Consider the following 121,896-nt stretch of genomic DNA (forward strand, 5'->3'; position numbering starts at 1 on the left):
ACCCTAGGTTTTGAAACTCCTCACCCAAACCTCCACATGCTTTGGGGAGTTGTAGTATCATAATACTGACAGCAACAAAAACCGTGAGCTTGCAATTTAGAAGCTCATCTTACTGATACTTTATCCCCTCTGTAAAGAGGGATGAATTTGTAGCACTCCTCATGAACGCTCTCTTCCACCATCTCCAGCTGCAGAGTCATTACCAGCATCTCTTTTCCATGCAAGATGCACAAATAACCAAAAACGTGCCTTCTTTCCAAGCCTTGATCAGGCCTATGAATGTGGAAATCTAAGTCCTCACTAAATCACATTGCTCAGGTCTTCTGCATGAAACTTTCTGTACTTGTAACTCAGTAGCAATGCTGTAAATGATCTGCTGCTGGTCTAAGGAAGTATAAACACCATTGCCTGCCTTCTCTGCAAAGCCAATTCTCTAGCTAAAGTCAAAGCTTTTCATGCAGTTGTCAGGTTCGGTTTTAACTCCTGAAAAACGACACATTCAGGCAAATAGCTACCTAAACAGTTGGTTTCCCAAAACTGGAAGATTTTTCCTCATCTGAGCAGGACAAAATGCCAGGATGAACTGTAACAAAGAGGAATTTGGAGGAGAGTCTCACAAGCACTTTTTTGAATGCTCCCTTCAGTGGCAGTGTTTGATTCCAAGCCCCCCTGCAGCAGAGCCCACACACCAGGCATCCATCTCCCCGCAGCAAAGCCAGCCTGCAGGTCACCAGGGAGCTGCAGGGCTACGGACGGGTGTCCTCTATTCCGTCTCCTCCCCACGTCCTCATAAAGGGGCTCTAGCTGCATGCTAGCAGTCACTTCTGTGCTGGGCTTCCTGTTTCATTCACAAAGAACCACTTACTACAGTTGGGCTCAGGTGGTAAATAGTTATGGTAGTAGCTGGATTTCAAAAAAAAATACATACAAAATACTGTGAGACTGCAAAGGCTGGCTCCCACTGGTTCTGTCCTCGACTGGCCAGATTAAATCTGCCATAAAAAGAAGACAACCCCAGTAATCCAGGTCTCCTACACAATGACCACCTCTGTGTAGCTTCTCACATAAATCTTGTGTGAGTCCCTGTGAGTCTGTGGTTGCGTCTGTATAGAAGGTGTGGACAGGTGGAGATGCTGGTGCTGGATGGCCTGCTCAGCTGGAGAGAGGCTTCTTGGCAACACCATCATTTATTTGAGAAAGGAAAATGAGTGTTACAGGCAGCTAAAGGTCTACAGGGGATAGCACCATGTCAAAAAAACATTTTTAAGCACGCTGACCTCTCTAGCTAAGCACTTTTTTTCAGGCCTGGACAGTGCAGTTTGCTATGCCATTGTGGTTTCCACATGACAAACCCTGTCCTTGAGATATCCTGTCCCTGAATCAATAACCACTAGCACCAACTTGCTCTGGCTTCTCTGAAGCTGCTTTGCAGGAATCCATGCCTGATGCGGTAGCCCACATTGCTGCCTTCATCACTTTGTCCCACCACATAAATCTATGCTGCTTTAATTGCCTTCATCTGTGACCTGATATTAAGGGATACACAGGGGGGCACCAACTTCCCCGGGCTCAGCAGCTTCAGAGGAAGCAGGACTTTCAACCTCTCAAGGTATCAAGCCTTTTGCACGTCTGACAAAGTTACAGATAAAACCGAAGAGCGAGTTTGCTTTCCAGGCAGGTTTTTAAAAGCTCTCCTTTCTCTGTTACACATCAAAGCCTCTTTTCCCCTTTTCTTTTCTCATCAAAGACAAATGTCCTGTTTCCCTTGAGTCACTTTTCATTATTGCTCTGTTTGCCCACTTTGAGTTTGTACTGTTGATATTCCTCAAACAAACACCATGCCAAGGTTTTCCTAATTCACTTGTCACTGAATTTAAGCCCTTGCTTTTCTATACACTTCAGAGAGATTTCTCAAGCAAAAATCTAGCAATAAGTACCTTGATTCTGTGATGCGACACTGTGAAATACATAATATTTAAACACTGTTATTTTTCCTCAAGTTCACAATAATGATTTATGAGGCTATTTGTAGCCTTTACTAAATTACATTTTTAATTTTTCCCTCCATGTTCACATTATTAGTTTATATCCTTATTGAAATAACTTTTTGCATTTTCCAGTGCATAAGGTTTATATTAATATATTTATAATTTTGTTTATATAAATATACTTAAATTCATATTCATGTTTTCTTTTTATACTCAGATGAATCCTTTTAATATATACTTAAATTCTTTGCTAATTCAGAAGGGAGAAGCTTTCTTTGCCTTGACTGGCTTATGAAGACTAAGAACAAACTCTTCCAAAATTATTGTAATATTCCACATCTTTCCAGGAATGTTGAGATATTTCAAAGATTTTGTTACTGATTATTTTTTAAATTATTTTTAAGAGTTCTTAATAATTGTAATTTTAGCAATTATAAGACTAATAATGAAATAGTGAAAAGCATTGATAATCTCATGGCTAACAAATTATTTCTAGTATATACAATAAAATGTAACATCTCTTATTTAAAAATACTCTTTTTCTAAAGTTAAAAGTAATATTTTTTATTGTTCCTGCAAATGCATTGCTTTTTTCATACGGCTAGAGTCTAGCTATTGCTGGCAAAATACTACTATTGCCTCTGTCTCTTCTGCTGTAGTTACAGAATTTCATCCACTGCAAGACACATTTCATATACCCAGTCAGTGTTGTATTAAGTTATCTGCAGGACAATTACTTTGTGCACTTACATTCTCAGAGTCATATGTTATGTTCTGCTTTACCATTGGATTTACCTCTCTGGTTGTGTGTAACCAAACGTAAAAACTTATCACCAGCCTTAACAGTGTCTCAGGTTTAATAATTTTATTTATAAAGGATTAAAGGTCTAAAGATTAAAGACACTAGGTATGTTTAGGGGAAAAAAAAGACGTAAGAAAAATAAAATCATTTCAAAGACCAAAAAAGCCAAGTTATTTCTCTAGAATTGGAGACAATCACTGACTCCGTGTGGTATCAAAAGTCCTGAAGACTTTTCAATGCTGGCTGAAAATGCAGCATGCAAATGCTCATTTGTACAACAGCGATGGGCAGACAGAAATTGCAGTCCCTCTCCTACCCCTCCTTCTACAGAGGCTTACTTTTCAGTCCTGAGGCTTTCCTGGATTTCATGCCCAATGTAAGATGTGATACACAGATGAGGAAAAGAGTACTTTAAAAAAAAGAAAATGTATCAGGAAAATTCCCCCTAGCCTGGCAGAGTGGGATGGGCACAGAGACCCCTGTGCTCTCCTGTCCTGCTCCTGGTCAGTGTTTCAGGGCTCTGCTGGGGACATGGCAGCAGAATGTAAGCAATGTACATGAATGCAGGATGTGCTACCCATCTGCACAACCTCTCCCTCTGCCCCACACACCCCACCCCCTCAAAGCAAGAAATCACAGCCGAGGCACAGGAGAAAGATCTGTGCCTGTGGACCTGCTTATTTTTGCCTACAGGTGCCAGACCACAGAGAGCTTCTGAGTTTGGTTCACCTGGATGCCAAGGAGATCCTCAAGCCAGCCAAGGGTCCTCATGTATCAGTCATGTCTACAGGGGGGCAATTCTTCCCTGACCTGACCAAGCTCCCATGCTTCTGTTGTGTTATATGAAACTTGGATGTTTCTGATTGACATTTCCAGGTTTATCTCCACATTTTCCTGCATAAAAAAAAAAACCCTGATGAAGGTGCCTACATCTGGCAGGTAGCTGCAACTAAAGGCATTTTTCCTTTTCCTGTTTGCTAAGCATAAGACTAGAAGGGATCTCTTCTGAGTTATCCCTGAGGGTATCATGGACACCTGCATCACATAACCCTTTTCATCAGCTGAGGGAACTCCATGCTAACATCCTATTCCTGTCCCTAAACTCTGTTTGGAAGAATCTTCCAGAACGGCACTTCTTTACATATTTCAATCCTACAGTTTTAGCACACGGGTTTTTTTTTATTTGCTATTGTTTTGCATGGCAAGGGGGTTTTTGTTGGGGGGGTGGGGCAGGTGGAGCAGACAGGGAGGACTGCAGTGGTGGCTTCTGCAAGAAGAAGCTAGAAGCTTTCCCTAGGCCCAGCCAAGTGAACACCAGGCGGCTTAAGGCTGGACCCGCCACTGACCAAGGCTGAACCAGTCGGTAATGGTCACAGCGCCTCTGGGAATCACATTTAAGAGGAAAAAGAAATCTAGGAGCTGCTTTTTGCCACCAGAGAAGGGAGTGAGAAGATGTCAGAAACTGCAGGCACCAGGGTCAGTGAAGAATGGGCGGGAGGAGGCATTGCAGGCTGTTCCTTTGCAGCCCATGGGGGGAAATCCAGATAACCTGTAAACTGAGGAAACACTGATGTTCCTGTCCCCTCAAATACCGTGGAGGCACGGGACAAGACAGTGCCTTGTCTGGGTGCCCAGGAGACACCGATTTAGAGGACTCATCAGCCTGAATGAGTGACATGGAGATACTGAAAACACTTCAATGCCTGAGTTTAGTTTTGGTACCAAACTTTAACAGTGCAAAATCAAGCAGCCTGACAGAGTGAGCAAGGAGATAGGAAAAGATAAAATACATTCCCCACGTCATAGGTATTCCTGTGTTTCATTAATTACTGCAAGGAGCTTTGAAGAAGTGTGTGAATGACCAAGGTAGGTGAACTGTGGGCAGGCTGGGAGTAACCACAGGGACAATCATTGGTCCCTGGAGGAGAAAGGGGAAGGAAAGCACATGGCAAAGCAGTGTGCTGCTGCTGGCCCAGAGGCAGAGGCAACAGGTCTGGCTTTCATAACAAAGCCTGTGTGGAAAGATGAAAGTTTAAATGAGAGGAAGTGTAATTAGAAGCTTCCCTTTGACTGTGATTCTAGTGAGTTTGAGCCACTCCCAGCACCTTCAAAAATCTCAAGGGAAAGAAGAGTTTGTGGTGCAACGCTGCACTGTGCCTGTTACAAAACCATGGCTAGAAAATGACAACAGACCCCACCAGGGGCTTGGTCTTACTGGATTATTAACTTCCACCAGAGAGGTGCAACAGAGGTGCAGAGATATCCACCTGAGAGATGCACCGTGAGATGACCAAAAGGGCTATAAAATGGCATTCTTCCTGTGACAGCAAGAGTCTCTCCTACTTCCAGCGATACGAATCAGCGTGTGCAGCCCAGATGCTGCAATATGGAGGGCCACAATGCCTGAGAATAAATGAGAAAGGGAAGGAGATATTTATCAGAAAAAGAGGAAACCACAGCCTAGCAGATCTGAGGCTTGTTCTTAATAAAAGAGCCGTCCAACTCACTGGCTAATGAGAACAGTGTTTCCCACTTCCCAGGAAGGTGCTGTCAGTCTGGATTCCTAGCAGAACAAAATAAAACCACAGTCACAAAACATTACAAACAGAAATGGCTCTTCTGAATCAGGGCTTACATTCTTCTAACTTAATAATTCACCAGTTTAAAAAAAAAAATAAATTAGATGGGGTCAAACCAAAGAAAACTCTTTGCTCTTTTCCCAATATAGGATCTTTGGATCATGATGTAATAGCTCATCTGCATGCGATATTACTGCTAACAGCAAAATAAATGAGCAGATATGATGCATAAGAGACAAACTGCAACAGCGGGACTCTTATTAGGAGTCATAATGCTCATTCTTCTTTAACTTGCTACTGAGAAAAACGGATGATCCCTGGCAGGGGAAAAAAATGACATAAAGGCATAAAAGGAAGGAGAAAAAAAAGTGTTATTAAAGGCTTTTTGGTCCGTCCCATTTTTTCAAGCCTGCCTGCAGTGAAACACATTTTTTTCCAAGTTTCATCACACAAAATACTGTAAAGTGTGCCTGCTTTGCACTCTGCCTGCATGGCAAGGTCCTAGCCTCTAACAGGCTATTACTCTCACAGCATGATACAGTAAACCAGCACCTCAGCCACTCGCCAGTTAATGTCCTGGCGTTTGAAAGACACATTATACTCAGGTTATCACAGAGCACATTTTACTTTTGAGCGTTACAATCATTTGAAGAATAAAATAATAACATAAACCATCTGGCCTATTTCTGGCTCAGCACATTCCTTGCTCCACCTTTCACCTGAACATCCTGTGCCCCTTCTAGATGTTCCTTAATTAACCCTTACTTTATCTTACAACTATCAAATGTAAATTAATAGTCATGTGGGGTCATCTTTCCAAGGTTACGTTGCATGGCATCCACCTGCTCCTGCCTGTCAGAATTAAATCTGGAGAGTGCTGAGTTGCTCCATAATCTACGTCATTTAAGACACAGCTTTTCACCTATACAGCAAAGTGCAATCTTAATTTGGGCTTTATGATGTGAGCACCATAGTCTCAGGAAGCAAAAACCCTCTTTACAAAACAGATTTTCCCCCTGGGGGTGGGGGGTGAATATCCATTTTGAGATTTTATATCCTTGCTTAACACTCTTTCACGCATGGAGGGTTTATTTTAAAACAGCTTTCATTAATAAGGAGCAGAATCCCTCAAGTGACCCTAGGCATATGCAGCCTCCCAGATGGGAAGGAAGGGTACTTTAGGCTAAATAAGTGATGTATAGGCCGTAAACCAAGGAAAATTCTTCTTCCTTTCTCAGACGCGAGTGGTAGCATATAGTCAGTGACCAGCACCCAGCATGGCAGCCCTGTGAAAGGAGTTTCATTGCCCTGGGTCACAGCAAATGGCAAACACCACCACTCAGATGTAAAGCATTTTCAAATGCATTAGTATTAGGCTGTTGATTCCCTTAGAATAGATACGCCCTCTGTTTGCTTGGTAAAACTCCGAGGGCTAAATTTGCTATTTGAGAACAGTAAAATTTGAGGCAGCTGCGTGTTTTTATTAGTGACGTCTTAGCTGGGAACTGTGCAACAGATTGAGTGTTACTACACAGCAGTCGATGCAGAAAACTGTATTTACACAGTCGCCCCTCCAGTAATCATGAGTTAACAAGTGAGGCAAATAAATGTTCTAGAGCTAATAATTTTAGTAAATATGACATTTCCCAGTACAAATTTTTTCTCTTTAGTCCTGGAAAATAGTGTAGTATTTGAAAGGAAATTGCTATATAGCTTCTCTTTTTTCACATTTTAAACTTTCTTTTTTTTATATACTATAAAACATGAAAGGAAAAGAAGAGAAGAGAAGAGAAGAGAAGAGAAGAGAAGAGAAGAGAAGAGAAGAGAAGAGAAGAGAAGAGAAGAGAAGAGAAGAGAAGAGAAGAGCAAACCTTAAAAGAAAACCTGTCATTTCAAAGAGTTTATAATTGGATTTATTATTTTACTTTTCACTTCCAGATCAAATTCTCTGAAAAAAAAAAAAAAAGTACACTATACCTTTTAAATGTGGTCTTCCAATATATCTATAAGTTATATCTTCCTAAATAAAACAGTTTTATAAGCTGAAACACTAACACAGAGTTCTTAAAAGACTTTAAGAATCATCTAGTACATCTGTGGCAATGGACTTCATAAATTAATCTTTCCCAAAGCCTTTGATCTAGTAATTAATAATGCCATATATCTTGTACAAGTTCATTTTAATATCTAAATTAATCAGAATAATAATTATTCATCCTAAATTGTTAAATTATTTATGGACCTGTAAGTTCGCGTAAGTTCATAATAACATCATGCTTTAGCCTCAGCCTGCAACTAATCGCCATGCAGCCACTTGCTCACTCCCCTCATGGCAGGATGGGGAGAGAATCAGAAGAGTAAAAGTTGGAAAACTCATGGATTGAGATAAAGACAGGTTAATAAGTAAAGTAAAAGCAGCACACACAAGAAAAGCAAAGCAAGGAATTCATTCCCCACTTCCCACGGGCAGGCAGATGTTCAGCCATCCCCAGGAAAACAGGACTCTGTCATGTGTAATGGTTACTTGGGAAGACAAACACCATCACTTCAAACATCTCCCTCTTCCTTCTTCTCCCCCCAGCATTATATGCCTAACGTGACATCATATGGCATGGAATATCCTTTGGGTCAGTTGGGATCAGCTGTCCCAGCTGTGCCCCTCTCAACTCCCCGCGCACCCTTAGCCTCCTCAGTGGTGGGGAGGGGTGAGGAACAGAGAAGGCCTTGGCTCTGTGTAAGCTCTGCTCAGCAGTAGCTAAAACATCCCTGTGTTACCAACACTGTTCCCAGCACAAATCCAAAACACAGCCCCATACTAGCTACTATGAAGAAAATCAACTCAACTCCCATCAAAACCATCACAATAATATCCAAAATTAAAAGTACTTCCACTATTTCTTTATGAGGGTAGAGTTGCTCAGACATTGTATATCAAAAGAAAAATGAAAGAAAAATATACTGAGGAGACTAATTGTAAGAAGTAATTCAATTCATCAGTCATACTAGCCAAACCTCAAGATACTCAACAATAGAACCATTTCTGCACCACAATAATTTCCCTTTTCCTTCCAACACAAAACCACGTAGCATCCATGTACTCCTTCAGCCACACTGACAGCCCTACCTCTGATGCCAGGAAAACTGAGAAATATTGAAACAGATATTTGTTTCTGCTATTCCCTCATAGAACCTGGTTCGAAGTGAAAGCTCTGTCTTTAGTAGGTAGATTAGTATACTCAGTGGCCAGAAATGGGGAATTCAGTGAATCCATCAAGCCAAAAGACATCCGAGGGTGTGGTCTTTCTAACTTTCCATTGTTTTCTCAAGCCTACTTATTTGGTTGAAGTCAGCTACTGATATATCATTTATATAATTAATTACTAGTAAATACTTTGTAGAATAAACAAAATTGTTAAAATGCTAGTATGCACACACATTCACACTTAGGTTCATACACAAAAATAAAGGATAACAATAAACTTTTATGCTCTGGGTTACGCCAGCACCATGTTTAACAGGATCTGGACAAGATAAACTTCCTCAATCAGGGTACAACAAGAGTTATTTTTAAAAAGGCAGGATGTCTGGAGGGGTCTGGCCTTGTACATGTTGAAAAGATCCTTTCTGCTTGTTTTCTCAGTGAAGAAGAGATGAATTGGACAGAGTGAAAAACTGTATCCTGTTGAAACCTCGAAGATGGCTAACAACTCATGCCTCAGCTTCCAGTAAGATACTACTGATGACACTTCTGTGAGGCTACGTGTGCTGTGTATCTCCACCACTGCCCTTTACTGGGCAGGATCACATCCAGTATGCTCTGTGTGCAGAGCCTTACACTGCTAAAAGATGTTGCCAGATGGTTGAGTGTAGCTCCATCAACTCAATGGAGGTGTGTCCAGTTGCACAGCTTACTGGTGTAATAAGACACTGCATTTGACTTTTCAGAACACAGAAGTCACTTCTTTCATTCTCACCATGAAATACCAGTAGATCATAGTGTTGGGAACAGCACCTTTCTCAGACCTCTCTGAGACCGTCCAGGTGGTATTTCAGTGGAAAAACCAGCTATGAACCGGCAGGGCAGCTGTTGCAGTAGAACTGTAATGAAATAGTGTTTGGTATTTCATGACTAAATCTTTATTCTGTGCAGCTTAGTTTGTGTTTTAATCACTGCAGCAATTTGCCCATCTCTGTCAAACACTGCTACTGAGGAGGAAGTGGTAGGATTTTGGGTCGTACTACTCTGACTAGAAGATCCAAATCCTCATTTCTCTGTTAAGAACTTCCTTCTATTCCACATACATATTTTTTTCAATGTCAGCATTGCTCTTCAGTTTAAGTAGTTCATTCCCTCTTTGGCCTTTGAACCCTTGAGGCATTCCTAGAAAGCACTTCATTTTGCTGTGCAAAGTAAGGCTTTTAGTATATTCTACAATATCAATGACATCACGATAATATTGTTTTCTGCAAATATTATAATGTGACTTCATAATACTTGATTATGTGCAACCAGGACAACACCCAGTCTGCAGGAGAGGCCTCACCAGTGCCTTGCAGAGGGATGTATAGAGTGGAATTTATCCCTGTGGAGATAATCTCTATTTAAAATCTCTGCTGGAAGTGAAAAATGTGATGTATTTCAGTATCCTAAATGATTTTTTTCTTCATTACTTCTGCAGATGCATCTTGCTTTTTTTTTCTCTGTAATTTTGAACCAATGAACTCCTGTCATGTTGCAAGAAGCTGCTGTTATTCTAACTTAAACACATGACCTTACACTTTGTAGTGTTAAATTTAATCTTGTTTCTATTATTTATTTATCTTAGTCATCCCATTTTTTCTTGTAGGAAACCTCTCTGTCCTAAAAACATGTCATCAGGAAACTCCATTAGCAAACCAGTAGTCTTTGTGACAAGGTCATTAATGGACACATAAAGCAGGACCAGAAGCAGAGCTGAAAACATGACCTCTTCCTAGTCTGACAGGGACCCTTCCATCACAGCCCATTGTTGTCTCCCTGTAATGGTCCTTCACCCCTTTTCTCCAACTGAAATTACTTCCCCTGTCGTCCCATATCAAAGGCATCCGTGCTGGCAACAGGGGCTAGTAACTGCAATTTCCAGCAAAGGTTATCAAAAGCAGATACCTCTAGCTAAGTTTGCCCATGTCTCTCACACTTAATTTCACCCCTTTCAAATTTGCTTTCATGCCTTTATTTAAATACTTCCTTCAAAGTGTCCTTCAAATCCTTGCATACCCTGAGGTCAGAGTAGCATGCTCACCGTAATCTAGGTGACGGTAAGGGTAAGTGGTGTAGTTTTGTGATGCTGGGTTGTGGTGGAGAAGGGAGGGCTGCAGGGGTGGCTTCTGCAAGAAGCAGCCAGAAGCTCTCTGCAGGCCCCACAGAGTAAACATCAGCTGGCTCAAGGCTGGAATCATTGTTGACCAAGGGCAAGCCCATCAGCGATGGTCACAGCGCCTCTGGGAATAACACTTAGGAGATAAAAATAACCTGCAAGTAGCTGCTTTTTGGCACCAGAGAAGGGAGCGACAAGATGTAAGAAACCGTGCAGACACCAAGGCTGGGGAAGGGAGGAGGAGGAGGTGCCCCACTTGCTGGAGAGAAAGATGCCCCTGCAGCCCATGGAGAAATCCATGGTGGAGTGGGTGTCCCCCAACAACCTATGGAAAAGGACAAGACCCCACCTGCAGCCCATGGAGAGGTCCCATGCTGGAGCAGGTGGAGACATACAGAAGATGCTGTGACCCATGTAGGAACAAGCCTCTGCCAGCACTTGCAGCCCATGGAGAGACACAGAGACACAGACACAAGCAAGGGAGAGATTTGTGGCAGAGCAGGTTTGCTGAGGGGGAGGCTTGTGACTTTGTGGGGGACCAGGCTGGAGCAGTCTGGGCCTGAGAGGCTGAGAGACATTCTGTGATTTTATGTCTGCACCCCATAGCAGTGACACATGCTGGGACAGCTGGTGAAGAGCTGAAGCCCCATGGGAAAGGACTCATAGTGGAGAAGTTTGTGAAGGACTGTCTCAGTGGAACCCCACAGTGCAGCAGGGGAAGGGTGTGAGGAATGCACACCCACCCCGCCAAGAGGGAAAACAACCTGGGAGGAACTGACCCAAACCCCCATTCCCCGAGTCCCTGCCCCAACCTGTGCCACAATGGGAGGGAAGAAGGGAGCGAAATCATGACTAAAGTGCAGTCTGCTAAGAAGGGAGTGGTGAGGGGACATGTTTTAAGATCTGGTCATGCTTCTCATTACCCGACTCTGGTGTCACTGGGTGTGCAGTGCAGTGTAATGAATTAGAGAGTTTTCGTTCTTTTATTCTGTGTTGAGTCTGTTTTGCCCGTGACACTAATTGTGGAATGATCTCTCCCTGTCCTTATCTCAACTCCTAAGCCTCTCAATATATATTTTCTCCCCTGTCCAGCTGAGAAGGTGAGTGATAGAGTGGCTTTCGTGTGTGCCTGATCTCCAGTCAGGGCCAAAGCACCACAGTAAGGTTTAGGAAAGGAAAAGAACAGAGTTTCTGCTGCAGTGGGGCTGCAGCCTTACTTCAAAGAGACCTCCAGTCTCTCCTAAGAGTAAGGGCTTCAGCTGTTTTCCAGTGATTTGGTAGAAAACCTACCTGGGCAGATTCATCAAACCAGCCTCACAGCTGCAAACTACCATTTCTGGCAAGCTGTGGCCAGAAAAGTCACTTCTAGCTTGCACTGAGGGCAGGGAGCTCCTCTGGGCTTCTTGTGCCCTTGCTTCCTACCATGTCATAGGTCTTCCCAAAGGTTTGTCTCAAGACAGATGTTGATGTAATGAAATTCCAACTCTCCTCTATGCTGAAGTCTTTGAATTCCTTTCCCCAGTTGAAACTGAGGCGTGTTGGTTCAGCAAAAAGAGCTTCTCTGTTGTGTCCTTGCTGGTCACCAAAAGCAAACACAGAAATTACATTCCTTTTGTCAGATCAAAGTCAGATTGGTGAATAACTCTGTTATTCAGTAATAACTAAGTTGTGGCATTGTTCCTAATGTATTCTCTGCTTCAGAAGTCTGAAGTTGAGGCTTTTAGTCATAATTCCCAGAAGACTCTATTTGCTATCATATTACACGACTCCTTTTATACTGTAAGTTCAGAGTAGCAGCACTGTAGTTACCTAGACCAGTTTTTCTGTGTGCCTCAACTTCTCTCAGGACTATAACAATTACATCTCAAATACCTTCTCTAGTCTTTCTTTCCCCCTCACTTAAATCAGTATGTTTCTCAAAAATTAAGCACCAAGCTTTACTAAATTCTGGTTCATATATGTATGATAGTTGCCAGAGTACACCAAGCTGCAAGTGCTGACTGAAGAGCTGAACACCTCCTCTGGTACACCATAAAGTAAAGCTTCAGAGTTGTTGCTGGTGTCACCATTACTACTGCCAACAGTGGTAGTTAACCAAAGTAAATTTAAGAGCAAACAGTGTGTACAGCCTTGCTCTCGCTTGCCTGCATGCCCAGCTTTCATCTTGTAGCCCATATCACTAAGAGAGCTTTCTGCAACGTGCCTTTGGTTGCTAGGTAGCAATGACTTTGTCTTTTTTCATTCTGATTTTATATCCCTTTTTATAATAGGCTCATACATTTTTCTTTTTATTTCCTATCTTAAAACCCAGGTGTCTTTGAAGGGATTCGTCAGTGAAATTACGTCATTGCTAACTTCTTTGTGAATGGGTTTCACAAGTACTATCATAAACTGGCTGAGAAGAAAAGTGTTGTGGGTTTTGTTGTGGTTTGTTTTTTTAGAAAAGGTACACAAGAACAAGTTTCCCACCATGTCTTGCACGAGTAATTATTATTGTTAGATACATCACTATCATTTGCAATAGCATCAGACCTGGACCAGGACCCAGCTGCACAGGGTGCTAGGTATGAAACAAGGATTTTAAAGATAAGAAGCATCAAATTGGTACAGAAAGATGGAAAATGCAAGGTGCTGTAAACTGCCTGCAATAACAGCATCTTAGACTAATGATAATGGAACCTCCTTTAAAACTAAGCTGGTTTTCTTCACTCATGTCATTTGCTTCCTTTTTGTGTTTCACTCAACTTGAAGGGTAATGGTTTCATTTGTACTTCAGTCAGTTCTGTTGTCAGGCAGCAACCTACATTGCAGTTCTTGTGTTGTAAATACTTAGAGGGAACATTTTGAAATAAACAGAATTTGAAAGAAAATCTTGAAAACCCCTTTTCTCTAGGATTTTACAGATTAAATGTCTAAACTTCAGCCCAAAACTGACATAATGCAAGTTCCCTTGGGTACTTAACAGCTCCAGACTGCATGGACACCTTACTGCACAAAACATAAGCATGCAACTAAATTAACTCTTTCTTTTTTTAATTCATATTTCACCCTACACACAAGTGCAGATTATAAAAATAAAAACTGTGAAAGGTTATTTTTCTGGAGAACAGCTAGATTTGATTTTCTTCTCAAACCTAGAAGACTTAATGCAGAGAGTAGCGCAAGCTGTTAACCCCCACATTTTTGCTATGTTGCTGCTCCACACTGACTGAAACAGGCAGAAAATATGCCAAAGTTCACTATGGTCACAAGTTGACTTCAGTGATAAATTTGATTTTTCTGCCATTCCAAGCACTAACAGCCATAAAATCATCTCTGAAGAAAGCAAACATTCCCATAGAATTCTAGGTCACCTTGTTCATGGTCCAAAACGTAGCATAGAGATTAAATATCTCTACAGTCTTGAACTAACAACTGTTTGAAATATCTCAGAATTCAGAAATTTAGCTTTAATTATCCAGAAACTCTGTACTTCGCAAGAAAATAAAGTAGGTATAATTTTATTAGAAAAGACATAAGAAGCCTTACTGCCTCTGCAGCAGCCTTAGTGTCTGCCCTGAAATCTGGAAAGAAAATAATGTTGGTGCAGTTAGTATTTACCCCAGGATGTGAATGGACGTCAGGACAGAGAGGAAAGGAGAAGGCTGACACACAGCTCTGGTCCTTGTCCACTGAAAGAGCAGAGCTGGTAGATTGTTTTGGGGAGATTAAGAAAGGGGAGAAATATTCTGGTCTCAAAAAACCCACACACACAATCTGTTTCCTCTAGTACAATAGAAGAGCCATGGGAGAGGTTTTTGCCTCAGGCAAATCCCTCATGTTATTTCCCCTGAATAAAGCTAAAAGAAGGAAAGATGACAAAGTAGTCAGAGCTCCTGAAGTTGGTGATGAAGAAGTCTACAGCTGCTGGGGAGTTGATTCAAAGTAATAAGTAATGTTTCCAAAGGCCTGACTGCTGGGGAAGAGCTCTCAGAATAGCTGCCCCTCAGTGATCATCCCCTGCCCTGAGACTGCAGAAATGGTAATACAAGAGCCTGCTACGCTGGTATTGTGCTCCCTGAGAATTAATCATGGCATTCATTATGTAGCAGAGAGATGGTCCAAAGCACAGGATGCAGATTCAAAACCTCAGACTCTTTTTGGAGAAGTTTAAGTTCATGAATCTGTACTTCTAGATTTCTGTAGAGTTACAGAAATAATTACAGCATAATGTCACCAACGAAGTTAAAACAGTTTGAGTATTGGATCAAAATATCATCACTTTAATGCAACTCTCCTTTTTGCCATGCCAGATAATCAGAGTGTACAAACTGTAATGGAGCATATTTTTCCCTGAACCTGTCCTCACCTTCAGCCAAGTTTTAGTACAACTTCTTCCCAAAGCTGCAGCTTTGGAGCAGTATGCTTTGTATGGCTCAAGAATCAAGTTTCCGCTGCAAGTTCTTGTGATTATCAAATCCAGTGTCCTTCATGCAGTACAGTCAACAAAATGAGTGGGAACTTCTTCTGGAAAATTCATGAATGCCTGCCCAAGTGAGTATTTCAAAATATTATCAAAATATAAAGACTGTACCCAAATATTACAACAGTATTCAAGATGAGGAATCACAAAAGGGAATCCAACCTCAACAAGATAAATACTGTAAAATATTCCAAGAAATCTTCATGAAAATTCCTTAAATTTTAAAATCCTTTAAAGTCTCTTTAAACTTCATTTAAACTTCAATTAAAAACTGACAAGACTATTATGGCAGTAATAAAACTGATTTCAACCTTGTGGAAAAACCCAGAAAGTTTTTTCCAAGATTGGTCATGATCTATACTACAAAGAGGTCCATCATCAAGCCCAGAATGGACATTTGATTCCTATGAGAAGCTGGAGAAGCATAATCACAGTAGCTTTGCTACACATAGGTGCAGGATACCACACATCAGATGTTTACACTGTTTAATGTAGCTAACCTGCAGTATGAAACTAGAAAGAGGAGGAGGGAGAAAGATGGGCTGTGACACAGTATTGTCAGCTCTTGGCTCTACAGTCCCTTCCCTGAGAGCTTTGCATCATGTCTGCATGGACAAGTCACATCAGCTTTACTGAAACTGATATACTTAAGCCAACAAAGTGCATGTGTGCAAGCATGTTCCAAAATTAATCACTGACACAATCTGAAGTGATATAAGGCAGTCTGAAAACCCACAAAAATCTCCTCCCAGTTAAACTGGCACCAGCTTACAGCACTATTTAAAAAAGCAGTGTTGCAGGACCTCAATCTGGCTGTCTCAGAGGCACCAGGCAGGTAACCTTTGCTCCGTTTGGGCTCGTTGCTCTGGTCAGACAGTGCAAATCCAAAGGCAAAAAGCATAGGTAGGAGGGCTCAGACAAGCTGGATGAACTCAGCCTGTGGACCTGTTACAGCAGACGTTTATTTATAGAGCAGTAGTAGTGCACATGCATTCCCTGAAATACAAACCCAGCTTGCATCAAGCAGGCATGTTTCCAAAGGTGTTTGGAAGGAGGGCTGGGCAAGAAATACAGTTGCAGTTTATCTACTGTTTAGTTATTTTTCCTTTAATTTAACAGATTTCCTAGCTTCATATTTATTTTTTTCTTAATAACTAGCTTCCTACTTATTTGAGCTTGGAGAAGGTAGGGGCCTGGGGAAATAAAGGTTTTCCCTGTGATTAGAAGTTGGTGTAGAAGAGCACAACCTTGTTCCTTAGCTCGTGAAAATCCCAGTGTGACATGAACTGGCACAGAGACACTAGCGTGGAAGCTGCTGTCCTTAATTAAGCATGCAGCAAGGTAGATAGAATTTAGATTGGGGTGGGGTGTCTTCAGACAGCCTGGCTCTGGGGTTATCTGTGGCAGCTGCTGTCCCTGGGCTAGGAGCAGCCTGTGTGTTGCTGGTGGCAGGAGGCTGCACCCCTGCTGCTTTGCTGTTTATCTATCTTCTTCACAGGCCTTTTGTCTGCACATTCAGACATTTATTTATTCAGGCTGAATTACTCTGTCAGGGATCAGACCACAAGAAATAGTGTGAACGCCTCCCAAAACTGCAGGCAGACCCTGGGTAGGTACCAGCCAAGGAGAAGGGATGGGGAGGGTGCAAATTCCTGATGATTAGCTGTGATGCTTGGCCACACAGGGAACTGCTGCAGGTCCCATAGACAAAAGTTCATGTCCTAATTTGCCACCTGCCTCTTGTCCTTCATCTGGACTATTTATGCCCTCAGGGCAGCAGGCACCCCCAGATCTGCCATACCTCCCCACAAACAAAGCTCTCAGAAAGACAGATGTGATCTTTCCAAAAGCCTTTAAGCAGAGAGTGTTGTAGGTCAGCCCTGGAGATGTATGCAGATCAGTGGGTGCCTAAAGAGTACACAGCACTGTCTGTGATCAATAGTGATGAGGGTAGCATGCATTTCCCTGCCACTGGGTCCTGCAAGCAAGGGGCTGGTAAGTAAATCATCTACAATCCATGTGACATCTCCTTCCCTCACATTTTAGGAAGGAGACAGTGGTCTCATAGGATACCATCTAAGTAAGTAATTTTCCAATTAATTCTTAGGCACCTTTTAGATGCAAAATAATGAATTTAAAAGATCAATGGGTGAATTATTGATCCTGTCAAAACTCTTTATAGCTAATTATAGCACTGAATGCCAACTGAAGTGGCAGTTGGCCACCTAACACTCATAATAAGGTCACTAACATGTTTACAAAAAAACCCAACTTGCACTGTTATAGTATTTCACCTCATCTATTCCAAAGGCAATTTATGGCACCTCGACCATTTAGGGTGAGGCAGTGTTTTAAATACAAACTCAGTTGTCACTGTCATCCAAAGTTGGGTACAACAGCAACAGGAGGAAGCATCGCCAGTGTTTGTGTGCACCTCCAGCTGGATGGGAACTTGCACCAAGGATTAGTGTGTGTTAGACATAGCATGAGTCCCCTCCTTGGGAAAAACAAAAAGCTTTGAAATTGTTTCAGAGTACCTCTTTTACTTTTGCCGTGTCATTTCTGTTGCATTCATGGAGGATTCCAGATAAATAATTCAACAAGCTGGGTTTGTTGCAGCAAGAAAAGTAACATCAGAAACTGTATTTGATTTAGAACTGAATTGGTCTGTACCCCATCCTAACTTTTAATTAAAAACAACTGGGCTTTTTAAAGCTGATTGGTTTGTATAGGCCCAATTTAAAACGCCAAATGATGCTGACCCGTCTCAAAGTTTTCCACAAAATGCAAAATATTTCTCTTCCCTTTTTTATACTTACTAGGTAGCTGACCTTCATGTGTGGGAGAGAGAAGTTCAACCTCCAAATCTAACTTGAGTACTTCCAGGACATGAACTGGGGTTATTCCTAGTAGCTGAACGAGTCTTTTCCATCTCTTCTGGTATCACAAAGCAAAAACCTACACTGGTAAAATCTGCTTGGAACCAGTATGCTCCTACCAGTCCTTTTTGCTTCTGTGAACTGTCATTTTCTAACAACAAATGCTCATCAAAAAAAATCCCCACAAGCTGCACAATCATCCGAATTTATCAACACCCCACACATGGAGCCTTCACAGCAGAACACGCCTCGTGGTACGTAGGACACCTGCAGCTTAGGAGGCTGTTGTCCTGCTGGGTACTATCAAGGGGGGTTCCTGCTATCTGCAGCCTGCAGGTAGCATAAGAGAAAAGTTTGAGAAAAGGTTATGGTGTTCTGTGGAAAGGAGGGGTTTGAGCAGAAAACGGAGAATCTGTCACAGGCAATGTCAAAGAGGAAAGCTGGGAAGGCAAGATCTGGATGCCCATCCAGATGATGTTTTTAAAACATTGCATAATTTAATGAGAAGATTCTTTTCCCTTAACTTTACAGTGCACATCTAAAGATGTCTCTACCACCAGGAAAATAAGTAGGCACTCCTCAGGCACAAATTGCCTTATATTACATTCACATCCAAACCACTTTAGAAGTAGCTGTCCCACGTAGCTACTTACTTCTCTGCACTGATTATTACAGTGTGAGTTGACAGATCGCTGAGACGGAGACATTGCAGATGTCTGCAGTTTGACAAGAGAAATCTTATTCTGCTTGTGGCTGAATCACACACCATGTTCCCATGAATGAGTCTTTGAAATACAGGAAAATCCAGAAAGCTCTATTTCAGAGATACTTCATGGATGAGTACGATTTCTGCTCTGCTTCCTACACTATCTCACTGTGGAACTGGTCTGCAGTCTGAAAGAGGACAAAAAAGTATTTCTTCTGAAGAATCAGACCCTTGATATGAAAAGAGAACATTCTGGCAGGACACAGAGTGCCTAATATTCATGAACCACTTTTTTTTCCCTTTTGATTTAAATAGAGATTTCCTTGTAACTTGCTCAGATGGCATACTCAGTGCCTCAGGCAAGCCTATGCAGCTGGCTCTACAGCTTGCAAAGGACTTGGCTACATTACAAGTGTCATATTTTCTCACAGATAAATTGTTCTTGAATAACGGTGCCTAAGTAGTAGGGTATCTATCAGTATCAGCTTAGCATACCTCCTTCCCCTTTTCCACCCTCCTCTTTTATCGCACAGATGCATTAGCTGTGACCACTGCAAAGAAGCTCTGTTTACGCTTTAGCTGCCCCGAGTCCCTCTTGCCATCTCTGAGGGGATGGGTGGCATACAGGATCATGTTCATGATCATTCCACCCGCATTTCTTTTTTTAGCACCTGCTTTAAAAAAACCCAGGGCCACGGTGCGATGGACAAGGTTTAGTGAGTGTCCTCAGCAGTTGTTATACAGTAGGCTAGTGACTGAAAGGGCCTGTCCTCACCCGGCACGCTCACTTCCAGGGTCCATTCTTGCAAGTCCCAGGGCTTGTGAAGAGTACACGGGGGAAGAGTGGTGTGCATTTTGTGCATGAGAGAACTGTGGGTTTGCAAATTCCCAAATTCAATGTACCAACTTCTGGTTTAATTTAGCTAAATAATCCTGCTTTGCATTAAAGACTTCATCTCCATCCGCTCTCTTCCTTGCAGTGCTGAGAAGGGAGAGTGTGACACTAACTTATAGCCATTTTTATCCTGAAGGAATTCTATCCTCCTAATTAAGATCTCTTCCTCTGTCTAAACGATTTCCCTGATGACACAAATTGCACATGGCGTGAATGGCAGGACATCAGATTGTGTCATCTCCTGAGGACCATGGGAAGAGCACAGAGTGGACATGTGAGGTTATCATTGCACTAACAGACGATGCACCCAATGCCCTGTCCCCAAACCAAGATAAACAAAAGATTTCAAACTTCCATTATGAAAACAAGACTTAAAATCCACCACATCCTTTGCTGGCAGCCCCTCTCTGTTCTCCATAGCTGTTCCTCATCCAACATGAACCCCAGTCTGAGCTATCCTGCTCAGAGCCACACCAGCAAGATTGCAGCTACTTTTACAACACGGTGTAACACGGTGGTCTTCCTCACCAGCTCTCAAAGCCACACACTGGAAACCCTGAGAAATCCAGGAACTGTGTTTGATTTCTTTTTTTAAGATAAATTTTTGAATAGTGGCAGTGATGGCAGTGATCTGCTGCAGGATGTGAGTAGTAAGGTTTGTTCCCCTGCCCATACTTCCAATAAAAATGAACACAAGCTTCACCAGGAAAGACAACACAGAGGGCAACATGAGCACAGGCTCATATTTATGCTATTTGCAGCACCATATCATCCAGCCTAAGACAGCAAGGTGACACAAACGCCAACAGCTTCTGCAGATTTTACTCTGTTACTGCTCACATCATTGTTACCTCTGATGGGGGCTAAAGAGAGAGCAACAACCAGGGGAAATTTTAGCCAATGCTCAGTAATGTGGCTGCAGCCCAAGCCAGCACCCAGAATGTAATTCCACTCCTCTGAAGACTCAGCAGGGTTCGTTGCAGCAGATAAACAAGTCACTCTGTTACCCTGAAGCGTGACAAATACCACTGCAAAGCTGCCTGGAGAAGAAGGGATTGAGCACAAGATCTAAGCCCACATTCCTACCTGGGAAGGCTGAAAGGAAAAAAAAAAAAAAAAAAACAACCCAGCATCTCAGATTTCTGCTAGGTGCTGTCTTTTCACATACTCATTTCTGACCCAGGGGCACCAAGGCAGGGCTTGAAACCGAATGCGCTGTCACCACTGATGGCTTTCTCCTTTCCTAGGCAGAAAATATTGAGGGTGCAAGCAGGGTGATTTGGGTTCACTCTTTCTGCAGAGGCACGGACATTGGACAAATCACTTTGAGTATGTCTGTAGAAAGAGGGTAAAGACACACAAACCATCTCCACTTTTTCTGGGGCCCCTCTATGTGTGGAAGGAGAAGCAATAGAGAAGAAAAGGAAATACTAGTGGCCTTGAGAGAGTCCAGAAGCATTCTCCTCTTGACATAACAGCTCTGCACAGTTCTGCATCAGCACTTCTCTATCTTTCCAGCCCCAGCCTGTCATATCCCTGCAGCTCCAATCAAATTTGCTTATTTGGGAAGAACAAAACAAAACAACAAAAATCCCCAAACCCACCCAAAAAACCCAAGCAAACCCTTTGAAGTGCTTAGGTAGGAAGCAATATGAAAGTTCAAAAAAAAATCTTGTATGGTGTGATAACCAGCACACTCTGCCCGAGCCTGTGACATATTCCTTCCAGTAATGTTTTTGGGAAATAAAAAAAAAAAAATGTGCTCCTAAGCAACTTAAGGCTTTCTTCTTTCTTTTTTTTTTTTCCCCCAAAGTGGAGGGACAGAATCCCCAAAAGGTATTGACAACATCCCAGCACAGAAGAAATGTCATTTGTCAGACAACAACATTGTGAAATATTTCGCAGCTGAAACTATACTGACTTGAGAGAAACTGAAGCCAGTTAACAACTCTTATTAGAATTTTATTAAAGAATAAAACTTGGGCAAGATGTCCTTGGGAGCAAAAACCACATTTCTAACATTTTCTGAACCACCATAAAGTTTACCATCTGCCTTCTCACCCTAACATGCTCCCTGCCTCTTGAGAAAAATGCAGACCCACAAGTGAAGAGTTGTGCTCTGACTAGCAGAGTTCAAGGCATCTATCAGTTACACCATGTTCCAAAACACGACACACATGGACTACTTGCAGTCATACACTCAGTAGTCAATGCTTCTCTTGGACTATTTATAATTCCATTTCTTGCAGAGAGAAAACAACATAGAGGGTAATGCACGGTCAGATTTTGCCACAGAAATTCAATGTCATGCTTCTTGTTTATTCCTAAATTAAGGTTCTATCTGATTCAGATTGAATGACATAAGTTGCATACCACTGATAAAAACCTCATGAGCTGGAGAAGCAGCTAAATTCCCAACAAATTTCAAGCACTACGAATTACTCCCTCAGCTTAGTCTGTGCAGCAGTTATCACAAGACTTTTACTGGCAGTTAAATGTTCTCCTCAAACCATTACTTGCTGAAAAATCAACTGGCCTTCCTGAGTGTTGTGCAGAGGAGCTATTAAAGCCCTACTATTTATATCATCACTACCTACACTTGATTAAGTCTTGCTTCTTGCTACGTTTTTACTGTCTGTAGTGCTATAGACTTGAGGTGTGTATCTAGGATTTCAGTGTGTAAAGCAGCCCAGCGGAGTTACTCTTGCAGGAGCTGTGAGTAGAGCAAAGGAACTGAATCTGCTCTTCCTGAGCCCTGGAAAAGTTTCTCACACATTAGCCCATCTTTCCTGAGGATAATGAATTGCACTTTTGTACTTCCCACTTGCTCGCTGACGACCATTATGTACACTATTTGTGACACCAGCAACAGGACAGAAGAACAGAACTTAAAGGAACTGTCACTTAAAACTGTGAGAAGCCGCAGTCATGGCTCCCAATGCCCTCAGGTCACCTCAGCCCACAAGGAAAGGATGTGCAGGGATGGTTTGCAGCAACACAAAGCAGATGTCAGAGCAGATCCTCCCCATGATTCTTGTGACTCCTCAAAAACAGTACCTCCTCACTTGTTTTCTTGTTTATTTTTTGCAAGCAGCTGAGAACTGCTGAACCCAGGTATCACTTTTCCCTTGCCAAGCTGCTAATCGCAACTTAAAGACCTTAATTAGCCACTTCCAATGGTTCCACATGGTGGACCTATGCAATAGGAAAGCAAGGGTGTTGACAGATGAAACCTGGCAAGTTTCCCTGAGCTGTTTCAGGATTTCTGACTTCAGCTGCTTGCTCTGTCAGAGGTAACCATCCCATGGCAGAGTCAGCAAAAGAGATGTGCCCAGCCTCAGCTTCTGCAGTCAGTGCCAATGCAGCACTGCAGGGTGCAAAGGGCTGTCAGGCCTTGAATGAGCAGACCTCTCCACAGCAAGTTTTATTGCTGTTCCTTTGTCACGTCTCTGCAGAACTGGGTTTACTTCATTGTCTACTTGTTCTCTATTAAAATTCTCAGTGGACTAGGGATTGCTTCTTCTTATATATGCTGTTTACTCACGTACAGAGAGACGGAATATAGTGATCAGCCAGCCTTTCAGTTTACACTTTCAGTTCTTGCTACCAGGCTGTCTGCCAAATAATTACTGAACTTCTAAAGAAGCAGGCAATAAAATGTAAGAGGGAAATGCAGGTGAACTCCACTTTCACTTACCCTCAACAGTGATGTTATTACGAGCAATATACCCGTGTCAGACATACAAGAAGTGTTGGGCTCAACATGCCTTTGAATTAAACCTCTAGGCTTGTGTAATAAGGCTACTGATCCCTTTTGCGAGTTCGCTGAGATGCACCCCACACCCTCTCTTTAACCCGTTGCTGGTGCAGTCCTGATACAAATACAGGAGCGACAGTGGAACGTGAATGCCTGTACATCCCAGTACATCAAAGTGAACCACTCAATTTCAGAGAGTGGCAGCCAGCCTTACACACACAGCCAAGACACACCGTTTTGGTAATTGCCGGTTTTCTGAGCAGCATCAGGTGAAGTGAAACGTTTGTCTCTTGCTTCCAGATATCCCTGGCAATCAAAGCCACTGACTGACAGCACTCGAGAGGCTGTGGTGGGGAGCCAGTTCTAGCAAATGACACCTACTAATGAGCAAGCACTTGCGGTTAGAGAGCTGGGAAGCAGCTTTTCCAAGACACTTTCAGGCAGACTGCTTTCTTGCCAAACACCAAAGGACTGTAGAGCTTCCTTTTAGAAGGGAAAAGAAGTTTTCCACTGAAAACTACAAAGCCGATTTGTGATTGCCATATTTGACTCAGTAACTAGGTAGTGACACAGGCTTTTTCTTGGAAAACCTCACCTTTTCTGTCTTCCCTTTTGTTCATATAAAGCGAGCAATGTCAGGCGAGGCAGCCAGGACCTGTGTTGTGATTAGTAATTGTAGGACTGAGAATCTATTTTCATTGACTGGACAACAGACAGAAATGGTGACTTTGCAGCTGACTCCCAGGACAGCATGTTAGATATGCGTGGCATGCTGTAAGCTTTGTAGTCTCCTTTGGCAGAGGAAAATTCCCTAGATAAGGACAACAGGAGGGAAGGGAAGGAGGAACCAAATGAAAAATCTTACAGCAGCAGAGATCCTCAGAGAAAGCTCAGAGGTTTGGAGTCTTCCTTTTCATGGCTAAGAGTAATTCTCTTACGCTAGAACAAAAGAAGGAGCAAGCATTTAAAAACCTGAACTTGAACAACTGTGTCTATAGTAAATCCTCACAAGCACAAATGTAAATAACCTCATTTCACCTGGTTCTATCTGGATCAAGGCAAGTCTCAAAGCAGATCTAACATCTACAGAAATAATGACAAAGAAAGAAAGGGGAAAAACTTACATTCTTATCTGAAAGGCTTAGATGATTTGGCAAAGATTTTTCTCATCTTGAAAAGACAGAATAGAACTCTCTCCCTTTTAAAAAATAAATAGCATTGTAGCTTTAGAATGTTCAAATTCCCAATGGTTTATAGGTATCTTCTGCTATGGTATAACTGTCTCATGTCTAAACTGATTAAATTTCAGTAATCAGAGAGACACATTAACTGAAGGAAGGAATTTGCCTGTGTTCACTTTCTCTGCCAGTTTTTTACTTCTGCTGCATGTCAAAATTTTGCTGCCCATTTGGATCTCTAAAAGGTACAGGGCAGCATGCTGAGAAAATTAGCTTTTAATTTGGGAGTTCATAAAGTTAAAAAAAAAATCACATGAGGACTCAATGCCCTTTGTTCAGACTCGTGTAACACACATATTCCCTAATTCATCACTTCATTAATTCACAAATTCTTTAACTCATAAACTTTCTAACACACATCTACACAAAGCAGATACCAACTGATGATGAGCCACACCAAAGTGTATGGGAGCATCAGTGGTCCAGTTTCTTGCAGAGACGCCCAAAAAGGACTTTTGGGTAAACTCTTGTACTTCTACCTTCTGTCTTGGGAGGCTGGTCTATGCATGTCCATTGGTGGATTCTGAAGAAACCAACAGACATCTCCTCTGCAGGAGACAGGAGCTGCAAGAGACAGCTGACACTGGCGGCAAGGTGGCCCTTATCTCTTCTTCCCACTATGTCTTCTTCCCACACGTATCTTGCACTGTGCCCCAAAGGATGCTCCAAGACATGTCAGGCCCTGGCATGAGCTGTGTGTTGGGCCAAAAGCAGACCTGAGTGGATAATCATGCTCACCCTTTGGCATAGACCAAGTACCTAGCAAACCTGCTGCTGCAGTGAGTGGAGGTACCGTTACCCCTCTTGCTTCAACGGGGGTGAGGGCAGGGAGAAGATCTGGGCACTCACTTAAGCCCGAATCAGGTGACAACTAGCGATGCCTGCTTCCAGCACGGAGAAATACGTGATACACGTATTATATAAATACACGGACATGAAAACATATTAATAGCAAAACTAATAAAATACAGCACAATAATACAATGATCATAGGATGTAACATAAGATGAGACATGCCATTTGCAGATGGCACATATCTCATAAAAACGTCATACCGATGATGTCCAGCACTTCTATTTCTGTCGCAATTCTGACAATCCAGCCAGTATCATGTTTGATAGCAATGGTCACCTGTTTTTGACAAATAATAGCCTTTTCATATTTGGTGATTAAAGTTTCCAGTTCCCGAATTTGAGAATACACTGTGTCCCACATTGGTCCTAAGGGACTGGTTGGGTCCAGGCTGTAGGCCAGTGTTCCACCAGCATCAACGTGAGGTTAGCTTTATGGTCTCTGTAAAGTTGTCCACAGGTCTCCAGTGACATTACGTTGCACCAGCACTCTCAGGCAGGAAAGATGGTTTTATTCCAGTTGTTCCATAACAAAGTTCATAGCAAGCTGCACGTGCTCTCTAGATGGACACTTTCTGTAGTGTGCAGGTTGAGCTTCTGCTTAATGATCCAAGAAGTCAGGAGTTTCTAGGGAGGGATGAACTTCTTGGATCACATCCAAGCCAAGGCAGCGGTTAATCACACCCACAGTATCTAGTGTCCCATATTCCTTTCCCTCAAAAGTGCTCTAAAATATCCACTATCTTGCAAGTGATGACTGTTGAGGCATTCAAAGCATCCTACCGTTGTTGGTTCAGCACAAGGGATTCTTCAAAACTTTTGTAGCATGGACTGCTGGAGCCTGCTGTGATTTCAGTGCTTGCACATCCTGCCATATGTTTCTTCCACAGTCACCATCACTGTTTCACCATTTGAGTTGCTATTTAAGCAACATTTTCCATTTTTTCTACTACATCATTACTCTGAGTTCAATAGACAAAGTAGCAAGTCCACTTAATTCCATAGTTGAGACAACTTGTGCACAATTTTATATTTCAAATGTTTCAATATTTAATTATCTGACTGCATCTCTTGTAGCTTTGGCTGCCTGGCAAACTATTGGGTTTAATCCTGCCACAGGGTTAAATTCTGTCTGAATGTGGTGTGTGTAGGGTAAATATCACCCCAAATTCTCACTATTTCAACATTAATCACAATGAATTTCCACCGTCATGAGTTTGATATAGTCTGCTTACCAAGTACCCCAAAGGACTTTTTCTTCCCTAAGGTTTGCTTGCTGCTGATTATAGACAATATGATTCTTTGTTTTACAACAAAATCCACAGGTGATCACTAGCGGAACTGCTTCGTGGCAAGTAAAGCCCTTAGGAGCAACAATGACCATTCCTACAGAAGTAGCTTAGTGTGTCCGGAATGAATTGCAAAGCTACTGTAGCAGGTAATGGCTGGACAGGGAAATCTGGACTCAAGTCCACCCTAAGGCTGTAGATTTCGCTGCATTCTGCCTTTTCCTGAAGCTTTCATCTGTCATCAAATATTCCATTCAAGCCAGAGAACTTTATTTCTTTCTTTCATCTGTATATCTACCTAAATGAACCTTTTTATCTATACGTGATGGCAGAATGTTATTCTGTATTTCTTCAGGTTCAACTTAAATTCACATTCCACAGAGTCGACAGAAAAAGGCAAAACACATTAAGTAAGATCTGAAATCATGAGTCTCATTACTGCTGGCTATTAGACAGGGCAATGTTCTGTAAAGGAAGTGCTAACCTGGAAAGTCTAATGAATCACTCTCTCTCTTCATTATATTTTTCTAGCATCAACACCTTCATCCTTAAACACTCAACTTTTTGTCACTAACACTGCTGTACAGTATTTTCTGAACTCAGTGAATAGACTGCTTTACATTTTGTAGAGTAAGGATTGCCTATTTGCTGAACAGTCTCCAGATTTGAAGCTGTATGTGACCCACAAGCCTGTAATTCTTAATTTCTTGGCACACAAGTCGGAATAAATATTGCGTTCAGTTTTAACACTGACCCGTGGAGATGTAAAAACTCAGTTAAAAGCAAGCTGTTGAGGAATTCTTTTAGAGAAGGAATACATACAAAAGTCCAGGAGGACTGCAAGCTACCTAAGTGTCTGCATCTCAGTTAAGCACTCAGTTCCAGTCCTGCCAGGTTACCTGCTAGTTTGTTGTTATAAAGAGACTCAACCATGTGTGGTTTTATCCAGCTAGTCAGCAGTTTAGTTTCTGTGCCTTTACCTGAAGGGAGGTTGTAGAGAGGTGGGAGAAGGTCTCTTCAGACAGGTGATAGGACAAAGGGAAGTGGCACAAAGCCACACAAGGGCAGGTTCAGATTAGATGTTAGGAAAAAATTCTTCACTGAAAAAGTTGTAAGGACCTGAAACAGGCTGCCCAAGGAGGTGCTTGAGTCAGCATCCCTGGATGTGTTAAAAAAAGAGTAGATGAGGTGCTTAGGGATATGGTTTAGCATAGAGCAGGAATGGTTGGACTTGAAGATCTTAAAGGTCTTTTCCAACCTTGTGATTCTGTGATTCGATGATTCTGTGATTCTGGTCCAGTGTGGTCAGAACACTGTCCTAGACACAGCTCTCTGGTCTGCCAAACATGCTTGAGACCGGTGGCTCCCCATTTCTGCCACTTGAGAAATTAAATCAGGATCTTCATGCTCTGCAGTTTTCTTTGTGCAACCTTTGCTGGGTTTCCAGTGAAATCCTTTTCAGGACAACAGGACTGGAGACCTAGCAGAAGAATTTTGTATTTGTGGACACTTAGCTCCAGGAGGAGCCCTTCCATTCTCCTGCCACGACCAAAAGCAGCTTATGCCTGGCATCCACATTCCCATAGAAGCACACAGTGTCTTTAGCATCAAATCTGAAGGACCACTTAGATACAGCTACCAGCGGTGACAGCAGAAAATTATCATCCCAAGACTAAAGACATTGCCTTTGGAAAACTGCTGTTTGAATTTTATGCATCTTCTTTTTCCAGCCTCTTTGAATACACACTTAACTTTCCTCAGCACTTCAGTGAAAAATACAGGGATGTTTCCTTCTCTTTGCATGGGGCATACAGACAATCTAGTAGGAATATCCTCGTGGTCCCATATCTGCTCATTAGCAAATCCATAGCCTATTAGCAGGGAGGATAGTGTCATATTTCAAATCTAAGACATGAGAAGTCCCATTGCTGTAGGACTGCTATCAGAACACTTTATGCAGAACCTTAAATTTAGATTAAATTTTAATACTTAAAAAATCCTGTCCAAACTGTGCTGTGTCATGTGGCCTCTCCAGAACCGTTGCGAAGACTTTCTGGCTTCAAGTGAAGTTAATGGGTTTGTATCAACTTTCACCACTTGGAATTTGTCAAATAGTTGTAGAACAATAGAAAAAGGTGTGCTTTCTTCAGTTTTGAACAGACTGTGACCAATAAAACCAGATGCGGGAGACGGTTCTGAGAACTCCTAGTGCGCGTGTTCAAATGAACTGGCTTCATATTATCACCAGATTTTTCAGCACTCTCAATGTTGTAATAGCCTAAGCTGTGGCTGCTTAACACTTCTTAACAGAAGGTGCAGCTTGCAAGGAGAAATAACATGTGCCAATTTTACCCAGGTCAGAGGTGTTTGAGATTTTGTGTGTGTGTGTGTGTGTGTCTGCATCTTATAAAGTTTTGGAAAGATTCAGGTGACCTTTTATACCTATGGATGAGATCCACATCTGTACAGAGGGAAAATGGAGGAGTCTAATGAGACTCTTTTGCACAGAAATGGCTTCCACACTAAATAAACTCAACATATTCATGCTGTGAGGGTAGTTGCAGCCCTGACCCAAACAGGAAGAGTGAAGGGAACACGTGCAGTGAGCCTGGCTGTGTAGGAGCCTGAACTGCATCAGCCAGTGCTAGAAAGAAGCTCCAGCCCCTTTTCTGTGTCTGCTGCTAAAGCTTTTAAATATGCATATATATATATGTATATATACACACATACACATACACATACACACAAACTCACATTATTTCTTTAATCAGCTATTATCTTCATTTCTGGTTTTCATTATGAATGACTGGCTGATCAGAAGAATGGCCATTTTTAGCCACACATGTCATACAGCAACACTGTATGAAAAACAAATGTAGTTTAGCAGTTTTAAATAAAATAAAATTGAAAGAAGAAGGCATTTAAATAGAATAGCTGGGGCTTGTCTTGAAAAGAAAAATTGAAAGAATGTGTAAGGGCATGTGGCTGGTATGGGGGTGGTAACTGAAGATAGCAGCAGAAGCAAGACAAAATGTTTAAAATTAATGCTAGTCCTGTAAAAAAGAATGGCAAAGCTGCACCTAAAAATAATATTCTTGGACATGACATCGTGGGATATTTTCACAGTAGAGATCCAGGCACAACAACAACAAAAAAACACAGGCAAAGAATGAAAGAAAATGTGCTTCCTGATACATTAAATAATTAATTAAAGACTAAAGCTGACGTGATTTCTGTTTTAACCAGAGCAGTAGCATTATGCCAGACGCCAAACCGGGAGTCACTTCAAACGGTAAAATACCTTTATTGACACAGCCACTGTACTGCTGAATGAACTTGTTTACTTTTGCAAGAGAGGCTTTGGCTGGTTTTCTCTTGTCTCTTGTTTTTTTCACAGCACAAGCACGCTAGGCTGGTAAAAAATGTTAATCAAAGTTTTTAATTTGAATCGCTATTAGTTTAACATTCAAAGCAGCCCTGCTAGAGAGAGAAACAATAGCTCCAAGGCAACAGAAGCTGCTCGCTTCCCTTCCACTGAATAATAATGTTTCCCAGCCTTACTTTCAGGCTGGTGCCAAATTATGGGCAGAGGTGCTCACAGCTGTCACTAGATCCAGATGACTCTCCATTTCCGTACCTTCTCTTCCTCCTTCAGTGTAAACAGGGAGTAAGGTGAGAGGAAGAGAGCTGTTAAATGAACACAGACCCAAGCTGGTGTCTGCAGAAGCAGCTCAGGTGTAACTCCAGAGAGCTGGTGGGACATGCAGCACAGATCAGTGTGGCAGAAGGACACTGACCGTTGCAGCCAGAGGCCTCAGCACAAAGCTCTGAAGGTGCTTGAGCAATAAAGGGCAGGTTTTGCAGCAAATAGCATGCAGAAAAACTACACTTCTGTGGGCAGGGGATCACTGACTGCTGCATACTTCCTCAGTGGCTCAGCATCACCGCTATTGCTTTTTCTTACAACTCTCTTTGTGCTTTCTGAATGCCTCTCTGACTTAATTAGTCTGGTTTCAATTAGTAGGATAACACCCCATTTTAAGCAAGAAAATAATTCTCTTATAATAATTCAGTACTGTATGCCTAAATCTCCAGCCCAAAAACAGCTGCCCAAAAGCTTGACCTGATGGTGAATTCATTGTAAGTGCTGACCGGGAATCAGAATCCCAACAAATTATAAAGTTACGAAGCCTCTCCAGCCCTGCCTATTCCAAGATTCATGGGATTTTTCAGGGCTCTCAACCCATCTTTCCCTCTAAGCATACCTGTGCCATTACAGATGGCTTTGCTGTACAATCGTGGAGAGAACAACTCTGCCTGTTGCAGCAGAAGAAACGTATGAGACCACTATGGGAACTGCTGCCTGCATTTAGGTTTCTTTTCACAGGGAGTGTGGAAAGGTGCTGATTCAGCCAGTGGGCAATCCTTCAGCAAAACCTTCTTCAAAACTTTAGTCTGTGCATGAAGCTGAGCGACCCTGAGTCACTTGGTTAGCAATTAACCCCTCTGTGACATGATAGATTTTTATGCAGTAGGTGTTGGAGTAAGGAGAGGTGAGGAAGTTTGCGGATACGTGGAGAGATCTGCAGGAAATAGGAGACATTTAAAGAAGGATTTTCCTGGGAAAATTAAGGCAACTTGTCTTTAGGAGAGATTCTTGTTCCGATGTTCGTATTCTTGTTCACATTTTCCTGTGAAAAAGGCTAAAGGAGTGTTCAGGTCTCCTGCATTTCATTTGATGACAGAAAGTATATGTTATATCCCAGGAGGCAAAAGCCTCCTAAAGTTAGTTAATCTATAACTAACAATCACTAATATTCCTGATGGTATAAGAGTGATTTCCACATAGTTTAAACAGGTATTTCTCCTTTCAGCTTCAGTATTTCAACTCAATTAATTTTCAGGAAAGACATTTTCAGCACAACAAAATTTTGTTCCATGACAGTGACTGTGATGTGCAGTGCCACTCAAAAGTCTACTTATTTTTCTGTTCCTTCACCTAGTGATAAGCTTATATGATGCTGAGAAACTGAATAAAGATTTCTGTTCATCAAAGCAAAAAGATTTCTGCAGATTTTGGGTAAATGCCTGTACCACACTCCTCAGAAGGTGATATGTGATTGGCTTATTAAAGAGTGAATCATAAGGCTGTAGCAGAAAGGGGCACATTAAAAATGAGTGACAAGCCTTCCTGATTTGAGTATATACACGCAGCCTTATTATTCTCCTAGCACTGCTTGGAACTTTTTGCATAAAATTTTTTTGCAGCAGGGACTTCTGGTTGCTTGACAGATTCAAACTGACAGTCTACAGGTGAAAGGCTTTCTGCCACGTTACTAGTCTTTTTGAGTCATTCAGGAGTATAGTGACAAGTGCATATTATGTGTGGGCACTTATCAAGGGCCAAGCTCTAAAAAATCCTCCTAAAAAATGACTTCATTGACTTAAGCAAGTTTGTGTCATGCTTAAGGATGCGTAGAATTTGGTTCCAAGTACAGAGCTTCCTTTCACGTTTGATTGCTCATTTTTTATTCAGCAAGATAATAGCCTGTCAATTATGAGCGAGGATAAGCTCTCCTAGCTCTGTAATTCAGAGAGCGGTTGTTGATTTTACAAAGTGAGGCACTAACGTACAGCCAACCTCCTCCTTTTATTCTGGGCTTGATACCAACTTTGGAAGAGTTATTAAGAATTTGAGGCCTAAAACAGAGCATATTCCATTTCTTTCTTGAACATTTTAGTATTTATCTTGCCTTTTTAAATAGTCAAATGTTGCTTTTTTTTTCCCTGAAAGAAATGAATAGAGTAAAAACAATATAACGCATGCAGACAACGTTGTGGGGTTTGCTTTCATGCACATCAAGATCTCCTGAAGGGAAGAATGCTATTTGAGATCTCAAAAAAATAAAAGTACCCTGCAGGATATGAGAAGTTTCATTATTTAGCATATATGCATTTATAAAGTAACGGCTCCTGGTTTGTGTGAAAAACCCTGCTGCTCTGCAGTAAGTAAAATGCACCCCCAGTAACAGAGCAAAACCCTCACCCAATGGGGAGGTATTCCCTTCAAGTGTGCAAATTGCTTCACAGTTTTAAGGGAAGGAGGGAAATGGGAATACTCGCAAATCATGTACAGGATTTAAGATCAAGAACTCGGAAAACACAGCAGCCAAGCAAGATGAGAGTCAGATTGGGGGTTTTACCCCTTTGGTATTTATTTCTTCTTGGTAGAAAAAAGGTAGCATGTGTAGAAAGTTGAGGCAAACATGCAACTGCTAGATCCTCTCTATGTTACTGTGCACATGACAAGACACTTAACCATGGTGAGTTCAGGGAAATCAGATTAAGACCAGACTACTTTAGACCCATACAATGGGGAAAGCTCACAACCCTGCAGAGAAGAAGGTGCTGCGTGTTTATTTGTAGTAGCCACCCCTAGTCTACTGTGGATTGACACTGCTGTTCCTCAGGTCCGTAAGTCTACAGTGGTTCTTGTGAATGACCTCTGGGAAATTGGAAAACCATCCAGTCCTACCAAGAGACAGCTGACTGAAAAGTTTCCACCTGATCACAAGGAACACCTGAGCAATGAGCCTAAAAATTCATTGCTTTACTCTTAACTTCCAGATCAAGATTAAAATCAGAGAAAATAGTCACTGAAAGTGTCAGTGATCTGGTCTAGAGATTGCATCAATGTTCTTCTTGTGTTACGATCTTTTTAAATACACAGTCACATATACTTAGTTAGAATCATAGAATCACCGAATATCCTGAGTTGGAAGGGACCCATAAGGATCATCAAGTCCAACTCCTGGCTCCACAAAGAGCTAGCCAAATCAGAGCATGTGAATGAGTGCAGTGGAAAATAAGGTAGTTCAGTTTGCCTATCATCTTGTATTCTACAGAAGTTTTCCCTTGGAAAAGTGTGACAGTTGCAAAAAAGGACTGAAACTGATGTCAAATCCATGAAACATCAATTTAAAAATCGAAACAATGCATATGGTCAAGACCCATCACAGTTAGGCATGTGACTCTTATTTTCAGCTTGGTATTCTGTCAAAGTCTCTGAACTTGGTATATCCCTCACTGTGCCACACAACATATTTTTCATACTGTTATTGCCTTGAAACATGAATTACAGTGGAAATTGCAGTGGAAAATTAGAATGAGTTTTGTTTGTCTACCATGCTCAGCAGAAAGCTATCTCGCACTGCACCAAACCGGTCCCCTCACTGTGTAGGATTTTTGGGCTGCTCTTTGAAGATGTCAATCAGTCTCATTGCAGAAGTACGGGATTCTGGGTCATTCTCTTGGTGCTGGGTGCTTAGTAGGTGCTTTGGATCTGGCCATGATTCCCATTTCACAGAACCCTTAAAATATTATTTCACGAATTTCATAAATATTTATACAGTACACAGCAGGGAAGCAACATTCCTGATTACAAGCGACTTACAGAAGGCACTACTGCAATCCAAGTATAAAAAACCCAGATTGTTATAATTGTAATTGCTGAATACCTTGAGCTTATGGTGAATTTTAGCTCTTCTCACAGAATTATGGTGTCTTAGTCATCGTTGTTGTATTGACAGAATGTTTGGAGAAAGTCTCCTCTTTCAAATAAACCTAATATTAGTGCCTGACTCACTGATATTGCAATGTTTTGTCTATAAATATTTCAAACATCTTGCCTTTTGTTGTATATTTTATGTAACTATTTACCTCACTTAGATTTTCTTCCTTGTTGCGGTGGTTTAACGTTGGCTGGGCACCAGGTGCCCACCAAGCCGCTCTATAGCTCCCCTCCTCAGCAGGACAGGGAAGGGATTAAAATTAAATGGAAAAAACAACCCCAAACTCACGGGTGAAGATAAAGGCAGTTTAATACAGCAAAAGCAAAAGGCCACTCAAGGAAGCAAAAGATTCTTCTTTTCTTCCCATCAGCACATGATGTCCAACCACTTCCCAGGAAGCAGGGCTCCAGTGTGCATAGCAGTTGCTCCAGAAGACAACTGGTGTAACAAAGACACATGGCCTCCACTTCCTTCCCCTGTTTCTCAGCTTCTTATTGCTGAGCTGATGTCACATGGTACGTGTGAAGGACTGTGTCCCTCAACGGATGCCTGTACCAGCGAACATCTGCCTCAACATTGCTGAAATACTGCACCTCCTGCTATGATTGCTATCTTGTGATAAAGGGGACTCGCTAATAAGGTGCTTGTAAAGGGTTAAGGGAGACTTGCTAACAGGATGAAGTGCCACAGTGAGTATGTCACGGAATGACCTTGCATAAACAATGTCTTGTTTGAACAGCTCGTTTTTAGTAATTTAAAGCAAACCCAGGACTAATAAGGAAGAAACATCAATTGAAACATAAGTTTGAGTCTAACACCATATTTTGAATAAGTTATGCACTCAAGGACTATATGCTCTGTGAAAATAAAATGATTTCTTTGATGAGTTCCAGTCCCCCATCTGTCTAACAAGCTCCTTATCTGTTCGATGAATTCCTTCCTTGCTTGTCTTGTAATTGGTCATAAATTCAGGCAAAGCATTTCATTGTAGCTAGTTTGAGCTCCCCCATGTCTTTGAAGAGTCAGGGAAAAGGATACAAAACCTGCTGAAACCAAACTTGTAGTTTGGATAAGAGTCAAGGGAAAACTGCACACAACAGGTTACTTGCTGTGATGGAGTCATCTGTCTTCATCCCCATGACCCTCAACAACCTCCACCAGGCAGGAGTGCGCAGGCCCAGTGGGGAGGAATTTATGGAAATCACCTCTTGGAACTACTTTCAATATGAAGCAGGGACAGGTTATGAATATGTATAGGCGTATGAGGTAACCTAATGAATAAGTATCATTGAACTGAATATAACCACAAAGAACTGCCAAGTTGGCGTGCACGTCTGTGGTGGAGTGATCCCCCACGCACCCAGCACTGAACCATGACAACCAGCATCAAACGGAATTCCTCACCTGACATGAAGTTGATTCGGACTGATGGGACACCACAGCTCTGTGGTGGTAGCTATTGCACATTTGCTTTCCTTTTCCCATCTTTCTCTTTCTTGCATGTCTGCATGCAACCTATGTTGTGGTTACCCTAGCCATGTGCTCCTAAATGTGCATAAGGAGGAGGTGTATTGGTCTGTACATTTGTTCTGTTATAGCATTTGTTTTTTATAAAACTAAAAGTACTAAAATAAAAATAAAATATAAATAAGATTTATATTTACAAACTGAAAATGTATGGTTTGATCTGCTTCCCCCAACACATCTTCTTTCCTGTTGCACTGTTTCTAGAGCCTTAATGTTGCCCTTTACTTATCAATCCCAGAAGAAGGCACGTAAAGCCATTTAGAACTGGGCTGTGTACCACTAGGACAACTCAGACTGCCAGGTCAGTACTAGTGAGTACGACTGTCGCAGCCTGGCTCCTGGCTCATCAGCAGAATCACAGTGAGTTTGTGGCACATTGGTCTTTCCTTGAATAACACCAATCTATCAAAAACAAAGCACAGAAAAATATTTCCTATGTGCTGAAGCATCTTAAATTTGAGTTGAAGCCCACTATTTTTGAGTTATTTGGTCAAAATAAATACATGGTGTTGTGAAGTTATCAAAATTATCTATTTCATGCAACCCCATTTTTGCCTCTTATTACTCATCAGAGAATAATTCAGTTTGAAATTTTGAATTGTCTTAGATAAGCAATTTAGACTTTTTTTTTAAAGCCCTTTTCCTCCATTATTACAATATTAAAATTGTCAAGACTTTTACAGGTTAGAGACAGTTGGAGTCACTGGAAAGTAGCTTGGGGAATCAGAAAGGCACATTGGTGCCGATAGCCTGCTTTTCTGACAGTCATATGTGAAACTTGCAATAATGAAGTTCATTGTTCTGTGTTATATCTTTAATGCTTTAAAGGTATAAGGAAAATTCCACTGCATGCAATGTCCACAGACACAGGGCAGATTACTTCAGTGCAATATATGATTACAAAAGATAACTACCTGTCCATTGAGCTGATATTCAGATGTGAAATAAAATCAGATTGTTCTAAAACATGGTCAAACTAATTTAGGGTGAAACTGAACAAGAGCTCACTCTCACATGAATTATGTCTTACTTGAATATGTCTTCCCTTATGCATCTCATTAGTAAAGGGCGGGTTTCTCAGTTCTATTGCTTTCAGAGAACTAATGTTATAATTTTGCTTTTCCATGATTATGTTTACTTATTGTGGGGTCATGGTTTGCTTTCTTTTTAATTTGCACTACTGAAATTGTGAAATTACACTTCTAGATTAAACATACAAAAATATGGACAATACAATAAAAAGTCAAAATCGAATCAGGCTGAACAGAATGTATATAAAAATTAATCCAACTTCATGATCAGTAGAGAGGTAGCTCTTTGGTAAAGATGCCAAACCTCTGAGAGAACAAAAACACAGTGGATGTGCTCAGTTAGCAGAATTTAGAATTTAAGAAAAGAATATCATCTGCTCTGTAGCACTTGAAGGCTTTGTGCAGGGCAGGAAAATGGGCAGACCTTAATACCCAGAATGAACAACCGTTCCCGCCTGTGAGCAAAGAGCTGTGTTGCTATTAAAAGGTTTCCTTTGTTAGTTATGTCAGTAAGAAGCTATGTTAGTAAGAAATGTAAATTTAAAAACACAACACCTGTAGCTAAGGCAGATGTTTAGGCTAAAGCCCAAGGAGAAAAAAATACGGGGGGGGGGGGGGGTGGGGGGGTTGGAGGGGGCATTTTTACAGACAGAAACTTTGGGAAGCTGTAATAAATTATCTAATCAAACACATATATATGTATGTATGTATATATATGTTTGCAGACATATATATAAGGTCTCTTTAGCCAGTAGCAAAATGTATCTTGAAGAAAAGAATTTATGGACATACACACCCACAGCAGCCCTGCCACAAGGCCCCTGGGCCTGAGATCCACCAGACAAACACGCGTGCACAGTGGCTCTTTTTCCGGGACCTTCTGGAGTCCAGGAAGGAGTTCCCAAATTTCCTTTCTCCCGTTCTCTGTCCCCTGAGCTCTGCAGGCACGAGTTCCCTTCCTTCCCCTCCCTTCCCATCCCATCAGAAATGTCACTATCCCCATCTGCTGCCCCTGAACTCCCTGTGCTGGCAGGAACGCGCGGGCAGAACGAAGCAGCTGAAGTCATTCAGCATAATGCGCTACGCTGACACTTCAAAGGCAATTACTAGCATTTTCCTCTGAGGGGGAAAAAAAATAAATTAATTGTGAAGAAAGGGATTTGCAAAAGGGATTGATGCTGCTGTTTGTCTCTTGTGATGCCGGTAACGCCGATCAGGATGCATCTCCTGCCTCATCACGTCCAACTCCTTGCTGCAGGCACCATGTAGGTTATTTGTTCAGTATGAGTATGCGTGTTTTTTACCAGATAAGCTACCTGGTGACCGAGGGATTGCTTATGCCTTCTAGTACATCCCTGGAAAGAAGATGTGCCCTCGTGATACCTGAATTACGTGGAATTTTCTCTGTGTGTCTGTCTCAAGCGATGTTACAATTTCAACCAGAAAATGTAGATGTTACTGTGGTCAGCAGGGTTTCTTTTGTTTGAAATGATGCGTGCTTTACTGTTTTTATCAAATGAAATGGTAATAGCACAGCTCAAAAAGTGAGTGCTCTTACTGGAAAACATATTTTACAGGAACTGCTTCTTCTGATAATTACATATTTGGCGACAGAGGGTGAGGGGGTGAAGAAAAGCTATTTTCCCATCTGCAGTAAATCCTGACAGCCGCTTAAAAACAACAGTAATGAGGGAGAGAAAAAGAGATCTTTCTGAAGGCTTTAGATATTAGTTTCAGATAAGCACGCCGCACACAAGGCCTTCCTTGATTTATTCGGGTTTGCAGGGGAGCACACAGCTCACCGGAACTCCTGGCAAAACACGTTCAAGGTATCTCAGGACGTGTGCGTCTTGCTGAATATTTTAAGCAAGAAATACCTAGTGAATGGCTAATTTTCCAGCATTCACACCATTCAAACTCTGGGCAGAGCAAGGAAACACAGAAGTAAAAGGTGGATCAAAGTTTACTGGCCCAGTAAATTGAAGAAAAGGGAAACATTCAGATCCATCTTTACAGGGTGTAATTCACCTCCTTTTAAGTAGATTCCTCTTTGCTGTAGAGCCCCGAGTACGGGCTCAGGAAAGTTTGGAAGGGAAAAAAGCTACATGACAACTGTTGCCAATTCCAGAGAACAACAGGAGAAAGGAAAGCCTTGTAACAGCTCTGTCCTGGGAACCAGACACCAAAGCAAAGCTCTGCCTTCAACAACACCCATCATCCTAAGGCATCGCGGATATTTCAGGGTCAGCTGTTTGCCTGATCTTACACCTGCAAAAACCTGTCTCCTCTTGTCCGTGGAAGGGGACATGGTGCAGCAGTGACCAGTGCTACAATAAGCGGAGACCTTTGGTCACACTCAGGAGAGAGGCCAAGGCCCCTGAAAGGTCTTTGCTTTATAAAATCAAGGCTCCTGCATTCAGCCTCGCAATGCTACCTGCTGGCATGTAGAATCATAACCCTGCAGTTGAAGATCTACACAAGAAGTCTGAGTCCATATGTTTACCTGTAAATGTCCCTCTTTAGGTATAGAAATTCTGTTTCTACCTTCACATATACTGTAATTTTTCTGTAACATCCATGAGGCACTAAAACACGTGCTTGTCAGAAATAGAGCATGTGAATGCCTGTGATTTCCAGGAGCTGTTAGTCAATCCTACCTGTGGTACTTGCTGCTTAATAAAAAAAACATTTCTTCTAACACCCCAGATAATTCAGAGCAGCAAAAAAATTCAGAACATTTTGTCACTAAAAACTGTTTTGAGGCTTCACCTGGTGTTTTCTGTACACTGAAACGGATACACAAGGGCATCATAGAGCAAGACTGTTCCCTAGAACAGTACTGCTATTTGAAAAGAGCAAAATAGAAAAAGAAAAGTAGGAATTCATTAGCAGGCTCCCCGGCTCTTTTTGACTGATATTTTAGATTAATAGGAAACTGATTGCAACTCCAGTAATTGGTTTCAAAGATAAGCAGGAGCTGCTGTGACACTTGGTTGCAGACTGATCCTGAAATGATCCATGGACTGAGAACAAGCGCAGATGCTTTGTCATTGCCACTTGGATGTAATCATGGCTTCTTGTCTCCATCATAACACAGTTCGGCTTCTTATATTTGTATTGGCTCTTGATGAGAGGGGACTCTTGATGAGCCACTCTTGAGGAAAGGTATCTGGAAAGCTATCTGTCAGAAAAGAACCTTGGGGTGTTGATTGACAGCGGCTGAACATGGGCCAGCAGTGTGCCCAGGTGGCAAAGAAGGCCAACAGCATCCTGGCTTGTGTCAGAAACAATGTGGCCAACAGGACTAGGGAAGTGATCATCCTCCTGGACTCACAGAATCACAGAAAGGTAGTGCTTGGAAGGGACCTCTGGAGACCATCTAGTTCAACCCCCTGCTAAGGCAGGATCATGTAGAGCAGGTTGTACAGGATTCATATCCAGGTGGGTCTTGAATATCTCCAGAGAAGTAGATTCCACAACCTCTTTGGGAGCCTGCCGCAGTGCTCTGTTACCCTCATAGTAAAGTTTTTCCTCATGTTCAGATGGAACTTCCCGTGTTCCCATTTGTGTCTGTTGCCCCTGATCCTGTGACTGGGCACCTCTGAAAAGAGTCCGGCCCCAGGTGTCCTCTTGACATCCACCCTTTAGGTATTTATACATATTGATGAGATCCCCTCCGAGTCTCCTCTTCTCCAAACTAAACTGACCCAGCTCTCAGTCTTTCCTCATACAAGATATGCTCTGTCACCTCAACATCTTTGCAGCCCTTCCCTGGACTCTCTCCAGTAGTTCCTTGTCTTTCTTGAACTGGGGTGCCCAGAACTGGACACAGCACTCCAGATGTGGCCTCACCAGGACAGAGTAGAGTGGGAGGATAACCTCCTTTGACCTGCTGGCCATGGTCCTCTTGATGCACCCCAGGATGCCAACTCTCTTCCTAAGGACCAAATCTTATACTCCGTCAAAATCTTACTGAAGATCTCTGATGTGAAGGCATAGAAGAGGAGAAAGGTGAGTACTACATCAGGTTGCCCAAGAGGCAGAAGTAAAAGTTTTAGACATGCTTTTGGTAACTGAGAAAAAAGATCAACCTGTTGGGTAACAACTGTCCTCCTGCTTCTGAAGGAGAGACCCTTGTGTAGCCCTTGCCCCTCTGAGCAAGAGCTGAAAACACACTAGAGGGTTCTGGTTACAGCTCCAGAGGGCTAAATTCAGCCATATGGGTCCAGCGTAACTGGGAACGGGTTCTGCTTTGTATGTTATTCACATCAACTAGTAGCTCATAACAAATGGTTTCTTCTCTGGTTCAGTTCTGTGCAAATGGAGAACACTAGGAAACCTCTAAAGATAATTAGAAAATAACATGACAATCAAAAACATTTCTCACATTGATTGTACAATCAAGTTTTATTGTTAAAAGGAAAAAATAAATCCAGTGGACTTACAGATGTAAATGCTGTTGTATCTGGAGAACTGGCGAACTCCCATTCTTGCTCTTGAGAACTTCTTATATTAGTTTGGTGCAGCCTGAAGGACTCCACATTTTCATAACTCAAGGCGTGGCACCAAAATGCAGTCCTCAGCCTGACATCCAGTCAGGGTTATTCCGTGGGTTAATCAGGATGCCTGATTCACAGAGATTTTTTTACACACTGGCTGAGCATCTGATTAAAGCAGTGCTATAAATGGGTGAGACTATCCATTGTGTAGCTTCCCCAGACAGTACATGGTGTATTCTACTTCGGGGAAAATTAGTGTGTTTATCATTTCACAGCTCGGATTCCAGCTGATCGAGGAAGTGACCTCTGTATTTTATAATTATTTTAAATATTTGTCACATTCAGAAAGGTTCTTGTTTTACTATCATGGTGAAATTCAAGCATATGATCACATTATTCTCAGAATCATCAGAAAATCCTTGTAAAATAATGTTGTAATTTCCCTAAAACAAGCAAGAAAAAAAATAAAGAAAATTAGTACATAACACTGCTTGCTCTTGGTGATTTCTGTTAGGACTGGAAAAGAAAGATTCCCAGTAGGGACTGATATCATGGGTATATTCAGATACATATGTACTTAAAAAAATAGTGCTCAACTTTCTTCACATGCCCAGGGTACTAGGGAACAGCAGTAGGCTGTCACCCAGCTTGCACTTGTCAGCATCCTCTCCCAAACCAGAGTCCTGTGCTCCCAAGAATCCTTCTCCCCCTTCCAGAACCATTCTCTTGAGTAGTATTTCTGACTGCACAAACGGGGATTAAGTGACTTGATACACCAGACTGTGTTCTACAGCAATGGGCTTTTTTATCCCCAATGTGAAGTAGTAACCTAATTAGCCCTTTTAGCTTATATCCAGCAAGGATTCAGTCCTCCCCACACTTCCATTTTCTGCTGACTTCCTGCCACCTTCTTGCCCCAATAACCATACAAGACCATTGATCCTGTGTGTAATAGAGGATTAATAACCTGAGAACACATAGCATTTCAGAGATGCTGCTGTTCTAAAGTCATCATTTCAAGCATAAGAAAGTTTTCTGACATTTCCTTTTGCTGGTTTTGACAGTTTGGGTGAACATCTCTTTTCATAAAATATACACAGGTAAGTATATAATTTTGCTATTGATATTTCTTTATATAAAATACTGAAAAGTACCTTTGGAAACTTTGTTCTTGCACCTTTAATGTCAAATGATGTTGCAACTGTTTCTGTAAAGGAGAGATAATTATAATATAAATGGTTAATCATAAAGCCATCAATCAAGCTTCCTAAATAACTACAAAGCAATATGGCATATCTCTCAGCAGCAGTGCCGATGCCATTTACTCTTCTAGAGACAAAGCTCTCACCTGTTCCTTCTCCCAGAACTCTGCCTGTTTGTCTAAACTACATTAGAAAATAGAAACAAACCAACATGCTCCTGCAGCATCTCCTACAGACCCATCCTATGATTTGACTTGCAATAGTAGTCCAGGTGAACAATAACTGTAGAGTCAATATTCATTTTAAAGGAAGGAAAACATGGATTGAGTATTTTTACTTCCTTGCAGGTTTTTTTTTTTCCTTTAGTCCACATTCTACCTGAATTCTCTGAATCTGAGCCTGTATCATGTTAATGTTAATATTGGTTAGCCCCTACAAAAGGACTGACTCTAATTTAAAAAAACCCAACCAAACAAGCTACATTATACATGGGTATATATAATGTCTCTTAAAAAACCCATCCAGACATTTATCTAAATAAACTGTGTTCTGGATATTAGTAGTTTTCCCACCTCCTCACATTTTTTCTATACAGTCTGGTCAAATGCAGCCTTTTCATGTCATTTTAGAGACATTAACAATAAAAGTATTATAATGACATGTAGGATATTAGTAATTCTAATTTATAGAGATGGAAACCGTAGCACAAGGATTTTAAATCACAGAATCTGGAAAATCTCTATTTCAGTGAGGTTCTGGCACTGGAGAACTGCCTGTTCTGAAGTCTGCTGCCTGCCAAGCAAAGTGAATTTGGTCTAGATTTTAGAGAGAAAAAATCTGTCTGCATGGGCTGATCAATTAGTCCCTTACAAAATCTGCTTAGTGGTGAAAAAGGGCTGGCAGGATATGTCCCTGTTGCGGAGGGAACCTGCCAGGCGAGGGAAAAGCACCATATATATTCTGCACCAACCTCCTTTCAGCCTTCCACACACTGAATATTCGTCGTCGACTCCGCTGCAGAGGACTTCTTTCCATTGTAATGCTTTAACACCATCGTACCAGACATTGAAGACAACCTTCAAAAAGGTGATGTCACTTCCTAGTTAAGGCATTGCAAGTAAGAAAAAGGTAGCTGGTAAAGGGCGAAACTGATATGGAGGTGTGCTATTTAAATAAAATCTATTCTTCTCTGAAATCTGATGTTTTAAAAAACGTACCCCCAAATTAACAAAAATACGTATCTTGAAAACTGTTCTTTCCAGAAAAAACACAAGCTGTTTATCAACAAAAAGCATCATTTTTAAACAACATTTGAGCAAACAGTTTCAGAATCTGTTTTAATTTCTTCTGCAAAGATAACAGACTTTAGTCTGCTCCACAGCTAACCCAAATAAATACTCAGATGAGGACTCTGAGAGAGATCCCACACCTGCAGTTTTAAGCAGGTGTTGCTAACAAACCATCCTGGATGCCATCATGAAGTTATGCATCTTTAAGCATGCTATAAAAGCTTGTCTGCTTCTCCCAGACAAATGACTGTGAGACCTAAAGCATCTCAGATTTGCAGGTACAGTGCCAGTTAGCGTGCAGAACTGCACAGGACAGCATCCAGGCAGGTTTTGAATATCTCCAGAGAAGAAGACTCCACAGCCTCTCTAGGCAGCCTGTCCCAGTGCTCTGACACCTCACAGTTGAGAAGGTCCTCCTCATGTTTAGGTGCAACTTCTGAGACTCAAGTTTATGTATATTGCCTCTTGTCCTGTTACTGGGCACCACTGGAAAAAGACTGAACCCTGTCCTCCTGACACCCGCCCCTCAAGTATTTATAAGAATTCAGATCCCCCCTCAGTCTTCTCTAGGCTAAAAAGTCCAAAGTCCCTCAGCCTCTCTTCATAAGAAAGATGTTCTAGTCTCCTTATCATCTTTGTAGCCCTTTTTTTGTACCCTCTCCAGAAGCTCCCTGTCCTTCTTGAACCTGGGATCCCAGAACTGCACACAATATTCCAGATGAGGCCTTGCCAGGGCAGAGCAGAAGGGGAGGAGAACCCCCCCGACCTGCTGGCCACACTTTTCTTGATACACCCCAGGATGCCATTGGCTTTCTTGGCCATGAGTGCACACTTGTGGCTCATGGTACCCATCTGTCCACCAGGACTCCCAGGTCTTTTCCCACAAAGCTGCTTTACAGCAGGTCAGCCCCTAACCTGTGAGGGACTAATGGTCTAGTCAAGATGGACTCACTTGGAATCCAGGTAAGATTAGTACTCCACGAGGATCTGTCTATGATCCTGCAAGGTGCCAGATTAAACGTGAAATTCTGAGCTGTAGAACCTGCAGGACACAAAAGTACTTCCTGTTTGTTACTGTCAATAGGCTTCTCCGGGTAAATAATAAAAACACATTTACAATTAAGGCTTACACATTTAAAGTTTTATTTACTACAAGGTGTACACTATAAAATTTACTAATGTAAACATTCATAGTAAACATTAAATACACTTTTTCAATTATGTTTCTAATTATGTGTATGCTTAGAAGGCAAAAATAATATGATATTTCTCTGAGATTAAGTAGTAGGAAAGTGAATTGTTGGGTTGATATTTTGCACACAAACACTTGGAGACAAAAGTATCTGTATTATACTTTTGAAGTTACACAAACTTCCTATTAACATTAAGAAAGCTGAAAATATCCTAACTTATGCAAACCAGGGAATCTACATAAACTTGCTGACAACAGCAAAGTATGCTTTTAATGTACCAGTGTACTTTCCAGGATGAGCCTTTGAGTAGGTTTGCTTTGTGAGTGACCCACCTAGCACTGTACAATGCACTCTCAGATGCAGAATGATAGAACATCACACAAGGTGTATCTAATCAAATAGAGACCCCATTAGCTGATATTTTAATTTTTAAAGAAATCATTCAGTGACAGCCTTTGGAAGGATTTTCAGTCTGTATTTTTATTTTTACTTTCATTTTTGCATATTTTTAATTTTATGGGCTTTATTTTTCAATATTTGGGCTTTGGTTTTATATTTATTTTGCAAAAAAAAGCCTGTTCAGTTCTGCATGCTTTTGCCCTCCCTAGACTGCTGATGCTGAGTCAGTGCCCTGCTCGCTGCAGGCTCAGAGACAGCGTAGGGAAGGGATGCTCCCTGTACATACCCATCTCTGCAATGGCAGGAGCAAACGGGGTGGCAGGGGGATTTACAGTGAGGGGTCCTGGCTGCTGTTCTGGGGAGTAAAGCAAGGGGCATGCAAAGGGAAACTGGCTGTTGGCAACCAGCAGTCATCTCAGATACAGCTACGCACAGGAAATTGTGATAGGAAAGAGGGCAAACAAAAACTCACTGTGGTCTCAAAGGTTTGGTTTGCAAGCTTAGGCACTGTCATTTTTACCCTTCCTAAATTTTTAACATGACCTAATGCAAAGCAAAGCGTCCAAAATAAATATCCCTCCTGTGCCTCAGTTTATACAACTATTTTACAGGGGATATACCCCTGTAATGCACACAGCTTTCCAAAAGACCCGCGCCTTTCCTTGAGCAATGTCTCCTCAGAAGCCCTCCTTCTGGCCACGGAGCCACATGGGCACACTCAGACTGTTCGACAGGGACATTAGAGAGGTGCCATGTTGATGAAGAATCAACCAAAAATCTCAGTGAACCCCACAGATCCAGCAGCCTAGGTAGGACACAGACACAGCGAAGAGGGACACGCCATGCTGTCCCAGAGCCTAACTGATCCTCTAGAGCCTGGCAGAATATCATGTTCCCCCCCTAGTTTTTCCATATACTTAAGAGATTTTCATTGCAGTATATTGGTTAAATCAACATGTATAATTTATACAACACTGAATTCACAAAGTAAGTGTAAATCCCTTATCTTCTACTATTTCCTGAATCAAAGCATGCCTGCTTTACTCGGGAGTAAACTCCTTTCTTAGCTGCTACAAGCAGCTTTGTGGTAATATTTACGCCTATGCAGTATAATTCTTATAATAGGGTAATTAATAACAGGAATATACTCCATCTTAACTTCTTTTTATTTTTCTGTACTCATCAAGGAAACAAAACTGTGCAAAAGACAGTAAGAAAAGAATAAGCTTTATTTTACTTACCACAAAAGCTATATGACATTTCCAGTTCTGATGACATACAAATGAATTCACTGATTCCAGGGGTGAATAAAACCAAAAGAAAAAGTCCAAACATAGTTACTTTTTGGGCTCGGCACTCGGTGGAACAGAAGTTGATTTTGGGGAAAGAGGAACAAAAATTCAGCTCAGTCATCCTCGGTCACATGTCTTCAGGGAATACTCAGTTACTTTGTCAAATTCTCTGAGATCTTCATTAATCCTCCTGCAGCACTATCAGTTATCATCACAATAAATTTGATGAAGAAAAAAGAATTTCTGCTTCTTTTCTTATGTTTTCCCCAGATAATGCAACTCAAGCCATGAGTGAAAAATGAAAGAGAAAACTGTGTGAAATGGGGAAGTGGGGACAAGTAAAATTATGATTACCAGAAGCAAAGGGCAAGTTTAGTTGACTCATCAGACATAAAATATACCAAGGCATCATTACAAACACTCACAGAGTTTCCTGTAGATAATAAGGAAGAGAAAAATCCCCAGATGATGAAAACTGAGTCCATCCTTTTATTGATACGGTAGCCAGTAACTCTCAGGAGTTTTCAGAATGAATCCCTTACAAAGCTCACCATGCTTTAAGGACATGCTGGCACGCTGGTGGAGTGTAATTAGATGATGTATTTCCAAATGGGAGTGAAGGCAGGACCTGACTGCAGCCATGACATGTATTTGAGTAGAACCACTGACGTCCTGCACAATGTCAGCTGCCATCTTCAAGGATGTATCTATCACAGTTACGCTTCTTAGTGAACACAGTCTTTCAAAATCCATACAATTACAACTGATGAGTCCCACGTCTGCCTCCCAGCCTCCACTTCTCCCATGACCTTCTCCCATACTCTACTCCTACTGTATCGGTTTTGTGGACTAAACTGAGTCAGCTTTTCTGCACGAACCCAGCAATACTGCTGATCCCAACTACAAAAATAGATCCAAAAAAATCCAATACCTCATTCAAGAGAGCACAATCACCATCTAACTGACAGGAAATGCAGTTTGTTTGTTTGTTTGTTTGTTTTCTGAATATAATAAAATATGGAAAATTCTTGAAGCCATGGAAGAATGACTTATGGAACTTAATCAGATTATTTTCTCATGGGTTACCTACTTGTATTTGTATGTACATCTGCAGGCTCCTCTTAGATCAGAAATTGTATTTGTTACAAAAAAGAATCAGTGCACACAACAGGAAGGAATTTGGGTTTGTGCTAAGCAGAAAACTCAACAGAAATGATCACAGAATCACAGAATTACAAGGTTTAAAAAAAATATTTAAGATCATCGAGTCCAACCGTTCCCATCCTATGATAAACCATATCTCCAAGTACCTCATCTACCCTTTTTTTTATACACATCCAGGGATGGTGACTCAACCACTTCCCTGGGCAGCCTGTTTCGGGCCCTGACAACTCTTTCAGTGAAAAAGTTTCAGAAAAAAACTGAAAAAAATGAAAAAGTGAAATTACTTACAACAAATATAAATGATTGTTCTGACTTTCCCCACTGTCCATCACAGTGTCTAAAAGCTTTTTTCCACACAAATTTTGTATACACCACGGTAATATTTTACATATTATAAAGGTAAACTGAGAAAGATTAAGAAATTTTCTTTTCAGCATCACAGAATCACAAGGTTGGAAGAGACCTTGAAGATCATCAAGTCCAACCACTCCCATCCTGTGCTAAACCATATCCCTAAGTACCTCATCAACCCTTGTTTTGAACACATCCAGGGAAGGTGACTCAACCACCTCCCTGGGCAGCCTGTTCCAGGCCCTGACAACTCTTTCAGTAAAAATTTTTTTTCTAATATCCAATCTAAACCTGCCCTGGCACAGCTTCATGCCATTTCCCCTTGTTCTATCTTCTGTCACCTGACTGAAGAGACTATTGCCCACCTCTCTACAACCTCCTTTCAGGTAGTTGTAGGTGGGGATAAGGTATCCCCTCAGCCTCCTCTTCTCCAGGCTAAACATCCCCAGCTCCCTCAGCTGTTCCTCATAGGATTTGCCCTCCAGCCCCTTCACCAGCCTGGTTGCCCTTCTCTGCACTTGCTCAAGGATCTCAATGTCCTTCTTACGGTGGGGAGCCCAGAACTGGACACAGTACTCGAGGTGTGGCCTCACCAATGCCGAGTACAGGGGCACAATTACCTCCCTAGACCTACTGGCCACACTGTTTTTGGTACAAGCCAAGATGCCATTGGCCTTCTTTGCCACCTGGCCACACTGCTGGCTCATATTCAGCCTGCAGTCAACCAACACCCCCAGGTCCTTCTCTTCCTGACAGCTCTCCAGCCAGTATCGCTGCACTGGGTTGTTATGTCCCATGTGCAGCACTCTGCACTTGGCCATGTTAAACTTCATCCCGTTGGTCTCAGCCCATTGGTCCAGTCTGTTCAGATCCCTCTGAAGAGCCTCCCTACCCTCAGGCAGATCAACACTTCCTCCTAGTTTAGTGTCATCTGCAAACTTACTGAGGGAGCATTCAATCCCTTCATCAAGGTCATTGATAAAGATGTTGAATAAGACTGGACCCAGGACTGAGCCCTGGGGGATGCCACTCGTGCCCGGCCTCCAGCTGGATTTGGTTCCATTCACCACCACCCTTTGGGCCCGTCCATCCAGACAGTTTTTAACCCAGCTGAGGGTCCACCTGTCAAGAACAGTGGCAGCCAGTTTCTCAGTCAGAAAGTCCAAACTTGTAACAAAAAAGACATTTTTTGAGTAGTGGTATGCACAAAAACATGACTGATCGTGCCCAGAAGAATGGGAGGGAGCATTCTGTTAAAACTACCTAAACCTACCAACTAATGAGCTTGTAATAATTCCCAAAATAAGATAAAACCTCTAAAATTTAATATGGCTAGATAATTCTCTTTGGTATTTTCAAATCTTTCTACAGACCACAAGAAGGGTCCCATTGGCCTGACAGAGCTCAAAGACTGAAAGAAACTTCTAACATTTGGCTTTGAACTGGGAATTCAAAATTATACAACTTCCCTGACAGATCTCCAGAGTGTGTACATACCTTGCACACAGGCTTTCACTGTTGTGCAGTACAATGCCATAAAACATACAAACCCTTTGTGATTGTAGCAGTAATAGAATTCTGTTTCAAAAATGGCCAAATTTTGCTGAAAAATAGTAAAAGATGCAGTGAAATTGACATAAATCAGGAAGGCTGTGCTAGTTGGAAAAACATAAAGGAGCAATGAGGAAGCCACTGAGAAGTGTTGAAGCAGGCCCTAAGGAAGAGCTGCCTTGCACGAGTAGTGTCACCATGTCAGGGAAAAAAAGGTTCCCTTCAACCAAAAAGCCATGGCCGCTGACGTAGGGCGGGTTTTACCAGCGAGAAGGCAAGCCAGGCTCTCCACTGAGCCTTCTGCCAGTCCAACAGATCTAGCAAAAGTCACAGGTCAGCCTGCAGCAGGCATGAGAAGGCACTGACCGTACCCTGTTGACATATAAGCCGGCCTGGCTGCAAGCGTGTCCCTCTGCGGCCGGAGGTGTGCTCGGCTGCACAGCGCGCCGGGTGACAGAATCGCTCGCACACAGGCTGGGAAGGGCACTGCAAGATTTACGAGGATTGATATGAAAGCTCTTTTTAACGGAAATTAGGAGAAGCTCTCTGCTGAAGCCCATGGCTCTCCAGACCTGGTTCAAGAACAAGTGGGTTGGGTTTTTTTCGGCTCCTTGCCGCAGCTAATGATATAGATGAGGAATGAGTCCCCCCTGGTGGCTTAGGCGGACAGGCACATGGGGAAAACTCTGCTTCCTCCCCTGTTCCTTACTGCACTTTTACTGCACGAGACTATTCCAACGCTTAAAAAGAAAATCAGCACCACGAGGCTCCATTTTCAAAGGATCTGGCTGACTAATGGGAAAATAGGAGCACTAAATTCTACTGGTATCAGAGTTAAAACATCACTTATGATCATGATTATAAAGTCTACAGCCTTGGCCTTTGTGTCCAGCCCAACTGACCCTAAATCAAAATAACCTCAATAATTTTTAAATCTTCTCAGCAAATTTAGTTTTAGATCCTTGTGGCTTTTGATGTCCCTACCGACAGCACTCATAGAACTGACCTCTTGTGATGACACTCACTGAAGCCCTAAAGTTCACTCTGGGTATGTGGAGTCTGCTCTATCCCTTCCCTGTCCATAGGAAGGGCACTGGGAAGGAAGGAAGGATATAAACTTGTATATATTTTATTTCAATAAATACTGTTTCTTTACTATAATCTTTTTCTTCTATGCTCCAATTCAGAAGGGAGGTGAGAAAGGGAGAAAGAGAGGTGGAAAGGACTATACAACAGTGTTACTTCACTAGAGTTTTGTGACAATTTAACTATTTTGAAATCCTTTGTAACTACATTTAGTAGGGACCAAGTATCACATCCAGCTAACAGTGCATAAAATAAATCTAAGACTAGAGAATTTAGGACTTCATACCTATGACTTTTAATTTTGTCTACATCTGAGATGCTAGGAGTAGCAGTTCAGTCCAAGCCTCCTCACTGATTTGTGGTTAAAATCCTTAAACTGATTTATATTTTTATCTTCTTTCTCAATACATCTAAAAAGTGCTTAACTTACTTGTGATTGCTTTGCAAAATAATCACTTTGTATTTGGCTTGTTGGCTGCAGATGCGCACGTTGACCAGATAATCGCTTATAAGTCACTGAAATCTCCCTGGGGAAAGATTTACGATACACATTATCATAATACCCCATCACAGAAAAATAAATAACAGTATACCAGTACAGCAGAGGAACGTACTCCATTTCAAAGTGTTAGTCAGACAAAATCAAAAATGATGCCCTACTTCTTGGTGTGTACAAAAACCTTGTGTTAACAGAAAACTCTTTTAAGATGTTCAACACATTTATTCAATAAAGAAAGAGGCAGTAATAATTTCATTTTCCTTGCAGGACCATTTGTGACAGTACTGGAAGCAGAGCTTTTTGTAGCTGGAAGCAGACAGCTTACTACCTCTGATCTCGGGTTTAGGGTTGCTGCTGTGGACACTCTGGTATAAAGGGACTATATATGAGGCATTAGGCACACAGTCACAAAAACACACTGGGCAATCAACATGAAGAACAGAAAATCATAGCAATCTGTGGATAAATCTCTCTTCCCAAACCCTCTCATTCCATTTATGGCAATGTTTATAGTGGAAGTAGAATGTCACGCCCAGGGATGCAGGGAAGAGGTAGAGGACCCAGCTTCTCTCCATGCAGCTGATAAAGTGTTTGAGTGTACTGGGGTGGGCAGAAGGGTATCTGACCCAAGAGCAGGGCACTGTCAGCAGTGAGTTGGTAACATTTGAATAAGCAAGAAAATACTTGTGTAAAGGAAGAAACAGAGTGCATTTTTCTGAAATTATTATTTTATTTTATTTTAATGTTGTATACACTTTGAGTTAGTGGTTTGATTTTAATAGATCACATTAAACCACTGGAGGCTCCAGGAGTGAAGCAAATACACACCAGGTGGCATCCTGTGGGAACGATTATCTTGGAAATAACTCACTGCCTGTTGCCATTAGGCTTATGGTTTATTCTTTCCAAGCCAAGTTTTGATTAAAGGTTATAGTTATACTCTAAAGCATATATTAAACCATTAAGGTTGTCAAGAAGCAGAGAAAGCAGAAGGTGAAGGGAGAGGGAAGGGCTGTGTCCTACCTGAGGCTGACAGAAAGCACACCACAGCAATGCTGTCCGCCCTGGTATTCCAGAAATGGAGACAGCTGGACGTGGTTTACAGCCATTTGCTCTTGTTCTCTGTCCTTCCCTGCTTAAAATAGCTGCTGGCTGAGGTCTGTATAGCTGTGGGATAATCTTATTACAGGGGATCCAACTTCTAGCTAGCACACTCGTCCCATTTCTCCAGGGGGCTGCAGCAGGGTATGTTGCACATGGGGACAGGGAGAAATGCGTGGTATGACCACAGGATTCCAAGGCAACCGAATCACAGCAGCTTACCAAGTTTCCACCTATTAAGTTATACTGAGCAATTGTAATAATTCACATGTGTGCTCTTAATTTTTACAGCACAAACGGAATTTCATGAAGTTTCCATCACCTCAATTAGGCTCCCGCAGTACCATGCAAAAATCTGCTCAGATTTTCTTCATCTTTGCCAATGTGATGACTTTGGTTTGTAATAAAGCAAGCTCCAGTGAAATTAGTTACCTTTTGATCCTAGAGAGTGCGATTAAGAGTGTGAAGTACCTCAGAGCTTTAAAGATTTCTCTTTAAAGTATCAAAAGGGGATAATTTTCTCATCAGAGTTTTTTACATTTCAAGAAAGAGCTGAGGGTTGTGGGATAATTTAAGAAAATAGCATTGAAGAATGATGAGAAGCACTGTGCCTTATAATTAAGAGCAGACGGGGACTAATGAATAATATTGTGGACAAATCCAAAAACTTGAGAAAAAAGGAGTGGGACACTGGCAAGAAAATAACATAGTCAAGGACTGTCAAGAAAAATTTCCCTGTATCCTGTCTGTTTTCCTAAAAGAAAAAGCAGTCATCTAGGACCTTTTGTGGAAGCTCTTAAAGCCAGAAAGGGATAGGAAGCAAATGCCTAGGAAAGAGCCTGGAGTCATTTCATGCATTCTCACTCTTCACACCAGGTTGAGTGAAAGCAGAACCAGGGCAAGATGAGAGACCTGGGGAGGGGGGGTCCTAGGGAGGAGCGGTCAGTTGGCACTGGGAGGCTGCAGGAGCTTCATCAGTGTGGCCTTGCAAATAAGGCAGCTTGCATATCACATATTTATCACTACACCAGTATTTCCTTCAGAATCTCCACGTGTACAACCACATTCTATAGGTCCTGTAAATGAATTCTTTCTTCCAAGCCGTACACAAGTTACCTACACCCGAAGAAACACCCGTGAATTCCATGGATGAAAAGGTTATCAGGTAGCAACACTTCAGCAATCAGAACCGGTTTTCACCAAGACTACAAAACTGGAAGAAACATAAACTGGAATAGCAGTTCAGAAAATTAATAGGATTTGGAAGGATGTGGAGGACACCTTCCCAGGCACTGGGAATTATTTGAGAGCCATCTATTAAACCATGCTGCAGTCAATTCTCTTGCAGGATTTGTTAGCAACAAGAGGGCCTGTTTTGGTTTACACACATTTCAGTTACCCACTTGGAAATGCACTCTGGGCACTATGAAATACTAAAGTAGATTGTCTAGAACCCAAAGCAAAACAGAAATGCATTTAGACATCTTCTTGGATGTTTCCTTTGCTTTATTTTGTTTCTCACATGAAGAACAATCTACAGTAGTTTGGATACTAGTCTCTCCTGCTCTCAACAAGCTCCAGGGATCTAAATCACATACCGCAAGTAAAAATTGCAGAAAAGCCCCACCAGAGAATCCTGTGATTGGTGCACAAGGACAGGCAGAGGTGGAAATGCTAAAGAGGATGGAGCCATAGCCATCATTATTTGGCAACCAGAACAAGCAGTATGAATTTAAGGCTCACAACTCTTGTCACCTCCCAAACCGTGTTCACCAAGTTAGTAGTGAACAAGGTAGAAGCAGGTAGAATATTGTGCATCTCTACTACATTTGGCCTTCCCTTTCTTTAATATAGAAGTACTATTAAAACAAATCTACAGAATTATCATTAATTTCAAGCTGTACATTGGAAATTCAGAAAAGTATTCTGAAAATAATCTCTTGTAGAAATCCAGATTTTTTTAATTAGTTCTTTTTAAATCATCTATGGGTCAGAAAACCCTCTATCAACTCAAGTTGTATTTCACTTCCAGAAGATAAACCGAAGAAATGAAGTTTAACTTCCTTGCTTTTTTGGACAAACTTAGCCAAGGAAACCTCTATACTGCTGGTTAAATCCCAACCAGCCAAATCTCAAATTTAACAGTGAAATTTTTCTGCAGTTGATAGAGTTCAAGGGATACATAAATACGATTTTGGGGCCTCTCTGTTACCTTCTCTTGCCTGTTCTCCCTGTACCTGCCATCTAAAGATGGGCCTCTCTGTTACCTTCTCTTGCCTGTTCTCCCTGTACCTGCCATCTAAAGTTGAAGTTAACTTTATCCACAAGCACAAAACAAAGAGAGTGAATGCACTAGAAATTGAAAGAATAGAAAGATTATTTTTAATTAGGTGTAAAACACAAATTCAATAAAGACAGATAGTACAACCAGGTGATCAGGATTTCTTGTTACTCTCCTTACATCTTTAGTATTTTATATTATTGTTACCTATGAAGTAATACTGGTCTATAGGGGTTAGATCAGGCTTTTAAAATTTTAGCTGTGGCAACAACTGCCTCAAAAATACCTGTATGGAATGATTTGCTTTTTAATTACTCAGCAAGTACACTGAGAGCAGTTTCAACATTCAGAACAACAAAAATTAGAAACACTGATGTTTTAATATGAACTATAGCATCATCCTCTGACAGGAAACCGAAGTGATAGTCTGAGACGACAGATTTTTAAATCCATGGGCTAGAATTTAAAAAACATCTGTAAAGGTAGCTGTAATTATTTTTGGATTTATTTGCAGTATCAAGATGACTTAATGAGTGGCAAGCATCAGATTTATTGTGAAGTGAACCGCTAATACAAATTACTAAATTGAATTTTGCTCTTTTTTTAATTCGGTGATTTTTTTTAAAAAGCCTCAAAATATTCAGGCCCTTCGTTATGTGAAAACAAGTATCTGTTGGTTTACATTATAAACCTTTCCTCAGGCTAAAAACATGCAAAACCGATTTCCACATACTCAGAGCACAGAACTAATTTAACCAGCCTAGGAACACAAAAAGATCTAAACCTTTTTTTACTCAAGATAAACACAGCTTTCTTTGCAGTGCTAAAAATCAGGAGGTATGCTTTCTAAAGGCACAAGGTCTAAACAGCACTCTACAGGATGTTCCCTCTTGCTTCTGAGAGTCCATCCCAACCACTCACTGCTGGTATTTGCTTTAAGTTGGCGCAAATACAGCACATTTCCAATGGGATATTCACAGAGCAAATCTTAACGCTAAGGTGCTTCCCCACTGCTCAAGAGAGAGGTTTCTCGTTCTCCATCTCTGTGGCCACCTCTAGCCTAAGGAACCAGTTAGTAGCTGCTAGTGAGCATTTTACAACACAGCTCCTCTCCCACTAGCAGCAGTATCCATCAGCTTTCTGAAGACTCCTACAGGCTACTGCTGCCCTCACAAAGCAAAGGGAAAGTCGTCTCCACTCCCTCTGTACCACCAGCAGCACTGAGGAAAAACCCTGTCTTTTTGTGTCAAGTACAATTAATCTTTTAGGCTTAAAAGCTTAACTATGTACTTGACAGGCAATGAGTACTGATGATTTTTTTATACATATATATATATATATGAGAGGTTCCTTTTAAAATGGAGATGGAGAGATCCTGCAGAGCCCACACATTTTACAGTTCTCCTGGACAGCTAACAAAACCAAGCCAAGAACAAACAAGCACAAGACAGAACTAAGTAACCGTATATTTTTACTGTTTTGTGCCATTAACTCTGAAGAAATTCCTCACTTTATATACAATGTTTAAAAAAAAAAAAAAGAAAAAGAGTTTTTTAATACATTCCAAAGTACATTTAGGGAACTCTAGCTCTCTGATACTCAAGATTAAGTGTAAGGGAATTATACATTCTATCACACACATAGCCACACTACAGACAATGATAGTGACATTCATTATCTTCAAATTATTTCCTTTTATCAGCTTCTTCCTCCTCCTCTAAGTTAAAATAAAGGGATTTGTCATAACCCATGAGATGGTGAAAATCCTGAGGATTTGGGAAAAGCGTTGGATTAACAAGCATTGATTTGGTTTTAGCATAAAATGTTGTGAACATCTTGGTGATGTCTGGAATCTTTACGTCTTCCCGGTGGAAAACAGTCGCTTTTTCTGCCAAGACGGCATTGTATGTAATGGCTGTATAGGTGTCCACTTCGTCTTTGTAATAGAGTCGAATCACGTAGCCCTTCGTAAGGACGTGCAAAGTCACTGGTGTTACAAATGTAAAAAACCCAATCAGCCCATAAAAGGCAGCTTGTGCAAACAGGCTTTCAAATCCGATACCGGTTTTGAGCATGATGTAGGGCATCATGAACAGGTTGAAGATGCTGGTGGAGTAAGAGAAAAACTTCACACCTGCACGACACAACACAAAAACAGTGCTTATGAGGAAAATCATCTCTATAATTACGTATGTTCTGCTACTATATGTTGACAGCATTACATGAACAGCTGAAGTTATTAAAAATTCACTTTTATTTTTTAAAGCTCATAAAGAAACCATTGGAAGTTCAACCCTGTCTTCTTGTCACTGTTCTGGTTTGTTCTATGTTCATATTAGGTTTATCAAAGCTGGTAGCTTCTCTGATTAAGTCAGCCGCTAGTGATTATGCACACCTAACAAACTTTTACTTCACAGACAGGAAACTGATTTAAAAAGAACCCTGGCTCCAGTGGTGGACCAGCATAATGGTAAACATCACAGATACAACTGGGAATTTCTCTCTTCATCAGCAACTAATCTTGATGCTCAGCGTGCACTACAAAGAAGCCTGCTGGTCCCCCACCATACATAACCTGAAAAACCTAGGTTATTCAATATTAATAAGTACTCCTCAGGCATCTCATGTGAAGTTTGAAAGACAGCAGCCAGTGTTGTGGATCATCCACAGTCTTTAAGCCACCATGAGAACCAGTCTCTAAGATGCTGTGATAACAGCATGCTAAGGCATACCTCCTCCTTCTGTAAGACATGTTTCCAAAAAAAAAGTATCGGAAAACATCCAGTGAATTACTTTCTACTACATCTCTCTGATATTAGCCAGTCAAAGAAAGATGAACAATGTCTCATTACAGATAACATGCTTCATCATAGTATCTACTTCAGCAACCTTTCGGTAACATTTGAAAGCATTCAGAATCCTGGTCTTTGTTTGCTGCTGGGTAGCCCTCTCCAAAGGCTTCAAGAGAAACAGGAGGAGGCTGAGGAGTTGCGGAGATGCACAGCACCGACAGGACTCCCCACACATCTAAGTGTAGAAGCAGAAAACAAGTACCAACACCTTTTTTTTGGGGGGGGGGGAGGCTGTACAGAAGACTCTGGTCTTAGCAGAGTTGGAAAGGAGAACATTCACTTTTACTATGCTGGATTTTAAAGTTACTTGACACTGTTAAATAAAATAATAATGAAAAAAGCAATAGACATCACTTCAAGTTACATACCTAACACTGCCTTTGCCAAATTCCCTTTATAAACTAGTCTTCCATGCTCTGGGTGTTCATGAGGGGGAGATGTGCTGAGGCTACGAACAGCCGTTCCTAGAAGAGATGTCGCCTGAAACACGAAAACAATGCGTGGTCAAACATCAGTGCCAATCTACAGTATGTATATATACACGTGCCTCTCCTAGCCCCTGCACCTATTCACGGCATCTTAAATGTGGGACCAAGGCTAGGTCATGCTACAAAAAGGACACTACAAACTTCAACTAGCACACTGATCGATTAATGAACAGTCCTCTCTTCCGTCACCGCTAGATACGTGCAAGCCCCCGAGGAGGATGAAGCTTGCAATGCCCCTACACGCGGCTCCGCAGGGCGCCATTCGCAGTCCTCGCCCGGTGCCCGTTTGACGTGCCCCGAGGAGACTCTCATTTCTCTCCCTGTCACGTTTCTGCCAAGGAAAAAGCCGCGAACCCCAGGGCTGCCATCCCCTCTCCCACCCCCGGCCAGCTCCTCTCAGGGAGCGGGGCCGCGTCCCTGTCCCCCCTCCCCCGCCGTCACCCCACACACAACCTGCCGAGCCCCGGCGACTGCGGCGGCGGGGGCCGCCCGATGGCGACAGGCGGGCGGGGGCCCGCGGTGAGCGGCGCCCCGCAGCCAGGCGGCGGCGGCGGAGGCCGGGAGGGCGGCGCGCCGGCAGCCAGCCGCCCGCAGCAGCAGCAGCATGTCGGCCCGCGCTCCGCAGCTGCCGGCGAGGGGAGAGCGCGGGGCGGTGCCGCGGGAGGCAATCCCGGCCGCAAACGCGGCCTCGCACTTTGGTTCCGCCGGCAGGAAAGGGCCGGCGGGCTCTAGCGCGCCTCCGCCCGGCGATGCGGCACCCCGGCGCCGCGGGCGGTGCGGGTCTCTCGGCCGGACGCCCAGGGGTGCCGCTGGCAGGGCGTTCCTGGGGACGGCCGGGCGGGGGCGAGGCCGGGAGCGCACGCCCGCACAGCTGGGACCCGCGGCCAGCGAGTTTCAGACTTGGAGCCGCCGAAGCGGGCGAGCCCTCGGGCACCTGGGCTGCGGCCCGCCCCGAGGCAGGGCGCGCCGCCCAGGCAGCCCCGTTTTAACATCTCCCCCGCGGCGCTTCTAACATGGCGGCTCGGCTCCGGCCCCCAGGAACTACGCGCCCCGGCATGCCCCGCGCCGCGCAGCATGCCGGGAGCCGGGCTCAGCACGCCTTCCAACGGCGGGACGCGGCGGAAGGGCCCTCTGGTCTTGCCGGAAGTGCTTGGGAGGCAGCTGGCCCGACACCGCGGGGGCCCTGCGAGCGGGGCGGAAGGAGCGGCGGTGACGAGTGAGTGGCCGAGGGGTCGGCGGGGACCGGCTCCGCTGGGGGCGGGAGGGCCTCGCCGCCGCCTGGGGAGGGAGGGGGGAGGTGGCGAGGCGGGCAGGAAGCAGGGAAGGGGGAGCCCCCGGGGCCTGCCCCTCGGAGGGGAGCGGGCCTCGGCCTCTGCGCCGCGCTCGCCCCGTTCCTGGGGGTGGGGGCCGGGCGGGAGCCGGGCCGCGGGGTGGGAGTCGTGAGCGGGCCGGCGGAGCGCGGGCAGCTGTCGGGGGCTGTGCGGAGGGGGTCTGTGCCAGGTCGGGGTTTCCCTGCCGGGACGGTGGCGAAGGGCGCGTTTCTCTCCTCTGCGTGCGGGAGTGAAGCGGTCTCCTTGAAATCCAGGCGCCGCCGGGAAAGTGGCTTTCCGGAGCGGTGTTATAGTTAAATAAAGCTCTTAAACTTTTTTTTTTTTCACTACAAATGACATCCGCTCTCTTCCCACGCCAGGCCCTAGAGAGAGGGGGAAAACTAAGGCCTAAAGAATTTAGGATGCGCCCCCAGGGGTTGTTATACCAAGGTGAGAAGCGCTGGTGATAGAGTGCTTTAGCTGTAGTGGTTAGTGAATACAAGCAAAACAAGGCTGACAGAAAAGGGTGTAGGACTTTTGAGTGTAGGAAGGAAAATAAGCATTCGAGTACCACGTGTTCCTTGGAGATTCTGCTTTGAGATAAAGGAACCGGAGCATTGGTAAATTATTGATGGCTTTAGAAAGGAATGCCATGAGTTTATGAAAAGGAAAAAGGGGTGATGCTAGTAGCTAGCTGTGAGAGCTACCTTAATCTTACATTGTGTAATACTACATGGAGGAACTTTGTTAAACTTGTTTACTGTGGATTTGTGAGTTAAGGCTTGCACTGTAGGCAGAATGAGGTACTTATTGGCCATTTGTTTACTTTGGTTTGCTGAAGATCACTTCCAGAAGTTAAATTTGGAAGCAGGCCAGAAAAACATAAATACACAAGTGACAGACCTTTAGGCTCAAAACCACTTTGTGTCCTTACTTCTGATCAGTCACAGAACCACAGGTTGGTTTGGGTTGGAAGGTACTTCAGAGACCATTTAGTTACAACCCCCTGCCATAGGCAGGGACACCCTCCACTGAACCAGGCTGCCCGAAGCCCCATCCAACCCAGCCTTGAACACTGACAGGGAGAGGGCAGCGACAGCTTCTCTGGGAACATGTCCCCGTCCCTCACCACCCTCACAGAGAATTTTTTTTCCTAGTATATCATCCTCTTCCAGCTTAAGGCCCTTGTCCTATCACTGCATGCCCCTGTAACAGCCCCTCTCCAGCTTTCCCATGTGACACTTTAGGTGCTGGAAGGCTGCTATAAGGAGCCTTCTCATCAGGCTGAACAAGCCCAACTCTCTCAGCCTGTCTTCATAGGAGATGTGCTCCAGCCCTCTGATCTTCTTCATGGCCTCCTCTGGACTCCATCCAACAGCTCCGTGTCCTTCTTGTGTTCGGGGTCCCGGAGCTGGACACAGTACTCCAGGTGGGGTCTCATAAGAGCAGAGCAGAGGGACAGAATCACTTCATCCCTTCTGTGCTCCAAATTTCTTCCTTTTTCTGTAATAAGGATAAAGAATGTTGGGAGAGAAAAGTAATATTTGTTAAACAGAGAGTTACTTAGAAGGGGAGTAAGTACTAATTAGTTTTTTCTACAATATATTGGCTATGATCTTTGCACACATAGCTTGCATCTTATACCTTGAGATCAGAATTTTAATGTGTTTATGTCGCATCAATAAAATTCACACTAACGTTTCTCACTAACATTGGAATCTTTAACACAGTATTCAGAAACTTGGAGTGTTTTAGCTTTTCTTTTTTTCTTGTTATATCAGAGAAAAGTAATTTGGCATTTCTTTCTTATACCAGAATGGACATTTAACAGATTTAGGTAGTTTCATGTAGTCTTGATGTGAAGACTTAATATTGCTAGAGTGAGGAGAACCAGTTGATTCACTGAGGTACCACCACCTTCTTCTGTCTCCCAAACCTGTATTTCTTTTTCTGATACATTTATATTCTTTCTTCTGTCCCTTATGCTCTGTGTGGGGACAAATGAGTGTCTTTCAAATGTATACTTAGCAATTCTCAGTGTATAATATAAGAAACCCTGAAGTTTTGTCATAAAGGTTTGAGTTTTGTCAGATTTAAATAATTGAATTTTCATATGATTTGACACATTTTCTTGCACCTAGAAAGGTGCCGAATTTAATTATCTTCATTATGGATAGTTTGCATAACAATAGTTTTTGATGAATGCTTATAAGGGTAAGTCAGAAATCCATGGCCTATACAATTTTGCAGCATGCTAGCAGCTTTTTCTCCCTTAATGGCAAGAGGTGTGCAGTAGAGGGCTTTTATTGGAAGTTAGGAAGAAAGCAGTTCTTAGGGCATTTTGTGTTTAGGTTGGTCTTTTAACTTTCTTGGGAACTACTGAAAAGGAAAGCTTCCTTAGATAGAAAAAGAGCTTGTGTGAGGTCTTTGAACTCCATGCATGGTACCCTCTCTCATCTCCTGTTTATCTTAAGTGGCATTCCCCTGGAGCATACTTCCCTGGCACATTTCAGCCTCCCCCTGAAAGTTTGAATTTTAGCATCTGTGAGCATGGAATAGTGAATCAGCGGAATGGAAATCATGCTGTACCAGTTTTCCCTTGGTTTTTGTTTTTGTTTTTTTTTTTTTCCCCCAAATATGCTTCAATCCTTATTACATTAAATATTTTCTTCTGGGTACTGAACGATGAGCACTAAACTGAAGAGTGGTATTTTTCAACAAGTCAGTGTATAGGATCTAGAATAGGACTAGAATTTAGGATTAAACAGTAGGAAGCTGTTGTTTTAAAAGATGTGTTTTAATGCACCTTTGTTTACTGCTGAGCTCTCGGTAGTATATAAATGACACTCAGAACATGTCACAGTTGGCTTCTAAACTACCCTGGGAATCATGAAGGTGCTTGTGTTATTTGCCCCACGTGTTCCAAAAATGGGTATTGTCAAATACAGACATGTCACCAGATGAAGTATACAAAAGCCATGTGTGTGTTTCCTTAGACCTGAATCTGGGTTTTAAAAGAGTTTTCTGTTGGATCAAAGAATCTGAGTGCTTGAACTGTTTGATTTTCTTGTGCTAACCAGTATGTAATGTTTGGGTTCTGGAATCCGTACAGGGATTGCATGTGTTCAGTTCAATTAGCCTATGTCCATCAAGCCCTTTCGGGTCTCACTGACATACACAATATGCAAGGGAAATATTCTGGAAAGTCTAGAAAGCTTTGGGAGATGAGCACACAGCTCTGGGAGTGAGGAGGGAGGGTCATTCGCATGCTTTGGTGGGTTTTGTTTTTTTTTTTCCTTTTATTTGATGTCCAAGAGAGGCAGGAAAGAGGTCAAACTAAACTCACTATTACCATAGCATTTCTTCTTGGGGTCCTAAGTGGAATAACAAAAACACTTGCCTTGTGTGGGTGAATTGCCATGTTTTATGACACTCTGCTGTATGCTGCCTCATAAGTGTAAATATTCTAGCAACCTGTGAAAATTTTCAGTTCTGTAATATCTAAGAGACTTTTGTGCTTTTGGCAGCAAGAGCTTCCTTTTTAGACTGGTTGGAAGGTTTTTGTGCCAAATAAGCTGGGTTTAGTTGTACTCTCCCTCATTGATTAAGAAGTGACATGTCCTTTTAATGTAATATTTCTATTAATGAATAAAGGCTTTGCTCATGTTTTAAGAAGGCGAGGCAGGAGAATATATGTGCTTATTTTTTTAGGTTAAAGGCAGGGAGCCGAGCTACCTAGTTGGTAATGCCACGTAAGCTTCTTGAAGGGGAAATGGAATCATGAATGTCCTTCAACAAAAATTAGCGGTTCTTCACGTGTTCAGAAAACTTGGATCGTTATCTTCTCTACTGCTCCATTGTTGTGGTCTTGCTGAAGTCAGACAGGGACAGCTATAAAATGTGGAAAAGGAATTAAAATATAGGTAGTTACCAGGCAACTTAAGAAATCTCACCAAGTCTCTTTTCTCATGTTGTCTTCGCATAAGGAATTTATATTTTCCTTCTGAAATGAAAAAAAGAACGCCATAGGGACATATTTTTCAATAAATAGTATATTGGAAAATACACTGTAAGAAAATAATTTCTACTAAGAGAATATACCAGGTCACTTGCCTTTCCTGTTTCTAACCTGTTCTTTAATACCCATGTGCATGCAGTTGTCAACTGAAAAACATTTTTGTGCAGAAAATTTCCCTCCACACTCCTTTTACTATATACACAAGCGATAACTTGGTTGTGGCAGGGATTTTTTTACATCCTTTATCTGTGTAATTTCTTTATGTGCATATTTTTCTGCTTTTGGGGGATATTAAATAACAAACCAAGATTGCCAACAAAAATAGTGCATGCTTTCTGTGCCATTTTTTTAGTGCATGTCTTCTGGTGATTACACTTATTTTTGAACCAGTAATAGAGTTGACTGAAAAATAAGCTGTGACTTGCACAAGATCCTCTTAATAGTAGTGTCTCAGGTAACTTCAGAGTGGTTGTTGGGAAGATGATGCTTTTCACAGAATAATAATTTTGACCTGCAGTGTGGTCTAACCTTCATAAAGTGTCATAACTCACTGGACACTTCTTGATCCAGAAGAGGAACCAATAGATGCTAACAGGTGGTTATTGCTTTATTAGGTTCTTCAGGTTACCCAAGTTTCTTACTTTTCTTACCTTCCTTTTTGTTGGATGGACTCTGATTTTTCTGACTCTCTGTCCATATCTTGTTAGGAGTAAATCTGTACTCTAATAGTAATCTAATTTCAGATTATCTTTTTAAAATTTTTTTTTGAAAGGTCATATTATTATATCAGAATAGATAACTTAGTGAAAACAGGCTGTATCCCTTGTTTACATGTCATATGCATCGTATAATGGAACGTATGATGTCTTAAAAGCGGGGGTGGGGGTGGGTCCTGCATCTTTTACTTTTGGTAATAGAGTCTTAGCTCTGTTCTATATTTGGATCCAAACAAATTCTGGACAAGCAGTATGAATTTTGTTCTCTTTTTAGCTTATGTCAATTTCTTGGACTTAAACCCAGGAATAATATTGGTATATTTCTCCCTCTTTGATGTTTATCCTTTTATTAAGTTACATTTATCTTCATTAGAATTTTATTTTGCTAAGCTGAGTAAGCAAGGCTATTTTTCTTTTATACACTGGATTCTTTGGTTGTATCAGTAGGTTCCTTCTGTAGTTCTTGTAATTAGAACGTTTCTTGAAAACAGGAATTCAGAATCGTGTGTGGTATTCCAGAGAAGTTCTTGCTCCTGCAACCGTGTTCATATTTCCATAGCTCTGCTGCAAACAAGTCCCTGGGGCCTGTTTGCCTCTTTCCCCCTTTTCTCTTTTGGATTTTTTGCCCCCAACAGAGCTGCATCAGTTTGTCTCTGACCACAGAATGACTTTGCTCCCAAATAACAAATGCTGACTACATGGAAGAAGGTTGTTATCAGTCCCAGCGTGCAGGAATCTTGCTTTTCATATGATTTCATTTCATGTAGCTTCGAGTATGCTCTTAGTTAAGACTGGTCACTTACATGATACACTGTTCCCCTTTTGTTGCAGTGCTTTCTACCTCTGTCTCAGCTGAATCTGCCTATTCTTTTCTGGCACAATTGTTTAAAAAAACCAATAAAAGTTCAATATAATTTTTGGAGGAAATAATAGTTCTTTTTGGTCCAATTGTTCCATGTTTGTAACATAATACTGTACTCTTGTAGAAAGTTTCTTTCTCATTTTAAGATTATCTTCTTATCAAATGTATTTCACCTCAGATGATTCACTGAGTCCAGATTGTATCTTGCTTACATTTCCTTTTTACAAGGAAACAACTGATTCATTTTTTAGGTATTGTATTAGTCCAGTGTGTCCCAAACCTGCTAATGCTTACTGCATTGTTGTGCTGTTTTCCTTTTTAATACTGTTGAATTCAGGACTGAGCCTGATGAATTTTTGCTTCTTTAGTGTTAGCTACTGTTTTGTTCCTTGTTGTGGGTTTTGTTTTTTTCCCTCTAATCATATGATAGCACATTTCATTTGTTTTTTTATTAAAGTGTCTGTTGCAATTTTGGGGGGCAGCTCTATAAAGTTCTGGTGTAGACATTTTTCAGTTTCCCAGCTTCAGTGTATTAGCCTCCTCAGGTTGCACTTTTACCTTGGAAGGTGTTACAGTATTTGCATTTCCCCTAACCAGCACGTCTCTATTCCTGTGTTCAGTGGCATTATTTGTGTTGGAGACCGAGGCACTTTTTGTCGTCATCAGTACAACCACAAAGTGGTATCACTTCTTCTACGTGTTCAGTTTGTTTGTTGCTTTTTTTTGTTTGTTTGGGGTTTTTTATTACTGTTGTTTATAAATAATAAGCAGTTTCACTACTCTCTTTGGAGCGCAGGGAAAGTTTTTGTAGCTAAAGAAAGAGGTAGCACAAGTGATCCTCTTCTGCGAAGTAATGCAAAGTAGCATTTCGGGTCCTGAGCATCTAGTAAGATGCTTGCTTTACATTTACAAAAACTATGGAAGTAGGGTGAAAGACCCAATTGTTTTTTTGCTGTGACTGCCCCAGCACCCAAATGTAACTTCTTTGGGTGAGTTCCTGGAATTACTGAGCATGGCAGATACAGACTCGCTATTAAGGTATCTCTGTGACAGCGTTTGCAAATTAACTCTCAAAGGGCATTCTTGAATGTGTCTTACATACAAGAACTTTTCACCTGCAAGAGTACAGGTGAAGATGTTCCCTAAACCAGTAAGGAAGGAAAATACAATTCAGGATAACTTTTGACAACAGCAACAATGTAAGTGGAAGGTGCTTTTTGCTTAATTCTCCACAAACACTTGAAAACCGTTGGTTATACATGCGTGGTTTGATTAGGTGTACATAACAAAGAGCCTTCTTGTGAAAGCTTGAGGGAACATTCAGACTGTTTCGTATTTGTAGTTACAGAAAAGGGAGATGCAAGAAATCAACACTGAAGTGCTGTTGAGAAGTGAAGTTATCAGCAACAGGAAAGAGCTGCATCTTCTGAAGAGATGCAGAGACCTCTGTAAAACTTCCTCCAAATTTTCAGCACTTCACCTCAGCTTCCTTATGTATTTTTTTGTTAAGTTTTTACAAGAAACATAGGAGGCAGAGGATGGGGGAAAGTGGTCTCTGGTCGTTTTTATTCACACCTCCCACTCTGGGGTCCTTCTACTACTCCAGCAGTGAGTAGTTGTGGTTCATGCCTCTGCTGTTTCTTGTTGCTTTTGGAAGCAACAGCATGAATTGTCAGGGTTCTTAATGATCTCTTTGGTGCCCTGACCCTGAATGTCATCGAGAAACCACCTAGAATTGCTGGTGCTGTTTTCCTGAACCTGTGGGCACACAACAGTAGTTCATTGATTTGTACTGGGTTAATGTTTGAAGAGTAGTTGTTGACGTTAAAGCAATTTTAGGACATCAGGTGGGTGGGTGGAATTTCTCTTCCAAAGTTTTCCTTCCCACAGTGGAGACGCAGTTCAGCATAAAGAAATACATGTTGTATCTGAGCATACTGGGTTTGTTCCGTAAATAAGTGCTTCCATTCTTCTTAAGTCTTTGGAATCATTTATGTGGCAAAATGCCTATGCCATGAGCTGCATGTCAGTTCATAAGCTATGAAAGCACCCGGTTAGCTCACCATGTGAATAACTACATTAAATGCCTGAAGTAGATTATCTAGGTGACATTGGTGGCCGTACCAGGCACGGTCAGCCTTCTGGGAAGGACAGGTTGGAGGTCAGGTATTTAGTACACACTGATTAGATTAATCGCTGAGCCTTCTCCAGCCTAAACAACCCCACAGCTCTCAGCATCTAGTATGACAGGTGCTCCAGTCCCTTGGTCATCTTTGTGGCCCGTTGCAAACTTGGTTCTCTCTGGCATGTACTGGGGAGCCCAGAGATGGACCCAGCACTGCAGATGTGTCCCACCAGTGCTGAGTTGAGGGGCAGGATCACCTGCCCCAACCTGCAGGCAGCACACCTAATACAGCCCAGGGTGCTGTTGACCACTTCTGCTGCAAAGGCACATTGCTGCCTTGTTTTTAACTTGGTGTCCACCAGCCACCCCAGGTCTCCTTCTGCGAAGCTGCTTTCTAGCTGGTTGAGGCTGAGCTGGTTATGGTGCCTGAGGTGATTCTTCCCAAGGCTTAGGGGTTTTAACTTCACAGGTTTTCTGCTGATCCCTTTCTCCAGCTTGTCTGGTTTCTTCTGAATGGCAGCACCACCACTCCCCTGTTATTCACAGCACAGTGAACTGTTGACTTTTTTTCTTTCTCTTTGGACAAGCCCTTCAGTCTCTTAAGAGCCTTGCAGTGTGGTAAAGCTTGCTTTCCTTGCCTCCCCGATACCTTTGCATGGAAAGTATCCATAATGATAAAAGCTGTAAGTCTCTTGAAATAACTCTGGTTTTATAGTCAAGGGCCTTTAAAAAGCTTAGGGGAACAACTTCTTTACAAAGTAATCTAAAATTTAGAGATTGTTGAATACAGTAGGGATCTCTGGAGAGCAAAGATAAGTTTCAAAACAATGTTTTAAAAATCAACATCAACATTGCATGCTGTGTATCATGACATTCTTTTCTGAAGAGTGTTTATGATAAAATAAAGGCTAATAACTAAAGTGGATTTAAGAAATTGTGCTACTGACTGAAAATATTGCCACTTCTGTTTTTTCAGACGCTCCTATTGCAAAAGCTGCTGTTGAAAAGAAACAATTTTTTTAATAACAGAATGGGTAAGTTAATCTTGGAGTTTTTATTTCTTACAGTTGAAGCATTTTCTATCTTACATTGATGGAGGAGGTGGATTATAAGACTTTATATGTTGATCTTGTCACAAGCTTTTTTTTTGTAGCCTCAGATATTAATGGAACTTCCTACAGATGTTTTTAGGAGGATTTTCTTAAGGAACTGCTTGTCAAAAGATTTGTTCATTGTGCATCTATCTAACAAATTCCACTTGTGTAATAATCATAGGCCTGAAAATGTGCATGCTAAAATAGGATGCCCTTAGGCTTTTATAGTAGTAAACTTCTAGGTAATGTACAAGAAAATTTCACTATGTACTGTTTAAAGTGTTTGTTAATTAAAGTCATTGTTGAAATACTGACAGTATATTTCTTTCTGTAAGTATATAGAACCTTTCTTTTACACTTTTCCAAGCTGGAAGAACTTCCAGGACTTTATTTTTAACTTTCTGTCAAGATTATTACTGTACTGAAAATCAACTGTAATGTCAAATTCAAATTTTTCTGTAATGGAACCCTAGTAAAACTTAGTATATTAATAGTCCCTTAGAAAATACGGTATTTGAAAGAAGGTATTAGCTTGCCAGCTTGAATTTGATAGTAATTGTATAGTTAATGGGGTGAGGAGTTTCTTTACACTAATTTTTTTCAAAAATACTGTAATATTACTGCAGTCTTTATAACTTAAGAGCTTACAGGAACACAGGAAGACCAACTACAGTCTCCTTAGTGCTCTGGGGCTGGTAGCATGCTTGGCACTATCCAGGCACAAAGTAGTCAGTGGTTCCTGCCCCAGAGTGTGCTGCCTAAATAGACGAGTGTGGGACAGGGGAAGTGTTAAGACTGCACAGAGTGAACAGTGCAGTGGTGGCAACAGGAATGCTCTTTTTTTAGCTTTTAAAAATGGCACTGTTAGGAGAGAAGAAATGAACAAACCAAAAGGGAAGGCAGTTAAGAGCTTCTAGAGAAACAAGGTAGAGAGCAGGCATATAGTGAGACACAAGGGAGAAGGGAAATGCAAAAAAACACTGTCAAAACTGCTGTGGGCAGAATTTCCAAGTTTCCTTGGGTTTAACACTTTTGCATTTTCCCCATTCTCCACTGAAGGTCTTAACATGGCTTGTGCTAACGCTGTATGGTTCAGTGTCTGGCTGGGCAGTGGGGGAGGACCAATACAGGTATACTGGCTGCTGTTTTTCTTTAATGTACTTCAGGAAGTGTTTTTTCCTTGCAGTCTGTATTTTTAAATATTAGATAAGTATTTAGGTAACTTTCACTGAGTACTGGTATGATACACATGGTAATAGCCTTATGCAGAGAAGTAGTAGCATGTTTGATTCACTTGAGAATGTCTAAAGGGAAATTTCATCCCTAAGTAGATTTCAGAAATAGTGTCAGAATTTGGTGATAGATGAGATGTCAAAAAAATATTTTTCAAAAATTCTTACTTTAAAACACATTGTGCTTCAGAGAAGTAATCTTCAAATATGTAAAATGCTTTCATCTTATTTCTGCTTGCATTGGGTTCTTCAATCTGCAAACCTAGTCATACATAGAAAAGACGGCAGCTCGCTGCCTTAGCATTGTGTTCTGAAAGTGTTAATCTGTTTTCCATTGTAGATGGAGAAGAGAAAACATACGGTGGGTGTGAGGGCCCAGATGCTATGTATGTGAAGTTAATATCCTCCGATGGCCATGAGTTCATTGTAAAAAGAGAGCATGCATTAACATCAGGAACAATAAAAGCTATGTTGAGTGGACCAGGTACGTACAAAAGATCTAGACTTTCATGTCCTTTAGTTTTCACTTTTGGACAGTTTGACTTTCTGTCATGCAGTGATTGAAAGTTGGAATAAATGACAGCTTTTCCAGATCCTGCCCAGTTCCTGTTTCCGGTGGAACAGTCCTCCTCTAGGGTATGGTGCTACCAGACATGTAATTGGACTTTGCTTTTGGACAGCTGGTGATTTTATGGTGTCATTGCTACAAAAACAAACAAGAGTTTATAGTTTTTCATGGCCACCTCCACGGTGGAATTTTTAGTGTTCTGCACTGGGTCTGGCTGGGATGGAGTTCGTTTTCTTCGTAGCTGGTCTGTGTCCTAGACTTGTGACAGAAGCCATGCCAAAAACACACCAGTGCTTTATCTGTTGCTGAACAGTGCTTGCACAGCGCTTTCTCTGTGTCTCACTGTTCTGCACACCCAATGTATAGATGGGGAGTGTGCAAGAGATACTGCATGCTGTATAACATTATGCTCAGAAGTAAAAAGGGAAAGGAGAGGGTTAGGGAAGGTTAGCCATCTTTTGGCTGGGCATCAGCCTACCCACAGGAGGTGGTTAGTGATTACCTTTACATCAGCTGTTTTGCTTCCCTTCTCTTCTCCCATTTGTCTTTCTCTTATTAAACAGTTTATCTGAACCCACGAATTTTCTTTCATTTACCTTTCCTTTCCTATTCCCTTGTCCACTGTGGGGCAAAGTGAGCACGTGGCCATGTGCTGCTTAGCTGCCTATTAGGATTTAGCCTACAATCTATTCACAAGAGCTTATGGAAAGGAGTTGCTGAGCTTAATGACACCACTTAGCATAGGTTTGAGAGGAGGGTACCTAAACTGACAGAAGGGAAGGACCTCAGGTGTTACTGAGTATTCAAGACTACCTCTAGTCTAGGAAGTATCTGAACTAATTCTTCAAGACTGAAAGGCTGGAGCAGCGAACGGAGAGAGGTTAGACACATGTGCTTTCCCTCTTCTGTACCCTCATCTCATATGTTTACCTGTGGCCACTTGAATGGTTAGGAGTAGGTTACCTGGAGCTCTGTTCTGAATATGGTCATTCTCATAGTCCCTTTTAGATTCTGGTGAGATCCATTTGCTTCATATATTTTTTAATGACATAGTAATAGTTGGGCAAGCTGCAGAATTAAAAACCTCAATTTAATGTTCTAAATGTCATTGCAGTGGTTGCATTTGAAAACATGTAGCAGGCCTGTTTTGTCTGACCCATTCCACCTCAGCCTCCTAGGCATTTAAGAGGAAGAGTAGTTACCAGATCTGCTCTGAATTTATTCCACAAACAATGTGAAGGAGTAAATGGCAAAGTAGCCTACTTAGAGGACTAGAAAATGGACTTTGTACAGGAGTCAGCATTCAAGAATATTTTGTATAAAACTAGCACGATAAACAGGTTCACAAGGAACATTACTCTTGTTGTGTTCAGTAAATCATAACTTCACTGGTGTGTAAGTGCTCTCTATTTCAGAGTGTGGCATTGTCCAGTGCTAACATTTCGCCTGTCGCTTCTGACTGTATTTGTTCCTGTATTAGAATTCAAGCCACTGTGACTTGAGTGCATGCAGAAATGTCCTTGCAGATGTGTGCAGACATTAGTACATAGCCCTGCTCTGTAGCTAGAAGGGATTCCCATAGTAGTGGGTCTCCCATGAACACAGAGCATATGTTAGTGCTTTTTGCATTGTCTTTCAGCTAAGTGAGTTTATAGTCTGGGGAAATGGGAAAAAGGTGGACAAAGATAGTAGTAGCAAGGCTGTGGGACTAACCCCAGGATGACTTCATATCATTCCAGTTTCATGCTTATAAGCACTGTAGAAAGCTAATTTCAAATGTATGTGTGTTTAGAGATTTGCACTCTGGGTAAATTCTGCAATATCTAGTAGGGATAAACTCATACTGTATGTAACCTTTCCTCCAGTGTACACCTAGGGTCTTCCTGTCCCCCATGCCTGCCTATTTTCACACATTATCAAATTAATGTGGTTTCAACCCTCTGTCAAATTTGCCTGAATCTGTCTGAGAAATGCAAAGTTAGTAGTATCGCAAAGGGATAAGCATGTGTATGCAAATGTGGCACATCTATAAACTTTTTTATAATTTAATTGGATTGATACCTATTTTTTAAAACTTTTCCTGCGAACTGTGCCCTTTACAGCTGAGTGTGTGACAGTTTTAAAGCAGCTACAAGCAAGCATCAGCACGAAACCTAAGTTTCTGATGTAGTTGTTTAGTATTATTAATGTAGTTGTAGAATTATTGTTAGTATTATAATTCAACATTGTAATGTAGAATTATTATTAATGTATTGTTATTGTAGTTGTAGAATATTATTAAATCAGCTGTAGCCAAAATAAACAATTTGTAATGCAGGGGATCTTAATACTCTTGAGGGTTCTGAATGTGGCACATCCTGCTTTACACTGAAGAATAATACCTGGGAATATGGGACTTGCAGCACATTCCAAATAGATTTGTGTGGTAAAGCGTTTCGTTTTGCAGTGAATTGAAATTCTGACTTCTGGTTTGGTGTTTTGTTTTTTTTTCTACAGGACAGTTTGCAGAAAATGAAACAAATGAGGTGAATTTTAGAGAGATCCCATCCCATGTCCTATCCAAAGTATGCATGTATTTCACCTACAAGGTCCGCTATACCAACAGCTCTACGGAGATTCCTGAATTCCCAATTGCACCTGAAATTGCACTGGAACTTCTGATGGCTGCAAACTTCTTAGATTGTTAAATAAAATAAATTATAATAAAAAAATGTAAAACTTTTTTCAGTATTTAATACATGTAGTTCAGTTAGTAACTTTTTTCAGATAGCATGTTGCGTGTGTGCTGTTGAGAACTGTAAAGTTCACTGCAGAGGCAATTGCCTTCAGTCCTTTTGCATATAGCAATCATTCAGTTGAAGTTTGTTTTGCTGCTTACACAAATAAGGACCTTTTCACAAACTGAGACAAATAAACAAATATGCCAATTAGTAGATGGCTATGCCTTATCCTTTAGGTGTGGTAGATCTTTCTTTTAATGCAAAGACCGTAGAAAACACCGGAGTTCAGTCTAATGCTCTCTAAAAGGTAATTGTAGGTAACTACGAGTAGCTGTTTAGGGTTTCTAACTCTCTTAAAGTTTCTAAACATCTGAACTTAATCTCCTTTGTATGATAGCTGCCCTTTAGCATAGTTAAGCTAACTAGCTTAGAAGTGCCCTCCCTAGGGTTTGTATCCTGACAGCGATATTCCCGGTAGGTTGAAAGTGGAGTATGTAGGAGAATGCTTTTAATTTAATTCATAGTGTAGACATGCATAAGGGTGTACTTGATACATTTTCCTTTTATAACCTAAATTTTCCCTGTTAATAATTACAAATATTGAAGTCACCTGTCTGTACAGTAAGACTGTGATCCCACTGACAGTGGCTCCTAAGGGGAAATGTAACTGTTACAATCTGTGTATATTATCTTCTGTATAACATATAAGGTTATTCTTAATGTACTGTCACTTGACCTGATACGGATTTTATATGGTTTCAGTTATGGTTTATTTCCATTGTTGTGATTGGTTATGTAAAGTCTGTATTTAATCTTTAGAGTAGTGGTTGTTTAAATTTTGTAACATAGAAACTGAGAAGATAGCAGTTATCCTATCTTTCACCTCTTCCTCAACCTCTCCCTTGTATCCACAGAAAAAGACCCTGAAATGTGGAGGTCTTTAATATTTGAAGGAAAGGGCATTAAGCAGATGTTTAAGGAGCTGTTTTATAAATTTCATAAATATTTCCAATGTTTTTACAAATATTTTAGGGGAAAAGGATTGGCAAGCCACTGACATGATACTAAAGTGGAACACATCATCTCTTGGTAGTTCCAGCTGGTAGTTGCCTCTACTATCAGTTCTTTGTTCAAAACAAGTTGCCACAAAGAGGAAAAAAAAAAAAATTAAACCTGAGAGAAGAAGTTGCTTTTTGTTCAGCTGCAGCCTGAAGAACCCTTCTGCCAAAATCATCTGTAACTGAGAATAAATCTAGAGCACCATAACAAATGATGCAAGAACAATGTACTTAGCATTCCCATCAGCGGCCGCTGCTTCAGCTTTGTTTTGATCAAGAAGTGGTTGTGGTCTTTCATGGAAAAATCCCACTGACAGATTGGTGGGTCCTTTTTATTTGACGTATTAACTCGTGGTGCGTTTAGAGGGCTGAAACTCTCCTCTAAACCTGATTGCCAACGTAAATACAACTTGGAAGAGATTTTTCTGGACAAAAACTAGTAACATAGACTATGCAGTCTGCCCGTGGAGAAGTTCAGTTCTGACAAATGAAATTTTACTCTGGGCTTGATCAACACTTGATAGACAGGCTGACATTTGTCAATGTGTTGATAGATTAGCTGGCGTTTCTTCATATCATGTACTTTGGCACAATTTATTGTGTTTAATGTGGGGATGTTTATGACTAGGTTGGCTTTGAACGATAAAGCTGAAGTGCATTGCAAAGCGATTGTCTGAAATCCTATCTGTAAGCACTCTGGTCAGTGCTGTTAGTAACTCGTTTTCAAGAGCACTATAAAGATAAACCAGAGATACCCTGTTATGCTGCTTTTGTTAGAGCCACTAGGAATACCCTAAAAGGTCAAGGAATACCGACATGGATATTGTAGTCACAACTACATTTCAGTCTGAGCGAGTCTTTAAATTCTTTGGCCATTTTTAAATAGTCTTGAGGTTAATGACTTGAAGTTAAAATTTACTTAGTTTAAAAATGAAGTAAAAAGGGTTTCATTTTTTTAAAAAAAGCTGGGTTTCCTTTTTTTTTTTCCTTTTTCCCTTTTTTAAGCATTCCAAACCACTCTCCTGTTTAAAATACTACATAGCATTTTATGATTCCGTACTTCAGCGGTAAGGTAAAATAGCTGGTTTAGTTCTGAATAATAGTTTCATCGTTTTTCCTTCAGCTTAATGTATCGTACAGTAGCTTTGAACACTCAGGAAATGCAGTAGTGTCCTAGAGCGCACTATTTGCAACACCACCGGCTGTTAAAACTAACCCGCAGATTTCTAAGGGGGAGGGGGGCAGAGGGAATTAGTGCAATTTCCGTGATAGTGACATGGGTATGCTATTATCAGACAATTGGAAACTTACCACGCTTAACCCCTGAGTTCTAAATAAATTTCAAAACTGAAAATTTTTAAACCTGTGTTTCTGTTGATTTTTGACTTCTCAGAGCAAGTATTCATGCGGAGAATCATAGTTTCCGTGGCAATGAGGTGAGCAAGTTGCTAATATACTGAGTGTTTGGGTAATAGGCTGTGAAACTGCATGTATAAAATTAAAGGGGATTTTTTTCCCCCCTTAATTTTGAAGGGTTCTGAAGTGTTTAGATACCTTTGGGCTCATCTGAATGACAAGTGTGGGTGATTCTCAGAAACAGCCTGGTATGGAAAAAGGATGGTGTTCCTCAGCATCCTTAAGAGGGTATTCTGAAGGCTTCAGGTGTCCTATAATACTCCTTTTTCCTTAGTAAGCTAGTCCTGTGCCTGGGGCTTGACATGTTAAACTAAACCACTGCTCCAGCCATTGAAACTTCCAGATGTTTTACTTACTGTAAGCAACGAGAAAAGCCCTGCTGGGGTGTGGTTTGTCATCGTTACAGTATGTCTGAGGAGCTGGAGAAGTATCTGATGGTCTCCAACGTGAAGTGGTCTGTGCATCCTGCACAGTAACAACTCGGCTCTGCGAAACATGAAAGTCCTCTTTGGTTTTGAGGTTGAAGGAGGAAGGATTCACCAGTAAGAGTCACCACACCATTCTGCCCAGCAGCTGTGCTGAACACCATGTCTAAAATGTACTTCTTAATTAACAGCACTAAGTGCAGAAAGCCCACTGGCTCTGTGTTTTGTCACTGTATATCCTGTCTCACAGCCCTATGTTGCAGCAGTGGCTATCTTGTTTTTTCACCCCTCCTTGTTTTTACACTTCCCATCGAAAGGGGGTTCCCAGCACCTGCCTAAATCAGTTGGTTTATGCGATAGATGAAGCGGGCGAGGAAATCGATGGGGTGGGAAAGTTAACTTTTCAGCCCGTGTTCTGCGTCCCTGGTTTTATTTATTTTGTTCTGTCTCAAGTGCAGTATTAATTTAAGTGAAACAGCAGCTACTGCAGAATCAACAGAAGCATAAGGTCAGTGTCCTAATGAGAAATAGGGGGTTTCCTAGCTGAAAAGTAAGGGTGGAGGCTGTAATGTAAACTTAATTTCAACTACTGAATAAGAGAAAAATAGCAGGAACTAATTATTTTAGGGTTGAGTGGATTGGGAAGTTAAACTATTACGCTGGGTTTTAAAGACAGACCAAAGCTTTGCCATGAGGAAAAAAAGGCATTAGGTAGCTTTTCCCATGGAAAAATCACACCTTTAGGAGGATTTTCTGACAAAAAATGGACTGGATCGGAGTTGAATTTCTTTTTACTTGTAGCTTATTAGGTGGCAATTTTATGGGAAGATGGGAATGCTGTGGATTTGATGTACCATGCAACTGGAAGAGCTAAAAAAGAGCACACCAGAGCTCTTGTGATTATTACCGGTCACCTATGAAGTGTCTTTTGAGTGTCAGCCAGGGCAGCGCAGAGAAAAGAACGGTGAGTTCTTACCAGTTTGGGTTTTAACAAGTGTTATGTCATGAAACAAAGCTTTGAGTATGTTACATCTAAGCCGTGGGTTGTGGTGTAAAATCTCTTCTATGGCAGAAAGGTCACCAAGGTGATAGAAAAATGGAGGGGGAAAAAAAAAGGCACTTCTGTCCCTGCGGTGTCAGTGTTTTATGTTTACAGAACACAGGATTTTCCTCCCACGCTGTGCGGGAAGAGAATCAGAGATGAGAGATCCCGATTGTTCTTTGACAAATGGAGTACTTCAATGTTCTGTCCTATTGAACTCGTGTACTTAGACAGTTTTGAAGACGTTTGTCCTGTAATGCTTTGTAGTTGCATTTGTTGGAGGTAGAATTAGGAAATTCCGTTAAAAATTGCGCCTGACATAGGCACTGTTTTAGCTTAGTGAAAATAACAACTTGAGAGTTTTTAGATAAATTAAAATCTTACTGTACAGTGCTAAAATTTCTGGTTTTCAGGATAGTTTAACCAGTTTGGGTTTTGGGGTTTTGTTGTGGGTTGTTTTTTTGTGGAATACAGGCATGGATTAATGCTACTCCTTATTTGTTGCCAATTTCTTTCCTCAACCAGAAGTTACTTTGAATTTAAAAACAAACACTGTTAATTCCCGAGGCTTTTCTTCCCACAAAAAAAATTACTACTGGTATTCCATTTGCATTTAACAATAGAAAACCTTTATCTCCAAAAGCAGCGCTACACAGAAACATAAGTAATACATAGTTCATGTCTTAGGTTGCTGTAAATTCTTGTTACTCTGTCCAGTAAAACGATGAGATAGTCGTTATGCTGGTTAACCCACTCTTCACATAAGTAGTTCTCACTTTCGGTTGGTATCACCAAGCCTGAAAAATATAAAGAAACTAAATGCATTTGGCAAAAAAAGATTTAATTTCTCCCTTTATACAGGCAAAACCACCCTACATTACCATACTACATTGATATATGGTGTTTTCCTGAAGCGACAGTAGCAAACGACCTGAAACACATAAATGATAGATTGGTATTGCACTAACATATAAGCCGTTTTCTGATCAGTCACAGAGCACTTAAATAATGAAAAATGTTTGACTTGTAATAAACAACGATTACTTAACGAGACAACTCTCTGAAAATATGCAGCTTAAATCGCCAAGCAGCTCATCCACTGTGTCCTCTTAGCATAGCTCTGTTTCCTGGCAGTCGTATCCCATACGTAGCCTTGTCTGTCACAAGGGATGCTAATTAAACCAGCACCAACCAGCAGACAGGGCCAGAGTGGTCTGGGTCTGTGAGAGGTGCACAGGGTCCGGTGATGGCTGCATGTGCTCCGGTGTCCGGGCTTGGAGGATGTGCTTCCCATCCCTCGGGAGCTGCGCCAGCTCACTGCACAGCTACAGAGGTTACCCAAGAAGCTGCCTCTTCAGCGACTTTATATTGCTCCTAGGCTAGCCAGACCAAACCAGCTACAGGATTTCAAAAGTTCCTTACCAGTATCACCTTCATTGCTTATGAGGCCAGAGTGTCTTCTGTGTATTCCTAATAAAAACATCAACAAAGTATTTGTATACCTCTTGGGCTTACCTGAGCAGCCTTCTGTTCACAAGTTTAAAAAAACCAAACAAGCCTAAATTATGGTTATATTTAAATATTAAAGGTATTTGTTATCACTGAGCCTGAACCCTCATTTTTGATGAACACACTTACCAGCCAACCTGCTCCCATGGGCTCTGGGGATGGATGCTTTTGATGGGGAAAAACTTTTAATAATCATGTAACCTGGCACTTTTTCATGTATTTATCTGTTTCATTGAGTGTAGGTCTTACAGGAGCTGCATGAACTTTTTTTTTTAGTTCTATCTTTGTAGGTGTTTATCTTTACAGCATTTATAAAAGAGGATTACTGGTGCCAAAAAGCATGGCTTGACAATCACTACAATTTGGCAGATTACTAAAACAGGCAATTCCATTCCTTCCCTGGCCACGTGTCCTCCTCCTCTCCCTGCAGTAATTAAAACAACTGTGTGGGTGTCCACTGAGTAAGAGAGAGTCTTTTTCTGATCTGGTGGAAAATGATTTAGGTGGTTTAGTCTTGCTGAGGATAAGCTGAAAGCCACAGATCACGCAGTGACTGTAAAGCTGTCAAATGCTATAGGAGAGAAGAAATGGAAGCACATGACAGCTGAGAACAGGCTGACCTGCTTCTGCAGATGCTGCACTTGCAGAAGGTCGGGAACAAGATGAAACCTTTTCCTGAGCCTCCATTCATTCCTTTGAAGGTCCTTGGATGGAAGTGATCACGTGCCTGATACCGTCCAGAACTAAGGAAGATAAAAATGGAACATGGCATTGATGAAAAAGCTACGCTATCACGAAGAGATAACAATAACATCTCAACAGGTCAGAGACATCTTGTAAATTTAGGGTATTTTCATGTTTTAGCTATGTACACACGTCCTTCTGCGTTCTTGATATAATCCTGTCTTGGTTTGATTCTTCATCTTTTACTTGCGTGACGCAGACAGCATTTCCTGCCAGCGCATCACGCCTGCGTTTGTCAGAAGGTCTCTGCTTCTGACAGGGCACTTCGAGCTCCGTGCCCTCCCTGAGGCTGGCGGGCAGGAGTGGAAGGAGAAGTTGGCACAACTAGCTCCTCAGTTGTCCTCCACGCTGGTGAGACGTGGTCTCCTGGCACTGCAGGCTATGGTTGCTATGCCACTGGAGGAGCAAGGGCAGGTTCACGTGACGTAGGGTTGGCTTCCACGGGAGGAGGAGATAAGAAGGAAGGCTGGGAAAGGACGGTGGATACAGATAAAAGAAACCGAGCTCTCGTGTTATTACCGTGGCAGAAATTGTGCAGAAGGAGGCAGTGGTAGTTCAGTAGGTGGAAGAATGACTGGGGGTGGGGGAGAAGGGGAAGGGAAGGAAAGCAGAGGGAAAAGGATGTGTGGTAATGTTTGAAAGCATCAGAGATAATGGAAGGACCAGAATACAAAATTATAGGCACCCTAATCAAGAAGCAACTTTTTCCTTTGTGACACTGGCCAGATTTATTAGAAAATTACCAAATAAATGCAGTGTGAACATTAGATGCATTTTCCCTGTAAACTTAAGGTAATTCAAACTCTGGAGTGGATTTTTAGATTAAATTAATGAATATTTACAGAAACTGTTATAGTAGGAGGTGCAATTTTCATTATTTGCTCGGTGTGTTTTCAGTATGTGAGTCATAATTTGGTCGGTAAGTGCAAGATAGTTTCTGAAATAATGAAGATAACATTAAATTCCTCTTACTCCTAGAGTTTTAAGTATTTGTGAGCTAGGATTCTGATTCTTGAAGTCTCTGGTAAAACAGGTTGACAGGTGCAGGATCAGGCTGCATTACTCAAATACTAAAGCTTTCTTTTTTAAAAGACGCAATGACTATTGTACTGGATATCTCTACACCTGCAACAGATTAGGAAGGGTTAACTACAAAAGTGTTTTCTTCTACATTTTGCATAGGTAAAGGTCAATGCTGAAATGGACAGCAAATTACAATATAACCAAGTCCTTGTGAAATCTACCCACTCCGGGATTTTGGGCCTTTCATTGCTGAGGTTACTGAATAACTTAGAACAAAGAATACTATGAGCCATCACAAAATCAAGAAAGAAACTGCATTTAGGGAAGAAAATACTGATATTCACATAAATTCTTTCCGGGGGCCTGCTAATAGCATTTTTCTTATTGAGCTTAAGGGATTGAATCCCTACAGCATTATGTACTGTACAAACCCACTTATTAAAAAGCATTCTCTGCAAGCCAGGTTACTGAGACGTGGGGAAAAATAAAAAAGCCCAATAAAAGACAGGGATAATTCTACAGCTGCCCCTATTCCCATGATGGCCAGGAGCTAAAAAATGTTGCACATATATATTGGTTTATTGCATGATGCTTCGAAAACTAAAGATGTGACAACGGTGACAACAGATACCTTTGGTAGTCCTGTGAGAATAAAATCTCCTCAAAATGAATTTAAGGGTTGGGGGGTGGGGTGGTGTAGTGGTCATGAGTTTCAGTTGCAGAACAGTGCTTTAGTTTCTTTCATAGCCAGTTAAGTTAGTGGGAGTAGTAATTTGTTTGTGCTTTACATGAAGGGCAAAGTACCCCTTGCTTTTCATGCCTGCTGTCCTCAGGAGTGGGATTTGCAGCACACATGAAGTTATCTCAGTACAAAACATGGCAGGTGCCCTGCTTTTAACACAGGAAAGCTCTGTGAATAGGAAAAGCAAGACTTCTCAGCATAAGAACAGTGAAAAGCCATGGTTTTTTGCTAAGGTGGCTTTCTGTGAAGAGGCAGTTTTTCTTTATTACAGAGTAGAAGTGATATTTGAAGTGATATTTGTACTGATTAGTTAGCTTAAGACTAAAAAGCTGATCTTTCCATGCAAAACCAGCTTGCAGCCTGTGAAGTGTGCTGGCATTCACAAGCTTATGCCTTTTCATAGCTTCTGACCTTGAACGAGGCTTTCTGGAACAGGGTTAAGAAACTGAATATAATGGATTGAAATCAGTTTTATCTCACTGTGATTACATCAACATGGATAGTCAATATGTCCATGTTTATAGCAGAACACATGTCCATTACTTAAACTTGATGTTCTTGCTATCTTTGTGGCATATGGCATTAAGAAATGTATTTTAGGATAAACATATGTTTGGATCATACAAAACAACAACAATCTAGTAAAACAGAAATAGCGACGTTCCACTTCATGCTCTGACAGACAAAGTTAGTTCCCAAGAACTGCAGGAAAAAGAAACCTCTCTACCAGGTTTCAATGGCTGCTTAGCACAATAAATCCTCTGCAACCTAAACAGCACCACGAAATCACATAGTACAGTACTGACTTCCCAGGGAAAACACACACAGCAGGAAGCTTCTAAGTGTTATTTAAATTAAGTCAGTAAAGCAATGCCAGCTTGCATAGTGTCAGGAGCCCATAGTTTGTGAATGAGAACTGAGACTGAATTTAGGTGACAAGTATAGGATTTGGATTACACCACAATGCTTTCTGCACTCTTACTTTTTGGTAGGCTGGTCTCTTTTCCTACTCAAAAATCAATGCATACTCAATCCCGCCATCAGCAAATTCCCAGAAAGCTAAGAGGCTCATTCCCTTCTGCAGCCACCTCACAGGGCAAGGGTATCCCTGCTGCCTTCTGTTCATCCCTTTAAGCAAACCCCAGAAGTTCATATGCTCACTTTAACCCAGCAACGCTGCTGACACTGGAAACAAGTTGGAAGCTGATGCCATGTTGTGCTGGGTTTTTGGTTTTCCTCCAGTTTGCTGTTATCAAAGTCAAGGATGCATAAAAACATACCAGAATGTAAAGCCTGCAGGTAGAAGTAGCATCCTGCATCACACTAAATAAGATGGTTAAAGGAAGTAAGCGGGCTTTCACATGCACAACCCTTCTTTTGGTCGAAAATTAAAGAAGCCGATTCCAAAGGTTAGTACAAACTTAGAACAAGTCTTCAGTAATCTACCTTAGATCATCCCTGAAGGAAAAATCAGGTGGTACCCACAGAGAAGAAATGACCCAAAGAGATTCTTCAGCATCATCAGAAAGTCTGGGTGTGAAGGGACAGAGAGGGGCACTCCAGTGTTTTCAGAATGTACACCAAGATCAGTGGGGAGATGGAGACTCGTGAGTTACAAAATCAGTATCTATATTAAATCCTTGGGTTTACATTCCACTCTGATAACGAGCTTTATAGGTTTGTCTTTGGAAAAACATTTTGTAGGTTTATCCTGAGGATCCATTAGGTCTAAAATATTTTAATCTGGAATAACTATGAGTTTTTCTGCAAGTTCCTTGATTTACATGCAGGTTACTTCTAGTGCTTGTTTATTTTCACTTACAACAAAGGCACACAGCACAAAGCACACACGTTCCAGTTCTTGAGTGCAAAACAGCTCTGGTTCAAAATATCCCCATGCTAATTCGGACGTGTTCACCACTGGACTGACTCTGAAGACAAACCCCATTGTCTGGAGGCCGCAGGGCTTTGGCAGAGCCGCACGGGGAGCAGAAAACATCCCCCCATCGCCAGGAGAGCCGGTCAGCACCTCAAGCCCCGGGTAGACCCTCTCCCACACCAAACAAGCCGGCGGCCCCCTGGATCCCTAATCCGACCTTCCCGCCAGGACACAGCAGCCATGACGGGGGCCCGCAGAAACCCCTGGGAGGGCACGGCCGGCACTGGCTGAGCTCCCTAAAGCCTCTGGACGTGCCGAGCTAAACGCCTTCACGCGGGAGACGGGCGGAGGGGCCAGCCCTCAGGCCCGCTCCCAGCCCAGCCCAGCCACAGGGCAGCGCGGCTCGGTCCCTTCCTCGCCGCCACCGGAGGTGCAGGGGTTGGGCAGCGGGGCCTCCGCCGCAGCCGGCATGAGCGGAGGCAACGTCGGGCAATACCCGAGCCCGATACCCTCCCGCCTCCCCAGCCAGCTCGACGCCCGCCTGCGCCTCCATCTCCCCGCGCATGCGCAGCCGGCCAGCTGGCTGCGCGGGCACGTGACCGAGGAGGGCGGGGAGGGGGGCGGGCGTGCGGCGCTGCGTCTCTGTGGGCCCGGGCCGGCGGCGCAGAGGGGAGGGGGAGGATCCGTCATGGCGTCTATGCAGGTGAGGAGCCTGCGGCTGAGCCGGGGCGGCGCTGGAGTAGGGGTCGAGCTGCGGCGGTCGGGGCCCGAAATCGGGAGGAGTTGTTCTCCCGGTCGTTGTGCGTCGTGGCGCGCTCCGGAGAGCGGTGCGGGCGGAGCGGCCGTTGGGGCAACGGCTGAGGGAGTCGGGTGCGCGGCGGTTTTGGTGTGGCCGCGGGGGCAGAGGGGACGGTGGCCCCCGCTCGGCGGGGCCTGGAGGTGCAGGGTAGGGCTGGCTTGCCGCCGGGATGGAGGTGAGACCCGTGAGGGAGGTTGTGAGGGGCGAGGCCGGGCCCCAGCTGCAGCGGCAGGAGAGAGGGAGGGAGGAGGGAGCCGCGATTGAGGGCGGGCGGGGCAGGATGGCGGGCGGGGGAGGGCGACCGGGAGGCACCGGGCACCGAGTTGCCTCGGGGGGAGGTTTGGCAGCGGTGCCCCCTCTCCCTGGGTAGGTGAGGAGAAGGTGAAGGGATCCCTCTCCCCCTTGGCAGGGTTTGAAGGGGCAGCCGCTTCGCTGGCCGCCGCGGGAGGTGGTTACCTCGTCCCACTTCCCCGGCGGTGTGGCCACAGCGTAGCAGGGCCAGTCAGGGAGATCTCCCCCGGTGGCACCGGGAGGACGGTGTCGAAGGATGTGACCGGCAGCTCCATCTTCCCGGGGTTACGGCACTGTAATTCGCGGGTACGGGGTGGGGGGTAGGGACAGACAAGTTTTATCCCAAGCCGTGTACCCGTGTTGCCCTCTCTCCCTCTGTAAAATGAGACTGTGGTGCGGTGTCAGTCCCGCGGACAGATAACGTCTGGTTCTGCTTGGCTGGATGGCGTTGCTGTAGGTGCAGTAGCGTGAAACGTCCTGCTGCTTGACAGGTATTTCCAGCTGAATTATTTATTCATATCTTCTCCGAAGGACTTCTTAAATAGTAGCTGCAGAAATTGCTCTGAAAGAATAGATCAGTTTGACTGTGTGCTGCTCTGAGTGGGTGGTGATTTATTGTGACTGGGGCAGCATAAAAGATCGCTGGGTTTTATGGCAGTGGCCCCTGTCTTTCCTTATTTCACCTGCAGCTGCTCTGCTTTTCCTTGAATTTTCAGTTTTCCATTTCGGTTTTGGTTTTGGAGCTGGATGATCTACCAGTTCTGCTTGCTTTCTCAAACTGCTGCATCTTTTCTCATTCTTATTTTCATTTTGGTCCAGTAAGACTTAGATCTTTTGTCACTAGTAATGGAACAACACAGAAAGAGTGGACAAACTGAATGAAATACTTTAGCTGCCCCGGTATTAGCATAGCTGAAAGGCATTTATATATATCAAAGCTTTGAACTTCATGGGGTGAAAATTCTGCTCATGAAATTGAGAAGCATGAAAAAAATCCATGGTGTGTCTTCCTGAGTTATTGAAGTGAAACGGGATCGAGAACTTGAATGTGCTGTACAGAATGTTCTTCATTTTGCAGTAGTTTAGACAGATAGTCTCATCTGCCTTTGTTTTAGCAGCTCTAGCAAATGCATTTTTCTAATGCTGCTCTTCTAATACTCAGTTTTACACAAGCATAACTGCTAAATACAGCCAATAATTTTATTAAATAATATCTTTTATAAGACTGTGAAAGCTATAGGGGGAAAAAAGAGTGGTGAAACTTGGAAAAGGAGGCTCTTTGTTGGACTTTGTAAGCCTGTGCTGTGTTGCTGTCTCTGGCCTAGTAAATGACCTATTGCTTCTCGTTCCTGTTGCTCCCTCTGTAAAGGGGAAATAAGGATTACAAATTACAATAAATGAGGTTTTTTTAAGATGCACGAATGACAAATGTTGCCTAAAAGTAAAGCAAGTTAAGTGTGGAGGGTAGTACTCACTTCCTTAAAATAAGGCTATTGTAAGCTTAATGTTGTAATTGCTTTCATTTTAGAAATACCAGCTATATGGTTACACTTTTTTTTTTTTAAATGGTGTTCCACTGTTTTTTGATGAGACATTGAAGGAAATTTATTGGATTTTTTGGGGGGGGGGGGGTTGTGTGTTACTAGTTTTCTGCTGTTCAGATAACTTTTTCATGCATTTAGTAAGCTACTAAATTAGTAGTTTAGCAAATTGTTTGGGATTTTTTTTTAAGTAAGCAGGAAGCATAAATGAAAAATTAAATGAACTGTAAAACTAGGAAGCATCTCAGTAGTAGACACCTTTCCCTGTGAGCAAAATTTCAAGGTTCTCAATTCTTCTATTAATTAACATTTAAATCTTCAGGACAAGAAGTTGTACATAATTTTAAGTGTTTGCCAGTTCAGGATCATTTCATTTATTATTACTACTGCTGACATTTAATATGTAAGCTGCCTACAACGAAAAGGAAACATCCCTTTTATGATGATGTACAGTGGTTTTAAATAAACAGTGTTTAACTTAAATGTTTGTGCAACTCATTGCAGTCTCTGACTGTACCAGTAGTCTGTCACCATACCATCACTGCAGTATTATTTATATTTCTGGTAAGAATGATGTGTAGTAGGTGCATTCACTAAGTTTTAGTTACTTCTTAAACTGCCATGACTTTATACAGCAACATATGATGGCATAGGTTAATTACATCTTATTTTTACAGATACACTGAATTTTCTGTGATTAACTTAATGCTAGAGTTAACTGAGCAGCCTGTTCCAAATCAGCCTAGAAGGAGAGCTTTGACTTTCACAAATCACCTCTCTTTACCAATGGCTCCAAACATCAACCTGAGAGCTACTGAGATTCAGTTGATACATAGTCATTTATAAAACTTGGTAGTTTGAGCCTTTATTGTGGTCTTTGAGTGGACATTCTTTAATGGTAGTTTTCTGTAATTATTTTTTTTTTGTAGAATAATAGAAGTCAGTGTTGGCAAGATACTGTGTTTTGTTTTCTAACCACAGTGTTATCCAAAGTGGTAGTTAATTTGCCACCGCTGGATTGGTTTAAACCTGGTTTGCATAACTTTAAGCAAATGATAATTTCTTTCTTAAACAAAACCCCCCAAAACCTTGAAGGAAAAGTATTTTTTCAAGATTTTTCCTAGAAAAAGCCCAAACCTATGCAACTTTTTCCTGGGGAAATAAACAAAAAGCTCCAAAAGCCAGCTCAGAAATATTCTGAGAAGTTGTTTGTAGTCTAGAACAAGTAAAATGGATTTGCTTTAGAAAATGAGGCATAGCATCTTTAATAATCTGAAGTCACAGACCTGCAGCTACCATTAAAAAGTAGCAGATACTGAAGAAATAACAGGCAGTAGGCAGTTGCTCTCGCAGCAGCTGGAAACACAGAACTTGCACTAAGAATAGAAGAGCAGGTAAGAAATAGAAACAAGGAAGTTGAGTTGAAAATGTGCAGAAAATATGTCGTAGCTGTACAGAGTGTTAGATAATTTTGAGGCCTTTCCCTCAACCCACAGATAGCAACTATTTGCATTTTAAACTGGAAAGATTGACTTTATCTGTAAAGCTGACATATTAATTGCTGCCATTTTGCCTTTCCCTTCCTTTCATTTTTAATACCGGGTTACTTCAAGCCCTGAATTATGATTGCATATATTTAAACAGCTTTTACAAACACATCTATGGGAACAGTTTTAGGTTTGCGTTTTATCGCCAAAATAACCTCTGTTCTTGCCTTTAAAGTTAGATACGTGAGATTTGTACATGTAGATATTTAAATCTGATTACATACAGAGCCAATGTAATTAATGACACAAACAGCTTTAGCAAAGAGTTCAGAAAGTTAGCCTTCGCTGTGTGCTTGTGTTATCAGGATTGGGGTTTTTTTGCCCTTGAAAACTGCCTGTTGGTGGGCTGCCATCAAACTACATGCACACATTGAAATAAAAAGTGCTGCTTGAAAAGTCTTGTTCCAGCAGTAGATGGTTGTTTTCAATATGTATGGCTGAACAGGCATTTAATAAAATAATTATAGTAGATGACAATGCAGAATTTACGTAAGCTTGAGGAACTTTTCTCACAAAATACAAAAGAGCAGCAATACAAAAGCTTCCCACAGGTTTCACCCTGATGTTTTCAGCCAGTGGTTTCAGACAGTGGGGTAGGGCATGAGGAAGATGCGTACAAGCCACTGAAATCTTAAGAAAATTTGCATTATAATTGTCTTGTGAGAAAATACTATGTTCTGTATATACCTGCTTTCAGTTAAACTTCCTTAGTTTTATTCTTTTACCCATTCTTCTAGTCTATTATGGTACCAGCTGTTCTCAGAAAAATTGTATGTTGCTTAATTTTTCTTCAATTTTGGCAGCATTTTTATTTAATAATCTGGAAATATCTTTTTCTTTACTTACTGACAGCTTTGTCCAGGAAACTGTTGTAAATTATTTTTAGAATATCTTCCTCAAAACCCCAATGAACCTAACCTTAAGCGAGGAAGGCTTTCAGTCACTTGGAGCTTAAATGATGATGCATGTGTGTTCTGTACTATGCTGTTAAACATTAGAGTACAGGATGCTATTTGTGTTATTTCAAATAAAATATTTTTAAAAAGGAAAGGAAAATGAGTGGTTACTGCAATTACATAACAATTCTGGGATATAAGCACAAAGAAGTTATTGGTAGGTAGTAACAATAAGTATTTAGTGGTGCCATTGGTGAAATACTATCAAAGATAAAAATGTCTTTTTTTTAAACTGGAGAAATGCAGGTACCATAATTGAGACTAGAATGAGCACAGAGTAAGAATTATTTCTCCTGTCCACAGAGGTTGTTAGTCCTTTATGTAACCTTCTGTTATCAGTCAGTACTGCTATGTGGTGTATTAGCTTTGGCATGTTGCCACACAAAGTAAAATAAGATGAATGCCCAATTTATACTTATTTCACCAGCATGAGTTAGATTTTGGTTCTTTAATAAACTAACTTATAAAGTGAGTTGAATTTGAATATCAAATGAAGCTTAAAATTTATAGTCTTTAAGTCAGTAAAGGTAAGTTAAATCAAAGACTTTTAAGTCCTACAGAGTCTCACTTGCTGGTTTCTGTATGTACTTGTGCGAGCAGAATTTTGGGGAATGTGTTGCTGTGCAACAAATACACAATTTTTGAACTAGAATGGAAAAATTAACTTTTGAGAAAGAAAGCAGTAGTAGAAAAGTTTATTGAAAAGGGTGTCCCTGAGCATTATCAGCAGATGGTTGTAAATAGACCAACTCTATAGACCTAAATTATAATTATGAAAGCTTTCAACCTGTTGCATTGAACATTGGCATCTGGTGAATATGTGTATGATTTAAATCAAGAAAATAAAACTGGGCAGGTATTTATTGTAAAGGGTAGTTACTACAGTTGATGGTAAATATATTTTGCTCAGAGTTTGATAATAACTTGTACTTGCTTTTAGGCCTAGCTAATGAAGCTCTGAGAAGGGAAAAAGAGAAGACTGTAGATTTGCAAAAGCCAGGGAATATTGTCTTGTTAAGCTGCTACCTTGGAAAGCTCTGAGTTTGTAATTAATAAGCTAAAGCAGCTTAGCTCAAACAATGTGCAAAACTTGGTGATCAAGCACTTTCTTTAATTATTTGCTCAAATTGTACTGAGCTCAGGCTTTCACACTAAAGGTTCTTCAGTATATAATAAACAGGTATACGCTATACTGGTGGATACTCCTGGATATTATGTGATTAAGTTACCCATTTTAATATGAAAGAGAGAAGGCACAACTTCCATTGAATTTACCCATAATTATGGCTATAATCAATAAATACAAATGAGTTTGGTGCAATGATTGTGTATCTTATGTAGCCCTGGTTTACAACCATGAAAGAGCTTTCAAGGAGTTTATGGGCCAGGTTTTACACTGAGGAAGAGGACAGTGAAGGTCTTCTGCTTGGTACTTGGAGGCAGAGATTTTGTGCATCTTGTGTGGTTTTGAAGAGTAAAGGACTGTGACAGGAGTGTTTGCCAGAGGTTAGGTTTTTGCCTTTTGAAGGGAGGAAAAGACAACATCACACATTTTTTAAAACTTGTTTTAATTGCATTTATTAAAAAATGAATATAAAATAAATAGGTTACATATTTTAAAATAAAAAGAGCCAGTAAGCAAACTTTAGTGATAAGATGAAGGTCAGATAATCTGTGTTTTACTTGCTTTTGGTAGATGAGTGGCTTCACAAAGTATTCTGGAACGTGTGCCAGACTGTACAGGTTTTGTTCTTTGTTTTTGTTTGTTTTGACTTTGAGGTGATCTTAGTCACTGGAATGAAAAACAGGTATCAGTCTGGGGTAACAGGAGAAGGGAGGGAACTTTGTCACTTGCCTCCCTGGAAGCAGTAATACTCTGTTAGAAAAGAAAGGACAGAAGTTAACAGTGGTCAAGCAGGAATTTGGAGACACCTTATTTTTGATAATTAATGCTTTCATTGAGAATACCAGCTATTCATCTTTTCATACCAGTATTGAAAAATGATTCTCTTTCTCCCTGGGTGATTACAAATAGAAAGCTGCTCATCTTTCAGTTTATTCAATTTAAGTAAAAGTATTGCTTGATCAGCCTCAAGAAAAAAAAATTCTACATGTATGTCAGTAAGTGGACTTAATTTGCTTCAAAATGACAGGTTAATTGTCAAAAAGCCTGATTATCTGGCTTCACACTGTGAAGCTGGAAGACCAGGGAAGAGGAGCAGAATGAAGCACCAATAATCTTAAGGGCAAAGGTTAGGGACCTGCTGCACTACTTAGAAACATACAGCTCTGTGGGACTGGATGGAAGCCACCCAAGGGTACTGAGGGAGCTGGCAGAAGTGCTCACCAGGCCACATTCCATCATTTATCAAGAGTCCTGGATAACAAGGATGGTTCTAGTTTTCTGGAGGTTAGAAAACGTGATGTCCATCTACAGGAGGGGCCTGAAGGAGCATCTGGGGAATTTGAGGCCTGTCAGTCTGACCTTGGTGCAGGGGGAGGTTATGGAGCAGATCATGTTGAGTGCCACCACATGGCATGTACAGGACAACCAGGTGATCAGGCCCAGGCAGCATGGGGTTATGAAAGGCAGGTTCTGCTTGACCAACCTGATCTCCTTCTGTAGCAAAGCAACCTGCTTAGTGGACAAGGGAAAGGCTGTGGATGCTGTCTGCCTGGACTGTAGTAAAGCCTTTGACACTGTTTCCCACAGCATCCTCCTGGAGAAGCAGTATGCTTATGGTTTGGATGTGTGTACTCTTAGCTGGGTAAAAACCTGGCCTGGATGGCCAGGCCCAAGGAGTTGTAGTGAAAGGAGTTAAAACCAGTTGGTGGCCCTTCACAAGTGGTGTTCCCCAGGGCCCAGTACTTGGGCCAGTTCTCTTTGATCGTTATCAGTGATCTGGACCAGAGGATCAAGTGCATCCTCAGTCAGTTTGCAACTGACACCAAGTTGGGCAGATGTGTTGATCTGCTCGAGGGAGATCTGGACAGGCTGAGTTGATGGGCCAAGGCCAACTGAATGAGGTTCAACAAGGCCAGGTGCCAGGTCCTTCACTAGGGTCACACAAACCCTATGCAACAGTACAGGCCTGAGGGAAGAGTGTCTGGAAAGTTGCCCAATGGAAAAGAACCTGGGGGTGTTGGTTGATAGTTGGCTGGATATGGGCCAACAGCATCCTGGCTTGTATCAGAAACAATGTGGCCTGCAGGACTGGGGAAGTGATTGTCCACCTAGACTCAGCACTGTATTCAGTTTGTGCCCCTCTAGAGGAAAGACGTTGAGGTGTGACTGGGCCGGGGCAGTGAAGCTGATGAAGGTTCTAGAGAACAGGTCTTGTGAAGAGTGGCTGAGGGAACTGGCATTTCGCCTGGAGAAAAGGAGACCTAGGGGACACCTTATCACACTCTACAACTCCCTGAAAGGAGGCTGTGACCAGATGGGTGTCAGTCTCTTCTCCCACTTAACAAGCCATGTGACAAGAGGAAATGGCCTCAAGCTGTGCCAGGGAGGTTTAGATTGGATAGTTGGAAAAATTTTTTCAGTGAAACGGTTTTCAAGCATTGGAACAGGCTGACCAGGGAAGTGGTTGAGTCACCATCCCTGGAGGTATTGAAGACATGTAGATGTGGTGTTTAGGGATGTGATTTAGTGGTGGACTTCACAGTGGTAGGTTAAGAATAGGACTTGATGATCTGAAATGGCTTTTCCAACCTAAATGATTCTCTGTTTCTGTACAAAGTGTTTTGTGTGTCTGTAGTTTTTGGTTTATCTTTATCTATATGGTAGTTCTGATTTCAGGTTGATACTGTCTATTGCTTCAAGTCAAGCATATTATTCCTTATAGAAGGAGGCTGTGTTACTTTGACGTTCCAGTCAAGTATTTTAGAATATTTTGGAGCATGGGAAGATAATATTTTGTTGTCAGACTGAGAAAACAACAAACCTTCCTCTCTCCCCTGCATCCTTACCCCTCCCAGTCCATAACCTAATGACATTTTTAAATAGTCAGAAGAACAGTGATGGAAGCTTACCTCTAAGTAGCTTGTTGGAAGATTCATGTATTGCCTTTTGGTTCCTTTAAGAAGAGAGAAATGTAAGAAATGCCTGTCCTGAAGTATGGATTGATCTGGGAAAATAACATCAGAACTGGGTTGCCAGATGTTAACATGTTTTATTCGAAATGAGGAGGAGGAGACTAATCTGCTTCTACGTTCTCAGTACAGATTGAAAACCTGATATTCAGCCAAAAATAGATAAAACTGAAAAACAGTTCTTCAAATTCAAATCCTGGTATTATTTTTTTGTATGGACAGAGTATGTTTTGAAGCTATTTTGTTATGTGTCTTGCTGAAGCTTTAATTTGGCACATTTAGTCAATTATCTGTCCTTGATTAAATCTTACCATAGGAAATTTCATTAGAAAAAAATCAAGTGTCTGGATGGTTTGTGAGTTTGGGCCAAATGATTTCACCTGAATAATGGGATATACTCTGCAGGGGCTTTCTTGAGTGACCTGATTGATAATGAATCAAAGAAGTTTTGTTTTTTTTTCTTTTCTTGGGTGGGATAATTTGTAGGAACTATCTCTTTCATCTTTTCTTTAGATTTCTGCAGTAGCAACATGGAATATAGGAGGTAATTTTTCTCCTGAATGACAGTTTTTAATTTCTATTTTGTGTCCCTCCTGTTTGAGAACTCTTTGGTATTTAAAGTTAAGTGTGTAATTAGAAAGTAACAGTCAGTTCCAGCAATGCTTACACTGTTAAAAATTCTTTTCTGTAGAGGAGTTTTGTTTGAAAACCAGGACCGTCTATCCAGTGTTTACATTTTGATATTCTGGATTCTAGGTATTTTTCAGTAAGAAATGTGTGAGTGGAAGATACTGAATGCTCAAAATAGAGTTGTTAACTGGACTTAGTTCTTAGGCTACTAGGTTGTACTATCAGGGTAGTGAGAACTTCGCTTATGAAACGACACAGTGGTGTTGTAACAGCACTGTTGTAGCTTTTTAACAACATTGCCTGGTCTGGTACAGGGCTACCGGTTTGTCTTCATTCACTGAGGGGAGTGCTTGAAAAAAGCTTGCAAAACCCTCTTGAAAACAGAAAGGATGTTGGGTTTTTTTGTCAAACATTTTGTAACTTGAATGGGGGAGGAGGTGATAGACTGTAGTTTATAAATGAAATGTAAATTCTTTGCCAGGACTTCATCACTGTACTCACCGTGCTTTTGTGCTAGCAGTTTGTTGGGTGGATTTTAATCTTTGGAAGGGAATCATTAGTAGTTACTGAAGAAATATTGTTAGGCTTCCCTGGGGTGCAGCAGTTTTACCAGCATTAAATAGAAGTGTGGAGCCCCTGTGGGATTAATTTTTAACTATTTATCAGTTAGTTTCTCTTCCTCTTTGATCTCCAAACCAGATTAAGATTTGAGTTTACAGTGTCTAGGGAGGCTTGGCCTTGGACAGCTACTCCTTTCGTACATCTCCACAACAAAGAAAAGGGAATTAGAGTGCACAGTAATTGAAGGTTTCTAGCAAAATTCAAGTAGAGATGTTTTGGACACCCATGCCTTCCTAGTCTGTGAAGTTGCCATTCCATCTTTTAGTTTCTTCATATCCTCATGATACTGACTAACTGAACATGGCCATTCCAGGTGAGAAGGCCACCACATTCCAGTTTAATTGCCTATCATAACTGGTGTTAGTGGGAAAAGGTGTGGTATTTCCTTCAGCAGAAATGAAGTAGGTGAAGCTCTTTGCCCATGTTCTGCTCTTTGCTTTACCGGTAGGTTTCTGCTCTACTGGTAGAGAAAAAATTGTTTTTCCTCCAGCTGTCTTCTATGAAACTCTTACCACTGTCCTTAATATATCCTGTCTTGTACTGAATCTTCTTTTGGTGTAAACAGCTTAGAGTTTCCCTTCCTTTCTCTCAAAAAAGGGAAAGTCTCTAAAATAGATTTTCCAGTCTATATTAAGGGCTATTTGCAGGTAAAGTGTTTGACTAAAGTAGCTTGTCATTTAGTTTACCCATTTAAGATACTGCACATCTCATGCAACATTCTTGAAACACCAAAATGTGCAATTTTCAAGAATTGCAAAGATAAGGCTGTTGAATGTATGCATTGATCTCTCTCTTCAGTTTTATTTTCTTTGTATTATTTGTCTATATCTCCTTAGAGCTGAAAATACAGGCTTTATAATAAGCCATGAGTATGGGCACACAGTTGAACTTGATTGGATTATGGTGCGAATATCTTACTGCTAATTGACACAGCCAGTGTAACAGTGCATGTATGATTTGCCCACTCCAATCATGAAGTATAATACATTAACTGAATGTGGTGGTTTAGCCCTGGCTGGAGGCCAGACGCCCACCAAAGTCAGTCTAATATGTATTTTCTCCCCTTAGTTGGACAGGGGAGAAAATACATATTTAGAGGCTCAAGAGACAAAGTAAGGACAGGGAGAGATCATTCTGTCAGCAATGACATGGGCAAAACAGACTCAACACAAAGTGAAGAAGAGAGAAACTGCCTAATTTATTACACTACACTACAAAGAACAGTGAAAAAACAGAGTTGGGAGCATGACCAGATCTTAAAACAAACGTAACCAGATCTTAAAACACTTTCCCCCACCACCACTCCCTTCTTAGCAGACTTCAGTCAGGATTTTGCTCCCTTTTTCCCCCCTGTTCACAGTACAGGGGTGCAGGGACTGGGGAAAATGGGGTTCTTGGTAGCACCTTCCCCTCATCCCTCCATTCTAAGCAGACTTCCCTTTAGCCATGATCTTGCTCCCTTCTTCCCCCTGCTCGCAGTACAGGGGGACAGGGACTGGGAGATGGGGGCTTCGGTCAGTCCCTATCAAGTTGGTTTCCTTTTTGGCTGGGGTGGGGGGGGGACATTCATTCCACACCCTCCCCCTGCCGCACCGTGGGGTCTCACCCACAGGAGATAGTCCTCCACGAACTTCTCCAATGTGAATCCTTTCCCACAGGGCTTTATCTCTTTATCGCAGTGTCTCTCAGTCCCAGTCCTCCATGGGATTCCAAACCTCCCCCCCCAGCAAACCTGTTCTGATGCAAATATTTCTCTCCTATCTCTGTGTCTCTGTTTTTCCTCATGGCTGCAAGTGCTGGCAGGGGCTTGTTCCAACGTAGGGTCACCGTGTCTTCTCTATGTCTCCACCTGCTCCATCCAGTGTGAAGCCCCTCCATGGGTTGCAGGTGGGGTCTTGGCCTTTTCCATGGGTTTCCCCATGGGCTGCAGGGGCATCTTTCTCTCCGGCACCTGGGTTGCCTCCTCCCCTGCCCTTCTCCGGCCTTGGTGTCTGCACAGCTCGTTACATCTTCTCACTCCTTTCTCAGGTGGCAAAATGCATCTGCTTCCAGATTTTCTCCTCTATGTGATTCTCAGAGGTGCTATGACAATCTCTTGGGCTGTGACTTTGACCTTGACTTGCTCGTTGTTTATAGTTTAGGCTGACAGAAAACTGTAACTGCTGCTTAAAGAAACCATCTCAGCAGCACAGCCTCACAGAACTGCAACACTGAAACAGTATTAATTGTCTATCTTAGTTGCTCTTAGCTATATGCACAGAATTTCTACTTGGTAGTGACCCCTATAACTGTATGCATTTTTGTTAAACTTTAACTCTCTTGGTTCCATTTTTCCAAGGGGAGGGGTAAAGGTATTGTAAGAGTTCTGACAACAGGCTTAGAACTGGAAATAGACACCTGATACTGTGATACTCCTTTTTAAAGGTGTTGAGAGAGGGGTAATTTTCACATACCTGCAAGAGCTAGATAAGTTTTCATGGTGGGGGAGGAAAATACCTTTGACTGCTCTGTTGCTTTGTGGGGGACTGGTTAAAGTCTGTCTGTGGGTATGATCCTTGTTTGTGGTTGCATTGGTTTTGACAGGAATAGAGTTAGTGTTTTTCACAGTAACTATGAGGCTGTGTTTTGAATTTGTGCTGAAAACAGTGTTGGTAACACAGGGATGCTTCAGTTACTGCTGAGCAGAGCTTATACAGAGCCAAGGCATTCTGTGTTCCTCACCCCTCCCCACCAGTGAGAGGAGGTTGGGGGTGCACAAGGAGTTGGGAGGGGACACAGCCTAGACAGCTGACCCCAACTGACCAAAGGGATATTCCATACCATATAATGTCATGCTTAATGTATAAGGGACTGAGTGAACAAGAATGAAGAGGGATGTGTTTGGATTTATACTGTCTTACCTTTCCAAGTAGTTGTTACGCATGCTGGAGCTCTGCTTTCTTGGAGGTGGCTGAGTACCTGCCTGCCCATGGGAAGCAGTGAATGGATTCCTTATTTTACTTTGTTTGCATGTGAGACTTTTGCTTTACCTGTTAAACTGTCTTTATCTTAACCCATGAGTTTTCTCCTTTCACTCTTAGAATTCTTTTCCCCATCCTGACATGGGGGGAGCGAGCAGCTGTGTGGGGCTTAGCTGCTGGCTGGGGTTAAACTGTGACAGGTGTTGGAATCAAGATTTCTGGTTTTTGGGGAATATGATAGTGATATTGCCATATATGCTTTAGGAAAATAGGTTATTTACTTTTGAGTTAGCTGACAGGGACACAGAGGCCAGTGAAGTAATTTTGTATCTGTTAGTAAACTTCTCATATATAACAGCTAGCTTAGTGGTGCACAGTAACCAAACTGTCTGATTCTAGGAGATGCATTCTGACATATTTGTGTTGCCAACCTCCAAATCGCCTATTGTCCTAAATTGCTACCCTCTCCCTCTTTTTGCGTATTGTATCTTTCTATATGTTTCTGCCTTGCCTTCTGCTTCTTTAGATGATTAACCAGGAAGCAGCACAAGTGAGAAATCAGCTGTGGCATCTGAAATGTTACCACACCAGTTCCAGAGATGAAGCAAGATGTCTGCCAGTTTAGAGAAAGAAGTGTGTATTTTTGTTAAGCCAAGGTGCTAAAAGCTAGTGGTTTCAGAGATACATTTACCTTGAACAGTGACAGTAAGTGCCATCCGTCAGCATTCAAGTGATACAGGTTGTTGTGAGCTGTCTGGAGATCCAACAGGAATTTTACTCCACTGACACCAGTTAATTTTGTGTTGTTTCCTCCATATGCTTTGAGAAATCTTATGAGCTTGACACTTCAGAAAATCTGTGGAGGATAACTGAAGGGGTTGCACAAATCCTGTTTGACTAAATTTGCAACAGAATGCAAGCCATTGCTATGTTAGTCATTTCTCAACTACTTTAATAAACTTTTCTTTTGGAACTGGTGTTTGGGTCTGTGTTAAGCTGTGTTCATTGACTTCATCCTTGAATCATACTTTCCTCTAGAGATAGGCGAATTAAGTAATCTTGGTTTCAAAGACTTCCAGCTTTTTGAAAATACTTGAGTAAGCTACTGGCTATGTCACTACTCATTGCCTTTTGCAGATGGTGATTCCTTTGATTGAAGGACTGTGGTGTTACGCAGCCTTGGGTTTCTGGGCTTTCTAGTCTGCTGTTCAGTTTTCCTCTAGATGATGAATTTGCTTACCAATTTGATACTTTTTTTTTACTTGGAAGTTGTATTAAAAGAATATTTGGACATAAAATCCCTTCTCAGAAATAAGGAAAAGGTAACATTAATTGCCTGTGCATCCTTCATTTATTTCCTCTTTATGTAAATAACTCCATGATTGCAGTCTGTTTTTCTTATTCAGTCTCTTTAAATAGAAAATGCACAAGTAGGAAGGGAGTTTCTATATGAAACGTGGCAAAGATGGTCTTGTGATATGATTCAGCAAGCACAGCTCCCAGGAGCATATCAGTGTTTAGAAAACATCTGTTTAGAGGTTGTTGTGGGAGTGAGTAGCTCCATTAGCTTGTAATTTTGAGTTAAAGGAACTGTTTGAGAGGCTGAGAGCAACTTGAGTAGGTGATGAAAAAATTGTTAGAACCGCAGACTGGTTTGGGTTGGAAGGGAGATCAAAGATCATCTAGTTCCAACCCCTGCCACAAGCAAGGATGCCCTCCACTAGACCAGGTTGTCCAAGGCCCCATCCAACCGGGCCTTCCACAACTCTTTGGGCAGCCTGTGCCAGTGCCTCACCACTTGCATAGTAAAGAATTTCTTCCTAAGGTCTAAACCTGCCCTCTTTCAGCTTGAAGCCATTGTCCCTTGTCCTATCACTACACTCCCTGATAAACAGTCCCTCTCCAGCTTTTCTCTAGGCCCCTTTAGGTACAGAAAGGCTGAATCATGATTCTTTTTTAATGATAATGAAATTGACTGTAGATAACTATGTTTTAACACAGCTGGAGGTCTATAAATAAAGGACTCCTGATAATTAAGTGCTGAAGGGCTACAAGTTTCTAGAAGAAAATACTAATTCACAATGACAGCTATCTCAGTATGGACAAAATATAGGAAATATAGTGAAAGTCAGTATGGCTTCATGAGTGACTTGAAGATTAAGGTAAAGCTCAATATGAAAGAAAGGGACAACCATCTAAGTGAAATCTACCCATGGTGCATTGTTTTAAATTAGCGTATTTGGAAAGCATTAAGAGAAGTTTTTATAAATCACTAGAAAGATGATGAAGGGAATAAACCTGTGAATAGAAAAGGAAAACAAAGAATAGATGACACAGATACTTAAATTAACAACAATGAAGCAGGAAATCATGCCAACCAAAGGACAGATGCAATACTTTTTAGGCACTGGATACTTTGTGAGACGCTAGCATTCAGCTGTGTGTGTTTTGAGGTTTAAGTGTTTAAACAACTGAATTAGGTTTTTGGCAATTATGTTGATTTTTCAGATATGTACACTTTGTTCTTCTAGAATCATGTGAAAATTATTCTGGAAGTCATTGGACGAAATAGTCTCTATATAGGATATAATAGACAATTAACTTATGAGTACCTAAATAAAAAGTAGCCAAAATGGATTTCAGAAAGAAGAATCATGTTGAACTAATGTGGTTGACTCCTCATAGTGTGTGGTAACTATTGTGAAAGAGGAGCAGTGGCTGTAGTCTGACTGTATAAACATTTTTGGCTTGCTTTAGTGTGACCTTTGAATAAGCACACAAGAAATATGTGGTAGAAATCAGATGGATTTGTGTGGTTGGTTCGGGGTTTTTTTTAATTTATTATTAACTGCAAAGACCACATCTCAAGGTGTGACAGTTGTAATTTGGTCCTAGTAAAATCACTCTTGTTTCAATTGAGTGTCTGATTTTGACAGGGTGATTGGTTCTGTCAAGCTGAATGGACCTACCAAAGGGCATTTTGAGCACAGTCTGCATTGGCTTTCATGCTTTCAGAACGTGGCTTGGATGGTTGAGATATTGCTATTTTTACAAAAGAGAGATGTGACTACAAATTGAGGAGAATTAAAATCATGCAGTTTGGTAGCAAAAACTACAAAGTATTTAAAATGAGGAGGAGGAGAGGGGAAATGAGGGTCTCATTTACAAGCATGACTGAGTAGCTGGCTGACTAGTGCTTGTGCAAAAGAGACTCTGGGTTCTGTGTGCAGACTGAGTCAAAAGTATTGTGCTGCTACAAAGAGAAAGGAGATCTCTGGGAAATATTCACTTAAGTGTCATGATGAAACAAAGGAATGAGCTGGAGACCAGCAAAAATTAAATGCTTAGAAAGTGACACTTGGGGAAGAAGGAGATTAAAGAAATAGTTTAGTAAAGACTTGGGAAAGGAGAGAAATTGATGTAAGAATTCTCTTCGATATCCCTGAAGAGTAAGGGAAGTAATTGAACATAATTTACTCAACTCACCTAGATCTCTTACTGTGAAGAAAATTCTTCTGTTTATAAAAGCAAGAGGTAGGGTGATGAGGAAAATGTTAAACGCTTTTAACTACAAGGATATTTTGGATCTTTGATCCATCCTGATGTTAGGAAGATGGAGAGGTGACTTCCCAGAGGTATTAAGTCCTAAGTTTATAAGGTTATACAAATGATAGCTAAAAGTGTCTGAAAAATGTTAATCCATTATACTTTGCCCTGCTATGTATGTCACTGATTGGTCTCAATAACTTTGTGCTGGAAAGAGTTTTCTATATTCATCTGTCAAATATAAGGAAGTGAAACTGTTCCTTTTCAAATGCTTAACTTCAGAAACTTATATTTTCAACATGCCTTTTGTACATAACATATGTGGGCTTGGTGTATCAGTGATGGTTTTTTTTAAAAACGTTAATTTAAACCAATTATTGTGAAGCTAAGAGTACATGTTTTTGGATTTGTGCTTGATGTTACAGTAGTCTTTAGACTTAGTTTTACTCTGAGAAAAATTAATGTTCCTTGTAACTTCTTTGGGTAGCTCATATATTGCTAAACACTGAAGAATTATTTTCAAGTTGTTGTATTTGAACTTTAGATGTTTTCTGAATTGCTATGGTAACTAGGATCTTAATTTCCTAATTAAACTATATAAAACTGCCCTTCAAGGGCTTCATTTAAGAGTGGTGGGTTGTTTTGGGTTGGGTTTTTTTTTTGTTGTTTAAACTGGATCTGGCTCCTGATAATCCAGTTTTGTATATTAGTGATATACAACGTGAGACAATTTACTTTGAGTTGTGGTAAGGTAGAGAGGAAAAAAATACTCTCCAAAGACATTATAAATGATGATTATATTCCAGATTTTCTGAATATCCTTAGCTGTGTATTGGGCTATGTGTGCAAGCCTGTAGCCAGCAGCTCAAGAAAATAAATTCTTCCTTTCCCTCTGGCCCTTGAGACCACATCTGGAGTAGACATCTTTAGAGAGTCTCAGTACAAGAAAAACATTGATGTACTGGAGTCAGTCCAACAGAAAGCCACCAAGATGGTTAGGGGATGAACTGTGTGATGTACAGGGAGAGGGGGACTGGATTTTTTTCATCCTTGAGAAGGCAAATAAAAGATCTTGCTGATGCCTGTAACAACCTAATGGGAGGGCAACAGGGGAAGTGGAGCCACAGTAGGAAGACAGGGAACAGCAGTCACAAATTGGAACACAAGCTCTTCTGGTAAATGTAAAAGAAACATTTTATAGCATGAGGACAGTCAAACACTGGAATGCGTTGACCAGAGAGGTTGATTAAAAGACCATTTTCTAAATGTTAGTTAGCTTCTCTCTTAAAACAATTTTTAGTATTTGAATGAACTCTGGTTAGTAGGCTGTTATGCCCTCTGCAGGCTCCCTGGAGCCTTCTTCAAGATGAACAACCCCAATTCTCTCAACCTGTTTTCATAGAAGAGGTGTTCCAGCCCTTTGATCTTTTTTGTGGCACTCCTCTGGACACACTCCAACAGGTCCATGTCCTTCTTGGGTTGAGGGCTTCAAAGGTGGATGCAGTACTCCAGGTGTGAGGTGTCACCAGAGCAGAACAGAGTGGCAGAATCACCTCTCTCAATCTGCTGGCCACACTTTGGATGCAGCCCAGGATGCAATTGGCCTTCTGCCCGCAGGTGCACATTGTTGGCTCATGTCCAGCTTTTCATCCATGAGTGTCCCCAAGTCCTTTCTAGCAAGTCATCTCCTAACCTGAGTGGATAACAGGGGTTGTTCCAACCCAGTTGCAGGACCTTGCACTTGGCTTTGTTGAACTTTATGAGGTTCACCTGGGTCCGCTTCTTCAGCTTGCCTAGATCTCTCTGGATAGCATCCTGTCCCTCTGGATGCCCTGGGGGGGCATGTTAACCTCTCCACCCAGCTTGGTGTCATCAGGAAACTTGCTGAGGGTGCACTCAATCCCGCTGTCAGTATCATTCATAGAGATATTAAACAGCACTGGTTCCAGCACAAACCCTTGAGGAACTCTACTTGTCATCGTCTTCCATCTGGACTTTGAGCCATTGACCACCACCTTCTGGATGCACCTATACAACCAATTTCTTACCCACTGAACAGTCCCCACATCCAGTCTGTATCTATTCAACTTAGAAGGATGTTGTGGGGGACCGTGTCAAAGGCCTTGCAGAAATCCAGATAGGTGACATGCGTAGCTCTTCCCTTGACTACTGATGCAGTTACTTGGACTTGTACCTGTTGAGTAAAGCTGTGTCTCAAATTGCTTCCCTGTCCTCCGTGTGCATTAGCGTAGTTTCTGGGAGGATCTGTTCCATGATCTTCCCAGGCACAGAGGTGAGGCTTGACAGGTCAGTAGTTCTCAGGGTCCTCATTCCTACCCCTTTTAAAAGTGGCTGTAATGTTTCCTCTCTTCAAGTCACTGGGGACTTCACCTGGCTGCCATGACTATTCAAATGTCATGGAGAGCTGCAAATAGACAGAAGTTACATTGACACTTGTTTGAACTGGATGTCTTAGAAACAGTTTCCTTTTTGTCTTTAGAAATGTAATTCTGTTCACTGTGATATTTTTGAGCCAAAGTGTGGATGGTTTCTCATGTCACTTTTCTGAGATGCATTTTTGGATCTTGATATATTTTGTACTGCAGCTGATGAGAAGTGATGTCTTGTCTGTATGTATTGTGTGTAATGGACAAGCCTCTCTGGCAGTGTCAGCAGATGTTTAAAATCAGAGGAACAGAGTACTTCAGTGGTACTCTACTGATCACATTTTAATTTTTCCCTTGGTTTACTGGGTATTTTTTAATATAAAGAACCATAAATATTATATATTTATTAATATCTATAAAAAGCTGTAAAGCAAACTGAGATAACTTTTTGCACTGTTGAGATGGATAAAAGAGTGACTGAGGCTGTATTGCACTGAAAAGATGGTTGATAGTCAAAGGTCCAGACTTTAAATGAGACATTATTATAAGTGTTGATAATTTGGTAGGTTACAGAACAAAGAAAAATTCCTCTTTTCAAATTACTGTGTTTGATCAGGTATTGATACTGTAATGTGGCTGGTTTAATTTTAAAATGGATATAGGCACCTTTTTATAAGGACAACGTTACATAGTTACTCTACTACTGAATTAACCACTCTTCTTTAAGGGAGTTTTAATTTTCTCTTCCCATATACTGTTCTCATCTCTGAAATGTTTAAATATTTCCCTTTCTGGTGATGTGTATGACAAGGCACCCACAGGTTGACTACCGCCGAGGCTTGTTTATTGTTGGTCTTGGAAAGTGTGAGAGAATTGACTTAAACATCTCTGCTGCTCAAATTAAGGATTTGTAAAATGGTTGTGGAACTTTGTTCTTTTGCCATTGAATTCCTAACAGTAAGTTTAATTTGTAATAGTAGTATTAAACACTGTTGGTGTTTATAATTTGAGCTGCAGAAAGCAAAAGGGGAGCACTAGGGATCTAACCCGTTTTTTCACTGTGTCAGCAATCTATATAGCTTTCTCTTGAAAATGCTGGCATTGTTTTATTTCAATTAGTTTGTATCTCTACACTGATTATAATAATCTTTAAAATTCTTTCATGATAGAGCATTTCACTTCTAAACATATTTGTGTAATTGCTTGCAAATAAAAGATTTAAGTATGCTATTTGGGTTCAAGTTAGGAACATTCAAAAGCCAAAAGCAATTTTTAGGGCTGCTCGATAGAGACAGAAAGCTATATCAACATGTAAATTGTGAATGTATAAGGAAGTTTTCTTTAAGAGTTGCATGTCTGAATTTGCTGTTATCCTACTTCAAAGGTATTATATATTAGCGAGATACAGAATCACTCCTATGTTGACAAATGGGCACTTTATTTTCTCCTGTAGATTTTTTTTTTTTAAGTTCTAAGCCTCAATAATTTGTTTGGAAAACAAAACAGCTACCAATGTGTGATAAAACTAGATTTAAAAAAAGAAAATTCATGTTGAATCAAAATTAGATACTAAACCCCCAACAATATTTATTCCTCTTGAGTACTAGATTAGGTTTAAATCTTACATAAAGTAATTTTTACTGGTAGGATGATTCAAGTGGACTGGTAGGCGGTAAACACTGAAATTGTTGACAGGAAAAAGGAGAGTAAGAAATGAGAAAGCCTTGAACTTTCTAGATGGCTTGGGAATGACAAAACATGTTGCATAATTGTTTACATGGAGAAAATAGACTGAATGCAGTGCCAATGAGAGCACGTCAGAGTGCTCCATAGATTATAAGAAACAGTTCTTTTAGCTGTTGCAGAAGCAGCTACTATTTTATGCCTATCAAAATAGGTAAGAATTACCCAAGCTACTGGTGTAATGCTTTTCTAAATACTGTGACTCTGTAGGTTGTAAGATGCAGTTGCTATTAAGCTGTAAAGTAGTTTGTGGTCTGCAAGTCTCTAGTTTTAGTTTTGTGTTCTCTCATCTGGGATGACTTGGAATGAGGCAAAGGCTTTGCATGGATGCCAGATAGAGGAGGAAGAGTTGGGCTGTTAAAGTATTGAAGACTTAATTGTAAATCTGATGTTATCAGGGGAATATGAATTGTTTACTGCTAGGTGTAGAGCTCTGACTAGACATCTTTGTAATATGACAAAGTCCTGGATACCTCTGTGTATTTCATAATGCAACAGCTTTTCTCTTAGCAGTGTTGGAAATATAAGTCCTGTTGCATTTTACCAAAAAAGTAGGTTTGTCAGTGACTTTTCAGAGGAGTCTTCCTTTCAGTTTGACTTTGTACTTAAATTTTCACATAAAACTTCATTTACCTTTCAGTAATTGATGAAATGTACTTTAGAGTGTGTTTTAATTGTTGAACTTTATTTATATTTCAAATATTCTATACTATTTCTTTATAGAAACGATTACAAAAAGAACTATTGGCATTGCAAAATGATCCACCTCCAGGAATGACTCTAAATGAAAAGAGTGTACAAAATTCAATTACACAGTAAGTATATGTAGACTTTTATTTGTGCTATCAAGCTGAAAAGTGTAAGTAATGAAGTGTCTTCTGCGTTCTACTTTCACCACTTACTCCTAGTAACAATCTGAATTTGTCTTAGTCAACTCAATGAACATATTGCAGTAACATGCTGGATGCTCTCAAGAACTGGATAGTGAATTCATGAAATTTTTATTAGGCATTTTATTGGCTAACAAAATGTCAATTGGTAAAAGCCTCTGCATGTTTTAGAATAAAATAATTTAACAAACTCTGATAGCTACTTACCTCTGAAAGCCCTCTAAATTTATTGAAATAATGGAGTAGCTTGTTTAGACTTTGTGTGTTATTTGTATTCAACGTATTTTGTAGCTGTTAATTTCTATTACCTTCTTTTTCTAAAGCAAATAAAAGAAGCTTCTTAAAGAGTGAAGTTACCCAAGTAAATTTCTTTGCACTTTCCTTTGTACTTTAGCTTTTTCTGTGAATAGCAAAACAAAGAGAAACATGGTTAAATGTCCTGTGTTCTGTCTGTAGAAATGATCAGGTTTCCTGGTATTTAAGATATTTTTTTAATTGACTGCAATTCAAAACATGTAGACTCTTGACATTTACTTTAGATATTTTTCTTAGTTTCATAGAAATGTTAAAATAATCTTAGTAGATGTAAACATTTATAGAAGAATGAATCTCGGGTTATATCTTCTGGACTATGTTAGTGATTGATAGGTCAATTTAAAAACAGCACAGAGCTGATTTCTGATGCTTTGTGTCTGGATATTTGCTGATGGCACTCAGTGTTACATGAGGCTTCTATATACAGAATTAAACACTGCTCTTGCTTTTTAAATGATGCTGGGTTTTGTGATAGTTCATGCAGATGAATATGACACACTTTTCAGACTTTTGAAAAAATAATAACAAGCTGCTGTACAATGGCTGAAAGAAGGACTTAATATTGCAAGTATTTTTCTATTCTATGATTGATTTTCACTCATTTAAACAAAAAACAACCATTAAGTGAAAGTTTACAGCAGATGAAGAGTTGGAAAAGAAAAAAAATCTATTGCTTTTTTTCTGTTTGTGTATTTCCATTTTTGTTAAGATGTCTCTGTTTCTGCTGTGTACGATTTTTTTATACCTTTCAGTACCTTACAAATAAAACCTTCTTGTTTACTGTCTTGGAATTGTCACTGTTTAAGAAGATTTCTGTCATAAATAACACTATTTTTACTCTTGGGAGATTTTTTTATGTGAAGCAGCATGCTCAGAGTTCATTAATCAAGTTGCAGTTTGAACTGATGCAGCTGAGATTTGTGTAGCAATACTAGCTTGGTTTTGAAAGCTGTTGAATAAAATATTTGGATCCAATGATGTAACTGGGTCATTTGAAATCTTAAGCAATTATCTATTTTAAATACACAAGGATTAGAAATTTGAGATGGCTAAACTGTAAAGCACACAGGAAAGATGGGTTCTAGCGATTTCTTGACCATAAAAGGAGCATGTCCAGGCAGCGTTATCATAGTAAATTAAACTTTCAAAACGTGAAAGTGAAGGTTCTGGATCACCAGGACCAATAAAGCTACAGTGTGTTGGTGCAGCATGTGTAGAAGTGTAAAAGCAGGAGGCATAAGAAGAGAAGAGGTATGGGGTCTGGAGCACAGGTAGATCAAATTGAGGGAGTTTTCACAAAACTAAAACACAGAACACTAGTGCAGCCATCATCACGGTACTGGTAAAGATGCATTCCTCCTGAAGAGTATGACAGCTAGCAGTCCAGTAGAGAAACATTTTTTCTTAAATAAAAAAGGGGAGAAAATAAGAGAGTAATAGAGGAGAAGATAAAAATACGCATGGCTTAAATACACAGGGGAGAGTGCATATGACAGGAGGATGGAACATTTGGGAACAGGATCATTGGATGGAGGAAATGTTGACTTTCCTGAACTCAGTACTATTCTCAAAAATTTCAGCTGTCTCACTTGAATCTAATGTAAATCTTACCTAGACCATTTTTTGTAGTTTCTTGCTAATTCTTTACCTTGTTGTATCGCTCAAATGTGTAAAACTCAATCAAGGGTGAAAAGCAGAAATGGGGAAATGATGCTGCAAAGAATGGTGTTGTGATCAACAACAAAACTCCAAAGTGACAGAAGTTAGATAGCAGAGTGTTGCTGTATGTGTTAAACAATATGCAAAGCATCTGGTTTTGACTGGATTTAAAAAAAAACCAAAACAAACCCCACCAAATCAGCAACAGAAACAAGGCTTATACCCACCACCATCCCCTGCCAACTCCACATGTCAGTTACTTCCATGTTGATGGAAGGAGCAGGAACAGAAGAGAAAGAATACTGTGATGTACGAAGTGTTATATTTATTAAAGTTGTAAAACATTATTTCTTCTGTTTTGTTTTTAATTTTGTGAAGCTTTCCTTTTTTTTTTTGCTTATACTATTTTTTTTACAGTTTTGGTTCTGTTACCTGCCAGGGTATAAACTAACTTCTGAGTTTTGCACAGGTGTAAGTGCAAGAGGAGCATTGCCCTTTGCCCTTGGATATAGATTTTATTTTAATAAACTGTATTGATGACTTCCTTGACAGAAAAGTAAAAGGAGTTGAAAGAATGCATACTGATTTATTATTTTCTTCCAAGTCGGTTTTTGTGTAGGAATAAACTTTGGAACAGGTTTCCTGTTTCACCTTTGTGTTGTCTCACGTTAACAGTCACTTTATTTGGAACTGATGGGTTTCTCTTGAGTTCAAGCCATAATTACTTGTGTAATTTGCAGTCTTATATCAATGTCTGTATGTAAAATACCAAGCTTGTTTCTTTCAGATGTAGGCTTCACGTTACTCACTTTTGTGATATTTATGATACTTAAGCGAAGTTTAGACAATTGGCCTGTGATTGATAATTGATTTGATTAGTTCTGTGCTCCAGGAGTAAAACTGCGACTTGTCAGTACGCAGTACTAACAATTTATTCCCTGTTCCTTAGATGGATTGTAGACATGGAAGGTGCTCCAGGAACACTATATGAAGGGGAGAAATTTCAGCTTCTATTTAAGTTCAGTAGTCGTTACCCTTTTGATTCGCCTCAGGTAATTGCTTTCTTACTTCTTGCTTAATGCTGCCTTATGAGCTCCAGCTGCATGACACATGCTGAATATTAGTATCATCCATGTACCTTAATGCGAGATATAGTTAATGTAATTTGTATTGAACACATTGTACAGATGCCTTTTCTTTTAAGAATGGCTCTACAGTGAGGTGTAGTGCTGTGACAGTCTGTTTCATAGGAGATGAAAGAGCAGTGTAAACAGCAGGCTGCTTTGAGGTTGATACTGGTATCATATGAAAGAGGAACACGAGGTACAGTAAGAAGGTCCCCTTCACTGCAGTATAGGAATAAATGAATTGCTTCTTCGTCCCCTCTCTCTTGCTTCCAACTACTTTTTAGTTTGTTTTTAAGCCTTCTGTATCTTCTCTACTGCCAACTGTAATACAGCTGGGGGAATACTGTGCTTGTGGTAGGGATTCTATAGGCAGATGACATCTTTGAAAATCTAGTGGTTGTAATTGAGGTGTGGGATACTGTGTTGTTTTCATAGTGTCATAAAGAACTAAAGGGGCAGCAATTCTACTGGACTGAAGGAGGAGTTCTGTACATCCATCACTCCATTATCTTGAACAAAACATGGCTGCTGAGAGTAGTGTTCAGTTATCAGCCCTGCCTATCTGGAGAAAAACAAAAGTGCCTTAGTTCTTGTCCTGTCTGTTTCACCTCAAAGTTCCAAGAGTGATCTCTGACAGTTTTCTCATTAATGTTGAAACTGGAATATGGAGCTGACAGGCAAAAGTCATAAAGATTATGTATTTTTGGGTACCATGATCAAAGTCTTAGGTTTTAGGGAACAAACTGGCCACCTGTAGTTCTACACCCCATCAGGTTTGCAGTAAACTTCTCATGGGTGGCCCACAGGAGAGTAGGCACTGTTTGTACCGATTACCCAACCTGTGTATGTGGCTGTGTGCAATTTATTGTAAACCAGCAAATCAGATCTGTACATGTACATTGATTTTAAAAATTTTTTAGATTTTTTTTTAGCACAGAAAACAATGAAGAATTTAAGTACTGGATACTTAATGATTGTAGATGTCTAGAATGTCTGTTATAAAAACGCTGCTGTGCAATAAGTTCATTCTGTATTACAAGTCTATGGGGTCATAATTCTCTCTCCTGCAAATCTACTTACTGTGAATTGACAGTTTGCACTTAGACTACTCAGAGACTCAGTTGTTTTCTGCCTTCGAATGTATGTTGTCTATCATAGCGTGCATGCTTGTATTTATGTAGCATGCCTAGTTCTGGTTTTCCTATAAAAGGAAGACAGCAGTGAAACACATTACTGGATTATGAAGGTAAGCTCTTCAATGCTTAAGAAATACCAGTTTTATGACCTATGCAAGATGATTCTGAATCCAGGGGTTTTTATCTGCTGCCTTAGAAACTTACCTGCCATTTGGAAAATAGATTAAACTCTCTAATTTCATATTCCTGTATGATGAAGCTGTTTCTTGTTTGTAGTCAGTGATGAGGTGGGTATGTTGTGTACATATATGCATATTTGTATACATACATATATATCTAGATAACTTGCAAAACACTTAAGAGGCTTCTAGGTATTATGGTTGTGAGTGGTAGAGGTTTACTATGTCATTGCATAAAGGATGACAGTGGTGGTGATGGATAAGGGGCTCAGGAGATGAATGCTGCAACTAAGCTTTACTTTTGCTCTATTTCTATTGGTCCTGAGCCAATGTGTTTGACAAAAACTTGATGTAAGAGCAATAGTTGTCAAAATTGCTTTTCTAACCTTTTCTTGACTGTGATACTATCTTTTAATAGAGAGAAGTGAAGGTCCTAAATGCTCTTCTTCCATATTTGTTCATGTCAAATAAAAACATACCCACTTGAAAGAATGATCTAAAAATATTTCCTATGTGGTAACGTAGTTCAGTTGAATGAGTCCTTTGTTTTAAAGTAAATAGGATTGATGAGTTTTACTCTGTATGCTGGAACCTGGATGAGTTGTTCAGAACTTAATTTCTGTTGTGTCCAGGGTTATAGAAATACTCATTTGTGAATCTCATTATGTTTCTGGATGTATGACATTGTGGCTTATGAAATCATTAAAATCCAGTGTTTTGGCTGGGCAACTGTATTCCTTAGGATGTGAAAGACTGAGGCTGCAAGATGTGAAAAGCTTAGCTTGCTGTCTTTTTAGTGTTACCTTTGTGTTTTTCTGTGCTACATAAATATTCATAGGAAAACCCCTACATTTAACTATTTAGTTATCTTCACTACCTAGTTAGGCTTCCATTGTTTTATTTTCCATTTTAGCTAATAGCTTCCCAAAATGAATGAACCTAACATGGTAAGGTGTGCTATTTAGGGTAAGTGAAAATGGCAGATCCACTTAAATAAGATACTCTTGTTTTCCCCAAAGCCATACAGTCTTATTTAAAATCTGGACAATAAATTACAATTGTGTTTGTTCTTTTTTTATAGGTCATGTTTACTGGAGACAATATTCCTGTTCATCCTCATGTTTATAGCAATGGTCATATCTGTTTATCCATTCTAACAGAAGATTGGTCTCCAGCTCTCTCAGTGCAATCTGTTTGTCTTAGCATTATTAGCATGCTTTCCAGCTGCAAAGAAAAGGTATGGGCTTTTTTAGCATTTTGGAGTAGAATGAGTAAAAGTTAGAAGTTTGTTTACTTTGCAAAGTGAGACTTTTCATTTCTCAAATTGTAAAACAGGCAAAACTACTACTATATCCATGTTTCTACTACTGAAAAAATACTAAACTAGAACTGCAAAGCTAACAGTGTGCAGTAAGTACTTTGTTGCTGTTTTCATGGTAACCTGCTCTTATATCAGAGGAGGAGTGACTGAAATACTAGCTGTACTAATTGGGAAATTCAGTGATGTTTTAGGACAATTCTTTGTAAATTGATGCTGTCTCTAATGGCAGTGCAAAATGCAGGTCTCTGTCTTTAATGCATATGTTTTGTAAGGTGTTGCAGCTGTACTATTTCAGTGATTTGATAATTTTAATTTCCAGAAATGAAATGGTGCTAAGCTGCTTCTTTTGGTCATAGATGAGTGGCACTAATATCTCAGACTATTTTTTTTCTTTTTTTTTTTTTTTGCAAGGAGACTACCCTTTTATTTTTGACCATTTCTTTTGCAGTGGAATATCTGTAGAAGTTAGATGTTATCAGAGCTTGTACATCTGTGCTATCCAAATGTGCCTATTTATGTCACATCCTAATCAGTCTTAATCATGTGTATGTGGTAGAAAAACATGCCCAAAATGGCTTTGTGTTGTATCCTATGACTTTGGTTTTGCCTAATGATGACTCTTGTGAAGACAACTGAAGAATATGAAGTATTGATCAGATACAGATGTTTAAGTTATTTTTTTTCTCACTCCAAGATGACATTTATGGATGTGAATTGGATATGTCATAATTGGAAAGGAATTTCATTTGGATTTTTTGAACAGCAGCCATTCCATTCTTGGGGGTTGGGGTTTTTAATTTATTTCTATTCCATCTATCACCAAAACTGATGGTATTTTTCATTAATATTTTGTTTACAGTATTTCCAGTCAGAATTGTTACCTGGATTCTTAAGAGACTTTTTTTTTTTTACAAAGGTCTAGTGCTCCCTGTTACATCATTTTCAGTGCATTCACGTGGCTGCCTTTCATAAGCTTATTAAATAGCTCATGTATGATAATGTGAGGATTGTTTGATTATTTGTAGGTCTTTTCTTCTGTTGCAGAGGCGACCTCCAGATAACTCATTTTATGTAAAAACATGTAACAAGAATCCAAAGAAAACAAAATGGTGGTACCATGGTAAGTATTTAACTAGGACCAGGAACTAAAATATTTCTCTTTTCAGGCTGATGACAATTAAAATGTAGGGAAGTAGGATTAATGCACTTAAAACCTTTAAACTTTTTTTTTAAATTCCAAAAGGTTATTAAAATCCTGTCTTTGAGATACTCTGCTGTGATTTTTTTTTTATGTCACTCTTTAATAATTCCTTATGGAAATTTAAACAGTACAGATTTGTATGTTTTCAACTGTAGGATTGAACTTGAACGCAAGCTTTGGTAAACTATTAGTCCGTGACAAGCCTTAAATTTGGGATTGGGGAAGGTCCATAAAGAAGCTAGGTTTAGCTGTAAACTCAGGGGCTTTTGTTGTTGGTGGTAATGCTTTAAGAACTTTTATGGCAATTAGAAGATGACTATTTCTTTGTAAACAGCTATGTGTTTTAATAGATTTCTGCTGCTAATTGGAATTTCTAGTGTGGAATAGTTGGCTGACTTAAAGCTCTGAAGAACTAATAATAATATAGTAATAAGATTCTACATGTACATGATATAAAGTATCTCATACAGAATTCGCTACGTATAGTAGTAAAGTGTCTGCAGTGCTAATGTTGTGTTGGTTGGGTTTGGGTTTTCTTTGTGTGTGTTTTTGGTGTTGGTTTTTTTGGTTGCTTTATTTATGCTTGTGGTTTCGTTCTTCTAGCTTACCATTTGTCATCCTCTTCCCAGAGCTGGGATTGGCTCTATGTGCTGAACTTACCCACTTCTTTAGTGATAGAAAGAAGGGGTAGAGACATGCACTGCTTTTCTTTCCTCTTGTGTTGGCCTATACTTCCTTTGCTTTCCCACCTGTACAGTATTTTTCTAGGTAGTTATCAGAAGCCCCCCTCTGTATTTTGGGAAGGATGTGTTAGACCAGGTAGTACTGTAGGCTAGGGTGGTGCAGGAGGACTTGATCCTATCACTGCCTTTCACTAAAGGGTCCTTCATAAGGCATCCTCTGTTTTTTACTGCCTCCCCACGCTAAAACATGTTCTGTCCCCTATGTGAAAAGAAACCAGGTATTTTGAGACAGTGGGAGTTAATTACTGAGGAGGCAAATGCCAAAGCCTTCTTAAAAGCCTGTAGATGCCTTAACAAGAAAATCTTGAGAGTTTCATAATACTTGCTGAGACCCATGGGTTCTTGAGATACGGTAATGGAACAGAATGAAACTCTGTTTCTCATAATACTCCAACAGTATCTCTAAAAGAAGCTGACTTCAGTTACATTAAGAGGAGTGCTGTATGTCATGGGATTAAGAGGTATTTAAGAAACTCGGGACTGTTTATTGTGCAGTTGTACAGTATGTTGTTTTTAAAATTGACTCAAAGAATAATAATCCTGTTGCTTCATCTTCACCAGATATTCAGTGATTGCTTTATCTTCTCTCTATTTTTGCACTCTTGCAATATGTTTGGTGCTTCTCTGTTTCTAGTTTTGTTTTCTCTTTATTGGCAATTTGGGGAGAGATTTTATTAACTATTTTTATTTTCATTTGCTAGTTATTTTTAAAAAGAAACAGGTTTCATTTATTTTCTTTATCTTGTGATTGAAGTATCTTCTGTCTACTTTGAATTTGTACTAGTCTCGTTTTGATTCAGGATTGTCTATCAAGGAGAACAGTCTGCAGATATTGCTTTGATTTCTTACTCATGAAATTCAATGTGAGTTAAACCAGCAAAACACTAAAGTGTGAAAAGAAATGTGGGTTATCTGGCTTTGAAAGTTGCTATAGAATTGTCTCTCAAAACTATCAGTGCTTATAGTCTGCCAAACAAGTCATTTACTTACACTCAAGTAACATGATGGCTGTTTTCTGAAAGTCAGAAAACCCTACCTCTCCCCAAATTCAGACCAATCTAAAAACCAACCTGAGGCAAAAGAAAACAAGTCTGTTCATTTAAATAATTCATACTGTTTTGCTTAATATTTTCATTTTTTTAAACTTCCTCTTTTAAGTACTGATTACAAAAGTGGTCATGATTCATGAGCTTTCCCCTTACACCATTAAATTATTACATTCAAAATAAAACATGCCTAAAGTCCACCGAACAAAATTTCTCTTGAATGTTAGAGGGATTTTCCTTCAGGTTGTGTGCCACTTGCTCCTTCTCTCAGTCAGTCCCTTAGAAAAGATGCTTCTGTCATCTTCATTTTCTGCTCTTGCTTCAGCTGAAGTATCTAATCTTATGGTTGAACCACTTAGAGCTGGGTAAATAAGAGGAGAAAAAGCAATTCCAACCAAGAAAGCAAGCCAGCCGTCCAAGGGTAACCACTGGGAGAAACAAATGCCAGTCCTAATACAAGAACACATGGAGAGAGAGGCATAGTGCTTCTGCCCCTTCTGCTGTCAGCTAGCCATAGGGCTGTCTTAACTTTAATGTGACTATGAATCCCTGTGTTTTGAAAAAAAGAGACTGTTACCTCTTCTAATATATGCCTTTGAAAGATTTCTTCTTTTTTTCTAGTAAGTGCCTGGAATTTACATAGCTGGGAGCTAATAGTGCACATTTGGGAGCTGATGTAAAGCAAACTGGTGTGAACACAGTGATAAAGTGGCACTTTGATATTTATTCTGACATATAAATGTGTGTGTCTGTGCATTTAATCTCCTATTTCATTCCCACTCCACCAAAGCAACTTACTCCATAAGCCGAGTTATGGAGCCTTGTTTGCCACAAACTGATGTCTCTGCAAGCCCTGTTTCAAAATTCCGGGTGGTTGATAACTAAAATATTTAGTCTGTCTGCTCTGCCCAGTGTCTGCATCAACTGTATGTTGAATTTCATGATGAATTTCAAGCTGAGAGTTGATTGTGTTGTGTTTGACAGGAGGATCTTACAGATAGTTTTCTTGGGCATATGAGTGCAAATTTGTTTCATAAAGCTGTTGCCTGGTTTTGGTATTGTCAGGAGGTAGATTTTTATGAAGAGAGGTAGCTTTCAACCCCCAGGTTTGGGGTTTTTTCTTTCTTTTTTTTTTTTTTTTTTTAGTAGGAAGTATTTTCTCTGCCATTTGGCCTAAATGTTCAGTACACAATTTAAATATCCCTTCTGTCTCTCTTCCATCCTTGTCCAATCTTTTTTACATGTACAGTATCCTGCTATCAAAATCAAGAGGGTTTTTTTTACATGTGATGGTATTAATTGCATCATGTTTTCCAATGAGAATGTAGAATTGTTTGCTGCTATTTTGTACATACTAAATCTGCACACTGTAAATATACTGTTTCTGAGGCTATGTTTTCTAGGTGTGAGGTTACAGGTAAGTGTGTTTCAACATAACCAGACAGCAAATTTGCTTTCTGTTAACAAGCTTAATAATCACTGTTACCACATGCAAATACACTGCAGGTTGGTGTGTGGAAGACAGAGTTTAAAAGGGAGAGGTTTCACGGAGAAGTAATTATTTTGATACTGAGCATTACATGTTCTGTAGATCACAGTATCTAAGACTTAGTGAATGGAAGTTATTTTCAGGAGTGAGGTTTTAGGATTATAGAAGTAACCTGGTATTTTTGCATAATTGTCAGCTGTAGTTCATGTTGATCCTTGAGGGGAAAAAAATTAATAAATATGATTAAATATATGTGTGTATAAAGGGTTGAGAGTGCATCAGGAGAAGCCCGCTCTGCCAAATCCTGTTGCTGTGTATTCCTTATAAAAGGATTTCTCTATTTGGTAACTGGGATACTTCAAGGGGGCAAAATGTTAAGCATATTTGCTCTTTCATTTTCTGAATGAGTGGCTTTCTAAATATCGAGTGTGGAAGTCACCGTCCTTTTAATGGAATATTTGCTAATATGCTTGGGGAGGTGTATGTGTTTTGGAAGGTTTATCTGTGACATTATCTTTTGCCCCCAAGTTGTTACTGAACAAAAGCAGAGTTATTCAGTCGGTGTATTTCTGCTGCGTGTTGCTGTCTATGCTGGGAGCTGTTTGTGCACACAGCACCTTGCTAATTTGCATTTAGAATGTTTATATGTTTTCCATAAATGCTCTTCTTTTATTTTAAAGATGACACATGTTGATGCCACCATTTTGTGATCCTCGTAGCAGAAGATAGTCCTACTGAGAAAATGAGCACTTTGATCATTCAGTCTTTGAACTTTAACCTTTGACTGGAAGTGACCTATAGGCAATGAAGACTACTTCCTTTGACTGCATTTTTACTAGTGTGCATTCTGGGCGCATGTTGATCGCTGGTTCAGTCCATGCAACTGACATGCTTTTATTAGTCATACAGTATTAATGCAGGTGTCCAGAAATGTCAGAATAATTCCATTATTTTTATTTTAAGCTTTTGGAAGAATTCCAGGTCTTCATCTATTGTGCAATAACACTGAGCTCCTTGGCGGTTTTGGTGCATCCATTGCCGGCAATGGACATTGTACCAGGGAAAAGGTTTTGCTCCTGCCACAAAAAAGAAAAGAAAAAAAGAAAAAAAAAAAAGAGATTGATTGCATGACAGAGCTTAAGAAAGTTTTGGATATATTTGGATTATAAGCAAGGGATTTACCATTACCTTAAAATCCACCCCGTTCTTTTATATTTGGATTCTATGCACTGTGATCACAAAACTAGCAGCATGAGTTAACATGCTTATCTGAAGGACTGTAATAACATCATTGCATATTTATTAAATTGTTTATCTGCTGTCAAATTGTTTTGACATGGAAGGTTTTTCAAGTGACATTGGCAGAGAGGTACAATGTTATCCCTATGGTGAAATAAAACTACTTTTTGTATATAGTTATTCATATCTCTGAAGCAAAGGTATGAGTAATTTAGGGTATGAGTGATTTAATTAAGAATTTATTTTGGAGATAGAACAGGATGGCAGTGACATAACTGAACTTGCTGCAGTCCGTAATTGGGCTTGTAATTTGTACTTTAGAGCTTTTTCGAAATAGATTGCACAGTTATTTCCTGCTAGCCATCAGCATGAGCCCTACTGCCTCATTTATTTATGTGTTTGAAAGCAATCCATATAACATTTTTTTGTTTGCATTCACTTTTTCTTTTGTTGTTGTATGTCATTTTTGAATGTTACAAAACTATTTTGATTGAAAAGCTTTGTCAGAAGATATTTTCATGTAAATTATTTCTTTATCTTGTAAGCACCATCTTGTCTTTTAATCCTGTACTATACAAAGAAAAAAATACATTTTTGACAGAGGCTTAATGTTTTGACAAAAAAGTGTGGACCTTCTTATTTAAGTTTAGACTAAAGTATATTTTCTTAACTTGCTTGTCCCATGCAGCCATACCAATTTTTTTCCAGGCTTTTACTTCACCAAAAAAGGGGAAAAAGCCTAAAATCAGATTGACATTTTTCTATGGAGCAACATTTATTGAAATAATAGTTGTTCTCAACACTCTAATATTTTGATACTGCAATTAGGTTGTCTTTTTAGGAAGCACTTTTATAAACTTAATACCTTTACACATATGCAAAATTTCTATAACTTTTTTTTACTGTTGCCTTATTGTTGCACTCAAAAAACAAGAAAGAATTATTTCAAGTGATTAATGCATGAATGTCTAAATCGAGTAACTACTTGATTTTAAAAACAAACAAAAGCCAAAAAAACCCACCCACCCCAAACCCAACACAGAATAAATAACAGAAAATTGGCTGAAAATCTTGATTATTTTTTCTTACTGCTGTATAACTGACAAGTTTTATAGCCTTGTACATACTTCTCTGTTACCTAATGTTTAAAACATTTTTTAAAAAGTCTAGAAGCTTAACTCAGGGTGGATAGAGTTCAGATGGATTTGCTTCAGAGAAGTATTTTGTACAGCAACTGAATAATGGATATTGCCAGTGAAGTGAGGCTACAGTATACTTCAGGAACTGCTATTTTTTCTACTGTATTGAAAATAATTTCTTGGCCTTTCACAGAATTACAAGGTTGGAAAAGACCTTTAAGAGCATCAAGTCCAACTGTTTCCATCCTAAGCTAAACCATATCCCTAAGTACCTCATCTACCCTTTTTTTTTTTTTTTTTAACACATCCAGAGAAGGTGACTCAATCCCTTTCCTGGGCAGCCTGTTCCAGGCTCTGACAACTCTTTCAGTAAAAAAAAATTTTCTAATATCTAATCTGAACTGGCCCTGGCACAGCTTCATGCCATTTCCCCTTGTCCTATCTCCTGTCATCTGAAGAGACCATCGCCCACCTCTACAACCTCCTTTCAGGGAGCTGTACGTGGTGATAAGGTCTCCCCTCAGCCTCTTCTTCTCCAGGCTAAACATCCCCAGCTCCCTCAGCCGTTCCTCATAGGATTTGCCCTCCAGCCCCTTCACCAGCCTGGTTGCCCTTCTCTGCACTTGCTCAAGGACCTCAATGTCCTTCTTATGGTGGGGAGCCCAGAACTGGACACAGCACTCGAGGTGTGGCCTCACCAATGCCGAGTACAGGGGCACAATTACCTCCCTAGACCTGCTGGCCACACTGTTCTTGATACAAGCCAAGATGCCATTGGCCTTCTTGGCCACCCAAGCACACTGCTGGCTCATATTCAGCCTGCAGTCAACCAACACCCCCAGGTCCTTCTCTGTCTGACAGCTCTCCAGCCAACCTCCCCCAAGCCTGAAGCGCTGCATGGGGTTGTTATGTCCCAGGACTCTACACTTGGCCATGTTAAACCTCATCCCATTGGTCTCAGCCCATCAGTCTAGTCTGTTCAGGTCTCTTTGAAGAGCCTCCCTACCCTCAGGCAGATCAACACTTCTTCCTAGTTTAGTGTCATCTACAGACTTACTGAGGGAGCATTCAATCCCTTCATTGTTCAACATCTTTATCAATGACCTCAAAACTGGACCCAGGACTGAGCCCTGGGGGACGCCACTCGTGACCGGCCTCCAGCTGGATTTGGTTCCGTTCACCACCACCCTTTGGGCCCGTCCATCCAGCCAGTTTTTAACCCAGCTGAGGATCCACCTGTCAAGGCCAGTGGCAGCCAGTTTCTCAGTCAGAATGCTGTGAGAAACCGTGTCAAAGGCTTTACTGAAGTCCAGGTAGACCACATCCACAGCCTTCCCCTTGTCCATTAAGCGGGTCACCTTGTCATAGAAGGTGATCAGGTTAGTTTGACAGGACCTACCTTTTGTAAACCCATGTTGACTGGGTCTGATCCCCTGGCCATCACGCATGTGCTGCATGATAGCTCCCAAGATGACCCTCTCCATGATCTTCCCCGGGACTGAGGTCAGGCTGACAGGTCTGTAGTTAACCGGATCCTCCTTCCGGCCGTTCTTATATATGGGTTTCACATCTGCCAGCCTCCAGTCGAGTGGAACTTCCCCACTCTGCCAGGATTGCTGGTAGATGATGGAAAAGGGTTTGGCAAGCACATCTGCCAGCTCTCTCAGTACCCTTGGGTGGGTCCCTTCTGGCCCCATTGACTTGTGGGTATCTAATTGGCCAAGTAGGTTGCTAACCATTTCCACCTGTATCATGGGAGCTTTGTTCTGCTTTCCCCTCCCTGTCAGCCAGCTCAGGAGGATGAATACCCAGGGAACATCCTACTTTACTATTAAAGACTGAGGTAAAGAAGGAATTAAGTACCTCAGCCTTGTCCTCATCCCTTGTCACTGACGTTCCCCCTGCATCCAGTAAGGGCTGGAGATTCTCCTTTCCCCTCCTTCTACTGTTAATATACCTATAGAAGGATTTTTTATTACTTTACTCAGAACTGGTCAGTCTGAGTTCCAGTTGGGTTTTAGCCCTTCTGACTTTATCTCTACATGATCTCACTGCATTCCTATAGTCCTCCTAAGACACCTCCCCCTTTTTCCAAAGCTCATATTTTTCCCTCTTTTCCCAAAGATCTTCCTGGATCTTCTGACTCAGCCAAGCTGGCTTCCTTCCTCGCCGACTCCTCTTCCAACAGACTGGGACAGCCTGTTCTTGTGCCGCCAAGATTTCCTTCTTGAGGAGCAACCAACCCTCTTGGGCTCCTTTGCCCTCAAGGGCTGCCTCCCATGGAATCTTATCAAGGAGCTTTCTGAACAGTCCAAAGTCAACCCTACAGAAGTCTAAGGTGGCTGTTTTGCTGTCTGCCTTCCTTACTTCTAGTACTAAGAATTCTATCAGCTCATGATCACTATATCCTAGGCGTCCGCGAACCTTCACATCCCTTACTAGGCCTTCTGTGTTTGCAAACAAGTCCAGCAAGACACCTTCCCTGGTGGGTTCACTCACCAGTTGGGTCAGAAAATTGTCATCCAAACGCTCCAGAAATCTGCTAGACTGCTTCCTCCCTGCTGTATTGTACCTTCAGGAGACATCCAGTAAGTTGAAGTCCCCGATAAGGATGAGGGCTAGTGATCATGAGACTTCTCCCCGTTGTTTGTTAAACAACTCATTGGCTTCCTCATCCTGGCCAGGTGGTCTGTAGTAAACTCCTATCACTATATCTGCCCAATTTCGTGCTCCTCTGATTTTTACCCATAGACACTCAACTCTGTCATCACCATACTCCAGCTCCAGGCTGTCAAAGCATCCCACCTCTCCTACACAGTCAGTCACGCTTGTATAGTTTATAGCCAGCCATTGCAGCACTCCAGTCATGTGAATTATCCCACCGCGTTTCAGTGATGGCAATCACATCATAGTCTCCTTTAGTTACAAGAACTTCTAATTCCTCCTGTTTGTTGCCCATACTGTGTGCATTGGTGTAGATGCACTTCAGCTGATCTATTGATCTTGTTACACTCATAAGGGAAGCCTTGCTTCCCAAGTGACAGCTGGTTACATTATCTAGCCCATCAGTAATAATTGCATCTCTATTCCAAATTAAAGCACTATCCCCCTCATTTACTAGGGTGGCGGACCAGATGTCATTGCCAGCACACTGTCCTCAGTAACTGGAACGCCATTCCCAGGCTCTTTTCCATCTAGCCTGGCTCTGTCTCACTCACCCTTCTCACCTGTTTTAAAGCTCTGTTAATGAGCCCTGACAGCTTCTTTGAGAGTAACCTTGGGGATAAGTGCTCCCCATCCCTAGACAGCAAGGCTAGTGATGCTTGAGCCAGCCCACTGTCAGAGAACCCAAAGTTCTGTTTCTCACACCATGCTCGGAGCCAGGAATTAATTTCCTGGCTCATTCCATCCCTCCCCATTCCCTGTAGTAGAAATGATGGAGGAAAACACTACCTGTGCCCCAGATCCTTGCACCATGTGTCCCAGGGCCCTTAAATCCTTTTTAATGGTCCTCAATTTTCTTTTATGGATTTCACTACTACCTACTTGGAAAATTAAAAGTGGATAATAATCCGTGGGCCTGGCCAAGGTTGGAAGTCTTTTTCGTTAAGTCCCTAACTGAAGCTCCCTTAAGGCAGCAGACCTCCCTATGTAATGGGTCTGGCCTACAGACTGGGCCCTCCATTCCCTCCAGAAGGGAGTCCCCTAAGACAATGACCTGTGTTTTCTTGTTAACAGAGGCTTTTTTGATGGTTGGCTTGGGGCGCCTTGTCCTAGGGAACGCTACCTCAGGTACAGTTATCCTATCAGCCATCTCATTATCTGGCTGGTCTCCTTCTAGTAGGGCCTCATATCTGTTACTCGGGAACCTGGGGAAGAAGGACAGGCATGGAAGGCACTCTCCTGCTGCCCTTGCCACTTACCTGCTTCCATTCATCCCTTTCATTCAGGCTGTCCTTCCTGGGGGAGGGTACAGGGTCACTCTGATCCTGGATGCTACCTACTAGATGCTCACATTTCCCTTACAGAGCCTGTCTCCTCCGATCTATCTCCATCTCAGCCTCCCTCCTTTAAAACTCAATGGTGAAATCTAGCTTTGGATATAAATTTGAGGTGTGTGTATATATTTTCACAATGAGCCTTTAAAACACAGAATTCAGTTTCTTTAAGAGCCAAAAAAAAAAAAAATAATTTTAAGCAAATTAAATAGTTCTGCTCCTAACTTTTTGTTCAACCAAATTTTATTATTGTGAGTTAATCAAAGTGGTTATTTTTGGAAGTGGTGCGTATGAAAGAGCAGTAGTCTGATACTTCATTTGTATGTTCATGTCAACTGCTCGGTATCGATTGAAACAATTGCTGCATCTGAGAAATTCATGTCTGAGTGGTTTGCATAATGGATCCTACAAATACTTGTCAGGAAAGAGACCTTATTGTGACACAAGGTAGTGTCACTGAAGAAATGGTTCAAGTTCATCTTAGATTCATGTATCTTTTCATATGGTGGCTTGCTCTGCTATGGAACGTGGTTTCAGAGAAGCTTTATGACATTCTGTATGTATTTAGTTGAAGATAGGTGTTGTAATGCAAAGCATTATACTTTTTATTGACCTGTGCTATCACATGGGCTACGA

At 41.1% G+C, this 121,896-nt stretch overlaps 4 protein-coding genes across 4 annotated transcripts; 2 read left to right on the top strand and 2 right to left on the bottom strand.

Annotated features, from left to right (window-relative positions):
• Positions 1-41,373: 41,373 nt before the first annotated feature.
• Positions 41,374-46,876, bottom strand: LY96 (lymphocyte antigen 96). Its single transcript, XM_084260593.1, has 5 exons — positions 46,756-46,876; positions 44,875-44,964; positions 43,604-43,732; positions 42,586-42,638; positions 41,374-41,874 (listed from the first exon to the last, which is right to left on the bottom strand). Exons 1-5 carry the CDS (start codon positions 46,847-46,849, stop codon positions 41,773-41,775), a joined length of 468 nt encoding a protein of 155 aa, XP_084116719.1. The 5' UTR covers positions 46,850-46,876; the 3' UTR covers positions 41,374-41,772.
• Positions 46,877-54,923: 8,047 nt separating this feature from the next.
• Positions 54,924-58,785, bottom strand: TMEM70 (transmembrane protein 70; the record flags this gene model as incomplete). The annotated part of the gene is made up of 3 exons (XM_084280099.1): positions 54,924-56,973; positions 58,060-58,171; positions 58,633-58,785. 3 exons carry the CDS (start codon positions 58,783-58,785, stop codon positions 56,525-56,527), a joined length of 714 nt encoding a protein of 237 aa, XP_084136225.1. The 3' UTR covers positions 54,924-56,524.
• Positions 58,786-59,310: 525 nt separating this feature from the next.
• On the top strand, positions 59,311-73,032 carry ELOC (elongin C). The gene is made up of 4 exons (XM_084279778.1): positions 59,311-59,395; positions 68,187-68,244; positions 69,877-70,020; positions 72,601-73,032. Exons 2-4 carry the CDS (start codon positions 68,241-68,243, stop codon positions 72,789-72,791), a joined length of 339 nt encoding a protein of 112 aa, XP_084135904.1. The 5' UTR covers positions 59,311-59,395; positions 68,187-68,240; the 3' UTR covers positions 72,792-73,032.
• Positions 73,033-83,350: 10,318 nt separating this feature from the next.
• UBE2W (ubiquitin conjugating enzyme E2 W) lies at positions 83,351-116,868 on the top strand (the record flags this gene model as incomplete). Its single annotated transcript, XM_084260594.1, is given in 8 exon segments — positions 83,351-83,636; positions 83,871-84,058; positions 104,502-104,593; positions 107,592-107,694; positions 110,166-110,321; positions 111,431-111,433; positions 111,435-111,525; positions 115,565-116,868. Coding segments are annotated over 8 exon segments (933 nt in total). The 3' UTR covers positions 115,579-116,868.
• Between the last annotated feature and the right edge of the window lie 5,028 nt (positions 116,869-121,896).

The sequence above is a fragment of the Gallinula chloropus genome, assembly GCF_964237585.1.
Source record: "Gallinula chloropus genome assembly, chromosome: 2".
Lineage (NCBI taxonomy): Eukaryota > Metazoa > Chordata > Aves > Gruiformes > Rallidae > Gallinula > Gallinula chloropus.

What these genes read in the sequence shown, in the direction of transcription:
- LY96 (XM_084260593.1), bottom strand. Translation starts at nt 46,849, where the DNA reads ATGTTTGGACTTTTTCTTTTGGTTTTATTCACCCCTGGAATCAGTGAA. An exon ending in GTGTGGAAGGCTGAAAGGAG is followed by an intron (nt 42,639 to 43,603) that starts GTTGGTGCAGAA and finishes TCTCCTTTACAG; the next exon opens with AAACAGTTGCAACATCATTT. An exon ending in CAAGAACAAAGTTTCCAAAG is followed by an intron (nt 41,875 to 42,585) that starts GTACTTTTCAGT and finishes TGCTTGTTTTAG; the next exon opens with GGAAATTACAACATTATTTT.
- ELOC (XM_084279778.1), top strand. An exon ending in AGCTATGTTGAGTGGACCAG is followed by an intron (nt 70,021 to 72,600) that starts GTACGTACAAAA and finishes TTTTTTCTACAG; the next exon opens with GACAGTTTGCAGAAAATGAA.